This window comes from Pituophis catenifer, unplaced genomic scaffold (assembly GCF_029215685.1).
Source record: "Pituophis catenifer annectens isolate HBS135680 unplaced genomic scaffold, rPitCat1.0.hap2 SCAF_13, whole genome shotgun sequence".
Taxonomy (NCBI): domain Eukaryota; kingdom Metazoa; phylum Chordata; class Lepidosauria; order Squamata; family Colubridae; genus Pituophis; species Pituophis catenifer.
The window spans coordinates 8645158-8789336 of NW_027256893.1; the positions used below are offsets into that span (position 1 = coordinate 8645158).

At 39.9% G+C, this 144179-nt stretch overlaps 1 protein-coding gene across 1 annotated transcript; it reads right to left on the minus strand.

Annotated features, from left to right (window-relative positions):
• Positions 1 to 5477: 5477 nt before the first annotated feature.
• Positions 5478 to 84382, minus strand: CDYL2 (chromodomain Y like 2). The gene is made up of 7 exons (XM_070952794.1): positions 84344 to 84382; positions 51634 to 52228; positions 21978 to 22195; positions 18974 to 19146; positions 12054 to 12264; positions 10646 to 10789; positions 5478 to 5949 (listed from the first exon to the last, which is right to left on the minus strand). The coding sequence occupies exons 1-7, from the start codon at positions 84365 to 84367 to the stop codon at positions 5791 to 5793; spliced, it is 1524 nt and encodes a 507-aa protein (XP_070808895.1). The 5' UTR covers positions 84368 to 84382; the 3' UTR covers positions 5478 to 5790.
• Positions 84383 to 144179: the final 59797 nt, after the last annotated feature.

The window sequence follows — 144179 nt, forward strand, 5'->3', positions numbered from 1 at the left end:
ACTTATGGGCAGTATCTGAAAAAAATCTATATTTTAATTCTTTTCTCTCTGTCTCTGTCTCTCTTTTTTTTTTTTGGTTACCTGCTTTATCTTTATTTAGTTTGGTAATAAGCCTTACCAATAGACACCTCCTTACTTATAACTATTTTTCATTTTCCTTTTTTTTTCTTCTTCAGCAGATAGACTTACTCCGGCTACTTTGCCCCTTTTTCTTTCCCTATGAAAGAAATGAAAGATGATACAAAATGCAAGTTGAAAGAGACGTGATAACCAAAGGCATGATCGGAAAAATGGAATTCTTTGGTCCTTATTGTTTTTAATGGAAGCTTGATATTTACATGCAATATATATTATTGTCTAGAAGCCAAAAATCCTGTTTGAATATGCGAGTGGAATTACATGAAGGACTTTCCTTGTGTATAGCTTGAAGTAGTGACAAAGATGTTAAGAACGGCTTCAAAACATATTGTGAATAGGGTAAATAGAGATACATCCATCTACGACGGGGAGCATTTCAATGCACAATTGAGATTGTCTCTACATCTCTTATGTAAACTTTAGGGTCTCCCAACGAGAGTTGGCTTCAACCAGGTTTGACTTAGACAGATCGAGCCACCCAAAGAACCTGAGTGTGATTAAGGTTGCTTAAATTAGAGTTGGTCAGATTAGACCCATGGGCTAGAGGCTTCCATCCCTGACTACAGAACAAAGCCCATGCTAAAGAGCCTAGCTATGTCTGAAACGAACACACGTACACACAACCAGAACAAACCCGTATTCTCCATTTCACTAGAAAAACATCACGACCCTGCATTCTACATTTGTCAACTGTCGGAATGCAGCTGTTGGAGGCCAGGGGTTTTCTTAAAAGTTCATCGAAAAAAAATGGGGGTGAAATCCATTGAACATGGTTTCCTTCCCTCAAACCACCACTTTTCAAGTCTTCTACAGGTTGGTCCAAGTCAGAACTCCAATGTAGAGAAATTATGCTTGGAAAGAGTTTTGGGTGCTGGGAAAGTTTCAGTATGAATTGTCCCCATTTGCGTCACGTCTGCAAGGCAGGATCAGATGTTCTAACTTCGCCTTCTGCAACCCCGTGTCCTCCAGATGTGTTGGGCCTACAACTCTTGGAATAGGCAGATTATAAAAGGATGCTATAATCCTGGCTATTCTACCACCCCAGAGAGCTGACTCTTCATTTTCCTTATGAAGTTCACAATCTTTGTTTCAAACTAGTGGTAAGGCTTATTCACAAATGCAGCAAATCTACAAATTCATTTATTTCAAGGCTGGAAGAAAGGAAGGGAGGAAACCAAAAAACCTGCCTGCATATATTTATAACAGTAAAACAGTGTGTTATTTTAAGTGAAAAAAACAATTGGCATCAACCCCAGAATACTAGAGAATTAAAAGAAGAGTTAACCATCGTGTAAAAAGATTGCCTAGAACGCTTACCCTAATCTACCACAGAAATATAAAAAGTTTATGTATATATATATATATATATAATTTGAAAATATATACTGTATTAAAATCAGCAAGCTTATTCATTGAAACAGAAGGGCACCCAACTAACACACATTTTATATACAGCAATATATATATGTATATATATACCCACACACACATACGTATATGTATATGTATATACATACATACATACATACACACACACTCATACATACATACATATGCACACACATGCAAGACAAACAGAAAAAAAATGAATTGCTTACTTTTCCATATCTACAAATGCAAAAACTGGGGAATCTTTTAAAGATTTGTACAAAACCATTTACATGAAATCATATGACATACTTAACAGCAAAGTTTGCATTTTATTAAATACTGTGGATATTAATCAAGATATTCAACCCAGTATATACAGCACACCTTTATCGCTAAATACTCAAGTGATGCTGGAAATATAAAACCAGATGAGGAAGCTTTTTTTAAAAAAAATAATTACTGACCATAAAGTTAAAAAAACCCTGAAATTAGAATAATCATACTGATGGTTGTTGTTTTTTTTTTCAAAAGTAAGATTTAGAATTTTTTTTTTTAATGAAGGAATTATATTTGGCATTTTTCAGCTACTGAAATGTAAAAATAAGAATATGTTGAAAAAGCGGTAGAAAAAAATTAACGTTTCAAAATCAGGTTTACTTGGAAATCCAGAAGTTTTGAATCCCAAGAATTCTTCCCATTCAAAGGAAGTTTCAGTGTGGGAACATTTTCCTGCTAGTTCATTAACTATTCATTTCTGGAAGAGGAACTGGACTTCATTTTGAAAAATATCATTTCAATAAATGAACACGTTCCCATATATTTTTTCCCCCCCATGGTTTTCATTTGCTTGGTATTATATACCTCTAGGATTTTATCCCTGAGTCCAGAACAGCTGGACTCCAGAAGCAAAAGGTTTATGAATTAGTTGAGATTCTTTGCCATCCGTAGCAAAGAATAAGTGAAGCATTTTCCCTTCCCTGAAAATCCTGGTTTATATGTTCAATGCATTCTGGTAAGAACATGGTTTGATGCTTGAAGCCAGAGTGTGCACTGATTTGTAAGAATTTTGCAGAGATTTCCTGCCAAGAGGAACGTTTGCTATATAAACGCATTTTTTAAAAAAACAAATTCAACAAAGGAAGTCCTCTCCCATCTCCAGGAATTCAATATCACATCAACACCATTGATGATGTTACCTGGTTGGGTCATGAAATGCCTACAAAAAAAAAGCAACAACAACCAAGCTCAGAGAGCACCAAGGACTCCACAGTTCAACCCTGAGCTACAAATATTCTCTTCCCTAGAATTCAATATCCCATTTGGAAGCTCTAACAAAGGGGTGTCCAACTCTAGACCCGGGGGCCGGATCTGGCCCGCAGGGTGCTTAGATCTGGCCCATGGGGCCGCCCTGGAAACAGCGAAGGACTGGCCTGCATTGCCCCTGCCAGCATAAACGAAGCTAGGAGAGCCATGCGCAGCTCTCCTGAGCTCCGCTTTTGCTTGCAGAGGGTTGCAGGAGGCCGTCACATCTGAAAACGGAGCTCAGGAGCCCGTTTCCACTGGCAGAATACTCAGGCCGCCACAGGCACCCCAGACATGAGTGATGTCAAGCTGGCCACACCCACCATGGCCATGCCCCCCTGCCCCCCCCCCCCGAGATCAAACACAACCATGATGCGGCCCTCAATGAAATCGAGTTTGACCCCCCTGCTCTAACACCTAATAAGAATTTGAACTTAAACGGAAACGATGCCAGGCAAAAAACAAAAAAGAAAAACAGAAGAAAAATGAAAAACAACCAAAACGTTTAAGAAAACTCGTGGAAGTCAAGAATTCGTGAAATGGACTTAAGCCTAGAGATATTTAACTCTCTTGTTTCCCTTTTTTTTTTTTCCTCTGCAATTTTTGTAGCTGGAAAATGGGAGGCCATCTCATAAAGCAGCTCATTCATGTCACTGTTCTCCTTTTAATGCACCTTGGTCGGTCCTGGCCGACTTAAAAAGCGAAGAGTCCTTCCATTACTTCTCAAGGGGATTTCACAGGCAGTATGAGGTGTTAAATCGATGCAATTACAGAAAAATCTCTGCAGGGCTTCCAGGAAGTATTGGGGTCAGATGCTAAGAGCGAAGGAGCACAGAATGAGCCAAAGGAAAAACTCTGCCTTTCTGCATTTTTCTAATGGGAAGGAGAGCTATCAATTCCTGGACAATAAAAGGAAATCCAGAACCTTTAATAGCATTTTCAAAGACATCCCTAAGAATTTTAGACCACTTCTCAGAGGTGAAGGGTAGCCTCTAAGACAGCAAGAATTCTTCATTCTTTTGTTTGCTACTCTAGGTTGGTGCAATATGGTTATTACTTTTCGGCTGATTAGAAAAAAGATAGTAAACATTTCTTATATTTAAAAAAGAAGAAGAAGGAGAAGGAGAAGGAGAAGAAGAAGAAGAAGAAGAAGAAGAAGAAGAAGAAGAAGAAGAGGAAGAGGAAGAAGAAGAAGAAGAAGAAGAAGAAGAAGAAGAAGAAGAAGAAGAAGAAGAAGAAGAAGAAGAAGAAGAAGAAGAAGAAGAAGAAGAAGAAGGTACACCCTGCCCTATTCCTCAAGTTCTCAAGAGGAGTTGTGTTATTACACTCACAGTTTCGGCATTACATTGTTCTTCTTTTAAGAACGATTCAAATACAGGACCCATTTTGGAGGACAATTTCTGAATATGAATCGCAGATGGAGTTCTTTTTTAAAAAACTCCAGGGCATTATCTGATTTCATTGCCTTTTGTCTTTGCTGACATAACACAATCTTTTTAAAGACAATTAGGGAGATCGTTCATATGTGCAAAGCCTATCCAGTCTAGGTAAGTACAATGATAATTAATAGACATACATACATACATGCATGCATGCATACACACACACACACACACATACTTTATGTATGTATATACAGTGTGTGTGTTATGCATACACACAGATATGTGTGTGTGTATATATATATATATATATATATATATATATATATATATATATATATACGCATATATACATGCCTCTTCATATATGCTGTGTGTGTATAGTATATATACTGTATATACCGTGTTTTCCCCAAAATAAGACCCTGTCTTATATTTTTTTGAACCCTGAAATAAGTGCTTGGCCTTATTTTCGGGGAGGTCTTATTATTTTGGGGCGCATGGAGCAAGATGGGGCTCCTCTTGCCATCTTACCTGATTTCCAGCTCTGCATTTAAATATTTTCGGGGAGGGCTTATTTTCGGGGGGAGGCTTATTTTAGTGCATGCGCTCAAAAGCCCGATTGGGCTTATTATCAGGGGATGTCTTATTTTCGGGGAAACAGGGCACACACACACACACACACACACACACACACACACACACACACAGTGGTGGGATTCAGCCAGTTCGCACCACTTCGGGAGAACCGGTTGTTAACTTTCTGAGCAGTTTGGCAAACTGGTTGTTGGAAGAAATCATTAGGGCAGAGAACCGGTTGTTAAATTACTTGAATCCCACCACTGCACACACCCATATATCCATATTCATATCCATATCACTGAGACTCACAAACACAAATAAATAAATTAAATAAATTGAACCAAAAGGGGGAAAGCCATCCAATCCAGGTAGGGTATTTTGAAAGTTTTTCTTTTTTCTTTTGTTTTGGCAAAATTATTTTCTTTTATCTGTCAGCCATTATAAATTATATCCTCCACATGCCACATCTTCTATTGTTAACGGTGGAACAAACCAAAAATATGGACATCTTCTTCAAGCAGGCCAGCCAGATAAATACGATTTAGGACAGCTGAAGCCATTTGGACAGATGCTGTGACAAGAGCTGCTTACAGGAAACAGGAATAAGTTAATTCATAATAATATTAAAAAAAAAATTAAGAAGACCAAAGAAGTAAGATTCGTGGTGTGCCTTAAAGGGTTACCATTAGTGCTTCTTCTGGCACATGGAATGTATATTTCTCTCCAGCCACATGGGTCCTCATATGCAACTCTTGCCAAAGGCTGAGTCAGCCTTTCCCTTCCACAAAGAAAAATCCATCCTGCTGGGAAGAATCGTTGAATACAACAAGGAAACTGGTGCAACCTCCGAGATGTTAGATATGTTCTTACAAAAGCCTCCGGGAGGATTTGCTCGATCTTGGTTTTTGGCTTTCATGTGATTCTTCTCAAACCAGGAGACATTCTGAAATCTCTTTGATCCCAGAACATTCTCCCCCCACACGCCCCTTCTTTTTTTTTTTTCCCTTCGATAATGTCAAACTTCATAGATCTTGTCTTGGAGATAGCTGAACAATGAATCTAGTCCTTTGGAAGAGCTCCAGAGCTGCTTTAACATCTGACATTCTTTCTCGTTCACGTCTTCAAGGCCAGATTTCAGGAAACTCCGAACCAGGCATTTCGATTCTTCTAAAACCTAAGGGAAAGCAATGACATTCCCATTCACTTATTCATTATTAATTAATATATTCATCCTGTGAGGAGCATAGCCCTGTCATCCAAGCCACCCACAGTCCTTTGCTATGAGATGGGCGGCAAATAAATTCAATGAATGAATGAATGAATGAATGAATGAATGAATAAATGTCTTCTAGAGAAAAAAGAGTTTAGAGTGAAAAAAACCTATTGGGCTCTTGGCTTCATTGGAGACCTTCTTTAGTCTCCATCTTGATTTTTTTTGACCCTCCCATGAACACTCCTTTCCTTTGAGACTGATTGATTGATTGATTGATTGATTGATTCAATTTCTATAGTCAACTTAATTAAGTGACTCGGGACAGCTTTATATTATAGAGTAATAAAATAGTTCATAAGAATGAACTGAAAAGTAGGAAACCTTGAGTTCATACAGTGCTCACTTTTGCTAGCCTTCCATAAATTACATATAGAAATGTAAATTTGATTTTTGCTGTGGGTTTCACACTTCCTGCCTTGTAACACTGGTTTATATTCTTATTGTTTTTACGATCCCAACAGATGCCTTGTTTGCGTTATTAGTTTTTAGTTCTGCTCATTGAAAGCTGGTTTGCGTTATTATCACAGTAGAACAAAAGGATATAATTGACATTAAAAAAAAAAAAATTGGTAAGCAGGAAGCATTCTTCGCTTCACTGTCCCAAAGGTGCTTTTTCAGGAGGCAACTGGACTTGCTTGTTTTTTCTTTGAAGATGTTTCACTTCTCATCCAAGAAGCTTCTTCAGCTCTGACAGGATAGTAGACTAGAATAGAATAACAGAGGTGGAAGGGACCTTGGAGGTCTTCTAGTCCAACCCTCTGCTTAGGCAGGAAACCCTACACCACTTCAGACAAATGGTTATCTAATCTCATTTACATTTACAACTTCTGGAGGCAAGTTGTTCCACTGATTAATTGTTCTAACCAGCAGGAAATTTCTCCTTAGTTCTAAATTGCTTCTCTCCTTGATTAGTTTCCACCCATTGCTTCTTGTCCTGCCCTCAGGTGCTTTGGAGAATAGCTTGACTCCCTCTTCTTTGTGGCAGCCCCTGAGATACTGGAACACTGCTATCATGTCTCCCCTAGATATGATATGTAATGAACAAGGAGATATTCAACCTGGAAATAAGGAGACATTTTCTGACAGTGAGAACAATCAACCCTTGGAACAGAAGTTGCCTTCAGAAGTTGTCCTGCTTTCAGGTGCTTTGGAGAATAGCTTGACTCCCTCTTCTTGGTGGCAGGTCCTGAGATACTGGAACACTGTTATCATGTCACCCCTGGTCCTTCTTTTCATTAAACTAGACATACCCAGTTCCTGCAACCGTTCTTCATATGTTTTAGTCTCCAGTCCCCTAATCCTCTTTGTTGCTCTTCTCTGCACTCTTTCTAGAGTCTCCACATCTTTTTTACATCGTGGCGACCAAAACTGGATGCAGTATTCCAAGTGTGGCCTTACCAAGGCATTATAAAGTGGTATTAACACTTCACGTGATCTTGATTCTATCCCTCTGTTTATGCAACCTAGGATAGTGGGGAATGGAAGGTCCAGTTTCCTCCTGAAAAAGCACCTTTGGGGCAATTGTAAATTGAAAAAGCACCTTTGGGGCAATTATAAATTGAGCCAATTATTTAATAATTTTAATTATTTTTAAATTTTGTCTGTCTTTGTGCTTTTAATCAAGCTGTACACCGCCCTGAGTCCTTCGGGAGAAGGGCGGTATAGAAATAAAATTATAAACAAACAAACAAACAAACAAACAAACAAACAAACAAACAAACAAACAAACAAAAACCATGACCTGGATGACTGAGAATCTCTACAGACTCTTAGCTTCACTGGCAATTTTTCTCTTGCTTTTATGCTTTTATGCCTTTCTTGATCTAGAGGACTTGAATGCTGTATGTTATAAAAAAAACTAAGCTGAAATGAAGGTGGAGGAGAGCACAGGGCCTGCCCAGGGTTCTCATCAGATCAAGAGCCTTATTGGCTCACCCAAGACACGAACACAGTACTTTTGTAATATGTGCTTCTTTTGTGCTTCCCTCCCCCCACAAACTTTTTGGAAGGAGATATAATCTATAATACATTTAATTAAAAGTCCCCGATGCTTTGCTGCTGCTCTTTCAAGTGAAAAGGGAAGCTATTCTGTCTTTACAGAGAGGATCAGGTTACAATCTTTCATACAAAGGTAGGGAGGGAAAAAATATTTCTCTATCAGCTTACATACGTTCCTCTCCACTGAAAATCGGGGACTTGCATAATGTGTGAAAAATAATTTAAGGTTGAATACACCAATACGGGAACTTAATGTTTTGCCTTGGGCAACCTTTGTGAACACCCAGAGAGCAATTTGGACCCATTTCCCACAGAAAAGAAAATACCGGAGGAACCAGGGAATCTCTGGGAAATAGGAGAAATGAATCTTGATCTTATGTCTCAGTAGTGGGGACATACGAATGTAATGTGGGACAGAGATTCCGGGGATAGCATATGTAGTTGAATTAAACTTTCTGTTTTCTTCTGAAACTTTTCTTTTCTTGGATTTATCCATGATTGGCCTACCGGGGGTCGAAAAGCTTAATAAATTGCACATTGGTGGGTGTCGCACATTGGCAGTCGTGATGCATATTTTGAGCAACAGGGAGCCGCAGCAGAGGGATGAAAGAGTCACATGCGGCTCCAGAGCCATGGGTTCCTGACACCTGGTGAAGATCATCTTGGGCAGTTTTTGGAGCTGGAGAGACCATAGCAGTAAGCAATGGGGAAAGAATATGTCATGCTCTGGACAGGATCATGGTTTTTTGCTGTGCTTCTCCCTCTGACTTTTATATAAGAACTTCTAGAAGTGTCCATTCATTTTCTTATTAAGCAGGTAATCTACATAAAGGCTATTGAAGGCTAACATTATAGCTGCCTGCATATTTTTTTTAATCTCAAACTTGTTCATTTATTCATGAAGCTAACTATGCCATAGATTTTCAGCAATTATGGTTGGAAGCATTCCAGAAGCTATCAAAGAAGCCATCAAAAGGCCTAGGATCATCCACTCTCTTTCATGAAAAAAAAAAAAAAAACAACTCAGTGAACACCGGCAATTCCTAGTATATTTTGTCCCCTAATCCAGTGTTTCTCAACCTTGACAACTTTAAGATATCATGTGGACTTCAGCTTCCAGAATTCCCCAGCCAACTATCAGCCATCAGTTTTGGGAGTTGAGATCCAGACATCTGAAAACTGCCAAGGTTGAACAACACTGTCCTAATCTTTTCAGGACATCGACTGTATAAAATAGACCTACAATTTCATCTTCAAGTTTTTTAGCTAGAGAGGATTTTTTGTGAAATGTTTCTTCTTCTTTTGGTGTTGGCATTCTTGTTTGCTTTGGAACATCTGAGAGCCTGGTGGCGCAGCAGACTAATAGCCTGTTATTATCATTCAGCTGCCTGCAATTACTGCTAGTTCGAATCTCCCCAGGCTCAAGGTTGACTCAGCCTTCCACCCTTTCTAAGGTAGGTAAATTGAGGACCCAGTTTGTGGAGGCAATAAGCTGACTTTGTATAAATATACAAAAGTATGAAGGCTATTGCTTAACGCATTGTAAACCGCCCTGAGTCTCCGGAGAAGGGCAGCATATAAATCAAATTAAAAAAAAAATCTCTGGAATCCACTTTTGATTATTTCATGTTTTACACTAGTTGGGATGGAGTTGCGCAACCTATATATTTAATAAAAAGTAAGTAAGAGTCAAGAGAGGGAGTGCTTTGCCTTAAGTCCCTTCTACAGGAGTTTCTGAAAGAGATGAGATGGGATACAGTTGGCACCAAAGAATTACCCTGAGGTAAAATGAGTGGCCAACAAACAAACGAATTGTCAGCCCTGGAGGCCATCTTTTACTTTGGATCTTCAGGGCTGCCACACTTGGTGGATGGGCATGCTGTGGGAAATGTGAGCGGGGTTGGATGGAGACAGGGTGAGATATATAGCCATAACAACATTATTTTCCTTGGGAGTCAAGGACGTTCAGCCTGCACCTGGAGAGACGTGGCTGGGAAACAACTCCAGTTGGGACGGGGACCTGATTGGACCATAGGATGGACATGTGGGAAGGAGCTTTGATTTTGATTTGGGTGGGGAAAACCCCGGGGACCTTTCAGATTTGGGTTTTCCCAGATGTGCCAATATGACATCTCTAATAAAACGGAACTTTCAGGAAGATGCCTGCCTTGGAGTTTTATTTCTGTTGGGGGTGTGTCAGGGTATGAAGAGTTAATAGCTGTAAGGTGATGAGAAGTTGTAAGCGGAGGCAACCGGAAGCTGATGCAATGGAATGAGGCAGCAGAGTTACTGCCACTTTTAGAAACTGCCTATATAAGGGAAGCCATTAGAGGGTGTTTCCTTTCTCATGTTCTCTCTTGCGTGTATCTCATTGCTCTCGGTGTGTAGCTGTATGATAAGGTATTTACCACATATAAGTCTGTAAATATTTAGCTGTATATAAATCACTGTTATTTATCTAAAGGCTCTGTGTGCTGTGTTTTGCTCCTGGGTTTATCTCATAATACTAGTTAAGCTACCTTAAACTCTGACAGGGTGTTACTTGGAACCCTGACACGAATTCTCCAAAGTTTTTCATAAAATCTCATATTCTTCTTACCACTGCACTGCAGGACGCCATTTCTTTTACTCTCAGCATCACTTCCTGCCCAAATGTGGTGGGCCAAAAGACTTGGGAGACAAGACCTCTGCTGCAGGCCTCTTGCGCCGTCAGCTTCCTTCCACAAAACAGCATCTCATTGGCCTACAAGGATTGAACATATTAGAATAGGACAACTTATTCTCCTCCTCCACGAAGAGTAACCACGAAACACAAGATGACAGCGCATACAAATTGGCACAAAATTTGGGATCTATTTAGTGGTAGATGCAAAAGTAGGATAAATAGAACAATAAGTCCTCACACCACACTGGGAAAAATGAATCAGATGAAGTACTCTGAAATCTCTTTTGTCTATGGTCTAGTGGGGATTGTAGATGGGTTAACCAAAGATCTTTCTTTTCCATTCTTATTTGATTTTTTAAACCTGATTTGGACTGAAGAGCTACTTAGAAATGGGAGCTTTAAATAGCAAATTGCCTCTTGACCATGAAAATATGCTCAAGATGGCATATTTCAATCATTATGTTTGCAAGCAACTGATTCAGCTGCTTTTCAGTAGCAGACAACTTGTAGCTCTTGAGTATTTGCTTTGCACATACAAATCAGAAATCCGGAGGGGAAAGAAACCAAGTGACTGGAAGACGTCTGCTACAAAGAGACGAGAAGTTCAATTTTTTTGGTCCAATATTCATCCATTAGGTCAGGAAAGAAATATCTGGAATAGAAAACCACATGTAGGACAGCACCATGGGTATGTCAAGCTATTTAACTGAAGTGGGACCATAGAACAGGGGTGCTATTTAGCAGGTTCTGACAGGTTCTGGAGAACCGGTAGTGGAAATTTTGAGTAGTTCGGAGAACCGGCATTCTTCCCCTGGAGTGGGGTGGGAATGGAGATTTTTTTTTTTGTAAATATTTTTTATTTATTTTTTCAAATTTAAACATAAAAACATAACTTTCAAGAGCAAAAATCTTGATCCGGTCATAGATGGTTACCACGCTTACATTCCTTTCACAAGCTCAATTCACAATTTCCATGACATCTTTTATAAATAAACAAAAAAAGAAGCTAAAAAAGAAATTCAAAACTTAAGAAAAAAACCAATTTTACCTCAAATTTAACATTTTCATCTATATAAATCCATTATATCTATCCAAAATTAGTTTCAAATTCACTTTCACTCATTTTTACATCTGCATAGCAATTCTAAACATATCTTTATTCTTCTTTACCTTATATTTTATACAAGGGAATGGAGATTTTACAGTATCCTTCCCCTGCCATGCCCAAGCCACGCCCGCCAAGCCACACCACGCCCGCCAAGCCATGCCCACAGAACCAGTAGTAAAAAAAAATTTGAATTCCACCCCTGCCATAGAACCATCTGAAAGAAGGAAATCTTACCAGAGCCACGCCCAATATCTGTGGAAATGTGTACGATGAACAGCCTGCAGGAGTGAGCCGAATGGTTGCGTAGGGTGTCTGGAACCAGGCCTTTTCACTTGCCCACACAATGTCGCAGAGTGGTAAAATTGATGCTCCCAAGCCTAGAGCAGGCCCATTGATGGCAACCACAATGGGCTTCTTAAACTGAATAAAGGCTTTCACAAAATCCCTGGAATAGGAAGATACGGATGGAAGTCACAATGAACTAATTGGTTTCATGAGAACTTTCGTCACTACATCAGACAGGACCTTCCACACGGTCAAACTCTACGTATTTCTCCAAAAGCCAATCAAAGGTTCTCATCCCACTTTTTTTTTTTCTCACAGTATATAGTAAGCAGAAACGTTAACACTTCTGAACGTGGCTATGCCGTCAAAACCATAATGTTCCATCTTGTCTTAAGATTAATGGAGGTTTTGTAGCTGTGGTTGATGTCTTTCAAACTGCCATGTACCCTGTTTTCCCCAAAATAACACCCCCCCCGATAATAAGCCCAATCGGGCTTTTGAGCGCATGGTAATAAGGCCAAGTGCTTATTTCAGGGTTCAAAAAAATATAAGACAGGGTCTTATTTTTGGGGAAACACGGAACTTCCTGATGGCTTTGCAATATGAACAACTGATATTTATGCATTACAGAATGGCTGTCTCATTTACTTTGGCCATGTCATGCAAGGAAATTCACTGGAGAAAGCAATTATCTTTGGAAGTGTTAGCATTAAAAGGAAACCAGGGCATTAAAAAAAACAACACAGGGAGTGGATACCATCAAAGTTGACACCAGCCAGAGCATAGAAAAACTCAAAGTAATGCAAGATTGGAAGATGTGGTGAGACCTGGCCCAACAAAATAGCTACTAGCTGGACATGACTGAATGGATAGTATCATCATCATCATCATCAAGAATGGTTCAGCTGTAAATCTTATCCCTCCCCAAATATTAACTGCTTGATATTTTGAGTTTTAAGACAATTCTTTCTCTCCCTCTCCTCTCCCTTTCTCCTTATATGTTCCTTCCTATACCAAAATATTAATCCAAAAGCAAAGATGATGAAGCAAAGATGGGGACTGGAGGCTAAAACATAAGAACAGTTGCAGGAATTGGGTATGTCTAGTTTAATGAAAAGAAGGACTAGGGAGACATGATAGCAGAGTTCCAGTATCTCAGGGGTTGCCACAAACAAGAGGGAGTCAAATTATTCTCCAAAGCACCTGAAGGCAGGAGAAGAAGCAATTGATGGAAACTAATCAAGGAGAGAAGCAACCTAGAACTAAGGAGAAATTGCCTGACAGTCAGAACAATTAATCAGTGGAACAACTTGCCTCCAGAAGTTGTGAATGCTCCAACACTGGAAGTTTTAAAGATGTTGGATAACCATTTGTCTGGAGTATGGCAGAAATGTGTGCCAGAGAGTAGACCGTTCTTTTGTAATTCCTCTCTGGACAAAGAGAAGACTGGAGATCGCCCATGAGTGCTCCACACAATTGCTCCTCATGAGGAGATTGCAAGGCAATGGTCTCCTGTGGGTTTAGAGCTCTGGGAGATGAGGGAACAGCCATTTTGTGGAAACCATAGTCGGTTCCTTTGAAAGGACACTAAGTTTGTATACTTCCTTTTCTAATCATGTTTGGAAATCACTTGTTATCTGCTTTTCAGCTGTTAGGAACTTTTGGCTCAATATATTTTAGAGCACCGAGTTTCCCTTATTGCTTAGCAAAAGAACTATTACATACATGTCTTTCACAGTTTTTTAACAATAAGACCTCCGAGTGCCCCCACAATTCTGTTATTCTGTATTGTCTACAACTAGAGATAATTTTTGGCACAGCTCAAAACAGAACTTCCAGGAATAGATGAAGCTGCTTTATACCTAGTTAAGTCATTGGCCTGTTGAGTTCAACGTTGGTTGCTGTCCAAGAGTTTTTCTTATCCCAGAAGGACACGTGGAAGATTCCAGGTTCAAATACTTATAGCCTAAAACCTGGAATCTTCTGAATATATACCGCTTGAGCTGCAGCGCTGTATTATGCCTTCTCAAATGAAAATATATTGTTATTTGGTATGAACATAATTGACAAAAATGAACCATGATTACATGGCTACAACTGGCGGAAGTCTGGCATGAGTCCAAATTGGATAGGACAATCCACAATTTGCATCTGAAAACCTGTCCTTCATATTATGTAGATTGGCATCGAACGTAATATGAGATGTATGAGAAGAAGGCAATATTTTAACTTTGAGAGTCTATTTGCATGTAAATGAAGCCATTTCCCTAAGAAGAAAAATCTTCAAACGTTGCCTTAAGAAGTCTGTGAATAGAGCTGAAACATGATGGAATCAAACCATGGAAAAAACGCTAACAAAATTCAAAGAGTGAGTTAAGAGAAAGATTGTTTTAGTTTTCTGCAAATTGGTGTTCTCCAGATATACTGAATTAGAAGTCTCGGAGCCCAAAGCTATGTTGGCTTAGAATTTTAGTAATTCTTAGTTTTCTTTGACTTACTGCCTTCTAAATATAATGAACTACATTTGGAAGGCAATCATTCAGGGGAAATCTGAGGATGGCTAACCAAAGCAGAAGTAGGAGAATTCAGATAACCTTCAACTAATCAATAAGATGCTAATTGCAGTCAGAGAGTTCTACTTTTTCTCTACTTCTCACAGTTTCACCTCAGTAAGTCCTCGCCTACACAGGTTTTTCTAAAGAGAAACTGAAGAATTAAAAGTGTCTGCCAGAAAGGAAGAGCCAATTTGATTAATTAAAAAAAAGAAATATTTAAGTGAGACACCACTTAAAAAAATTACAGATCAACACAAAATAGTTTTTATCTATCTGCAACAGGATATGAAATTGAATAAACAGTAAAACAATTGAATTTGAATGAATCTAGAGCACCTGATGGTATCTCTACAATTTACTATAAAACTTTCCAAGACATTCTGACCTGTAATCAAGGCAATGAATAAAATTCAGATACATGAAGAATTTCCTTTGGCATGGAAAGAAACACTTCTTTTTTTAAAAAAAAAAAATCCTGTTTTTTAAAAAATAAAGAAGTATTCAACCTATCTGAATTTTGCAGACCCATCTCCTTACTGAACGTGGACTGCAAACTTTTTATGGCAGTACTTGCAAAGAGAAATAATATCAGGCATATCATAAATGTTATTGATAAGACAAATCAAAAGAACAAAAAAAAAATGCTTTGATTTTCCTTTATGCTGAAAAAGCCTTTGACAATTTTGGAATGATCTTTTAATGTTTGCAGCTCTGAAGAAAATGGGTTACAGCTCTAATTTTTTGACATCAATACAGTATATTTATAAAGGACAAAAAGTCCATAGTGAATGGCCTCACCTTGGAGCAATGCACAATATACCGAAAGGGATAAGACCGTGTTCTCCCCTTTCTTTTTCTTAGAATATAAAATCACAAAGTTGGAAGGGACCTTGGAGGTCTTCTAGACCAGCCCCTGCTGAAGCAGGAGATCCTGTAGCTTCATTCTTTCATTCATATCATTTTCATTCCTGATTAGAACTACAACTTCTGCCAACTTGAATCCATCAAGAATGTAGAATTTAAGGAATCAAAATCCACTACAGAAGAACATAAGCTGCAATTATTTTCTGATGATATTATGCTCAAAATTACTCAGCCCAGAGAATTTTTAATATTGTTGGTTGGCGTATAGAATTTGGTCTATTTTTTTTTTTTTTTAAATTTGATTTATATGCCGCCCTTCTCCGAAGACTCAGGGCGGCTTACAATGTGCTCAGCAATATTGAACTAATCAAGGGAAACTATTGAACTATTGAACTAATCAAGGGAAAAAAATCCTCAAACTTTGGTATGGAATTTGACAGGATGAAAAACAACATGCCAACAGTTCTGCTAATTTGTTTTTGACGAAGAAGACTTTTTAAAGGAATAATTATTCATCAAATTGGAAAACTATATCAAGAGAAACTTCTAGACAGAAAAAGTTAAATCTGTTTTGGTTAAGGAGAATCCCAGCTGTCAATATGAATATTCTACCAACACTAAACTTCCTTTTTCAAGGGATTCCAGTATTCATGAAAGTAAAATATTAAATGTTTGGCACAGACAAGTAATGAATTATATCTGTTCCAACAAAAAGCCAAGGTTTAAATTAAAAAATGTGCAGAGCTCAAGAGAACAAGACGGGATTGCAGTTCCAAATCTTACAGTGTAGTATGCTCTAGACATGTTAGGCTACCTAACATAAAACAGAATACTAAGGTTGGAAGGGACCTTAGACGTCTTCCAGTCCAACCCCCTGCTCAAGCAGAAGACCCTATGCCCGTGATGGCGAACTTATGGCATGCGTGTCACAGGTGGCACATATCGGTGGGCACGCAACCTCAGCTCCGGTGCATGCCAGCTAATTTTCGGGCCTTCGAGGCCCACCAGAAGTAGGGAAAAAGGCTGTTACCTGCCTCCAGAGAGCCTCAGGGGGTGGTGGGGAAGGCCTGTTTTTCTCTCCCCCCCAAGCTCCGGAGCCTTTCTAGGAGTCTGGAGAGGGCATAAATGGCCTTCCCCAACCCCCTGGACCATTTTCGCCATCCCCAGACTCCTAGAAAGGCTCTGGAGCCTGGGGACAGCAAAAAACAGGCCTTCCAGGTCATCATGTGCCAAGAGTGGGGATGGCGGGGGTGGGTGGGTCGTGTGCGCATGCGTGGGGCGCATAGAATTATGGGTGTGGTCACGTGCATGCGTGATCCCCCCCCACTCCTGGCACACAATGGCAAAAAGGCTAGCCATCACTGCCTTGTGCCATTCCAGACAAATGGCTCTCCAGTCTCTTTTTGAAAACCTCCAGTAATGGAGTACCCACAAGTTCTAGAAGTATTCCATAACATGAATTTCAGAATGGAATATGGAAGAAGCAAGCCTTCCGGAGTGGCTGTATAGATATATTTGGGCTGGCACACATTGCAACAAGCAACCTATAAGTAATTATGCAATATTAAGTAACCTACTAAATATAAGGGATAAGTATAGGAGAAGAAAAGATCTCTTGTTATTCTGTTTGGTTGCTTTGCTATCATCTATTTTTATGAAGACGATGATAGCACCATCTTAGCTCATATTGCCATGGGCAAAATCATAATTTGTTTAGATCACAATGTTTTGGAGTCCTCGTGGACAACCATTTAAATATGAGCCAGCAATGTGCAGCTGTTGCCAAAAAAGCCAACACAGTTCTATGCTACATAAACAGAGGGATAGAATCAAGATCACCTGAAGTGTTAATACCACTTTATAATGCCTTGGTAAGGCCACACTTGGAATATTGCATCCAGTTTTCGTTGCCAAGATGTAAACAAAGATGTGGAGACTCTAGAAAGAGTGCAGAGAAGAGCAACAAAGATAATTAGGGGACTGGAGGCTAAAACATATGAAGAACGGTTGCAGGAACTAGGTATGTCTAGTTTAATGAAAAGAAGGACTAGGGGGACATGATAGCAGTGTTCCAATATCTCAGGGGCTGCCACAAAGAAGAGGGAGTCAACCTATTCTCCAAAGCACCTGAGGGCAGGACAAGAAGCAATGGGTGGAAACTAATCTAGGAGAGAAGCAACTTAGAACTAAGGAGAAATTTCCTGACAGTTAGAACAATGAATCAGTGGAACAACTTATCTCCAGAAGTTGTGAATGTTCCAACACCGGAAGTATTTAAGAAGATGTTAACAGATTAACAGAGTTGGAGGGGACCTTGTAGGTCATCTAGTCCAACACATACACACCCCCGCCCAAGCAGGAGACCCTACACCATTTCTGACAGATGGCAGTCCAGTCTCTTCTTGAAAGCTTCCAGTGATGAACTACCCACAACTTCCAAAGGCAACTTCTGTTCCATGGGCTGATTGTTCTTACTGTCAGAAAATGTCTCCTTATTTCCAGGTTGAATATCTCCTTATTCATTACATATCATATATGGTCTAATCTGTCTTGGTGGATAACCATTTGTCTGAAGTGGTGTAGGGTTTCCTGCCTAAGCAGGGGGTTGGACTAGAAGACCTCCAAGGTCCCTTCCAATTCAGCTATTCTATTCTATTCTATTCTATTCTATTCTATTCTATTCTATTCTATTCTATTCTATTCTATTCTATTCTATTCTATTCCATTCCATTCCATTCCATTCCATTCCATCCCATCCCATCCCATCCCATCCCATCCCATCCCATCCCATCCCATCCCATCCCATCTAATTCTGTTCTATTCTATTCTATTCTATTCTATTCTATTCTATTCTATTCTATTCTATTCTATTCTATTCTATTCCATTCCATTCCATTCCATTCCATTCCATTCCATTCCATTCCATTCCATTCCATCCCATCCCATCCCATCCCATCCCATCCCATCTAATTCTGTTCTGTTCTATTCTATTCTATTCTATTCTATTCTATTCTATTCTATTCTATTCTATTCTATTCTATTCTATTCTATTCTATTCTATTCTATTCTATTCTATTCTATTCCATTCCATTCCATTCCATTCCATTCCATTCCATTCCATTCTTCTATTCTTATTGATAACTGGATAAAGATAACATCTCTCAAATTTCTTACTATACGATTTCTTCTGCCTTCAGCTGGGTACAAGCCCTCAATGTGGCAGCTAAAGAATTTACAGACAGGAGGAAGAATATTTAAGAAGTTTGCATCAACCCAGCTACGCATGCTGAGCAAATATACACCACATCAAGAAAATGTAAATATCAAACACCTCTTTCATTTGACCTAGCCAACCCAATTCAAACGTTAAAATAAATAAAACCATATCCTCTGTCGTAGGCTGAGGATGAATTTTTTCCTGTCTGGAGGATTCCAAAACCCCAAATTCACCTTATAGCCTCAGCGATCCGGGTGCTTTCTTTTCTTCGGTCGCTGGATAACCTTCCAATTAGGTAAGAATAGTCCAAGCCGCTACAAAATACACTGCCTACGGCACTGAGCAGCAGGAGCTTGCTATCATCAGCGGATGCGTTGCAAAGGGCTCTTCGGACCTCCTTCATAATCTGCAGAGAAACAAACAACAGTCCAGTTCTTTTTACACGAATCATGGAATATTTACCCTGTTTTTATTTTTGTTGTTGTTGCTTCAAATCTGACACGGGATAACAGCATCTTTGCTTCCTACCAACCGGTTTCTCCAACATTTTTCAAATCTATATTTCATATCCGCTTTTGACATAATTCCTAACATCAAAGGAAACAAACGTATAGCGACCCAGAGGAGGAGGAGGAGGCGGCAAAAGGAAGGACACAAGGGTGCTTTGATTTTTGCTCAGTAAGGTAAAAATAAAGATTCCCCTGCACATGTGTGCTTGTCATTTCCGGCTCTAGAGGGCGCTGCTCATCTCTGTTTCTAAACCGAAGAGCCAGCGCTATCCAAAGACATTTCTGTGGTTATGTGGCATGACTCAACACTGAAGGTGCACGGAGCGCTGTTACCTTCCCACCAAAGGTGGTTCCTGTTTTTCTACTTACATTTTTTACCTGCTTTCGAACTGCTAGGTTGGCAGAAGCTGGGACAAGTAACGGGAGCTCACTCCGTTACACGGCACTAGGGATTCAAACCGCTGAACTGCCGACCTTTCTGATCGACAAGCTCAGTATCAAAGGTTGGAAAGTGGTTTTCAGCAATCTGCCTTAGCCCAGGGATCCCCAACCCCTGGTCTATTGGGCCACAGCATGCCAGAAACTAGGCCACGCAAACAAGCGAAGCCCCGTCTGCGGGATGCAGGCAGCATGAGAAACCATGGCCGCTCCAGTCCGCGGAAAAACAGTTCCGGGTGGAACTAGTTCCGGGTGCCCAAAAGGTTGGGGGCCGCTGTCATAGTGGATAGCTCAGCAGACTAATGCATTGTAATTTAACTCCAGCTGTCTGCAATTAGTAAGTTCAAATCTCGCCAGGCTCAAGGTTGACTCAGCCTTCCATCCTTTCTAAGGTAGGTAAATTGAGGACCCAGTTTGTGGGGGCAATAAGCTGACTTTGTATAAATATACAAAAGGATGAAGGCTATTGCTTAACGCATTGTAAGCCACCCTGAGTCTCCGGAGAAGGGCGGCATAGAAATCAAATTTAAAAAATAAAAATAAAAATGAAGAACTTTCATTTCAAAAGTGTAAATCTGATGAGGGTGTTTGGAAATCTTTTTGTTTGTATAGGCACAGCTGCTTTGCCGCTAGGAATACCCTTTTACAAAAATGCCTCTGAAAACACTTCAGATTCTGGTCCCCTCTGGCTGTTTTGATAATCCGAGAAGCAATACATGAAGCTTGCCATCAACATGACCGCCATGCCATTTCACGCACCGTATCCTTTATGCCTGCAAATACAGATGGTCCTTGATTTACGACCGCAATTAATTCCAAAATTTCCGTTGCTGAGTGAAACATTTGTTAACTGAATTTTGCCCCATTATATGACCTTTCTTGCCACAGTTATTAAGTGAATCATTGCAGTTGTTAAATTAGTAACCCGGTTGTTAAGTGAATCTGGATTCCCCATTGTTCTTTCTTGCCAGAAGGTCACAAAAGAGGATCACATGACCCCAGAACACTGCAACCGTCATAAATATGAGACAGTTGCCAAGAATTTTGATCATGTGATCTTGGGGATGCTGCAACGGTCACAAGTGAGAGAAATGGTCGTAAGTCATTTTTTTTCAGTGTCGTTGTAAGTCTGAATGGTCACTAAATGAACTGCTGTAAGTGGAGGACGACCTGTATAGCCAAAAGAGGCATATACAGGAACTGTCACATCAAATAAAACCTTTATTGTCAATGCACAACATGTGTACAATGAGATTGAATATTATAATGCCTTATTTTACATGAGATGAATGGCAGCTGTACCTCCATATTATTTATGTTGATTGAGTTATTGATTTATATTTATTCTCTTCCAGCAGAAACATCCTGCAGAAGCCACAGGGATGTCATGCATATCACATCATCATGGAAATGATGTAATTTGTATTAGAATCATAAGACTGGAAAGAACCTGAGAGGTCTTCAGTCTAACCCTACTCAAGATACTAACCCAGTCAAACGGCTGTCTAGTTCTCCAGCATTGGTGCACTCACTACTCTCGGAGACAAGCTATTCCAGTGATTAATTATTGTTAATTAATGTTATTAGATAATTGTTATGAATTATTCTCACTTTCAGGAAAATTCTCCTTAGTTCTAGGTTGCATCTCTGTTTAACAAGTTTCTACCGATTACATCTTGTCCTGTCCTCAGAGGCTTTGGAGAATACATTGGGCTCCCCCCCTCTTCTCTATGACACTCCTCAAGTACTGGAAGACAGTTATCAAGTTATCTCTAGTTCTTCTCTTGGAGAAGGATTATTAATTGCATAATATCCCACAGACACCCATGCTTTGAACCAGTGTTAAGTCTAATTTGTAATTGTCCAAAGAGGGAACTTTTTTCTCTGCCTTCCAGCTAATCTCTCAAATATTTATGTCCTTCAGATTGATTGCACCCTCGACAAAGAACGAAAGCTCAAAAACAAAACAAAACAAAAACCCACCAAAAACTGATCCAAGTTATAGGAAACCTTTGATACCTGGAGCTGAATCCAACTCTACATACTGTGACAGGAAAGGTAAAATAATATAAGTAAACATTGACAAAGTTGTACATGTACTTCAAACCTGCAAAGTTGTACATGTACTTCAAACCCCCCCCCCAATTCTGGTCTCCCCTTCAAAAATTAAAATCAGAAATGGAATTCAAGGGAGTTATTTCATTATGGGATAAATGATAAACAGAGGGATGCTTTTATGGCTATTGATCGCGTCCCACTGTTCTCTTCGATTGGATGTTCACCTGCGTACCTCTGGAGTCAGTGCATTGTTATCTGAGGTCTGACTGGACAGGAGGATGTGTGTGAATCCATCTTCTTTGCGTACAACAATGTCTCTAAACCGACAGTTGCTTTCATTCTGACGCACGCTGTACCTGAGTCTCTTATCGAAGACGTAACCCTTTTCACTCTCCAGTTTCCGTTTCACAGTGGTGTGAAGATTCAGGCCTCCATTGGCAAGAGAGGAACCTTTCAAAAAGCAAAGGGGAAGTAGGAACACAAGTTAATATCTCAACCGATCCAAAGTACTGCATTCAGTTTTGGTCGCTACGATGTAAAAAAGATGTGGAGACTCTAGAACAGGGATGGCTAACCTTTTCTGGACTGAGTGCCCAAAGCGAACCCCCAAAATGCAATGTGCATATGGGCCGTGCGCATGCGTCCTGCCCCCGTGCATGCTCCCCACTCCCTTCACATGCGCGGATGGTCCCCGCACGTGCCCGCCCCATGCATGTGCATGCACTCCCCGTGCCTCCCGCATGCACCCACGCCCCCCTACGCCCCTCCCCTGTGCATGCACGACAGAGACCCGACGACCAGCTGGATGGCGGGAGGTGCGCACGCATGCGCGGTGACGCTGAACTGGGGCAACGGCTCGTGTGTCCACAGAGAGGGCGCTGCGTGCCACCTGTGGGACGTGTGCCATAGGTTCGCCATACGGTCCTAGGTATTTTTCTGACTGTCTACCTAATGAAGCAACGATGAAGTACTGATGTAAAATGTGAGGTTCCCACAATCAATGGGAGTGATGCAGTGGTGTGTTGCTCCTGGTTCACTCCAGTTCGGGCGAACCGGTAGCAGCAGCGGCAGTGGGAGGCTCTGTTCACCTGCCCAGTTGTCATAAAAAACGCTCTGCGCATGCGCAGAAGAGCCACACGCTCACTCGAACCAGTAGCGCTGGGATTTGAAACCCACTACTGGAGCGATGGCTAGGGTTTTCTTTCCTTCCTGGGAATTTACCATCCTGAGTTAATCAGACCACTGTAAGGATGGTATGTCTCCTGCTTCAAAATGGAAGGAATATGTGATGGATTTTGGATGAGAAAACAGGAATGTGTTAATTTTCCTGCTATTTTGATATCAAAGAGCAATTCACCCAGAATGCCACTTTTGATATGCAAAGCTGATCATCTCCTCCTCCTCTCCTTCCTCATTTTGCCTTGCAGTGAGGATTTACAGGCCCAATAAATAGAAATTGGCCTAATAAATAAGGGCAATTGATAGTGGCCCCCAATGCAATCTTTATAGAAGTTTTGCTGAGAAAAAGGGAAACGTGAACTTGAGATTTATGGGTTTTAAGATTAGAAATGGTAGCTTGTGGAAGAAAGGAAATGATGAGGTAGCTTCAGAGAATGAGGGCAAAATATAAATGAATTTATAACCACTGTCAAGAAGATCAGAAGCTGCTTTTTTATAGTTTTATTTTATTTTCCTTTCCTTTTATTTTCTGTTTCTATTTTCACTACTTACTATTGTTCTTTATAGTCTTGATATATATATATCTATATATCAGATAGTAGATACATTAAAGGTAAAAGGTAAAGGTAAAGGTTCCCCTTGCACAAACTTGCTAGTTGTTCCTGACTCTAGGGGGCGGTGCTCATCTCCGTTTCAAAGCCGAAGAGCCAGCGCTGTCCGAAGACGTCTCCATGGTCATGTGGCTGGCATGACTAAACACAAAAGGCGCATGGAACGCTGTTACCTTTCCACCAGGTAACAGGAGCTCACCCTATTACGAGGCGCTAGGGATTCGAACTGCTGAGCTGTCGACCTTTCGATCAACAAGCTCAGCTTAGCCACTGAGCCACTGTGTCCCCCTTCATTAAAGGTACTGGCCACTAACGCCATTTAGAGACTTCACTTTGTTAAATAATCTATTAATCTTTTGGAAAGCAGGATTGTAAAGTATTCAAGCTCCGATCAAATTTGTGGGTCTAATATTTGGTCTAAATAGGGCTACTTCTTTGCATATTATTTTTCTCTGAATTTTGTAATGCAGTTAATTTTAAAGCAATCCAAAGAATTACCAAATTCGTATTACCAAAGGGTATTTGAAACATTCTTAAAACGTAGCATGAAATACTTTTAATCTATGTGAAGCAACATGCGTTTATAGAATATGCATTTAAATAGGAGCTCTTGTACAGATTTAAATAAAATTGTGCATGGAAGATAAGGTCTAAGCCATTTTGAATGCTTTTAAAGTAGAAAGTGCAACATATTTTAATGCAATCAATATAATGAATAAATGAATAATGAATGAATCATTTGTCCGTCCCTTATAAACGTCCAAAGCTTTTTTCAGTGATGGTTCATATTTTAGAATTATGTTCTACAAGAAATTAATAAGGTTAGCTATTAAGGTTTTTTTTTATTATGGCTTTATTTGATTATTATTTCATTGCTATTCCTTTAATCAGCCGGTTCAGACCAGTTCAGGTGAACTGGTAGCAGTGACCTGCCATCTTATTTAGCCACATTTTCTAAGCTGCGCGCATGCCACACTCACATTTTCGGTGTGTGGCGAACTGGTGGTAAAATTATGTGGAACCCATCTCTGCCTTTAATCATTTATATACTGGTTTTCCTAATTTATAACCTTATATTTATAACCTTATATGTTGTGTGATGTACACATTGATTTCTACAAACTTAATGTATTAGAATAGCTCTATCATATTAGTCTGGCTGGATAAATCAGCTAAATGTTGGAAATGTTACCAGTTACCAGGTTCATATTACCACATGTGGTGGACATGTCCTAAAGCGAAAAACTATTGGAATAAAATTAAGTTATGGATGGAGGAAATGATACAACAATGTATAGATTTAAAATCAGAGCTATTCCTATTGGGTATCTTACCAGAGAAAACTAGTAAAGAAAATATGTATTTGATTATACATGTAATAGCAGCAAGGATTGTTTATGCACAAAAGTGGAAAGCAGAGAATATATCTTCAGAGGGAGAAGTAATTAAAAATTTTTTAGATTGTGCAGAAATGAATAGATTAACTATGATGATAAAGGAAAGAGAAGATACAGAATATTTTAAGATATGGAATACATTTTACTATTGTTAGAAAAGAGATACAAATAAGTTTTTATAAGAGATTGAAAAAAAATTGATTGTAATTAGAATATTATATTAGTGGAAAATCTTTGTAATGGATTTGGTGAGATTGAAGACAGAAGAGGTAGAGAAGAGAAGAAACTTTTGAAGATAACACCGAAATGTCACATGGAAGAAATGAATGATGTACTAAATGTTTGTTTGTCTTAAAAAATAAAAAAAAATGTTTAAAAAAATAGTCTTGCTGAAAATATATTAAGCAACACATATTTTAATGGATTTGTATTCACCCTGAGCTTAATTGTTGGTCACTAGATCTTATGAAATGGTTATCCTTATCTGGACAGGGGGAATTTTGGTGAATAGGGCTTATTTAATCCTTAGATGAGAGACATTGGCGAGATAAGACTGGGAAGTTGATAAAATTATTCCTAAACTGGACATCAACAACATTGCAAGAAAACTGCATCGGTGCATCTTGATGTTCGATGAAGACTCAAACTCAACTGAAGGAGATTTGACCTCATATATATTGAGCTGGAACAAATGAAGACGAATTGTCTACTGTAATTTCAGTTAGCATCAAACGTTATACCACTGGGATCTTGATTTGATCTGGCTTCATCTTTGCTTAGTTAAAGACCTGATGGACTGCTGAGCAAATTCGAAGTAAATTAGTCTCTCTGGGAGTAACCAAAGGTAATAGAAGTCTTTCACTTAACATAACTGGGATCTGACTACAGTCTTATAAGGCTGTTGAAAGAAAAAAAATGTCAATAGAATTTGTGATTGCACAATCCCAAAACACATTGACATCTCTATAAGTAATTACACTCCAGCAAGGAAAAGACTGGATCCCTACTCAGAATAAACCCACTAATGGAATTTGTTTCCCTTTCAACAAACTTGGTTTCAATGGATCCGTTTTAATTGTTCCTCTAACTTAATACAGTGGACCATACCTCACCATTATCGTCTTCATTAAATTATTTTGAAGTTAGTTTAAACATCCAGTATCAGAGGCGCTTTCATCTACTTGATGATTATTATTATAGAATTCATTCTATCTCTCCAAGCAGACTTTAATTAATTCTTCTCCTGAGTGAAATTTGCAATACATTTAATGGAGTCCTACTTGAATAAGTTTGTGGAGTGATTACAGATGGCGATTATTAATCAGACAGAGGGATCCCTCCAATTAGTTTGTACGAGTCCATCTGAAGTTAGTAATGAAATTTTATTATCCTCTCCTTCTCCCTTCCACAAGTGTTAAGTGGCAGAACACTAATATGTGATTGATTGGTGCATATAATCTACAAATGACAATTGGGTACTATGAGTTATCTCCCACATAAACCACTGGTTGAGTTTGTCCAATGTGTTTAATTAGATTAGTTAAAGAAGCAGCAGTTCTAGTCGCAAAAAAAATGTCCGGCTTGGTTAGTTTTAAACTTAATATCAAAATTAAATGAGCAATGGAAATATAGTTCCATGTAATAAAGCAGAACAGGAGGAGAGCTATTAGCAAGTGGAACATGTGAATAAGACCTAAAGTCCTGTTTCTTTCATCTCCGAGAACCGTGATGGTACGCAGTGCCCTCTCTGTGGGCACGTGAGCCGTCACCCCAGTTCAGCTCTGCCGCGCATGCACATGTGCCCCCGCTGGCCATCGGGTCTCTGCTGTGCATGAATGAGTGGCGGGGGGCATGCAGGGGGGCGTGGTGGCAGGCGGGGGGGCAGGGCGCATGCACATGTGTGGGGCGTGTATGGGGGCTATGTGCGTGTGTGGGGTCTATGCGGGCCATGCGCGCATACGTGGGGCTGGGGCCTATGAGGAGCCCTTGCACACATGCGCAGGACGCATACGCATGGGCAAGACACATGCGTGGGGCAGGACACATGTGCGGGGGCCACACACGCATTGCATTTTGGGAGTTCGGGAGTGCGCATGCACATTTGCGCGCACATGCATATGCTTTGGGCACTCGGTCCAGAAAAGGTTAGCCATCTCTGTCCTAGAACCTCTGGGAAGACTTGGAACAGAAACTTTGAGGACACTGTTGGTCAAACAGACAAGGTTAAAGTAAATTGACAAAAAAAAAATCGAAGTAAGATTAAGACAAAAATGGAGTGTTTTGCAGAGGTCATAAATATTTGTAAAGTTCTTTTTAAAAATAATATAAGAAACTGACATTAAAATATTGGAATATGACACATAGTTGACAGTTTCATACATCTATGCAGAAAACCTTGAGTATTTATTCATCAATGGTGTGCATGAGCTTTGAATGTGGATAATTTCAAGTTTAAAATTTTCTACTTGAGGTTCAAAAAAACCCTCGTATTAAGTCCACAACAGCTGTCCTGAACTTGCTAGAAGAAACGTATCTGGCATAAACAAAACAGCACTGGAATATTTTCAATAACTTCAAAAATAACCTTTTTCAAATTAGACAACAATTTCATGCTCATAAGATTGTGGGCTCAAAATGTTTGTTCTGAATGTTATTTATTTGTAATTTTTGGATTCATATTGGGTATTTCCTCTGGAAACCCAAGAGGACTTATATTCAAGTACACTCTGGTCAAATTATATTGCTTTAGTGAATCTCTAAGTCAAAAAAATTTGCAAGCCTTCCCTTGGTACAAAGTTAAAAGATATCTTTTTGGAAAGGTCAATGCATGTATAATGGGAGCCAGTTTGGTGCAATGGGAAAGGCATCAGGTTAGAATCCCGCCTTAGGCACAAAGCCAATTAGCTGACCTTGGGCCGGTCACTTTTTCTCAGCCCTAGGAAGCAGGCAATGATAGTACAGTGGTCTAAGCACCCTGTTATTAACACAGCTGCCTGAAATTTACTGCTGGTTCGAATCTCTCCAAGGCTCAAGGTTGACTCAGCCTTCCATCCTTTCTAAGGTAGGTGAAATGAGGACCCAGTTTGTGGGGGCAATAAGCTGACTTTGTATAAAAATATACAAAAGTATGAAGGCTATTGCTTAACGCATTGTAAGCCGCCCTGAGTCTCTGGAGAAGGGCGGCATATAAATCAAATTAAAAAAAAAAAATGGCAAGCAACTTCTGAAAAACCTGTCAAGAAATCTGCAGGAACTCATCCAGGAAGCCTCTGAGAATCAGATTGAATGGGGGGGGGGATATGCATGTATATGTGTACACACACAAACGTATGTATCAGTGGTGAAATCCAATTTTTTTTTTACTACCGGTTCTATGGGCGTGGCTTGGTGGGCGTGGCAGAGGAAGAATACTGCAAAATCTTCATTTCCACCCCACTCCAGGGGAAGGATACTCCAAAATCTCCATTCCCTTCCCACTCCTGGGGGAAGGATATTGCAAAATCTCCATTCCCACCCCACTCTGGGGCCAGCCAGAGGTGCTATTTGCCGGTTCTCCGAACTGCTCAAAATTTCCGCTACCGGTTCTCCAGAACCTGTCGGAACCTACTGGATTTCACCCCTGGTATGTATGCAATATTTTTACGCATGTACATTTCTGTACAGTGATCATAGGAAGCGCAGAAATGAGTACACCCTTCCAGTCAATGCCTCCTAGATAGGACGAATAGTTTCCAAATGTTTTTTTGTAGCTAGCAAAGAACCTTTCAGTTCTCGTTTTTCAATTTTTTTTTTCTCAATCGTCTCTGCAGAACTCTTCTAGCTCAGAAATATTCTGAAACCTTCCTGCATGCCCTAGATTCATGTTGGTGAACCTGTGGCACGCATGCCCAGGTGGTACGCAGCAACCTCTCTGTGGGCATGCAAGCCGTCGCCCCAGTTCACCTCGGCCACATATGTGCGAGCACTCCCACCGGCCAGCTAGTCATCGGGTCTCTGCCGTTCATGCATGGGGGTGGGGCACATGCAGGAGGCCCACACATGCATGCACTGGGGGCAGGACACATGTGGGGTGGTGTGGTGCATGTATGGGACTCTTCGCACACATGCAGGGGGCGCATGCAGGGGGCTGCGCACACATTGCATTTTGAGGGGTTCGGGCATGCACATCCATCCTCTGCAAAAGGTTAGCCATCATTGCCCTATATGTTTCAGATCTTCCCAATAGGCTTTCAACAATACACTCTCCAAAATGTTCATCTTTGTTTCTGTAAATACTTCACCACTGATTTGGAGCTGAAATATCCAGCTTCTTTTTAGCTTCAATTTCATCCCGGACTAAGACATTAGCTTTTAAGATATGTTGTTATTTAGTTGAATCCATTTTTCCTTGCACCCCCACTCTAGGTCTTTTTTTGGCCACTGCTTCAATCCATCACAAAAACGATGTTCATGCTTAATGGTTAGCAAGGTGTCCTTTTCTTCAAAGAGGTATGCTTTTCCCCCCAGAAAAGATTTTCATGTGAGGTTTTGGCTAACAATTCAATATTTGTTTCATTATTGCAAAACAGTTTGTTCCAAAATATTTCAGGCTCATTAAGGTTTTATTTTTGTGCACAATAACTTTTATGAGAGGGTTGGATAAAATGCTTCTTTCCGATTGTCTAGTAAGAACATTCCAGCTCTGTGTTCTCACTCGGAATGGGAAGTTAGGGGGACCTAGTTAACAGGCAGACCTTTTTAATTTAACCTCCCATGTTGTAAAACATTTTTACTCCCGTAACCACCTCCCTCCTCGCATCCCTCAACGTGATTAAAACAACTTTTCTGCTGTTTCTGTCTGATTCAATTCTGTGGTGTTATGCACTTTGGACAGTGTTCTTTTTGTCTGTAAAGAGAAAGAAAGAAAGAGAGAGAGAGAGAAAAAGAGAAAGAAAGAAAAGAAGAGATACAGGAGAGGAAGGAAAAGGAAAAGAAAGAAGGAAGAGAATGAGGAAGATAGGGTAGGAAGGAAGGAGGGAGGGAGGGAGAAAGGAAGGAAGGAAGGAAGAAGAGAGACAGAGAATCAAGGAAGGGAGGGGGAGATAATGGATGGATGGATGGAAGGAAGGAAGGAAGGAAGGAAGGAAAGATACTCTGTTTCTCCAAAAATAAGACCCAACCAGAAAGTAAGTCCTAGCATGATTTTTCAGGATGCTTGTAATATAAGCCCTAACCCAAAATAAGCCCCAGTTAAGATTGTCAGCCAGATGGATGCATTTAGTACCATACCCAGCGAGGTAACATCATCAGTGCTAGTGGAGTGTGGCTTACTCCCTATTTATATTCAGTAGCTCTAGTTGCAGTGATGATGTTGCTTCATTGGGTGACGGAACGTCTGCAAGAGGGCCACCCAGCTCAAAGAGCACCAAGAGCCTTGGTGGTGCAGCGGACTAAAGTGCTATTAAGCGCTAGCACTTAGCTGCCAGCTGCCTGCAATTAGTGCAAGTTTGAATCTCACCAGGCTCAAGGTTGACTCAGCCTTCCATCCTTTCAAGGTAGCTAAATTGAGGACCCGGATTGTGGGGGCAATAAGCCAACTTTGTATAGAACAACACCGCTTGGGGGGGGGCAAAAACCCTAATAAGCAAGTGTATACAAAAAAGTATGCAGGCTATTGCTATAATGCATTGTAAGCCGCCCTGAGTCTTACGGAGAAAGGCGGCATATAAATTGGACTAATAAAAAAAATAAAAAATAAATATTTCCCCTCCAAATAAGATCTAACCAGAAAATAAGTCCTAATGCGTCTTTTGGAGCAAAAATTAATATAAGACCTGGTCTTATTTTCGGGGAAACACAGTAGATGGATTCCAGGCTCATTAAAACTTTTCACCCCATTCTTCACAGTAAAATGTGGTTTCTCTTTTGCAGAGTTGATCCCTTTGGGAGCAACTCTGGCAGAGTTTTTCCTTGGTGGTCCACATCCTGCATTCATTTCGACAACGATTTCCAGGTAATCTCCATTCCTTATCAATGCTTTTCCTAGTTAAAATTGCTAGCTGGAATCGTTTAGACATTTGTTTTTGCACAGGCTTCCTTTACAGTGCAAAAGTCGATATGATGTGTGTATAAAAGCCTCGTGAATTCAAGCATGTTTGCAGTGTTGGCTTATAAATTGAACGACAGAGAAGTGTAACATTTCATAATCACGCTGGGAAAAACATTGGCATTTAATCTGTTGCACTGAAGAGGCACTCAAAGTGGGAATGCGAACTGGTTTAAAATGTTCAAATTTTTATTTTCTCCTTTTACTGCAGAGCTCATGGTCAGGGAATGCAAAATATTCTGTGCCTTTGGGAATCGCACAAAATTAACACAGCCCATGGATTAGGTTTGTTGAGGCTTACTGCCATCTTACACAAAATGACCGTGTACTGCTTGAAGTTAAAATGGCGCTGAAAAAGTGACGCGCAACCGGTCCTTGCACTTACAACGGTGGTAGCATTCCCAAGATCAAATGGTCGCAATTTGAGCACTTGGCAATCAGCATGGTATTTATGATGGTTGCAGCGTTTCAGAGTCATGTGATCACCATTCTAACCACTGCGCTGTGGCGGCCTAGTGGTTAGAATGCAGTATTGCAGGCTAATTCTGCCAGAAGTTCGATCCTGACGGGCTCAAAGTTGACTCAGCCTTCCATCCTTCCGAGGTCGGTAAAATGACCCCGATTGTTGGGGGCACTAGGAATGCTTAAATCTGGCCTGTGAGGCCGGCCTGGAAATACCAAAGGACTGGCCCACGGTTCCTCTGACAGCCAAAATGGGGAGTGGGGGGTACGTGCAGCCCCCAGCCCTTTTTTGGCCTGGATGGCCTCCTTCAACACTTTGCAGGCCAAAAGAGGGCACAGGGGCACATCGTTTTGGCCGGCAAAGTGCTGCAGGAGGCATCCGTCCTGTCTCCCCCTCCTCCCCAGCTGGTCCATGGAGGAGAACTACAATGCTGATCCAGCCCTCGAAGAAATCCAGTTTGACACTCCTGGTCTAGGGTCACATATAAAATATATAACATAGCTAATGTACATAAATCACATAATAATATTAAATGTTTACGATCGTGTGGGGTCGAATTACTAGCTGTCCAGGATCTTATGTGGCCCGTGGTCCTCAAGTTGAACAGGCCTGATTTAAAGCACTTGATGGGAATCAAAATAATGCACATCAAGGGCATATACTTCAATTCTCCACTATGACCAGAAGCAGAAAGGAAAATTGCTTGCCAGTGTTGATGAATTGCAAAAATTCATATGACCAATAGATGGTAGCAAAAAGTTGGAATCTTCTATGTCCTTGTGATCATCAGGCCTTTGCCAGCCCACCAAGCTTTTGTCAGAGTATAAGAATATAGTCCTTGGTACACTTGCCATATCTCTTCTTCTGAAGTTCCTTTGCTCAAGGTTTTAATGCCATCTAATTAGGACATATGGTTGGTGTCATAAGGCTTGGTCACAGGAGATTATTCTGTCAAGGTGATAATTTAAGAGCTGACCAGCTGATGCGACGATGGGAAGGAGTCAGCAGGTTCTTTGGCTGTTATCCCTTTAAGAGCCTATGTAATAAGAGGAGGCCCTGCTAGAGTGTTTTTTGCTTGTTGAGTTTCTTCCAGGGGTGAAATTCAGCAGGTTCTGATAGGTTCTGAAGAACCGGTAGTGGAAATTTTGAGTAGTTCGGAGAACCAGTAACTGGCTGGCCCCAGAGTGGGGTAGGAGTGGAGATTTTGCAATATCCTTCCCCCAGGAGTGGGGAGGGAATGGGGATTTTGCAGTATCCTTCTCCCAGGAGTGGGGAGGAAATGGGGATTTTGCAGTATCTTTCCCCCAGGAGTGGGGTGGGAATGGAGATTTCGCAGTATCCTTCCCTTGCCACGCCCACCAAACCATACCATGCCCACCAAGCCACGCCCACAGCACCGGTAGTAAAAAAATTTGAATTGCACCACTGTTTTCTTCCCTGCTGTAATTGCTGTTTGTTGAGATACTGCTCGTAGCAAGTGTATGTATAGTATTCCTATATTCCTATTGTAGATACTGTAAAACCCACTAATTGATACACTAATTGATTGTTGGCTGTACTTGTTCCTGGGTTGATACATGTGATAGACCTGTGCACACTCTGAAATATTCCCTCCATCTTGACTAGTGATCTTCATTCCTGGGACTAGGCTTGCTCCTTTCATTGCTTGGAAAAACAACAGTGTGGAGTGCTTAGATTGGAATTGTAACCACAGCAATATCTGCCATTGGGGCAGCTGGAAAAAGTTTTACCGTGGATGTGAAAATGCTAATTTATAGCTGTTGGCAGGAGCTACTTTCAGTCTGTCTTAAATTAAGATCTTCAGGCTCTCGCTGGGGGGCACTGCATTGTCCAGAAAGTAAGGAACTCTGAAGCTCATCGTGCACAGTATAGTTTGCAAACGTAACACTGATGTGAAAATCTAGCAAAGAGGAGTTTGCATCAAAGCATGCCAAAACTCAGCGGTAAATCACGCCAAACAATACATAGTCCAAAGAGCTGAAAATCCTTCTCCCCTTCACAGTAAGAGGTTCCAAATTTACTCCATGGAATCCTAAGAGAACGTGATGAGATTCCGTGAAAAAACTACGGGCAAAATAAATTAAAAACTACCACCACCACTACAAAATAGAATGCACCCAAAGCCAATTAATTATCATTAAAACTTTACTACCAGATCAGAAGTTCTGGGATTTAAAAAAAAAAAAAACTTAACAGATTCCTTGGTCTGAAAACATTTGAAAAACCATGCTTTAGAACAAAATTCTAACATGGGAATAGATGAAATATACCTTTAAATTTTTTTTTTAATCTTTCATCATTTTAACGATGAAATCTGAATAAAAGAGGTCAAAGAACTTACCTCAGTTTTACATATTTATTTTTATATTTATTTAAAATTGTATTTAAAAACCACTCATCTCCCACATAAGGCAGCTCTGGACAGTGCATGCCAAAGATACACATAGATAAACACAGACTCAGGTACAAAAAACCAGATCCAAACACAAAGGCTCAACATTACTGATTTATTGCTAAAGCCTATGCAGAGGAATCTTCTCAGATTAATAGTTTGAACCTGGATAAAACTAAATAAGGATCAATGGCTTTCAAGAAGAGTTAAACTTCATCTACTTGTGACTACGCAGAGACTCTAAACTAATGCCTTGCTTGACTCCTCCCCCTGTCTCTGCCAGTCTCTCTCCAATACACCCACCCACAAATATACCTGAGTCTAAGTATCTTACAGAGTGTGGAGCAGGACAAAACCAACGTTTCCTGTAGTTAAATCTGGTAAAAATTAAATCACACTAATTTAATGTAGTTCACACAATTGATCCTTATGTACAGGATTTAAGAATTTTTCTACTTCTAAAAATGGCAATTTGAAAAAACAATTTTTGATGGGCTTGTCCCAATGTTTTTGGTGCCAGCATGCTCCTTGAGACGATGTTCATTATATTCTGTCAAGAATATCACAAAAAGGCAAAGCTCTGTGTGGAAAAATGAAAGAAAGAATGTCTTTTCTTTTGTGGCACATTTAGAAGTGTGTGTGTGTGTGTGTGTGTGTGTATGTATATATGAGGGCTTGAGCCCTCAAGCAGTCGCATTCATGACAAACCATTTTATACTAAATTTATATTTCGCTCCCTCCCACATGCTGGGGTAGACCAGGTACCTCCATAGAAAAACACTTACTCTCTCCCCTGGCTCAAGATGATGAAGGGAGGAGAACTTGTGGCTCAGAGGTTAATACAACTGCCTAACATGCAGGCAGCCCAAGTTTGAATCAAAGTAAGGGTACGGCTAGCTGATGAAAGCTAAGTAGCTTGAAATAGATCTATACTAGTCTCTCTTTATATATATAAAACAAACTATTCTTAAAAATACGAGTTCCAGGTATGTTTGTAAAACAAAAAACAGACATTTTGCAAAATCCGAAACTAAAATTATATATATATATATATATATATATATATATATATATATATATATATATATATATATATATATATATATATAGCCATTGGTGTGAGGTATAAGATACCTCTGATGAATCCATTTTTACTTTCTTTATAAAGGATAAAGAAAGTAAAAATGGGAGAAAACACCCCAAAATCGAAATTTTGTGACAGGTTGCTGGAAAAACAGCAATTTATTGAAATTTTGTGAGATGTTTTTTTTGAAAACCACTTCCCTCAGGAACAAGAACCTTCAACGAACTCACTTTGGTAAACCTGTTAAAACAATTCACTCTGGGAATATCCCTTTCCAGTCTCAAAATACACCCTTCAGATAATCACTATATTATCCTCCAACAATGGATGCAGTTTGAAGGATAGCAAAAGCCTGCATAAAACAACAGGCTGGGCAACCAGAGAAAGGAATTGAACAGCTTGGGGAAAACACGGGAGTTTACTCAAGGAGAAAAACAATACTTCAGAGAAATAATAAACCAAAAAGACCTTCTCAACCCCCTATTCCCCAAAGATAGATCTTGCTGTGTTTCCATAGAAATAACTGGCACTGGGGATGGGGGTACATAATGGAGGCATGGGTAACATAATGTAGTACTTTGGACCATCTCTAGTGGCTTCAACGCTGAAGAGGGACATCCCAAATTGCACAATTTTGTTTTGGCTCTCATATGTAAACTGAAATTTGCAAACACAAGATAAGGTTTTATGTCTATCTTGGCCAATTCTGAGCACCAAGCAGAAGAGCAAAAACACGGAAGGGAACAAAGAGAAGGAGCAAGAACCTGAGGTTCTCCGCTATCTTCTGGTCTACTACTTCTTGTTGAGGAGCTGGTTGCACATGTACAAAATGGGCAGGTCTTTCATCTCAAGACCCCATCTGCCACCTTATTAATCCTGACCCTCCCTTAAGACCCCATTGTGAGAATGTGCCCCTTCATTCTTTGTAGAAGAACATTTGCTACTAAGCCTTCAGCCCAAACTCAAAACCTGAAGGGATCATCCTTCTTACATTAGAAGGGCTACTCTCAAATCTTTGGAGGACAGGAGGGCATTATTAAATACTGGCAATGCACAGATATTAACTGACTTTAGAGTACAGTTTAGACCTTGCTTAGCGACTGCCTCATTTAGCAACTGTTCACAGCTGCCATGGTTATGAAACTTTAGTACCTTTATGACTAGATCTAGCATTTACGACTTTCATAAAGGAAAGCTGAAGTAAGATCATAAGTACAGTTGCAGTTTCACTTGACAAATCACTTTGCTTAATGGCCGAGTTGCCGGTTCCGATCATGGTTATTAAATGAGGACCACCTATAATTTAATTTAATTAGTATTAAATCCATGTTTACTTTTTTTCTTCCTTCATTGTGGATTTTGAGAATGAAAGATGTGGTTTTAGACCACATCTGAATATCTACAGCCTTTGTATGAAAGCAGGTCTGTATTCTTTGTGGCAGATCAATCAATCAATCAATCAATCAAGGCCTTGGAGGTCCTCTAGTCCAACCCTCTGCTCAAGCAGGAGACTATAGAATTTGAGACAAGTGGCTGTCCAGTCTCTTCTTAAAAACCTCCAGTGATGCAGCACCAGGGGTGAAATGCTACTGGTTTGGGCCGGTTTGCCCGAACTGGTAGAAAAAAAATGTAAAAAAAAAGTTCCGACGATCAGCTGAGCGACGCATGATTCTCCAGAACCCGTAGTTATAAATGCTTTTTTAACTTTTTAAGCATTTTTTTAACTACCTATTCGCCCAAACCGGTAGTAAAAAATGCTTTAAAAAGATTTTTAAAAGGTTGCCAAGATAGCGCGCCACAGCTGATTCCTCCCCTCACTGTTCGACTTACCTTCCCAAGCCTCCTTTTGGTGTGTATTGTGCATGCACGTGCTTGGCGCGCAGCACGCATACACGGCCAGCCAACCGGTAACAAACCGGTTCAGATTTCACCACTGTGCAGCACCTACAACTTCTGAAGGCAAGCTATTCCACTAGTTAATTGTCCTCACTGTTAGGAAGATTAGAGGAATATTAATGGCTACATCCTGTAAATGACTGGCTTTCTTTCACAAAGGACATAAAACAAAATATAAGAAAAAGGAATGGTCTGGATGAAATCCAAACTTCTGCAATCTGAAATGTAAGAACCCAGCAGCCATTATGATGATGGGAATTGTAATCCAACTTTTGGAGCACCCCAGGCTGGGAACAGTTACTCCAATAAAAATACAGGCTAGGTCAGTGTTGGCGAACCTTTTCAGCACCGAGTGCCGAAATGGAAGCCTTCCCCCGTGCGCGGGGGAGCGCTGGAAACCGGAAGAGCAGTTCCTCAGCGTGCATGTGTGAGCTTCCAGTTTCCAGTGTGTGCATGCCCGCTGGTCACCTGGTCTTCCAGTTTCTGGTGCACATGGATGCACGAAGACTAGCTGCCCGGCGCGCATGTACGCGCCAGACAATGGGTGACCGCTGGCGTGCCCGGAGAGATGGCTCGGCGTGCCACTTCCAGCACATGTGCCATCGGTTCCCCATCATTGGGCTAGGTTAATCAATTGAACATTCCCCTTTATTAAGGCAGGGCACGAAAACCAAAGGCAGTTAACACTGCTCAGAAAAAAATATATTCTGAAATGTGTTTTGCAGCAGTATCTTTCTGAAATAAAATGAAGGTTGATGAAACAGCTGTGAAGCACTTTCCATTAGGCAGATATTTTAAAGGAGGGGAAAATGGTATTAAGTTATGTCTCTGCCATATTACGGCAGAACAGGACTTCTGTCGAGAGAGATTGTAGTGCTTGTTTACACCAGGGGTGAAATGTAAAATTTGTTACTACCAGTTCTGTGGGCGTGGCTTGGTGGTGGTGGGTAATGTGACTGGGTGGGCGTGGCCAACTTTTTTTTTTTAACTTTTCAAAGCATTTTTTCTAATGCTTTGAAAAGCCTCTGCCGATCAGGCAACTCAGCTGGGATCGTCAGAAAGGTTTTTTTTAAAAATGCTTTGAAAAGCCTCTGATGATCCCAGCTGAGCCGCGCGATCATCAGAGGCTTTTATTTTTAACTTTTAAAAGCATTTTTTCCTCGGAAGAGGTTGTAGAAAAAATGCTTTGAAAAGTAAAAAAGAAAAAGCATGGGGGGGGGGGGCACAGGGATTTTTGCTACCGGTTCTCCGAACCATCCGCTGCCATCGCTACCGGATCGGGCGATCCGGTCTGAACCGGGAGCATTTCACCCCCGGTTTACACCAAGAACTCTTTCAACATTTTCTGAGATGGAGAAACACGTCAACATGACTGCTTCTGTCATTTCTGGAAATATAAAATTCAACAAGTCAAACTCAACCCTTTCCCATCCTTCGAGAGATACGTTTATTCCTTGATAGATGGAAAGTTTATTACCCGTAAAAAACGCTGTTTAAATATAGGAAGTTTGAGATGAATGCAGGCAATTAGCATCGTGTAAAAAAAAAACAAAACCACACACCACAGTCTCATTTCCCATGTATAAGTGAACAGTTTTCACTAAAGACAATCCTGGTTGTGAAACAAGCATTTAAAAGCAAGATATTTAAAACAAACAAACAAACTCTTTTTTTTGTAATGACTGACAACACACAGTTTTTGGAATAAGATTTCCTTTAACCAGGTGACCAACAGCCCTCAATAATAATAATAATAATAATAATAATAATAATAATAATAATAATAATAATAATAACTGGCTCGGTAGTTATAATGAAACCAAAACTCGCTTGAACTGTCTAAAATCTGCCGCTGCTTAGGGAAAAAGCCATGAGAAACGAGTGGGACAATGGAAGAAAAATAGACTTGTAGGCTTCTTGTGATGGGTATCGACTTGTTTTTTTGAAGAGGAAGCAACAGCTGCTGGCGACACGGAGTGTAACAGAAGAGGGCAGGGGGGGTTAATCCTTGAGGGAAATGCAACACGACATAAGCCTTTTCATCAATCAGCTTATCGTTATAATTGGTTGTTTCCTCATTTGCTGAAAGCTGTGCAGCTCGCCAAGTGGTTGAAAAGCGAATAAAGAGAGACAGAAAGCATCCCTCCCCCCCCACTCAGCCTAAGTTCAGCCAGCAAAACCCCACCACCACCACCCATTGATGGGCATTCAAGCAATATTTCACCTGCAGGTGAAAAACAGAGGGCTTACAGGACACATGGTGGTGGGCTGTGGCCTGCTGTGTCTTCAATAAACATTGAATACACCTAAGCTAACAGCAACTTTAAACTGCACCCGTCTCCTCAAAAAGTTCACTGAAACAACAGATGGTGGTGATGATGGAAAGGTGGATCAAAGTTATGCCCGGAGAGAATAGGACAAAGTTTGCTCTTTGGTGGAAGGAAAAGAATCCAAGGCAATGGAGAGCATCTTCTAATAAGTGCAATGTCTTTTTCCTTTCTTTTCCTTTCCTTTCTTCTCATTTCCATCTCCCTTCCTTCTCACCTTCCTCCTTCTTTCCTTTCCTTTCCTTTCCTTTCCTTTCCTTTCCTTCCTTTCTGTTCTTCCTTTCCTTTCCTCTAATTTCCATCTCCTTCCTTCCTTCTCACCTTCCTCCTTTCCTTTCCTCTCATTTCCATCTCCCTTCCTTCTCACCTTCCTCCTTTCCTTTCCTTTCCTTTCCTTCCTTTCCTTTCTTCCTTTCCTTTTCTTTCCTCTAATTTCCATCTCCTTCCTTCCTTCTCACCTTCTTCCTTTCCTTTCCTCTCATTTCCATCTGCCTTCCTTCTCACCTTCCTCCTTTCCTTTCCTTTCCTTTCCTTTCCTTTCCTTTCCTTTCCTTTCCTTTCCTTTCCTTTCCTTTCCTTTCCTTTCCTTCCTTTCCTTTCTTTCCTTTCTTCTTTTCCTTTCCTTTCCTTTCCTTCCTTTCCTTTCTTTCCTTTCTTCTTTTCCTTTCCTTTCCTCTAATTTCCATATCCTTCTTTCCTTCTCACCTTCCTCCTTTCCTTTCTTTCCTTTCTTCTCACTTTCCTTTCCTTTCTTCTCATTTCCATCTCCTTCCTTCCTTCTCACCTTCCTCCTTTCCTTTCTTTCCTTTCTTCTCACTTTCCTTTCCTTTCTTCTCATTTCCATCTCCTTCCTTCCTTCTCACCTTCCTCCTTTCCTTTCCTCTCTTCTAATTTCCATCTCCTTCCTTCCCACCTTCCTCCTTTCCTTTCCTCTCTTCTAATTTCCATCTCCTTCCTTCCCACCTTCCTCCTTTCCTTTCCTTTCCTCTAATTTCCATCTCCTTGCTTCCTTCTCATCTTCCTTCTTTCCTTTCCTTCCTTTCTTCTCACTTTCCTTTCCTTTCCTCTAATTTCCATCTCCTTCCTTCTCACCTTCCTCCTTTCCTTTCCTCTCTTCTAATTTCCATCTCCTTCCTTCCTTCTCACCTTCCTCCTTTCCTTTCCTTTCCTCTAATTTCCATCTCCTTCCTTTCTTTTCACCTTCCTCTTTTCCTTTCTTTCCTTTCTTCTCATTTCCATCTCCTTCCTTCTCACCTTCCTCCTTTCCTTTCCTTTCCTTTCCTTTCCTTTCCTTTCCTTTCCTTTCCTTTCCTTTCCTTTCCTTTCCTTTCCTTTCCCTTTCCCTTTCCTTCCCTTCCTTGAATAGCTACACAGTTGACAATGATGATGACAGTACTGAACTAATAATAATGTAGTGAATAATACTGAATCAAACAGATGCTGCCGTTTCCCGATAACAAGTTTAAGAAAAAGGGAATATTTATGTATTGATTTGTAGAATCCTTGGTGCTCTCTGAGTTTGGTTGTTTTCTTGCAGATGTTCCACTAAGGTAATGTTTCTAGAATCAAACTGAAGGATGCTACCTGGTGAACCTAGTTACTTAACCCTAGGTACCTATCAACCTGAAGATGTTACTTAGTTGGGTAATGAAACATCTGCAAGAAAACAACCCAGCTCAGAGAATGCCAGGGACTCCACAGTTCAACCCTGAGCTACAAATATTCTCTTATATGGATTTATTGATTTATTCCATTTTTTATCTTCCTACAGTCTAAAGCAATCGCCTGATTTTAAGTCACTGCTCTACACAATAATAGAATCCGTATGTTTTATTAATGCCCTGCCACATATCTCTGCAAGTCTGCACGTACCCTGTTTCCCCGAAAATAAGCCATTCCCTGATAATAAGCCCAATCGGGCTTTTGAGCGCATGTGCTAAAATAAGCCTCCCCCCCAAAAATAAGCCCTCCCTGAAAATATTTAATCGCAGAGCTGGAAATCAGGTAAGATGGCAAGAGGAGCCTCATCTTGCTCCACGTGCCCCAAAATAATAAGACCTTCCTGAAAATAAGGCCAAGCGCTTATTTCGGGGTTCAAAAAATATATAAGACAGAGTCTTATTTTCGGGAAACATGATATATGTTTGTACCTTTCTGTCACATTTCACTGATTTTTTTTTAATTCAAAAAACACATTTTTACAAATATTTTAAGTAAATTTGTGATCTGTTACAAACATTTTAGCTGTTTAGAAGCAGAATGCAATTGAGCTAATAGCAGAAAGTAGCCAAATAATAACAATGGGTGAATAAGAAACCAAGAAGAGGAAAGAGAATGAATTCTTCATGTCTACGGCTGCATTTATGGAGACGTTCAAACTGAGAAGAAATGTAGGACAGCTGAGAAATTTGATGAGGACTTCGATTACTAACAGAAGCCATCGGAATGGTTTTTTCTGGAAATACGTTATTGAAGATTACATGTACAGATAAAACTAATGCAAACTTGCTGCCAACAATCTTAACCGTTAGTCCCTTCAAATAGTGTCCAAATAGAATTGGCTTCTTTTCATTTTCAGTTTGTCTCTGCTCACAAAATTACTGAGAACATTAACAAATCTCGTTTGTAAATCCAATTTAAAAAAATATCCAAAATATTCTTCTGGTTTTTAAATCCAAAAGAGAAAGGTTACCCAAATAATTCTTCTGATCTGTTATTTACATCTGCTTTTTAGTTATTAGAACATCAATTTCATTTGTACATTCAATATTTCATCTTTTTCCATATCCTTCTTGTAGCTTCTCATTTTTAAGTCCACATTTGCACCAACTTCAGTCTTGCCCAGTAAAACTTCTTTCGCATCCATATGATAAAAGTCTATCAATAATGGAAGAAATCTTTAAAGCTAACTTCTGAGTCCATTGCTGATAAATAACTCTTAATACATCCATTTTTAAAATTTCTTTCTGGTGCCCTCTAGTGTCCAATCTCCAAAGTTTCACCTTATTATGTTTTTTTTTCTCCAAATGTAAAATCATGAATAGTTTCCAATGGGAAGGTTTGTAATATATTTTCAATTTTTTATTAAATCTATCTGGACCCTTAGTCCATTTATAACTTTCTAAAATCAACACTCTGATCATCATTTTATTTTTTATTTTTAATTCTGAAAAATACTGTTTTAATAAACCCTTAAACAGATACTTAAAACTTCTTTTATAGTCAATTAAAGGAAAGTCTCCTGTCTACACACTTTTATATTTATTCTTTTTAAATGTATTTAGTAACTTTTTACTAAAACTTTTTGGAAAGTCAAAAATCTTCACATTCTTTTGTAAATCCTCAATTGGTTCAGTAAGTCTTTTTCCTCCTATTGGTTAGTTTGATTGTTTTAGTTTCTTTTTCTAAAAAATACCATGTTTTCCCCAAAATACAACCTACTCAGAAAGTAAGTCCTAGCTTGATTTTTATACTTGCACCCAATATAAATCCTACCCCCAAGATAAGCCCTAATTAAGACCCCGCCCACTCCAGGGCGCACAGGTAAAAATTAAGCTAGGGTGGGGATGGTGGGTGGTGGGTGGTGGAGCTGCCCTACTACTTCCCTTTGGACAGTTACTGCCAGGCCTCGCACACCTCGGCCCATTTCTTCTGCTGCTGGCAAGACTTTCCTGAAGGCCTCTCTAGCCGATTACAGAGCTATCGGAAGAGAACAGAGAGGCCTTCAGGAAAGCCTTGCTGGCATTTATTTATTTATTTATTTATTTATTTATTTATTTATTTATTTATTTATTTGTCAACAAGTACAAAATACTTGTACTTTGAGTAATAATGGGGGCGACCCGTCGCTCCCATGTAACACCCCTTTTGCGCGAGCTGCACTGGCTCCCGGTGGTCTTCCGGGTGCGCTTCAAGGTGTTGGTTACCACCTTTAAAGTGCTCCATGGCTTAGGACCTGGCTATCTACAAGACCGCATTCTGCCACCGATTGCCTCCCACCGACCGGTACGCTCACACAGAGAGGGCCTCCTCAGGGTGCCGTCAGCCAAACAATGTAGACTGGCGACCCCCAGGGGGAGAGCCTTCTCTGTCAGAATCAGCTACTAGCATAACAACAACAGACATCCTGGACATTATCAAACTCTGGGCCAGCACGGACTGAGAGACAGCCAGAAAATCCCTCACATCTGCAAACTGAGCTCATTTGCAGTAGGAACTACACTTTTTAATTCTGGTGTGACTGAATTTTAAAAGTGTAAAGGTCTTGACCTGCAAAGGGTGACAATCGTACTCCTCTTTGCTATTCGGTCTCTTCCTCTACTTCTCCACCATGTCTCTCACTGCAAGCAAAATCTCCTTCTCTTTTTATCCTTCTTTCAATTTCTGAAACTTGGAACCAAGGCAAATTCTGATGTTGCCAAGACAGCAGTAGCATCTGGGCACAAAAGGGTCTGTCAGCAGATGTGGAGCTACATCAAGATTTCCTAAAGTAATAAATAATATTTAGAAAGGAGGAACAGATCACAGAAGATTGAGTAGACCAGGGACTCTCATTATTATTAACTGTGTCTGAATGGGCAAAGATGATTTTTTTTTTTTTGTGGATTGCTGAATGTAGCTCTTTTGTTCCAAGAAGGAACAAAATTCATTTGAAAACATTTCAAATGTGTGAAATTCATTTGAAAACATCAAAGTGATGACTCTCTTCCAGAGAATTTGGTTCAGAGATACTTTGGGGTTCTTCAGAACTTCAGAATGACTGCTGCCCTCACAAACAGCTCATTCATTCAATCTCCACCCAAAGGCCACCAATTATAATGAATTGCTGCAGAGCAGTCAGCGGGAGGAACTCGGACAAATTAGCTTGGAGATGTAAAGGATCAGTAAAATCCTTGACAACTCGCAAGGACATTGCCTTATGCATGAAATTTAAATTTTTTATAATGAGCTGCAGGGGTAAGTGGATTTTAAGAACAAATGAGCTAGTGAGCAAAATTTTAAGGAAGGTGTTTCTGGAGTGATTTTTGTTAGGTTATTTATTTGCCCTGCACTTCATTTGATTCAGAAGATGCTATCTTAAAATGTTCTTCCAATGAAAGGACCGAGGAGTTAAAGTAACCGTGTTAAAAAATATTAAGCCGCCGTGTACCCATCCAGTGCTATTTTTACATCTGAACTGCCAGGTTCAATATTTTTGTAAAGGGTCCTTTGTTTGAATAAGAAACGTCCTGCAAAATTTGTCCTTTGAAATCAGAAAGTAATACAAAGATTGGCAGGAAGGCCAATTAAAGCAAACATTTATCCTCAAATTGCTGAATTAATTTCAGAATAACAGATGGGCAGAGTTGGAAGGGACCTTGGAGGTCTTCTAGTCCAACCCCCTGCTCAAGGAGGAGATCCTGTGCCATTTTAGGCAAATGGTTATCCAACATCTTCTTAAAAGCTTCCAGTGTTGGAGCATTCACAACTTCTGGAGGCAAGTTGTTCCACCGGTTAATTGTCCTAACTGTCAGGAAATTTCTCCTTAGTTCTAGGTTGCTTCTCTCTTTGTTCAGTTTCCATCCACTGCTTCTTATCTTGCCTTCTGGTGCTTTGGAAAATAGTTGATGCCCTCTTCTTTGTGGTAGCCTCTCAAATATTGGAAGTCTGCTATCCCATCACTCCTAGTTCTTCTTTTCACTAGAGTAGATATATCCAATTCCAGCAAACATATGCTAAAGCATATGTTTTAGCCTTCAGCTCCCCAATCATCTTTGTCACTCTTCTCTGCATTCTTTCACAAGGTTTGAGTTGATTTCTCTGCTCACCCCAACCCTGAGTGGCTTTTTAAAAAAATCAGGTAAAAAATTAGCACTGTTGTTAATGAATTAAGCTAATTAATATGTGTAATTATTTAATTAATTGCACATATTAATTAATTAATGTATAATTAATTAATTAATTAAGCTAATTAATAAGTGTAGAGACATGGTGGCTCAGTGGCTAAGATGCTGAGCTTGTCGATCGAAAGGTTGGCAGTTTAGTGGTTCGAATCCCTAGTGCCACGTAAGTAGCTCCCGCTACTTGTCCCGGCTTCTGCCAACCTAGCAGTTTGAAAGCACATAAAAAACGCAAGTAGAAAAATAGGGACCACCTTTGGTGGGAAGGTAACAGCGTCCCGTGCACCTTTGGCGTTGAGTCATGCCGGCCACATGACCACAGAGACGTCCTCGGACAGCACTGGCTCTTTGGCTTTGAAACAGAGATGAGCACCGCCCACTAGAGTAGGGAATGACTAGCACATATGTGCAAGGGGAACCTTTACCTTTACCTTTAATTAATATGTACGTTCATTCTCCGCTCCCTTATTTCTAATGGCCGTCTGGTGCTTTTGTTCTTCTTTGCCTCTTATATTTTACTGATTCGTCTTTCCCCTTTTGATTGTGCTCTTGTACACGAGACTGCACGGTTGACCAAAGCAAGCTACATAGACTGGCATCCTATCTCGTGAGGAAAATGTCTGCCTCAGAGAAGTTGGGATAAAAATGATCATAAAAGAATTCAGCTTCCTTTTGTGGCTACCAGCAGGAGTGAACTGACTTGAATGAGAGCAGCAAAGCAGAAAGCTTTGAAGGAACAAATAGAGTAGGAGTGTGAAGAAGGGAGGACATTTCATCTGAATACATGCTGGAAAGCTTTTTGTCAGTTAACGGGCTCAAAAGCCATCTAAAAATAGAAAACCTCCTTGATGTTTCAAGTTGCATAGGGCCCAACAGCTGGAAAATGAAAGGAGAACCAGTGGTTTTACATGGACAGTTGGCAAACAAAAATAATCATACTTAAAGAGTGGAATCAATCAAACCAATGGGACCTGCTACTCATAATTATGTTAAATATCAAGGGCTTCAATAAGTCCCTGCTAAGTATGATTAAAGGTGGATTCAACTATTAACAACAATTTCATCATAATCATAATCGCATAATCTAGCCTAGGTAGTAACAGGATTTATATACTAACTCATCATGAAATGGATACATTATAATACCAAAATAATAGTACAATATATTGAAAATCAAGCAATTGGCCCAAAGATAACCATAGATAGGATAGCTGGAAAAGATCTAAGCTTTAATGTCAATAGCGTTGTGGAAGAATTTGGAGAGCTTATGGGCTCCCTCTTAATGGTGAGAAGTATACAAATCACAAGATTTTCTACACCAACCTTACTCGTTTACCTCTCTTCTTAGTCCACTGCAGAACTTAATGTACAGCAACAACTCTTCCAAGATCAGGGGTCGGCAACCTTAAACACTCAAAGAGCCACGAAGGTCCTAACCGGAAGCCCCCATTCAATTCTGGAGCCAACCGGAAGTCCGGTTCCCCCATCATAGTCTCCTCCTAGCGTGGCATCCTTTTTTCTCTGCTGACCAGAAGTCCGGTTCCTCCACCATAAAGTCTCCTCCTAGCATGGCATCCTTTTTCCTCGGCCAACTGGAAGTCAGTTCCTCCCACCATAGAGTCTCCACCTAGCGCAGCATCCTTTTTCCTCTACCTGTCCTAACCGAAAGCCCTATCAATTGTGGAGCCAACCAGCAACAGGGAGCCACAGCAGAGGGATGAAAGAGCCACATGGGGCTCCAGAGCCACGGGTTGCTGACCCCTGTCCTAGATGATGCTCAATATAATAATGGTCATATGCTTAGCATGATTTTGGCCTTATGAACCTCAAGTCACTGCTATTTCTCTGACCAATCTTCTTCTGATTTAGACCCATCTGCCTTTGACTACTCAACTGACACAGTGCATTGACCCTTCTGAAAGAACTCATCACCCCAAAAGCCAATTTTATCTAGCATTCAAAGAGACCAACCAGATGCTTGTGGAATTGCTGTTATCAAATTCAGAGAGCAACAACTCCGTCCCAACTGGTCTTCTCACATAGGCTCCGAAGCTCCATTCAAGGACATGTTGCTGCAGACCAGGTCCAAGCAAAATTACATAACATGGATGCAGACAATGATCTTAATTATGTGCCAGATATGAAGTAGATTCATCCCGAAGCAACACTTTCTCTCAACGATGGGATTTCAAGCTTCAACACGATCTGCATTTAGGTCGAAAAAGAATGTCCCATGCAACACTGTTCACACATTCAGGATGAGAAACCGGACCACAGCTAAGTAGCAGGGTGATTTTCTGATATGTGTGACTATGATTTCTTTGCTTCTTTCTCACTAACCATGATGGTTGAGACAACGGAAGCTGAAGGCCTTATATATAATAGAACTTGGTGATATGGCAAGAACAGAACATGTTCAATAATGTAACTCTGCCTTCTTCAGGAGAACTTTTATCACTTCTTGTCTAGACACATCTGTCAAAAACTTTCCATAGTGATCTAGGAAGCATGGTTTTACATGTCTATTTAGCTCCTAGAGATGAATGTCTTTTTACTACATCCTAGTGGCTCATTTTGCAACACTCGAAAGAAAAATCCATGCTGCTGATACAGCAGGGAACTAAAACACTTCTTTCCTTGTCACTCAATGAACTGACAACTTACACCAATATGTGAACATGCATAAAGCTATTTGGTCGGATTTTTCACAGACTATTATGCTCACAGCGAAACAATAATTCATCCGTGTTGGGATTCTGCCATCATTGGACATTTGACTGCTGACCTCTTCTTATCCTTTCATCCACTTTCTCTTTTCCGTCTTTTTTTTTTTTTACTCATTTAATGTTGATTTAAAAGATAAAAAGATAAAGGTCCCCCTCACACATATGTGCTAGTCGTTCACGACTCTAGGGAAGGGTGCTCATCTCCGTTTCAAAGCCGAAGAGCCAGTAGTGTCCGAAGACGTCTCCGTGGTCATGTATAGTATAGTTTATTGAATAGCCCGAAGGCCTTTTCAAACAAAACAGAAAAGAAAAAGGGAAAAAGATAAAACAGTTACAAAAATAGCAATCTAAAAATATATGATGGATGACATTAAAATTTTACAATATCAAATTTCAATAGCTAAGTTGCCAAGACTAGATAACCCAAATAGGATAGCTCCTCTCTAACTGAGCTCATCTTCCTTACAATCGATAAAATATTTTTTGATATAACTGGCTCGTATTGCCGTCATTCTTTTAAGGTATCGAGTGATCGCTCTTACCAGGGGAGGAGAGTCAGCCCTCAACAGAAATGCTAATTTTTGGCTTATATTCCAGTGGGGAAATTTATTTATAATTGGGGACAGATATTGTTTTTTTTACTTCTTGATAGAGACTACATTCGAATATTATATGCGCCGTCCTCCACGACGTTTACCCCACATATGCATATTCTTTTGTCATACGGGATTTTCCGATAGCGGCCGAATCTAACGTTGGTATCTAGAAGTTCGAATCTAAACTTAACAAATAACTGCCTCTCCACTGATGGCATTTCTAAATGTAAATACTTTTTCAGAATAAAAGTTGTTTTAACTGCTGTCAGCAGTTTAAGGGAATGATTAGTTGAAAGGGTTGCCATGTCCATTTGCCCATGTATATCTTAATCCGTTGTTTAACTTGGTTCAGTGTGTCACACAACGGGAACCCTACGCCATATCGGTTCAATATTTCTGACAGCTGGGTTAGCCAGGAATACCTTTGAGGATTTGAAATCTGCTGTTCCTCTAGACATATTTTAGGGAGTCTGCTGGCATCCATCTGGGTCATTTTTAGCCAGTAGGCTACCGCCCTAGTGATTGTATAGGTGTACAGTGAGAAATGTCCCAATTCAGCTCTGACAGCTGCAGCTGAAGTGGAATTGTTTACCCCAAGCATCCTCCTTAACAAATTATTTTGAGTTCTCTCTAATATGGGGGCCTCTGTAAGACCCCAAATTTCAGCACCATAGAGCATGATCGGAACAAGTTTAGCCTGAAAGACTTTACGAAGAGGTAAAATGGAGGTTGGTTGGATTCGTTTACTTAATTTGGATACAAGGCTTGCTCCTGCTCTGACCTTTTGAGAAAGGTATTGATGGTGCGGAGTCCAACCTCCTGCACTGGAAAAAACAACTCCGAGATAAGTATATTGGGTAACTTGCTCAATTTTTGTGTCATTAATTTGCCAATTGTGCTTTTTATTCTTATTGCCAAAGACTAAAACTTTTGATTTAGCTACATTTATAGTCAAGTGGTTTGCAGTAGAGTAACGTGTGAGCTTGTCAAGAAGTCTCCTCATTCCTATTTGGGTTCTAGAAAACAACACTAAGTCATCGGCATACATTAATACGTTAATAAATCTAGAGCCTATTTGGGGCCAGCATGACTCAACGCCAAAGGCGCACGGAACACTGTTACCTTCCCACCAAAGGTGGTCCCTATTTTTCTACTTGCATTTTTTACCTGCTTTTGAACTGCTAGTTTGGCAGAAGCTGGGACAAGTAACGGGAGCTCACTCCGTTACGCGGCACTAGGGATTTGAACCGCTGAACTGCTGACCTTTCAATCAACAAGCTCAGCATCTTAGCCACTGAGCCACCGCATCCCTGATTTAAAAGATACAAAGAATAATATTCTGAATTTTAAAACGGTTTGACAAAGATTAGATCAACTAAGTTAAAAAAAAAACATAACAAGACTTGGATATTGGGTAGCATAAGCAAAAAGAATAGTCAACCAGTGGTTCCCACAATTTAATTAATTGCATGCATATTCTCCTGCAATCAAGAATGGCTCTCAACAGTTTACAAGATACTGTACAAGAAAACCTAATCCATTTATAGTTCTTCTAATTAAAAACATCTAAAATTAACACATCATAAAGGAATCAAACACATTAATTAAATAAAAACACATGCTAATTTTGAACTAAAGACGCTTTCCAAAAGAGCTCCGTTTTTGCATTTTTCTAAATGCAACCAGGCAGGGGAGCAGTTTGATTTTACTTGCAAAAGTGTTTCAGTGGGTTGATGCTACCACCGAGCAGCATCGTGGTTTCTGCCCCCCTTAATCCCTGAAGGGGAACTCTCAGCTATTTCTCCTGACCTATTACAGATCAAGCCAATTCCTGAGTTTTAAAAGCTGAGAAGAATCCGTGAGATTCATGGCAAAGAAAACTGCTCGGTCTCAAAATGAAACAGTAGAATAGAAACAGAAATTCGTGCCCATGAGTTCTTGACGGATTCCAAATGCAAGAAAAAATTTAAGATTAACACTACTAAGGTGACCAACTTTTTTTACAATGAGAAGGAGGACACAAATAAATAGAAGAAAAAAAGAGAAGTGAGTCTAATGCGTGTGTGTGTGCCATGTCGTGTTTCGGTAAGAAGTAAAACAAAGCCACTTGCGCGTGGCGCACTCTCAAAACAATTCTCCCGTGCGGAGCGCATGTGTCTCATAATCGCGTCTCGACACACTGTACCGAGCCTTGACGAATCATCATGTCAAATACAATACGTCGCATCACATGCAATGGATCGAATCGGCATCGATCCGATACGGAGATTTACAGATTAGTCTTGAAATATCGAAAAGGAGGACATGTAGGAGGACACTTTTCGGGAGAGGACAGAACTTACAAAAGAAGGACTGTCCTCCCTAAAGGAGGCCGATTGGTCACCTTAACACTACTGACTTTTTCTGGTAAATTATCCAAAACCAGCAGTCTATTTTCCCATAATTTTTAGCAGGACACTAAAGAAATAAGTTGCACTTGGCTTTAGAACACCAATGCCTTACTTAAATCAGCAAAACCACTGAAAATAGGAGACTCGGTCAATTCCATGACATCATAACTACCCTGAACCTCTGTGGCTGAGGACAGATCATCATGAAAAAGTTCTAGCCATTCATTCTCTAACTGATCATCCATCCATCCATCCATCCATCCATCCATCCATCCATCCATCCATGCAAAGCCCTTTAGAGGAGGATCTAATCTTTATTCATCTTATTTCTATGTTTGATTTCATCCCATCTTTATTATTTTTGTAAATAACTCAAGGCAGTGAACATATATAATATTCTTTCTTCCCTCTGTTTTCCCCACACAACAATCATTCTCTGAGGTGGGTTGGGCTAAGACCAAGGGACTGGTCCAAGGTCACCCAGCTGGATTTTCATACCTAAGGTGAGACTAGAACTCACAGTCTCCTGGATTTCTAACCTGTTGCCCAATAGGCCAAATTGGCTCTAGGAGAAAAGTGGAAGGAAAAAGAAGAGGACAACCAGCAGAAAGGTGGATAGTCTTAGTCACAATTGTGAGGGATGCATTGTTGGAAGACTTGAAAGACCAAGTTAGGGACAGGTTGCTCTGGAAAAAAAATATCTATATGGTTGCTAAGACTCATCAATGACTTGATGGCACACAATCAATCAATCAATCAATTAAAGTATTACATCATTATTGCAATACTATTCCAAGCTAAAAAAAAATTAAGATGGCTTCAAATAAAGATAATCCACATACCGATACCATTCATGATGGGCGCCTCGTTGTTCACTTCGAGAACGCCGGCCAAGTTGGCTTCTCCTTCAGGTTCATTCAGATCCTCGTTGGCCTTTTGAGAGCCATTCCCCAAGTGAGCAGAGTCCTTCTCGAAAGGGGCATCTCCATTCTGCAAGCCGTTGTGTGGCTTTTTCAGAGGCATGATTTGCAAGCCGCTGGGCGTAGTCCGGTACGATACGGTTTTAGCAGCTCTGTCGTTGGAAGAGGCAGCTTTCGCTCCGTAGCTTTTTTTGGGCTTTGGAAAAGTGGGGGTCATACGCTTCCTTTTATGGGAGAGTCCTTTGCTTTTCCCAGAGTCTGAGGATCTGTGGGTTATTTTGTCCAGGGATGATCCCCGGCTTTCTCGTAAAAATTTGGGCACGTTGGCTTGTTTCCCGTGTTTCGTTCGCTTTTCCCTCGTGACGTGCAGTCCGTTGAATTCATCAATGAATTCCTCACAGTGCAATAAGTGATGTTCTGGTTCCCAGGTGTCTTCATTGCTTCCATATCCTTTCCACCGTATGAGATATTCCCATTTGCCCTTTTTATTCTTCCTTTTGTCTACAATCCTTTCAACCTAACAGGAAAACAAAGGGAGAGTGGGGTGGGAATGGAGATTTTACAGTTTCCTTCCCCTGCCACACCCAATGAGCCACGCCCATCGAGCCATGCCACGCCCACTGAGCCACGCCCACAGAACCAGTAGTAAAAAAAAAATTGAATCCCACCACTGACTGTAATTGTAAATAAATAAACATATATGTTTTCTCTACTTTTAAAATATGCATAGTCATCTTAGAAGAAATCTTCCCAGCTCATTCTCAGCTCATTCTCAGTATCCCTTTCTACAGATGCTTTATTGTGAGAACCAGTTTGCGACATTTTTCTTTTTTCTTTTATTTATTAAATTTATATAGCTGCCTATCTCACATACATGACTCTGGGTGGTGTACAATAACACATTCAAGTAAACAAAGATAAAACAATATAATACAATTAAGAAAAAAAAAATAAAAGAGATTAAAAGAGAGCTATAAATAACACCAGGGGAAAATAGATTTTTCTGGACCACAAACGGTACCAGAAGTCTTTATTTATACCTGAATGAACTTGAAATGTTTCAAATATTTTCTCTCAACTGGTTCTAAGTGGAGAGAAAGTATTTTACTGGTTCATCATAGCTACTTTTTAAGGGAGAGTGGTGGTCAGATTTATTCTTCCAGCTTTACTGGTAACATATGATACAACTGTGAGGATCCCCCATACCGTTTTGTGGTAGCTTTTAAGAATGCTACAAAATGATTAAAAATTAATGACATCCAGGGAAGCTTAGCAGAGTTTTTAAGCATAATATTGTGCACTCTCAGTTAAAAAGTATAGAACTTGGGGGTGTTTAAATGTGAATTTAAAACACATCGGGTGTATTTTAAAACCTGTATTTAGTGCTTCTGTACTGGAGCTTATCTATTATTGCAGTCCAGAGGCTTGAATAGCTTACATTTATTTGACTTTTTAACTTTTATGGTAGAAGTGTGAAATACACAGTACGAGGGAATAACAACAGAGATAAATAATAACAAAAGCTACTAAGAGAGAAATGACGATCACCAAGAACAAAAGTTTCCGAGAACAGCCCAAGCTACGGGGATCTAAGTTAGATAAGATTGTCCCTCAGAGTTTTCTCAAAAACCCTGTGTTTAATGGCTCCGCTAAAGCACCAGAGGTGAATTTCAGCAGGTTCTGACCAGTTTTGGAGAACCGGTAGCGGAAATTTTGAGTAGTTCAGAGAACCGGTAGTAAAAAATCTGACTGGCCCTGCCCCCATCTATTCTCTGCCTCCCAAGTCCCAGCTGATCGGGAGGAAATGGGGATTTTGCAGTATCCTTCCCCTGGATTGGTGAGGGAATGGAGATTTTACAGTATCCTTCCCCTGCCACGCCCACCAAGCCACGCCCACCAAGCCAAGCCATGCCATGCCCACCAAACCATGCCCGCCATGCCATGCCACACCCACCAAGTCACACTCACAGAACCGATAATACAAATTTTTGAAACCCACCACTGTAAAGCACCATAGTGATTCTTTTTCTGAAATCTTGGAAGCATCAATATTTATAGTTTCCCATTTCCAAAGGATATTTTCATTTTGAACGGAATCATAGAAATGGAACTGTTTCTGAAAATAGACCAAATCAAATGTAGAAGACAGAGAAGCTTGCAATGGTCCAAAAATGAATGAAAATGATTAAAAAAAACCCCAACCAATCAAAAGATGCTGAAACTGTTGATAAGTGATAATAATTCAAAATCAGAAAATGGAACTTATTAAAGATTTTACATTGCAAAGCACATATTCTAAGCCCTAGTCCACCCCTTTCAGTTTTTTCTAATATTTTTTTAATATATTTATAATACTGTGGAAGGCAAATAGACTATATAATTTTTTGTTTTACTGCAATACTGATTGCCTCTTTTGTTTTCAGTGTACAAACTTTCTGTCTTCTCCTAAACATGCTAAAATTGAGGTACATGACTTCCTTCAGAATTCAGTATTTTATTGTGCAATTTGTAGTAATGGTTAAAATATTCAACAAACTGTGCCTTAACTGTCTGAAAGGATCCAACTTTTCATTTTTATATATGAAACATGCTTGATCATCCATTTATTTATTGATCATGTTTTATAGAGACTTTTATATATGAAAGCTAAAGTAAAGTGTGCTACAAATTAAATATTATATATTAATTTTCCTTGTAGAAAGGAAAGGAGCACCCATCCTTCTCCTACAAGAATGAAATATTTTGAGAAATATTAAAAAAGGCAGAATATTATATTTCCCTGGATGAGAAATGGAGAAACATGCTCTTGGAAAGCAGCCTCCACCTTTCTTAATAGCTCCCAGCAGATATTTTGTGCCCATTGAGAAAGACTGGGCCAGCCTATCTACAAAACAAAGAACTTCAGCCAGTGGTGAAATCCAAATTTTTTTACTACCGGTTCTGTGGGTGTGGCTTGGTGGGTGTGGTGTGGCTTGGTTGGCGTGGCAAGGGAAGGATACTGCAAAATCTCCATTCCCACCCCACTCCTGGGGAAAGGATATTGCAAAATCTCCATTCCCACCGAACTCTGGGGCCAGCCAGAAGTGGTATTTGCCAGTTCTCCGAACTACTCATAATTTCCACTACCAGTTCTCCGAACTGCTCAAAATTTCTGTTACCGGTTCTCCAGAACTTGTCAGAACCTGCTGGATTTCACCCCTGCCTTCAGCTCCCCAGGGCAATGGGATTAAGACATGACCCTTCAGGACATAATAGGATTAATCCACTACCATCTAGCAGCAGAGCTCACCACATTGCATAATCTCCTAAAGACATTGAACCAGCAGCCCGAGCATCAACCAAACTTAGCTCAGACAAACTCCTAGGATTTGTACACGGCACCATGGGAGTCTGACAACAGCCAATAGAATATATGTTCTTGCACAGGAACAGGAAGCTCAAGTGCAAAGCCCAAGTGAAGGTATAAATACCCCCACACTCAGCTCCATGTGGTCAGCTGCACCAGGACCACAAACACGTGGTCCTGTTCATCAATAAATGGACCCTCTTTCCAATCGGCCTCCAGCCTCCATTTTGTCTCCAGTGCCTTTCTCCCAGATTGGAACTGAAGCAGATGGATGTTTCTTCCAACATCCCCAAATCCATATGGGGAAGAAAGGACCCTCCCCTTTCCTTCTGCATTGCATCAAAATTTCCAAAAAATTTACACTTCTATGCAAACTAGTGAGGCAAGGAAACATCTGTTTCAACAGATCTCAAATTTCAAACAGATTTCAAGCATCTCTTGAGAATATTCCACCGCTGGCTATACAGATGGCTCTCAACACACACTGAATGAATGTTGAATTAGGGAAGACATATATGGGAAAAGAATCTCATGGAAAACTAATAACAACCATGTCCTGAAAAGCTGGGTTTTTTCACCTCAACAAAGTGAAAGTCGTGATGACTTACGTTGAACTATATTGTATTACTGGGAAAACAAAATCTGTCATTTTTTCAAAATAAAGTTCAGAACAAGGAATGAGAATAATCACCCATACATATGGCGTTCCCTTAACTAAACAGTTAAAATAAAGTGAATAAACTTCGCATCATGAAGTATGACTTTTTAGCTGAAGATATCTGGAAATTTTTTAACAGCTAAAAATCACCTGGAGACCAACCATTTAACCTGAGGAAGCACAAATGAAATTTATTGACTGAACAAACTATGGACTCGATCATTTCATTCAATGAAAACAATTTCAGCTGATGACTCTATATGTGACATTTCTAATGATTAATTACCAAGGTCCTATTCAAAACTTATGGGAACTGTGAGCAATCCTAGGTCTCCAGTTTTTACACCTCTGCACTGGAAAGACAGGATTGTAAGAGCGATTGATTTTTCCAGCTACTAGAATCTAAAATACCTCTCTTTTCTAGTGACCCAGCAGCAGAGGTGGGTTTCAGCAGGTTCTGACCAGTTCTGGAGAACCCGTAGCGGAAATTTTGACTAGTTTGGCGAACCGGTAAATACCACCTCTGACTGGCCCCATCCTCATCTATTCTCTGCCTCCCGAGTCCCAGCTGATTGGGAGGAAATGGGGATTTTGTAGTAACCTTCCCCTGGAGTGGAGAGGGAATGGAGATTTTACAGTATCCTTCCCCTGGAGTGGGGTGGGAATGGAGATTTTACAGTATCCTTCTCCTGGAGTAGGGTGGGAATGGAGATTTTACTGTATCCTTCCCCTGCTACACCCACCAAGCCATGCCCACCAAGCTATGCCACGCCCACCAAGCCACACCCACAGAACCGGTAGTAAAAAAATTTGAACCCACCACTGCCCAGCAGATACAGAACATATCTTTTATTTGATCTCTGTTTCTTAAAATTTCCTGTAATCTTGCCAGTCTCACAGATATGTGAGACATATCACAGATATAAAAAATCTATAAAAAAGATGTTGAGATTCTAGAAAGAGCGCAGAGAAGAGCAAGAAAGATGATTAGGGAACTGATGGCTAAAGCACATGAAGAACGGTTGCAGGAATTTGGTATGTCTCGTTTAAGGAAAAGGCGGCCCAAGGGTGACATGATAGCAGTCTTCCAATATCTCAGGGGCTGCCACAAAGAAGAGGGGGTCAACCTGTTCTCCAAAGCACTTGAAGGCAGGACAAGAAGCAACGGATGGAAACTAATCAAGGAGAGAAGCAACTTAGAACTAAGGAGGAATTTCCTGACAGTTAGAACAATTAATCAATGGAACAACTTGCCTCCAGAAGTTGTGGGTGGTCCATCATTGGAGGTTTTAAAGAAAAGATTGAACTACCATCTATCTAAAATGGCACAGAGTTTCCTGCTTGAGCAAAGATTGGACTAGAAGACCTCCAATGTCTCTTCCAACTCTATTATTATATTATTCTAAGGTAGTGGAGTCCTCCAGAGTGTATGTGGATGGGGTGCAAATTGGTGGTACATCGTTATTGTATATATTTGTCTGAAATGGTATAGGGCAGTGATGGCTAACCTTGCACAACCCCCCCACGTGACCGCCCCACGCATGCACATCTACCCCCCGTGTGCACCCCCACACATGCACAGCGACCCCCGCGTGTGTGGGCCCCGCCATGCATGTGCATGCGTCTCCTGCATGTGCCTCATACATGTGCGGCAGAGACTCGAAAACCAGCTGGCTGGCGGGAGGAGTGTGCAAATGCGCGGTGAAGCTGAGCTGGGGCGACGGCTCGCATGCCCACAAAGAGGGCTCTGCGTGCCACCTGTGGCCCGTGTGCCATAGGTTTGCCATCCCCTATACAGTTAAACTAGAAGACGTCCAAGATCCCTTCCAACTCTGTTATCCTTTTACTCTTTTGTATGACATATGACCGTTTTGCTATCTAAATAGTTCCACAATACTCTAGTTGACTGCGGCTGAAGATCTGTATGGTTTTGAACTTCCATTAGTTCAAATTAGTAATAATTCAAATTAGTAATATTTTACTAATTAAATATCATAGTTTGTGAAAAGAGAAGGCCACTTCTGTTGGGTGACCACAGTACTTGTGACTGAGCCCACCTCTGACCAACAAATGACATGCCAAGATCTGGACTAGTCTGGACAAAACAACATTTTGATCTGATTTCATTTCAAATGTAGTCTGCAACGAATTACAGCTAGATGATTGCTCCCTATGTATTTAATGCTTCCCTTTTGGTCAAATTAAATATGACACCTGGGGAACAGGTTTTGGGTGTGGTTATGGGATGGGTGAGTTACATTAGTCAACATTGGAATCTCAACACAGGGAATTTATGAGTCTAATACTTGCCTAATGCAGGAATTAAAATTAAATCATCTCTGGCAAATGATTGCCCTCTCTTTGCCTGAATATGTTTCAATGGCATCCCTTACTCTTTAGAACACCCTATTCCTAAAATGAAGATGGCCCTCTCCCTATATGCATTTAAGATGCAATTTAAAACCATGTTATTCTAATGGGCGTTTGACCCTCTTCTTAGTTGTAGTCAGGGGTGAAATGCTACCGGTTCGCACCAGATCGAGTGAACCGGTAGCACTGGCTGGTTTGGAGAACTGGTAGCGGTGACAGCGCGAGGCTCCACCACTCGCCCGGATGTCATTACTTCCTGGTTTTAACCAGGAAGTAACCTGTTTTTTACCCTCTGCGCATGCACAGAAGGCTTTGTGCATGCACAGAGGGTCCAAAATTGCACGTAACATGCGCACACACTTCCAAACCAGTAGGGAAGGTAAGTAGATTTCAACCCGGGTTGTAGTGCTGTCAGGTACGAAAGACCAGGTCCAAATGCTACATAGCCTATGAACAGGACTCTTTCCAACTAATGGTTAGCACCTGCTTGGAGTTAGATAAGTGTTCACTGAATTCAAGGGAGGTTGGCTCTTAGTTCGCTTGTGGCTACGAAGGGATTCTAGGCTGATATCTCTTTTAACTCCACCCCCACATTCTGTCGCTCCTTGTGCTTCTTGTACATTTAGGCTTAATTTTAATTTGTTTAATTTTAATTTTATTTAGTTTTAATTGTATATATGCATTAGGTGGCTTGCCATCCAGATTCCTAGTTGATAAGGGACGCTTATAAACAGGGTAAGATGGATGGATGGATGAATGGATGGATAGATAATAGATAAACAAATACCAATAAATAAATAAATACCAATAAATAAATAAATAGATGCTTCCAACTGAATTTACTGTTGGGAAGCTTTTCTTTGTAACACTCAATCAGAATCCACCTTCTTATAACTTAAGATGCCACATTTTTCATTTCTGATGTTAGATGTAATCATTATTCAACTACAGTCGAAGCTCAATCTAATGGGCAATTTGGAGAGAAATGGCGATGTTGAATTTGAATGTCTGTTAAGTGTATTGGGTGTAATTATATATAATGCGGGTTAGTTTGCAACTATTTGCCCTCTTTGGTACGCTGCCTACTCGTGTGACTCTCACAATAACACAAATGATGTCAATGAGGCATTACATCAGGGATGTTAAATGATGCAAGTTAAGTAAATTACGTCAATGGCTTGGATTATTTCAGATACATTGGATTCTGTCCGCTATTGGCGGCAAAGCCTGAACTCAACATTTATCTGTTGCATCCAGAGTCCATTAAGCAGGGCTCTATAAAGTCTAAGATTTACTTCAGTTGGAAATGAAAACAGCAGTGCTTCCTCTGAGAATGTAGCACATAATAACTCCTTTCCAATGCTAGGTTTGCATTTCTGGAACCTCGTCTCAGCTGATGTATATGTGAGCTCTTCAATTTCTTCCTTTTTTGGGGGGGCGGGCGGGGATAGGCTTAAAAGGCCTCTATACTTCAAGTAGTATGAAACTGGAACAAAATTGATGGAATTACCTAAAACATATATCTAATGAATTTAGACAAGGAGACATCAGTCTGGAAATTAGCAAGCTTTACACAGGCTGCTGCTGAACAGAGAATAATTTATCAAAAGTTTTTAATGCTTTCTAATATTTTATTTGCTAATGAAAGAGTTTAATAACACTGAATGCCCTTACTGATTTTTTTGTATATTTTAATGTATTTTAATAATATTAATATGTGGCCATTTTTGTGCAGGTTTTATCTTATTTGTTATGACTGGTGGTCAAAACAATAAATTGATTGATTGACTAAAACCAACCAATCAACCATATAATGAAGAAAGGTACAGACCAGGCCTGGGTTCTACATACCTTTTGCAATGGGAGCGCACATGTGCACTCACTTTGCTCACTCGTGCAAGCGTGGTTCTGTGCATCATCTATGATGATGTCTGGGTGGGTGGGTGGGCAGAGCTTCCCGCCACTTTTACTACCGGTTTGCAAGAACCGGACTGAACCAGGTACACACCATAGTTATGAGTATTGTGCTGAGAAAATACATCTTCTTGCAAATAGCAAAATTACACACGATACTTATTTATGATGCCATAAATTGAGGTCAGCATATGCTAGTGAGTAAGAAATATTTGCTCTTTTTTGGGATAGCTGAATACTACTGATATAAGCCAGATAAGAGACCACAGATTTCTTTCACTGCTTCCAAATCATTTCAACAGTTGTATCCAAAATAGAATTGTAAAATCTAAATGCATCCAAATATATTTCTTCACCAAGGAAACTGAGCTAATGGGGGGTAGAGGAAAGTTGGATGACAGCCCTGCTGCAGTCCATAACTCGTGTAAATAGCTTAAATAATGGAATGTTCTGATTCGGGAACCAACCCACAACCCAACCAATCTATTTTTTTAGAGGATCCTCCAATCCTCTCTGTGACCTCCCCTCATCCCCAGTCATATGGAACCCGAGCTTCCTATCCATGATGTCTTTGTTTGTCCAAATCTTCTCCAAGATACTATGTGGATGTGTTAAAGTTCTGAAAGAATGCGGAGCCTCTTCATCCAGAGCTTTCACAATGAAGTCTCAAAATCTCAAATTTTTGAAAAAAAAATTTGAAATATTTTTTGGAAAATTTTTGAAAAGTTGAGATCCAAATATCAACCAACAAATGCTCTGTCTTACACATTGGCAACAAAAATCAGAACACCAAATACAAGCTGGGTGGATATGACCTCGTAGACGACCCTCACTCTGTCAAGGACCTGGGAGTACTCATCTCAAATGATCTAAACCCCAGAGCTCACTGTAACAGCATTGCCAAAAAGGCATTAAGAGTTGTTAACCTAATTTTGTGAAGTTTCTTCTCCGGTAACATTGTACTGCAAACTAAGGCATATAAAATCTTTGCCAGACCAATTCTCGAATATAGCTCGTCTGCCAGGAATCCATACTGTATATCCGACATTATCACAATTGAGGGAGTCCAGAGATATTTCACGAGAAGAGTCCTCCACTCCTCTGCTCACAACAGAATACCTTATGCCACCAGGCTTGAAATTTTGGCCTTGGACAACCTAGAACTATGCTGCCTACGGTCTGACCTAAGTGTAGTACACAAAATTGTCTGCTACAACATCCTACCTGTCAATGACTACTTCAGCTTCAATCACAATAATACACGAGCACACAATAGATACAAACTCAACCGCTCCAAACTCAATTGCGGAAAATACGACTTCAGCAACAGAATGATCAACGCCTGGAATGCTCTACTTGACTCCGTTGTTACATCCTCTAACCCCCACAGCTTCAACCTTAAACTGTTTACCGTGGACCTCACCCCATTCCTAAGTGGTCTGCAAGGGGCGTGCATAAGCGCATCATCGTGCCTACCATCCCTGTCCTACTGTCCCCATTTATTTGTATCCATTTCATGTATTCATAATCATGTTTATACTTATACCTGTTATCTACTACACATTTGACAAATTAAATGAATGAATGAATGAATAAATGAATGAATAAATAAGTCCTTCCTTGGGGAGTAGATTATTAGTTCTCTACTGCTCATGGCGGTTGACCACAGGTTTTTAAATGGATTAGAATTTCTTCCAGCAGAAGAAATGCTGGGTTGGTCACTTCCATCTGGGGTGAGGGGAAAATCAGTTCTTCTGTTTTAGTAGTTATTCACCCCTTTTTTTTCTTGGAAAGTGAGATCTCTGAAAATATATCTCATTTCTCTTTGGAAATAGTGAAATCCAGAGTGATGTAGTGACGAAGGTGTTGGACTGAGATGGAAAAGACCTAAGTTCTATTTCTGATTCAGGTGAAGATGGGCCAATCCTTATCACTCAAACTCAACCTTCTCCACAAGTTTGTTGAGCAGACAAATTGAAGGACAACACATTGATCTTGAGATCCCAGAGGGAAGCTCAGATATAAATATAATAAACCATATATACATAGGGAAAAAAGAACACTGGAATCTAAAATGGACACGTACAGTCTTCACTGAATACAATTCATGTTATGCCTTCTGCAGATTCTTTTTCTTTGGGGTAAGAAAAATTCCTAATGAATGGAGTGGTTTTTGCAATCTACCCACATACAATATACACACATGAACAGGACAGGTGTGATACCTGGGTCTTAATCAAATTATCTCTTTGGTAATTAATTTGATTGGATTCAGATTTATTTTAACTTTAAAAGTTGTTTGAATGGGCAGTAGAAACGTGCTGCAAAAGAAATACATCTATTTGGGTTGCCCCTGCCTTCTGATGGAGTTTACCTTCTGATTTATCCCTCGAAGTCTGGGTGTAGCCCTCGGGCTCAGGAGTTATGCTATACGATTCCTTAACTGCATGTCGCTGCTGAAGCAACTAAGAAGTTGACTCTTCCTCTTTGCTCGGAGGAAATGAGGCAGGATGATCCACCCAAATGGATCTTTTTCAGTCAGCCTTTGGAGGTCTTGCAAATCACTTCAGAAGTGATTCTGAACCTTCCTTCTTTCCCTTGTTCTGGCTGGGCAGCAGCTCTGACCTTTAATTTCTGTTGGAGGACAATGAGAAGCCAACAAATGCCTTCTCTTGCTTCCATGTAGCAAACAGAATATATATATATATATATATTTAAAAATAATATCTTCTTGTAGGTGTAAATGGACACCTGACCTAAACTATGATCTTACAGTTAGAACTTTCTGAAACAATTGATGCTAAGTACTATGGAAAACGCCTTGCTCTATGTCAAACACAATAGAATAACAGAGTTGGAAGGTCTTCTAGTCCAACTCCCTGCTGAGGCAGGAAACCCTATACCCGTGATGGCGAATCTATGGCACGCGTGCCACAGGTGGCACGAGTAGCCATATTGGTGGGCACACAAGCTCAGCTCTGGCGCGCAGCTGGTTTTCGGCCCTTCTGGGCCCACCAGAAGTAGGGAAACAGGCTGTTTCCTGCCTCTGGAGGGCCTTGGGGGGTGGGGGTGGGGAAGGCCTGTTTTCCTCTCTCCCCAGGCTCCAGAGCCTTTCTAGGAACTTGTGGAGGACAAAAATGGCCTTCCCTTCCCTCCCGGAGGCCCTCCGGAGGCCAGAAACGACCCGTTTGCCAAATTCCAGTGGGACCAGAAGGCCCGTTTTTTACTCTCCCCATACACGTGCATGCATGGGGCGCATAGAATTATGGGTGTGGGCACACATGCATGCAACCCTCCCTCCCACTCCTGGCACACGATGGCAAAAAGGTTAGCCATCACTGCCCTATACCATTTCAGGCAAATGGTTATCCAATCTCTTCTTAAAAACTTCCAGTGTTGGAGCATTTACAACTTCTGGAGGCAAATTCTTCCACTGATGGATTGTTCTGTCAGCTTAGTTTGAGGTTGGTTTTCTCCTTGATTAGTTTCCACTCATTGCTACTTGTCCTACCCTCAGGTGCTTTGGAGAAAGCTTGACTCCCTCTTCTCTGTGGCAGCCCCTGAGATATTGGAACATCATTATCATGTCACCCCTGGTCCTTCTTTTCATCAGACTGGACTTACCCAATTCCTGCAACCGTTCTTCATATGTTTTAGCCTCCAGTCCCCTAATCATCTTTATTGCCCTTCTCTGCGCTTTCTAGAATCTCAACTAACAAACAGCATTGGTATGACCCCATGCCTGATGCATCACTTAAGAGCTTCACTGAATAGAATGTGTGATGGCTCCTATATGTTAGTAGGTCTCTCTCTGGCCAGAAGTTGTAAGAAGAGCGAGAGGAGAAGAATGCATGGACTGTGTGCTTTCTGAATCATGCATTTTTTGCCATGGCCACAAAATCCTTTCCAACGGTGTCATTCAATTCAGAGACCATGAGTGCATATTTATGCTGATGTGCCCAAGAAAAACAATACTGTAATCCAAAAATCAATGCCGGTTCTTCTATCATCATTCACATACTGACTTTGGAGAGATCCTTGAAGAAACCTTCAACCCATCTTTTGGATGTATTGCTTCCGTTTCCTTAGTGACTTCTAAAAATCACAATTTCCCTACATCCTCTCTCATATAAAAGAGGGCCCTTTTTGGAAGATATTTTTATGTGTACAATGGTATTTAGTCCTCACAATTAGGACAATATATTGAAAAAGCTTTTTTTTAAAAAAATGAAGTGCCTTCTGTATGATTCAATGCTTCTACTGATTTCAACAAAGCAATCTAATCTCACCCCACAGTAATGCTTAAAGTTGCTAGAAGATGTTGTAACTTTTCTTCAGTTTTTTAAAAAAAAGTATAGTAAAAATAAAATTTGCTCCTGCAAATTATGATAGGCTTTATTGATTTGTCAGAACCAATTACATAAATCTGGGAATTATCAGTCTTCTAGGTAGGCATGCCGTTAACCAAAAACAAGGGTTTAGAACTGTCTTCTGTATTGGAAGATGTTTACTGGCATCTGTGCCATTTCTAAAGTTTTCAAATTTCAAATCTTTATTGTCAGTGCACAACATATGTACACTGAGATTGGTGGAGCTCCCTCAGTGCACCACCACCCCAAGACAATACAACTCACAGTGAAGACAGAAAATCCCTAACCCAATAAATCATATTAACAAAACACCCTGTCCTATTGCACCAGTGTGAACATGTTACACCCTGCACCGACCCTGCAAGTCCATCGTACTACGTAGTTATGATGTTATTTCGCATTCAGGAGTCTGACAGGATAAAAACTGTTCTTCAGCCTGTTTGTGCAGCTGGCTACCCTGTTTTCCCCAAAATAAGACATCCCCTGATAATAAACCCAATCGGGCTTTTGAGCGCATGGCAATAAGGGCAAGTGCTTATTTCAGGGTTCAAAAAACTGTAAGACAGGGTCTTATTTTTGGGGAAACACTGTATGCTTCTATATCTCCTTCCCGATGGTAGGAGGATAAAGAAGTCGTGACCAGGGTGTGAGTCATCCCTGAGGATTTTCCTCACTATTCTAAGGCAGCGAGCCCTAGCGATCTCATCTAGTTGGTATCAGGGGAGAACTGATAGCTGATAGTAGAGATGCTTACAATGTTCAATACAGATGCCTAGGAAATAAATATTTGAGGAAATGCCTACTCTCTCACCAATCCATCTGTAAGGTCTAAATTACTACAGGAAACAGTTGTATGATATACAATCTTCCCAATTATTCAGAAGGCCTTCTCTGCCTCCAGTGTGGGTTTGTTAGACATAGCAAGTAGCAGAAGGATGAATAAGGAGTTTAGGTGATGATGTCAAGGCGCAACAAGGCAAGGTGAAAGACCGTAGCTCAAAAGCATATTGTATTATAAATATATAGCATGAAGTTTATGTGTTTATGTATTTATTTTTCGTGTTTCCAGACCATTCATCTCATTCAATATACTCAATATATGAAAGACCATAATTCAATAGCATATGAGTCCCTTTGTTTGGCTTTACCGTTAGTTCATTAATAATCTCAGCTGCTATATGTATTTATTTTCTGCATGTTTTTATTGTTTTATTGTTCTACACTTTTACAATTGTGAGCTGCCCAGTCACTTGGTTGAGTTAGATGGCTACAGAAAATGAATGAATGAATCAATGAATGAATCAACGAATGAATCAATTAATGAATGAATGAATAAATAAATAAATAAATACCCCCAGTTCAATACCTAGCATTTACAGGAAGACCTAAGTCTTGTGTTTCTATTCTAATATACAGAATAATTGTCTTCAGTTATAGGATTCCTCCTAGTCCTAAACACAGACAATGACATCATGACTCAGGATTGGGGTAAATTTTGTTGTAACAAAGGCTAATTGAACATTTACTGAAGATATTTTAATTTGTATTCCTGCACTGATCAGCAGATCAGAGTCTGTGAATTCAATGTTTCTTCCAATGCAACTAGTCTCATTTGAATTTAAGGGATTAACCAGTAACTAATACTTTGAAGGCCTCTGCTATAAAGTTGCACCTCAGGCAATTCTATATCTGAAAGTACACCTCACTTTGTAGAGTTGGGCTCACTTCTGTGATTTCCCCCTTACTGAAAAGAAAAGATCATTTTTAGGCCACAGGATTTGGGAGTCTTTTAGTAAATTTGAAAACAGGTTAATGAAGTTAGTTGGAGGTCTGGTTTATAAAATAACTCCTCATTATTGATGCAATTCTGCTTGAGCTTCTGTTGTTACTAGTGTTATTATTAGCATGAAGTATTCAGTGCTATTCATATTTTCTTTCTGTGTTCCTTGACCATATTTAGGGTGGGAGGAGAAGGAATTAATAATAATAATAATAATAATAATAATAATAATAATAATAATAATAATAATAATAATAATAATAATAATAATAATAATTTTATTTCTATACCGCCCTTCTCCCGAAGGACTCAGGGCGGTGTACAGCCAATTTAAAAACACAGGACACAACAATGATTAAAAATTAAAATAATTAAATAGATTTGGCTGATTTAAAACCCCAAAAATTAAAATACCCCAATTTAAAATTATTATGTTGATAGCCCTGCCTGGCGGAACAACAGGGTCTTCAGTGCGCAGCGAAACACCCGGAGGTCGGAGATCTTACGTATTTCTGGGGGCAGTTCATTCCACAGGGCTGGGGCTCCCACAGAGAAGGCCCTCCCCCTGGGTGTCGCCAGCCGACATAACTTGGCTGATGGCACCCTGAGGAGACCCTCTCTGTGGGAACGGACTGGTCGGTGGAAGGCTATTGGTGGCAGAAGACGGTCTCGAAGGTACCCGGGTCCTATGCCATGGAGCGCTTTAAAGGTGGTAACCAACACCTTGAATCGCACCCGGATTCCTCCCAAATAAATGTATTCTGGAAAACAGAATACGTTTCTGTAAAATCTTGCAGTGGAATTTCTTGCTTGCTTACTTCTGTTTTCATCAGCTCCCTCCTGACCACGCTGAATTAGGTAAATCTATCAGAGTAGTCAAATAATGTTATTGATTGTTATACTGAAGGACATGCATGAAATCATATTTACTATCATCTTAATGAATTATGAGGTTTAATGAATGAACTAATTCCATAGGAGGAAACAAAGACCCTTAAATAATAAGCACCCTTTATTTTATCAACCTCTGACGCTACATCAGAGAACTTTGGAATGACTTTTTCACTCTAATGCTGGTCATGGGCAATTAACATCACAACAGGGAACTAACTTTCCCCCCCAAATACGTATATGGATAGACAAATTGGGCGGAACAGTAGAGACCTTCAAATTTCTAGGTTCTATCACATCTCAAGACCTAAAATGTCACCTAACATCAAAAACGTCTTCAAAAAAGCACAACAAAGAATATTCTTTCTGCATTGATTGTTTCCTACTATGATTTGATTGCTTATTTGTACCCTATGACTATCATTAAGTGTTGTACCTTATGATTCTTGATGAATGTATCTTTTCTTTTTATGTACACTGAGAGCATATGCACCAAAGACAAATTCCTTGTGTGTCCAATCACACTTGGCCAATAAAGAATTCTATTCTATTCTATTCTAAAACTGGAACTGGTCAGAACCTGCTGAAACCCACCTTTGATTTGTCTACTAAATCAACAGTTGACCTTGATTATAAAAATACTTCGCTAGTAATATCAGAGAAGGCCTTTGTAAGCTGGTGCTTCTAAGTTAGTTAGCTACCTGTAAGTCCTAGTTAAATATGTTAACAAAATTCTTAAGAACACAACAGTATCCATGCATAGGCAAGAAAGAAGGATTATTGGAAATATAACATAATACCTGGAAGAATGAAGAAAAACCTATACAAAGACTGATGAATAAGTATGCACAAAGGACACAAAACTGAGGTGAGAAGTTGAACAAATTTTGAAAATTGAGAGAAAAAACGCATGTTTTGAATGGATATGCTTTACACTGTTACGTTTTCTAGTAGACCAGGAAAATGTGACATTATATTAATTGCTGGATAATATTTGCTCCCTAAATCACAACTTCTTTCACTTAAAAAACTAAACCCAAACTCTTCTTTTAATGTGTATAAAATAGACAATCCATAATATATTTATGGCTCCATCCATGCTTTTGTTTTCATTTGTTGAGATAATTGGTTATTAACTTCTGATTATTCTTGTGCTCTTCAAAATAACGAGCAATTCATCTTTTATTAAAAAAAGGTTGACACAACCAAGATCCTTATGTTATAAATAGATACAAGGTTGACTTCTCCCCGATATAACGAATAACGGGAGAAAGAGAGAAGCAAATTATTCTTTCGCTGTTTTCATTGTTTTATAATCGTTTTATTTATTGGTTTTCTTATTATGGTGAGCCACCCAGACTCGCTTAAGATGGGTGGCCGCATAAATGCCTTGAATAAATAAATAAATAAGCCATGAATATGCTATACTGTTAAAAAAAATTAATGAATGGACAAAAGAATTTTCCATAGCTCTTTTTTGTCGCATAATCATCCTTTCGATTAGAAAACAAAGCCTAATTTTGATTACATTTGAATTTTGTAATTTAGGGCATGCCTCAACATTAATTAATTCCATACTCATGTCCCCCCACAAGTCATCATTTCATATTTATATGTTATGGTTTTTATTGTGTAACGTGTATGTGTGTGCGGGTGTGTATTTGTTAGCAATCTGTGAGGACAAAGAAAAAGAATGAAAGGGTAGAGGAACAAAATGTTGTGGTTTTCCAACAGAGGCAAAAAATATTGTGAGAAATGTTAAGAAAATTGTCTTAGAGATATTTCTGTAACTAAAAAATGGGGGAAACCCCCCTCCTCGCATGTTCCCTGACTCTTGTCTTAATTGAACATTTGACTTCCTTTTTGAATTTGCAAATTGTGTTCCAGAGAAAGTCCCAAGTCAAATTTTTCTAGACCTTTGAATCTTTGTTAACAATGGGGTGGACTAATATTCCACGTTGTTCATATGGAACAATGTAGATTATTGCTGAAATAAATATTTCTAGCTCCCCACATCAATTACAAAACTGTTTTTCAGTGAAGACACTTCCTATTTCTTCCTACCACGATCAGATGCTGCTCAATTCAGCAATGGAAAACCTTCAGTGTAATTGTTCCATGAACTTGGCAGCTACCACTGGTATATTAGATGAGAAAGGAGTTTATTTGCTAAGACCTCCTATGATTTTTATTAGGTAGCCCAGAACTAAATCCAAACGGACCAAGACTTTCATGTACCCCCCAAACTGTATAATCTGGATTCAAATTAAATTCTGATTTTCTTCAACTCTGAGGTCCTTTATTCCAATTAAATTATTTTTTTACCCCACTTTTCCCACTCTAACTAGCTTTACAAACTATAAATTGCACATCATGACACCAAACTGTTCCCTAATTAAAAGCAGTAGCAGAAAGAGAAGAACAAAGAGCCAAACTAAGTCAAGATATCAAGCATGAACTAAGCCAACCGCCTTTCTAAAAGGAAATGTCTTCACTGACTGACAATTGAAAGAAGATTATTGATTTGGGACAGGGACTTCTAAAGAAGTGGGACAAAGGAGCTTTCTCACATAGTCCCACCTACATAGCTTTGAATTAAATCTCTATATAAGGAATGTTAAGGATGCGGTGGCTCAGTCGCTAAGATGCTGAGCTTGTCGATCAGAAGGTCGGCAGTTCAGCGGTTCGAATCCCTAGCGCTGCATAACTGGGTGAGCTCCCGTTACTTGTCCCAGCTTCTGCCAATCTAGCAGTTCGAAAGCACGTAAAAATTGCAAGTAGAAAAATAGGGACCACCTTTGGTGGGAAGGTAACAAAGTTCCATACGCCTTCGGCGTTTAGTCATGCCGGCCACATGACTACGGAGACGTCTTCGGACAGATCTGGCTCTTTGGCTTTGAAACGGAGATGAGCAGTGCCCCCTAGAGTTGGGAACAACTAGCAGGCATGTACAGGGGAACCTTGGAAAATCCTCCAGTAAGTTAAGACAATGATTCCTACATCGGATGATTCTGACATCCCAGAATGTCCTACATTCTGGTATGATGACAGAAGATGCCTTCTTCTGGGTGACACAGGTACCTGAAGACTCCTCCCACATCCAGCGTCATTTTTTCTTTCCAAGATGAAATTTAACTTGCCTGAGAATGTGGAGAGAAGACTAGAAGTAATATTAATTATTAGTATCGTTTGTTGTTGGTAGAGTTAGTCTTGAAGGCCCTCAAGAAGATATCTTATGAGGTTCCTTCATCAATTTCCTTTTCCCCACTTTACAGTCCCTTTGTCTATCTTCGCCCCATCCAGAGAAGGAAGGCAGAAGAATGAGGAAGCGTGTGTGTCCTTTTTCTTTGGGTGTGAGAATTGTGACCTCTTCCATCCTGCACAGAAAGAACAGTAGCTTTGTCAAGAATGACAGATCTCTCTTTCATTTCTAGTCCTTGGATAATCCTTGTGGTCAGTCTTTCCATGTTTTCCAGCTCCTGTGGATCTTTCTTAAAGCATAGTACCCAGAAAAGGAGACACTGTTCAATGTAGAAACTGGCCAAGTTCAAACAGGATGAAATGATTACTTCTTGTGATTTGGCAACTGGTTCTACTGATGCAGCCTAATGTCTTAACTAGCTTTGTGGCTATTGTATGTTACATTATGGACCAATATTCAAAGTTATGGTTTTCCTATTAGTAATGTATGGCTATGAGAGTTGGACCATAAGGAAGGCTGAATGCCTAAGAATTGATGCCTTCAAGTTGTGGTGTTGAAGACGACTTGAGAATCCCTTGGACTACAAAATCAAATCAGTGAATCCTAAAGGAAATCAATCTGATTATTCTTTGGAAGGACAGATACTGAAGCTGGATCTCAAATACTTTGGCCACCAAATGAGAAGTCAGGATTAATTGGAAAAGTCCCTGATGTTGGGAAAGATGGAAGGCAAAATGACAAGGGGACGGCAATGAATGAGATGCGTTAGATAATGTCACTGATGCAATAAACATAAATTTGGGTAGACTCGGGGAGACAGTGGAGGATGGTGGGGCTGGTATGCTATGGTCCATGGGGTTGCAAAGATGACTTAGCGACTGAACAACACATTTAGGTTTGGAAATAATTTTTCTCACCTCTAAAAATTGGTAGGCTCATGCTTCCTATTCAGTCCCAATTCCTCAGAGGAGTGAGTCTGCCACTCTGAAATATTTGCAAGCAAACAGCCAAGCTCAGAGAGCACCAAGGACTCCACACACTCTCCGGAAGTGTGTGGAAATACACACTCCCTGGAAGAAGTTCCAGGTTTTATTCCTGGTTAAGCTTATCCTAGATTCTCACTGCAGTTTCCTGCAGATCTTCAGTAAAAAATATTTTTCCTGTTTGCCTATCTCAGCTTTTCTCACGGTAGCATGCTTCAGTTCTTTACAAAACTATACTTGTTGTCATCTGAGCCAGCAAGCAAGCCAATGTTTCTGGTCCAGCACATCTAGGGAAGCACCAGACTTGGGATCTGCTGCATTGTCACGCTCATCCCAGTTTCCTTAAAAACTCTTAACTGGAGCTAGGACAGTCATCTCTGAAATTTGGCCTCTGTTTTTAACTAGCACTGGCAGTTATATTGTTAGATTATATATATTATATATTATATATATATATTGTTAACTAGCACTGGCAGTTACAGTATATTGACTGTTTCCTAATATGATTTGATTGCTTATTTGTTCCCTATGACTATCATTAAGTGTTGTACCTTATGATTCTTGACGAATGTATCTTTTCTTTTTATGTACACTGAGAGCATATGCACCAAAGACAAATTCCTTGTGTGTCCAATCACACTTGGCCAATAAAGAATTCTATTCTGATCTGTTCTGTTCTGTTCTGTTCAGTGAAATGAAGATCTTCTGAAAACTCTGTGAACTGCTTGATGTATAACTTCATTTGCTGATTAAATGTACAAACAGAGGAACCTCAAAGGTGTTTTTTTTTTCCCAAGGACCTGAAGAAAGATAATGGGTTCTCTCAAGTATAAATTGATGCATTTTAAAAAGAAAGGTGACAGCGCTCAGAAAAACAAGCCTGCCTAGCATTTCATCACACTTGTTAAATATACACTGTTGTTCTTTATATTCTTGGTTTAACCAGTAGCTGACCATTGGGGGTAATGCACAGCTGTAAAACGCTCCTGGTTAGCTCCACTGAAACCTCAAAACTGAATCTCATAGAACATAAATTAATTAAAACATCCCCAGGAAATCTCTGGAAATTTCAGAGGAAAATGGCAAACCTAATGAAACCTTGCAAGCTTATGTGATTTTTGACTGTTTTTTAAAGTATTGTTTTTGTTTTCTTCTTCTTCTTTTTTTCTGGTTGGGAGGGCATTAACTCTAGCTTGAAAGGTTACCTATCCCTAACCCTTAAAGATAAAGGTAAAGGTTCCCCTCGCAGATATGTGCTAGTCGTTCCCGACTCTAGGGGCAGTGCTCATCTCCGTTTCAAAGCCAAAGAGCCAGCGCTGTCTGAAGACGTTTCCGTGGTCATGTGGCCGGCATGACTCAATGCCAAAAGGCGCACGGAACGCTGTTACCTTCCCACCAAAGGTGGTCCCTATTTTTCTACTTGCATTTTTTACGTGCTTTCGAACTGCTAGGTTGGCAGAAGCTGGGACAAGTAATGGGAGCTCACCCCGTTACAGGGCACTAGGGATTCGAACTGCTGACCTTTCTGATCTACAAGCTCAGCGTCTTAGCCACTGAGCCACTGCGTCCCTCTTTTTAACCACTGAGCCACCACCTAGTTTAAGTAATTTTCAACTTACTTTTTAGCAATGTCACAATTCCACTGTAGTATAAGCATTGAGTTTAGCTGAATGTGGATTGAAGATTTAGTACGTTGACTTTATTTGAAGGTTTATTGTACTGAATACTATTATTTCCCCTTCCGTCACCTAACTTTTAGAATTACTTCTTTTTAGATGATTGATTGATCAATTGATTTCTTGTTCACTGCAAGCAAGAGCCTCTTGATAGGTTACACTTATAACTCTAAAACCTCCAAGGTACAATTACATCAGGGTATGCAACAGGCAAAATTAAGCCGCAAATAAAAACGATCAACCAACCACCAAGAAAGCAATAAAAGTAGATGGAAACTTCTACAAGCAAAAGTCCTCTTCAACAAATCTGTTTTTAAGAATTTCCTGAGGCCTCACAAGGTAAGATCTAATTGGATTTCGGAGGACGGGGGAATTCTATAACATCTGTGCTGCCAAAGAGGAACAACTTTACACATATATACAATCTGGTGGTCCAGTCACTAATACAAAGAACCTGAACATCAGAGGTAAAGTGCTCCCGGTTCGGACTGGATCGCCTGATCCGGTAGCGATGGCGTTGGGTGGTTCAGAAAACCGGTAGCAAAAATCCCTGCCCCCCCCCCGTCCATGCCCCCGCAATCACCCAGTCGCCCGCTTGCCGCTTCTTTTAAAAAATGCTTTTAAAAGGTAAAAAAGAGGCTCTGATGATCCCAGCTGAGCTGCCTGATCATTAGAGCTTTTTTTTTTTTACTTTTAAAAGCATTTTTTTTTACAACCTATTCGGCCGAATAGGTTGTAAAAAAATGCTTTTAAAAGTAAAAAAAAAAAAAAGACCACATGCCACAGCTGATCACACCCCCTGAGCTGTTCTACTTACCCCATGCCTTGGTGGAGCCTTGGTGGCGCAGTGGACTAAAGTGCTGTTAAGTAGCACTTAGCTGCCAGCTGCCTGCAATTACTGAAAGTTCAAATCTCACCAGGCTCAAGGTTGACTCAGCCTTCCATCCTTCCGAGGTAGGTAAAATGAGGAACTGGATTGTGGGGCAATAAGCTGACTTTGTATAAAAAGAACACCGCTTGGGGGGGGGGGGCGAAATCCCTACTAAGCAGGTATATAAAAAAAGTATGAAGGTTATTTCTTAACGCATTGTAAGCCGCCCTGAGTCTCCGGAGAAGGACGGCATATAAATTGAACCAATAAATAAATAAATAAATAAATGCCTCCTTTTGGCATGCACTGCGCGTGTGCGTATCTCGCATTTGGTGCATCGTGCGTACTGCACATGCGTAGCACACATGCGCAACCAGCGAACTGGTAGTAAACCGGTTCAGATTTCACCACTGCTGAACATGTTTCCTTTTTAGTATTGTAGACTCAGGACTAGTTGTATTTACTGATTCTAGAAGAACAGCTCCTAGCTTTGTCGTCCGTTCCTTTCCTTCCATCAATGGATTTATTTTCAAAGCCAAAAGATGGAAGAAGTGTTGGGAAAACACAGGACACAGATGTCGTCCTCCATAAAAATGTTACAAATGGAGCATAGTGAATTCACAACAAAAGGCTTATCTCAAGTATCCCAAATGTCTTTCTGGATAGCCATCAAAGAGAGGGGAAACTAGCCAGCCAGCCAGTCAGCCAAACTTCTGTATTATTTTCATCTTTGGCTGATGGATGGATCCAGCTGGCTCTTTTCCTAGATATGATATTTTGGAGGGGAAGCAAAAGATGACGATGACTTGGGTGCACCGCTATCTCAGCCTGATGGAGCCCAGAAGTTTGTCAAAAGGCAGAGATGTACAACAATGGCCTGCAGATCACAGTTATAACCCAGAGCTCCTATTTTGCAGCACCTAGCATTTCCAAGTTCACAAGACACCAAATAAAAAATTACAAATTTGAATGAACAAAATGGGGGGAAAAACCCTAAAATGTGACAGGGGCGATAGGCACAATAGCACTTACACATGCCCCCTCAGGAACCTGTTAAATATTTTGTGAGATCCACAGAAGTTAAGTTAGAATTAAAACTGTAAAAGTTAGTAGCTGAAACAACTGAATCGGGTAAGGTATTCCAGACTTTGAGAACTCTGCTGCAAGTTTAAAGTGGTTGTTATCAGCATTGTCCATCATCATCATCATTATCATCATCATCAAGTGTGTGTGTCCTCCACCAGTCAAAAATATCAACCTTAAAAGGTAAGGTAAAGGTTCCCCTTGCACACATGTGCTAGTCATTCCCGACTCTAGGGGGCGGTGCTCATCTCCGTTTCAAAGCCGAAGAGCCAACGCTGTCCGAAGACATCTCCATGGTCATGTGGCCCATGACTAAACACCAAAGGCGCACAGAACGCTGTTACCTTCCCACCAAAGGTGGTCCCTATTTTTCTACTTACATTTTTTACGTGCTTTCGAACTGCTAGGTTGGCAGAAGCTGGGACAAGTAACTGGAGCTCACCCCGTTATGCGGCACCAGGGATTCGAACTGCTGAACTGCCGACCTTTCAATCGACAAGCTCAGCGTCTTAGCCACTGAGCCACTGCATCCCTTTTATCAACCTTATTATACTGTAAAAAAATTAGGAAGAAAACTCTTTCACTTCTTAAAGGACGGGACGATAGAGAATAAATGGTTTGATTCTTCTAAGAACCAGCCTGTAAACAGCAGTGAAATGAAAAGATGTGGATGTAACTGATCCACCTGAAGCCAAATTTTTATATCCTAGGAAAAATTATAGGCTTGGGATGCACACTAACCTCGAGCACCTCCACCAAATTTGGGTTCTGCATTCCATTATCAGCAACACTACTTTCTAAAGCTTGATATTACTATGCAAGATAATCTGTTCGTAGGAGTAGGAGCAACACAATAGATCAGCTGCTTTCATTTTCTCGCAATGATTATTTGAGAATAAAAGGAAAGAAAAGGGAAATTTTGTTCTGCCGTTTCTCAATTCTGCTCCAAAAATGCTCGTATCTATTCCGAAACTATCAAGATTTAAAAGCCAGTGTGCCTGCCCACTCTCAAATCCCGGCATTTATTTAAGCAGATGAATTAATAATACCCTGACTGAATTGTTGCATGGCCGTTAATTTTGGAAAAATCTAAAGACAGATACCTGTTTGTCAAGATATAAAATCAGGATTGTTAATCCTGAAGCCTATAACCCTAATGGTAATATTCCAGTAGCATGCTTTTATTCCCCACCCCCACCCCATTTGAAGCTTACCAGTTAAATGTTCAAACATCTGTAATCACAATTGCTCTGGATTATTTTGTTGATCAAATACCTTTATGATTGAATCATTCATTATCCTTAACATGCCAGAGCAGAAGGCAATATAAAATATAAAGATTTTCCAAGTCAATTACAAGTTTAAATAAGCATCAATCAACAAACCTGAAATCTACCATTTATGACAACACTACTGATTCAGTTTATCATTAATGTCTGCAATAATTTGCATCAGAAAATATCTGCATCAAGATATTGGTTAGGTTGAGTTTGAAATGGAATTATGCACACATGATGACCATCTAATTGCTAAAATGTATAAACTTCTGTTAATATTTGAGACAGAATAAGTGAAAAGGTATAAAGTGATCTGTATACTGCACGAGTCAAAAAGAGGGCTGTGAAAATATCTACAGACCCCTCACATCTTGGACATAAACTGTTTCAACTCCTACCCTCAAAACGACGCTATAGAGCACTGCACACCAGAACAATTAGACACAAGGACAGTTTTTTCCCCGAATGCCATCATTCTGCTAAACAACTAATTCCCACACTGTCAAATAATTTACTAAGACTGTATTACTATTATTCTTCTCTTCCTTACTAGTATCTATCTCTTCCCACTTATTACTATAACCATGTTGCTTGTATCTTTCAATTTATATTGTTTTATTTGTTTAGTAGTACAATTTGATACCTTATTAGTAACCTTGATTATCACTAAATGTTGTATCTTTTTATTCTCGATAAATGTATTTTATTCTCCTTATGTACACTGAGAGCATATACACCAAAGACAAATTCCTTGTGTGTCCAATCACACTTGGCCAATAAAGAATTCTATGCTAAAACTTTGGTTATAATATACAGATGGAGCAATGGGAAAATATGTGATTGAAAGGATTGAAATTTACACTGTTATAATTTTAAAGATATTTTCTATAATTTGATGTACTGTGGGTATATGTTTCCAGAGAAATTGCCTAGTAAAGCCATTTCAAATACATGATGGAACTATGAACAGGCAAGGGATATATTATCATGGTGGATGTCTAAAAAAACTGGAAAATTTTAGATTCAAATTCCTACACTGATTCAGAAGATTTTAAAGATGAATATACAATTGAACAGTCTATCTTTTGGAACTGATGGACAGACAGTTGGAAAAACATGGAATGTTGTTTTTTTATATGACAACTGCAGAGAAATTATTATATGCACCAAGGTAGAAAGAACCAGCAATTCAAAATAGAGGAATGTTTGGTGAAGATGATGGAATTTGTTGAGATGGCCAAACTGACTTTTTTTTAAAATCAGAAAAAAGACATGGACTTCGCTTGGTTAGGGTTTCCCAATCAAAACTATGGTTAAATCTGTCCATATCTTGTGAAATTAAAGAGTTTCATCATGTCATTTCAACCCTGACCTACAAATATTCTCCTGTATCAATAGGTACTGTATATCTCTGGACTGGGAAATGTCTTCCATTACTCACGAATTCTGGCCAGCAGGTACTATTCTGGAGCTGGGACTAGCCATACATATCACAATATATTTTATCCGTTCAAAGAAACTTATAATTGGAAAAGATACAGATTGCTTATATGAACAAAAGTATTCAGTTTTGAACAAGTTTGACAACCATTTGCAGCAACTGCAGAAACAGCTGCTCATATTTTTTTAGAAAAACACACAAAAATAATTTTAGAATACATATTCTTTACTCAACCTATCTATTATTTTATGTATGCATTTTCTGGATTGGTGACTTTGAATATCTTATGGCTCAGGATGTGGTGAATTTTCATTAATTTCATATAGCAAAATAATCTATGGTAATTGTCAGGAGATATTCGTTGGCAGGCACTTTCAAAGAGGAGGTAATGAATGGAGGAAAAAAATAACCCAGGTAGAGCACCAAGTACCCCTTATTGTATAATTCTTGAAGGCAATCATAGTAAAACGTAGTAAAGAGATTTCTTCATACACGGCCATAGAATATGATATTATGTTTCTCATAGGGTTTATCCTATTTATGCATTTGAAATCAACATGAGTATCTCAGTATGAAAGGCCTTTTCTTATATATTAAAAGAGGGGTTAAGTAAGAACTCTATAGAGCCACGGTTGCTCAGTGGCTAAGACGTTGAGCTTGTTGATTGAAAGGCTGGCAGTTCAGCGGTTCGAATCCCTAGTGCCGCGTAACAGGGTGAGCTCCCGTGACTTGTCCCAGCTTCTGCCAACTTAGCAGTTCGAAAGCATGTAAAAAAAAAAAGTGCAAGTAGAAAAATAGGGACCACCTTTGGTGGGAAAGTAACAGGGTTCCGTGCGCCTTTGACGTTTAGTCATGCCGGCCACATGACCACGGAGACATCTAGCTCTTCGGCTTTGAAATGGAGATGAGGACTGCCCCCTAGAGCCGGGAACAACTAGCACATATGTGTGAGGGGAACATTTACCTTTACTTAAGAACTCTATAAATTGATGCCCATGTTATGGATTATCTCAGAAGATAATTTTTTTAAAAAAAATATTATTAATCAAATTTATATGCCACCTGACTCCCAGTGACTCTGAGAGGTTGTTTTAACTATAGTTTTAGCTATTGTGATTGCCAGGTGAGAGGGGCAGAAAGAGTTTTTATCTACCTTATGGCTTTCCAACATGCATATTATTATAACTGAAAACAGACATTATGAGGGGAAAAAAACACACACAATCCAAAGTTGAAAATCTATTAATATTCCTAGCTGTTGACTCAGCATTTTGCTAGTATTGGTAGCATTGGCCAAATAAGCTTATCAGTACTGGTGCATACACATAAAAATTCCACTCAATGTTCATAGATATGTTCTACGTGGAATATAAAATCAACCATCAATCCTCTTCTTTTCTTAAGCACAAGACTAGTTAATATTTCTAAAAAAAATTAGGATGTTAGTGGTGAGGACACTGTCCTGGAATGCCAACTCTGTAGAAGCAGGCTTTATTGTAGAAATGGGTGAGACATCTATGCTGAAATACCGCCAAATCACAAAATAATATAAACATCTGCAAAATCATTTGCATAAAATGACAACAAGAATCTTATTTATTTTTATTTTTTTTGGATAAACCAAAGTAAGTTCATTATTCTATGGAATTTCACAGCGCTAAAAATGTATCTTAAATATTCCTTTCATACTGCATATCGCCTCCTTTGGCTTTTTGTAGAAAGCTTAAATAATTATCAAAGGAAATCTATACTTCTTCCATTTCAGGAAAAAAAACCCTACACTTAGAAGAAATATAATTAATTTGATAGAGGTGCTTCCATTTACAGCTGTCTTCCACTAAACATCCAGTTGTGGCTTTCATTACAAGGTTACAGGCTCAAATGCCTAACTAATTCAAAACAAGGAATTCATGCATAGTTGATGATATATACAGGTGGAAGAAGTGATGAAACATGCATTGGGTATTACAGTGAAAACCCTGCTTCTGATGTATTTGCATGTGAAATTGCAACACGCACAAAAGCACGGAGCTTTCATTTTGATGTCACAAATACATACGGTATGTTATTTTGGATTACTGGGTTTAGGAACAAATGAGCATGAGTCAGGAAAAAGTATCTGAAGTTCAATACAATCTTATTAAAAATTGAGTGTTTTCCTTCATTTATATAAAGAACTTTGGCTAAGTTATCATTGCTTTAAAATCTGGGGTTCAAACTTTAATCAACACTGTTTCTCGTGAAAGATGACAAACGCTTATGGCGGGAGTAGTTAATAATCATTGCACATGACTTTATTATCAATACATATTTCTTTAGTTGTTGGACAAGACTTATGAAACTGCAGTAAGGAATTTCTTGTTGTCATCCAGGGCAGCGTTTCTCAACCTTAGCAACTTTTAAGACAGATGGACTTCAAGAATAAATAAAATACATGATAGGATGATGAAGTGAAAGAAACTGTGGATGAGAAACAAATACATGCAAGGGAATCATTAAAAATGATGAAAAATATGAGGAAGAGAGAAAGATAATACATAAAGCATATAAGAAAAAAATAGCTACAAATAATAATGTCAAGGAAAGCAAGAAAGATAAGGCTAAAAGACAGAGTAAATGCAAATCAATTTTTGTAGTAATGTGTTAATCAGTATTTAATTAGGGGGTAATATGTTTATATATGATGGGGTTTTTTGATGCACCTTTTTAAATGTCTTAATTGTTTTGTGTTTTTTCTTTTTTTCTGATTTTTGGGAGTTTTGAATTTTAACTTTGTCTTGAATAAAATAAAAACAGAGACAAACATTTTTGCATGAATGTTATAAAAAAATGTAAGAGGACAAAGAGGGGTAAACAAGGAGTCTTCAAGAGAGTGAGTAGAATTAAAAAAAGAAGTGATTACATGATTTGAAACAAAACTAAAATGAGCGAATGCTGGATGGAATATTTTAAAGTTTTCTATATGAATTACACGATGACGAACGAAATGGTAATAATGCTATCACTCAAAGTTCAAGACAAATGATGAAACCAAAAATAAATGCTGTGAGAAATGAAAAGATTGTAAGTATGGATTATGGAGAGATGGTTAGGCAAATAAATGTAATAAATGATAATATAATAACCCGAGAAATGTTCAAAATATGAGTGTTATCTTCTGGAGTTACTGAGTGTTACTGAGTGTTACTGCTACTGTAACTTTGTTTATTATACTTTTATTCATTAAACATGAAACTCAGTCAACCGAAAATTTAAAAATGTATCACAAATATTATTGATTGGCACTATGGCTGATACGGGTTGCTGCCAGCATCCTAGGTTATTTGTTTATTATTATTATTATTATATGAGTAATTATTGTTACTCATATAATATGTTATATTAATAATTTATTGTTGTTGTTATTATTATTACTATAATAATAATAAATAAATCAAATTTATCATAAATTTGATAAATAAATAAATTATGGTTGTTGTGGTTGTTATATTAGCCGGGATTTTTTAAAATTTATTTTTAAACATTTTATTAGCTTATAAAATAAAATACAAACTACAATACAAATTCTTTTCTGTAACTTGGTTAATGCATTTGTGATTACTGCATTTATTTATTTCTAATTGGAAAGTACACCATTATTGTTTCTCAATAACAAGTGTTACAAGTGTAAACAAAAAGCTACAGGAAAATAAATGTGTTACTTTTGCCTGAGAAGCTGTTTGGTGGAATTCTGATCCAAGAGGTAGAAAAAATGAGAATGAACAACATTTGGAAACATAATGTAGTTTTATGCTAGTTGAGTGGTGGGCAGAACAGATTTCTGCTTTTTGTGAGGTAACTAAGAGATGGATTTGAGAAAATTTAGTGTACAGGGGCACCTCGGCATTTGACTGCTTCAAAACTCCTCAAATTTACTTGAAGCATTTTAATGTGAAAATGCTCTCCAGGCAGTTTCTTTGGTATTCAAGGCCCTGCAAAAGGAAGAGGGAGATGGCCACACAGGGCAGACAGGAAGTCGGCCATGCTGGAAAATTTACTGACAGGAAAAAGGACAGGTAGAAAGTTTTTTTCCTGACCAAAACAAAGCATCGTGTGGTAAGTCACCTGGTTTGTTTGTTTGATTTTAGTATCCATTAGGCCTCCCAGAACCAATTAACACTAAATACTGAGGCATCACTAGTATTTGATATTTTTTTAAAAAGCATATGATAAAGTAAATAGGCTTTTTGAGTTATGGTGAGTGGTTGCTGAATAAAATGTAGCAGGTATACAATGTAAATAAACACCTGTGAGGAAAAACAGAATACTTAATAACTGATTCAGTGTGGTAAGATAATGATGTGGGACGTCCTCTTGGTTGTTTAATGTATTTATGGATAAACATGTGGAAGGATTGTGTTGACTTGGAGATTTTTATTTATTTATTTTTGGTAGGGCCATACATGCGTGTATAATTTTATAGGTAGACGATACCGTGTTGTTGGGTGGGAACCTGAATGATTTGAGGTACAAATCACCTCTGTATAGGAAAAGTGAATTGATGAAGAAAAAAAGTCAAGGAATCAGTGGTTGGACAAAACTAATGATTTAAAAAATAATGCAGTGGATAAATCAATGTATAGACTTGGTAGAATTAAGAATGGATTGCAATAGAAGAAAGATATGGAGAGTTACAGTAAATATGTTGGTGTAAAGTAAGGTAGTTGTATTCCCTTTTCTTTCTTTTTTTAATTTTATGCTTTAATTTCTTTCATTTACTATCTGCTATTCTTTGTGTACTCTGCGTATTGTTGTTTTTTTATTAAAGGATAATGTAAAGGAAACGGATAGAGGCAGGCAGGATGATATTTGATTGAGACCGTGATCTGCTTTACAGGCATGTTTAATATCACTTGTCACCTTTGACACAGATTACTTCTTTAATAAAGAAAAATTATTTGATGAAAAAGTAGTTGTCACAATCAAATAGGCTATTTATCCCTAGAATTATAAACACATTAGTATTTTCTCATGGGCTGAATAGAAAATATGACCTAAACTTCCAACTGGGATTAATCAAAAGTAAAATATTAACAAGTAATTGATCCAATAATTGGCTACAATTAAAAATGTTGCCTGAAAAATTGAATGAATGAACAGTATAGGGAGATAACAAGGGAAAAGGTTTTAGAACATTCTTTTCCCAGTAAGTCCCTCTTTCATTGTGGAAAGTGTGGAGAAGACTATTCCAAATGATAGGATAACAGAGTTGGAAGGGACCTTGTAGATCATCTAGTCCAACATACACACACACACCCCGCCCAAGCAGGAGACCCTGCACCATTTCTGAAGATGGCAGTCCAGTCTCTTCTGGACTGCCATCTGTCCATCTGTCCACCAAAGCTTCCAGCGATGAAGCTCCCACAACTTCTGATACTATAGTATTTAACATAATTACATGTTATGGAACATCTGTTGCCTCTTCTCTGAAGAGATGAGGTAAACTAGGTCATAAGATGAGCTACAAGGTCAAATGTGAGGGTACTTCAAGAGAAAAACGTGGCCACAACTGTGCCCTGGACATGGCACCAGACATAATTGGGAGGACATTTTGGTTGTGAATGTATCTACGGCACATGAGGTGGCAACCACAGTGAGATCCAAGGCTGATCCAAAAGAAAGAACCACAGATCAAGGTTGAAGAACCCCAACAAGCTCAGAGAGAGAGATTCAAGGACCCCACAGCTCAATCCTGAGCAACAAATATTCTTTGCAAGTGGTAGACACGGCAAAGGAAGACTCTACCAAGACTTGACTCCACACACAACTGACCTAATCGAGCCATAAATAAGGTAGCACATCTTTCATCAGATTGGACAGAGGACAATTGCTGTCTTTGGCACTTCTTACGCCTGGAAACCCATTGAGAGAAGTCCAGGCTAGCCTTCAGCACCAGAGAGTCAATCAATTTGGTGGTCTTCTGCCACCCAAAGGCCATCCAACAACCCCAGAAGCCTTCATTTCTGAGACCCCACAACCACTACTGGCCAATCTGGGACCCCACAACCACTACCACAACCACTACTGGCCAACCTGGGACACCAGCCCTCACCCCTCCTTCCAACCCGAAGCCCCCCAGGGGAGGGGAAGAGGGGAAAAACAACAACAACCCCCAACATCCAGCATGCATCTGTACCCCTGTAGCTCCTCCCACCCGGACAACCCCTCCCACTCCCCTTGCCTTGCAAGCAGCCCCTTCCCCGCCAGGCTCAGCAGACACCTTCCCCCCCCTCCCCGAACCCTCCATTCCCAGAAGAGGAAGAGGAAGAGGAGAAGCAGAGTTTGTGGCGCCGGCCAGGACTTCACTGCTTCTTCCCCTTCGGCCACTTTACCTGGACTTTTCCGCCCCCCCCTTCCCCAGGGGAAAGCGCCCGTCCGTCCGGGGGTAGTCCAAGCTCTCCCCCACCCAAGACCCCCTGTCTCCCCCCCCAACCACCACCCCAGGCCCCCCGATGGGAGTCAGCAGAGGGAGGGGAGGGCTCCATCGCTCCCTTCCTCCGGCTCAAGCCGCGGTGGCGGCGGCGCCTGGCTCTGCCTTTCGCCTCCCCAGCCCCGCGTCGCTTCCTCCGGCAACTCCGACGAAGCCGCCCCGGGTCCCCTTAGCCTTAGCAGCAGCAGCAGCAGCCGCCTCGGCCGGGGCGATCTCTCCTTAACCCGCCCTGCCTCCCTTCCCCTTCCCTCCCGTCGCCGGCTGGCTGCCCTCGAGAGAAGCCCGGCCAAGCTCCGCGTACCTCGTAAAGGTCCCCCGAAGCCATGCTGGGCTGGGGGTGGGGGGGTGAGTGGGTGGGTGGTTGGGTGGGCAGCGCCGCTCTCCTCGCCGCGGCTGGCTCTCTGCGTGGGCTGGGGTGCGTGGGGGGTGTTTTTCCCCCCCACTCGCTCGCCGACCCGAGCGGGGAAAAATAATAATATATCTATTTAAAAAAAAAAAAAAAACCCACACACACACACAAAAACCACCCGACAACAACTGTGCCGCCGTGCAGAATGACAGGCTTTGGGGCTCCTGTGCGCAGAATCGGAGGCGAAGGCAGAGGGCGAGAGGCGGCAGGCAAGGCTGGCAAGGCTGGCGTAACCGGGAGCAGCGGCGGCGGCGGCGGCGGCGGGGAAGCAGAGAGCAGCGCTCCGGCGGCGCCGTGTGTGTGTGTGTGCCAAAGAGCCAGGGAGGGTTGAAGGCGCGCCCCCGCGCGCGTGGCTGCGCGCGGGTGAGACTCTGCCTTCAGGAACCTCCCCCCCCCCCAACTCACCCACCCACTCACCCCCGGTCCAGGCGACACAGAGCGGGTTGGGTGGGGGCGACAGGATTAAAAAAGAAGACAGGCGGGTTCTCCCCCGCAGCCCTCGACGCCGCTATCCGGACCCCCCTCCTGGGCAAAGTCCCCCCCCCTCCACTCCTCCCATCCATCCCGCACCTGGGGCCACTTCGGATACCGGATCCTGGGGAGCCTGACTTGCCCCCACGGAGCTGAGTTAAAGGGTGGGGTGGTTGGTTGGGTTTGTTCATTGGCTTGGGTGGGTAGAGTGGGGATGGAGAAGGGGGGTGTTGAAAGTCTGCACCCACCCCCACCCCCAAGCCTAACCTGGGCTTGCTTGCTGAAAGAAACCACTCAGGACCTGCGAGGAAGAGAAGGAAGAAGAGGAAGAGGAGGAGAAAAAGTGTCCTGCTGTCTTGGGGTGGGCTTCCCAGAGAGGAGCCACATGTAGGCATCCACACTCAACCTCCGGTGCCACCGGGGTGGGGTGGGTGGGTGAAAGCTTGGCTTTTTTTCAGATACGAGGGAGGTCCTCTCCATTCTTCCTTCCAAGATCTTCTCTGATGGGGTAGAAGATCTGCAGGAGATGAAGGTGGGGATGATTCCTGCAGTTCCAGGAGGTTGTGGATTATCCAGGGCCCAGGTGGTATCTCCTAGGCTTCGATCTGCAGGTTTCACCAGGGAAATGAAACAGAGGCCGAGTCTGCTTGAAGCATCTTGAATCGACAGAAATGTTGTAGGCCAGGAGCAACCTGTTGGATGGTCTCACTTAGGTTGGTCTCAATGAGTTAGGAGTAACTCTTCCAAAGTAATAAGCCCTACCTGATGTGGTCTGGAATCACAGACCGGAATGTACATCTAAGACAGAGTCCCAACTTCCCCTGAGGGAATTCATGAGTTGAAGTCCGCCCATTTTAAAGTTGTTAAGGTTGAGAAATACTGTTCTAGCCATGCTTGACGACAGAAAGAGGAACCACAGTTTCTCCAATAAATTGCTAGAAAGCTCTCAAACGTTCAGCCAGATTCTACTTTAAGCCAATTTTTCTGCTTCTGGAAAACCTTCCAGGTGACATCTCTTCAGATTTTTGGACAGTGCTATCTTATCCTCACTCCCTTTGAAGAATGAACATGCTTGACTCCCTCATAGCTTCTAACCGTTTCTAACCTGGTGTCAACCCTGACTGATGATTTCTGGAACCAGCTGCAATTTCTCTCAAGCGTTCTAAGGACAGTTTGATCTTGGAACTTTTTTTCCAGACAAAATGTATGCCTCAGCCTTCGGTTAAAACTTTTTCACATCTGGAACATAGATATCCCCACCTGTGACCAAATTTGGAATACTGCATCTAGATCTGGTCACCATGATACACACACACACACACACACAAAAAGATGTTGAGAGTACAGAGAAGAGCAACAAGATGTTAAGAAGAGGTGTAGAAATGAAACTGTATAATGGATGATTGAGAGAACTAGGTATGCCTAATCTATTGAAGAAAAAGACCTGAGGTGCTATGATAGCAGTCTTCTAGTACTTGAGGAGTGGTCACAGAGAAGAGATGGTCAACCTATTCTCCAGGGCAGGAGAAGAAATGACGGATGGAAGATCTTTAGAAGACAGCCAACCTAGAATTAAGGAGAAATCTCCTGACAGAAGAATTAATCAGTGATGACTTGCCTCCAGAAGTTGTGGGTGCTAGAAGTTCTCAAGAAGAGACTGGACAGCCATTTGTCCAGAATAGTTTAGGATCTCCTGCTTGAGTAGAGAGTTGAACTAGAAGACCTCCAAGATCCCTTCCAATCCTATTATTCTATGTTCTATGCTGGTCTTTGCTTCCTGAAACTCAACTACTTCATTCACACTTACACTCAGACATGTACTCTGCCAAGACCCTGAAATGTTTCACTAATTCAAAAGAAAAGCACATTTTCATCTGCTCCTTGATGATTTTGTGCATCATAAATCCAACCAATAGAAATGATCCAAACGCCGAGAAGAGAATGCCTTCAATCCATGTAGTAAATAAATGTGAGTAGCAATCCCTGGCTTAGTAATTCAAGGCATGGCGATGGCCAAAAGATTGTTGCCATTCCTGCAGTGAAATTCCTTCAAATTTCATTAAAAAAAAAGTTGATTCCATCTGGATTACAGTAAAAAATATTCTGGAATCCTTCCCACCTCACTGCTGAAGCAAAGAATGTAAAAACAACATCAGGCAACTACTTTGCCTGGAAAAGATGAGATCTTCTAAAGTTCCAGTGGGTTTTTCTTCTTCAGTTTTTTGGATCCCTTCAATACAACTGGGACTGAATTTATTAATATTTCTATTTTTAGTATGGTAGTAGCATTTGAACTACAGATTCCTAGGTATGTACCAAAGACAAATTCCTTGTGTGCCCAATCATACTTGGCCAATAAAGAATTCTATTCTATTCTATTCTATTCTATTCTATTCTATTCTATTCTATTCTATTCTATTCTATTCTATTCTATTCTATTTAGTGTAAAACAGGGTTTTCATATACGATATACTCTTCTCGCCTCATAACCAAGAATATGCAAAAGCACCCTACAGCACTCACCAGAATTTCTCTGAAAAGCTCTTCCCTTTCAAAATTTGAATATTCAAAAACAAAACCTATTTCTAGTGCTGATGGTGTTACCAAGTTGGATAATGACATGCATGCAAGAAAACAACCAATTTTGGAGAGCACCAAATACCCCACAGTCCTCCTCCTCCTCCCCCCACTCTTCTTCCTCCCCCCTCCTCCAGAGGTGGTATTCAGCCGGTTCGGGCCTGTTCACCCGAACCACTAGCAGAAATCATGGGTGGGCCCGCCCCGCCCTGCCCCGGTTCTATACCATTCTATTTAGGCAAGTTTTTGAGGCTGGGAGCATGCATGGAAGGCAAACTGGGTACGCGCATGTACAAAGCAAGTGAACCTGGCACATGCACGTACAAAACGAGCGTGTGTGTACGGGGTGAACCAGTAGTAAAATAATCCAAAACCCACCACTGCCTTCCTCCTTATCCCATTCCTTTCTAGCACTGATGATGTTACCTAATTGGATAATGATATGCCTGCAAGAAAACAACCAAGCTCAGGGAGCACCAAGGACCCCACAAAAATTCTTGTATTAAACTGACATAGTAAGTAAAATATATAGGATTTTTTTTTCTGTACCACACTCATTATATTGAGGTTAAAACACGCAACCAAAATTAACACGTCTTCCCCTGCCTTTTGTCTTCCATCAATAAGTAGCAAACTAAGCAGATTGAAAACTTGAGGCTGATTTTTCAAGTCCCAATTTATTTATTTATTTATTTTAAATTTATTGGGTGTGCATGCTGCTAAACCCAGGAGACTCACCACGGCTTACAAAGACAGACATTGGTGGTAGTAGCATTCGTCTATTTTATTATTATTAAATCAATTTATACTGTTGCCCAATTGATAAGCAACTCAGGGAAGGGTACACAAAGAAAAACAAAGCATAACAAAGAAACATTAAAAACAAACAAATATACTCAAAAGAAAAACAAGCATAAGAAAACTTTTAAAAGATATAAACATGAAAACAAACATGTCAGAGTATGAATATTCATGGACTGGAATAGATCAGCCAATGGGGAACGAATGGAGATATGGTAACAAGGTCAGCCAATGAATAGGCATGGTAACAGGCTCAGCCAATGAAGGATGTTTAGAAACAGAAACTTAAGCTAGAAGTCTGGGCGTGGCTTAGCAAACTGAGTCTGTGCAGAAGCTTAACTGCCCTGTATAGAGGATGCTGTCTTTATATTAAGCTCTGTGCTCAGCTCTGAAATGAAACAAGCCTGGGCTTGTCTGCTCTGCTGAAATGAAACTAACTGTTCTCTCCTGCCTTTTGTTTTGCTTGTAACTGCTACTATATTGAAGAAGAATCTATATTGGTATTATACATTTATCTTCATGTATTACTATGTATATAAAGAAGTTAATGAATCCTGCTGCATCAGTCTGCCTGTGTGTGCTTTCTGGATTTAATTTCTGCAACAAAGTCTGACAAAACAGAGAGAGTCAGTTTGATCTAGTGGTTAAGGTATTAGGCTAGAAACCAGAAGATGGTGAGTTCTAGGAGAGCCTTAGACCTGAAAGCCAGATGGATGACCTTGGACTGGTGCCTCTCTATCAGTCCAACCCACTTCATGTTGATGTTGTGGAGAAAATAGGAGGAGGAAGGAGTATTAGGTATGTTCACTGCCCTGAGTGACTTATAAAAATAATAAAGGCGAGATATAAGTAAATATTTAAATAATCGAATATTGCACCCAAGTCAAATTCATCCAACCAAAATCAATCGGGATGGATAAAACCTCTTGCATCAGTGCCTGAGGAATAAGCTTAGGTGTTAAGTGTTTTGTAAGTCAGGTAAGATACAGGATCATCAATCTTGGGAAAACTGCTAACCACAGGGCAGGCCTGGCATCAAAGAAAACATCTTCTGAGTCCCATCAGATGACATTGCTTAATTGATGGGACCTAAAACATGTCCATCCCATCTGATCTTATGAGACAGGCAACAGTAATCAGAGGCAGGCAATCTGCAAATAACCTGGGCCTGCATCAGGAAACACTTAGAACAATAGTCAACAACCAGCATCTTGAATTTCATGGCAAAGAGGAAGTAGATTGCTAGAACATAAGACACAGAATAATAGAGTTGGAAGGGACCTCAGAGGGCTTCTAGTCCAACACCCTGCTCGAGCAGGAGATCCTATACCATTTAGGATAAATGGTTGTCCAATCTCTCTTTGAAACCTCCAGTGATGGAGCAGCCACAACTTCTGAAGGCAACTTCTGTCCCATTGGTTGATTGTTAGGAAATTATAATTCTCACCGCTAGAAATCATAGACTTCTTTTGCGGCTGCAACCAACTGGGCAGGGCTTTCTTCTCGGACACTCTTAAGAGCCCAACCTTGTGAAAAAAAGGTACAAGACCAATTGTCCTATAAGTGGTGGTTTAATTGGTCTACACGGGAAGGCTGTTTTCACCGTAGTGGAGGATCATAGGAACCATAAAGTATGAAGAACTGGGGAATGGACTCTCATTCTCCTTTCTTCTCTTTTCCCCTCTTTCCCTTTTTAAATTAGAAGCTTATGGACAGCAGCTGGTTGACGTTATACCCTGTAAGCTCGTTGTTGTTGTTAGTTGCGAAGTCGTGTCCGACCCATCGCGACCCCATGGACAAAGTTCCTCCAGGCATTCCTGTCCTCTGCCACCCTCTCGAGTCTATTTAAGCTCATGCCTACTGCTTCAGTGACTCCATCCAGCCACCCCATTCTTTGTCATCCCCTTCTTCTTTTGCCCTCAATTGTTCCCAGCATTAGGCTCTTCTCCAGTGAGTCCTTCCTTCTCATTAGGTGGCCAAAGTCTTTGAATTTCCTCTTCAGGATCTGGCCTTCTAAAGAACGGTCAGGGTTGATCTCCTCTAGGACTGACCAGTTTGATTGCCTTGCAGTCCAAGGAACTCGCAAGAATCTTCTCCAGCACCAGAGTTCAAAGGCCTCAATTCTTTGGCGCTCAGCCTTTCTTATGGTCCAACTTTCACAGCCATACATTGCAACTGGGAAAACCATAGCCTTGACTATATACACTTTTGTTGGCAGGGTGATGTCTCTGCTTTTTAAGTAAGCTATCTAGATTTGCCATAGCTTTCCTCTCCGGGAGCAAGTGTCTTTTAATTTCTTGGCTGCAGTCCCCATCTGCGGTGATCTTGGAGCCCAGGAAAATAAAATCTACTGAAAGGTGGTATATAAATGTGACAAAAGTACATGTGAATTTGCATTTTGTGCACAGCCTCTATCCACCATACATTACTCACATAGCCTTGGAGACCAAACTTTGAATACCCACCCCAGCTTTCATTTATTAATGACCATTTATTCAAAATTTCCATTTCTGAACAATTATGCTGGAATACCACCATGACAGAGATCCAGTACCCAACGTAATAAAATTAATCTTCAATATTAATACATACATGAATCTCCACAGACAAATGGAACAGTCAGGAATGGCCATGGCTATTAGTGGCATTTTTCAAGGCGATGTTCATATTTTGGTCTCGGGGATTAAAAACGAAGACAAGTGGCTTTTAAGACATGTCGTTTATTGGCCAAAGTAGTTGCTTTATTGCTTGAGTTTGCGATAATGACTTTATTATGGCTATTACATACATTTTAAAGTACGACAGCTTTATTAATTTTTTCTAATCTGAAAAGTGTACATTGATAGGACAACTCGAGTTTTTGAGCTGTCATCGTCCTTACCATCACCATCACAATGTCCACCATGTAATAACACTCTGTCCAGAAAGGCTAATTCAAAATATAAACTTGGAAATGCAAATTTAAATAAAATTTAAAAAATATGCAAATGAAATGCTTGCATTATTTATTTCTGGTACACATAAGGCAGCACCGGTACTAGTCAAAATGTTTTCCCCAGCAATTTGGTGTTTATAGCGGTTGCAGAGTTAAAATAATACTGTGCAGTTGAACCATATCCAAATCTAGAGGAATGTTGAGATGTAATTCTAATAAATATGCAAGCAAATACAAATAAGCAGGATTTGCTTCTGATAAGTGGACATACGTTTGACCACATCCAGAATATTGTTTTGTAATAAGGCTGTCAAGACTTCTAGCTGTATAGTTATAATGATACTCTTCGTAAGATGTTAGAAAAATTCTCCTTTCTCCTTTTTCTCACATCTACCTCAGTTCTATTGATTTTTCCTCTAAAGGCCCAATTTCATATCCCTGGCAAATAAATATTGTGTACGACGTATATCTATTAATCGTACTTATCTCCTGCCTTTCATCCAGATGCATAGGCTAGTACAAGAGAGCTCTATTCATTTCATCCTCGCAATTAGTGGTATGCAAAACCACTTTTTATATTTGAAATATTTCACATACTGCTTTTGAATTTGCAGCAGCTTGTCCTCACCATTCTAGAAGTGTTTTGAGTTTGAGAAAATACATTTTGAACTTGAAGCTGGACCATTGTTGACCTCGAAGCATGCCTGAAACGGATGGAACAAATTGAAAATTGGAAAGCAGCAATTTTGAACTCCACCTTGAGTGCTTCACGCTGAAATGTCTCAGATTTCAAACCTTTGCACACTGCTACTCATAACAATCTTGGGACGGTTGTCCATTGGTTAAGAAAGCAGGTGACCTAAAGTTCTTCAGAATTATTCATGTGTAAGCAGCAATTTAAAGTAGGATCATTTCTGATGCAGTCTGCCCCCTGACAGCTACCTCACGCTGATTCTGATTGCACGGTACACTTTTGTAAGTAATTTCCTAAATGGAGTAGGGTTGTATGTAAAATAGAAAATGATGCCACTTTTTTTTTGTAAAGCTTGCCAAGCCCCCGAATGGTGGTACTTAATGGAAGAACTGATTTTATGAAGCATCCTGGATAGGCAATTGAACACCGCAAAATAATTAGAGTTATTTTATTGCTAAAAGCTGAGCCAACACACCTTTAATTCCCGTTGTCCTCTTCTCAGCTGTATTACGCCTTTTATTTATTAATCATGAAACTATAGCTTAATAGCTATTGTGCCTTTATTCTTACTGGAACTGTGATCTAGTAAATTAATCCAGGACACTCGGAGGACAGGTATTTGTGAAGGTCTTAAGATGTATTTGAGCATGTATATATTATTAAGTCGCCAGAAAAATTTAATTCGGCGACTTTCTCCCCATTTATTGTTGTTCTTTAAATTACACACCAGAAAGGAAAGCTCAGGGAACATGAGACTATTCTTGGTGTTTGGGTTGGTGAATTCTCAAGAGCATTCATGCAGAGAGTTCAGATTCCTTAATCCCTCCCGAAGCTGACGAACTGATGATTCCTGCGATGCTCAACCATAAAACTGGTGACTGTGAAAATGCAGAGAAAAATACCCTTTCCTGCCATGTCTTTATTTCTCTTTTTAAAAACAAAACAAAACAAAAACCTGTTCTTCATTTTAAAGGTTTGAGGACAGGGTACAGCACGAGACTAATATCTGGCAGGAGAAAATCAAAACACCATGAAAGAATAATTGTACTGAACCAAAACTTAACACCGGCCAAGGGTACAATTTTAGGACTGACAAGAGGATGTTCTAGGAACAAAAAAAAAATGTGGTAGGGTGGATAACTGCGGCCTTGCAGATGCTGATCTGCAACTTTCAGCTTTCTTCACCATTGGGTGTGCTTCCAAGCGATGTAGTACTTCAACAACCTCCAGAGGCCCATAGTTTGCCCATCCCTAGATTGTAAAATGACGCAAGTTATCCTCCATGCTATGTGGAAACTTCTATCATCTACAGGATGTCAACATGCTACCAGAAACTTTGTTGTCTCTAAGGTACAATGTTGAGTGCAGGTCTAAGACCATATAGTGATTTCTCTCCCCTGACCTTTTTTTGTAAATTCCCACCTTTCCCCTCTTGAGATTCTCTGTAAGGAGAGACAATTTTCCCAAAAAGAAGACCTTAAGAAGAATGTCTATGGAGTTTCTCAGTCAGATGATGGTTGTCCCAAGGGTGTTTTTTTTCAAAAGGCAACTGGAGACTTTGTTTTTCCTTGAAGATGTTTCACTTCTCATCCAGGAAGCTTCTTCAGTTCTTCAGAAAATTCTTCAGTTCTTCAGAACTAATGAAGCTTCTTGGATGAGAAGTGAAACATCTTCAAGGAAAAACAAAGTCCAGTTGCCTTTTGAAAAAGCACCTTTGGGACAGGGGTGGGTTCTACTTGTCTTTACTACCGGTTCGCAATGGGATCGTGCGCGCGTGCTAGCTTCGCTCATGCGTGTGCCTTGCTTCTGCACATGCGCAGAAGCTTCTGCGCATGTGCAGATCATTGATGATGATATCCGGGGTGGTGGGCAGGGCTTCCCACCGGTTTTACTGCTGGTTCTTGCGAACCGGGGGCAACCTACCACTGCTTTGGGATCTTAAGAAGAATTCCTAGGAACTACTGAATGTAGAAAGAATTGGTCAGTTCATTAACTACAGGGTCCTCTCAACACTCTTAGCAGTGACCAGAAAGTATTGCGTAATTTAAATATTTTAAATTTATACAGTGCATTTAGGGAATGCTTGAAGCCTGGCACAGACTTATTGTTTTTAGTGGTGCGTGGATCAGGTTGATCCAGATCAAGTTGATTCAATGCAATCTTTAGGTTGCAGAACAGAAGATGTGTGCCTAGTTGTTCTGCTTAGATGCAGCAATGCTTCCAGAAGACGATAGAGATGATAGAGCCTATAGCAGACAGAAGAGAATTCTGCCCTATTCTGTATCTTAGAGGGATAAGCAAGTCTGATTTGAACTGGTGATCTAATTGAGTAAATTAGTCTGCATTTTAGGTATCTGAATTGCATAATTGAATCAAATTGATTTGACTTGGGCTTCCAGATTATTTTGGAAGATGCTGCATTTTGACATCTAGAGTCACATTTCTCCATCTTTAAAATTATGAGGAATTCAGTAGTATTTTTTGATCCATAGGATCCATCTATACATATTGTTAGGAGGAAATGGGTGGGTTTACTTCAGTGATAGATTTGTAAAGCTCAAAATGGAACCCAGGGCCACAATTGTCCCGCTTTCAAGTAATGGATAAATTATTTCATGATTTTTAAAATTTTATCCTAAAGAAGTATTGGTTCTTTGGAAGTTCCTTTTTTAAAATTATATACACCATGGGAATCTGAAATTTTATTTTATTTAGTTTGTCAAACATGTATAAGAAAACAGGTATAAGTATAAACATGGACATGAACACAGGAAATGAGTATGAATAAATGGTCTTGATCTCATCTTCTGCAACAGGTACTTTCAATATTGAAAGTATTTACTTTCAATACTTACAATATTAACATTCATAATCTTGCTTTCTCTAATTTCTACCTCTTTTCTCTATCCATTCATAAAATTTATTCCATGTCCGATAGTATTCTGAATCTTCTTTATCTTTAATTTTTAAAGTCACTCTGTCCATTCCAGCACAGTTCCAAATTTTTCTAATTACAACCTTGTCTGGTGGGATGTTCATATTTCATATTATAGACCATTATATTTCTACACACATTAGAGTGGAAACATTTTTATTTTCTTTCTGATAGTCTTCCTGTGATCTGGCATGGTGGCAGATCTTTCCATTGATAATGAGGAAGCTTGCAGCTGGCTGTTTACTTATCTATCTTCTGAATTTTTATCGATCTGGAAATCAGCTATTACATGGTTCTCTGTGACCCATAATTGTTCTTCTACTACAACTCTTCTCTTCCTACTGTTCAGCTACTGTAGGGGTAGGAATGTTGGATATCGCATCCAACTTCTTTAAGATGACAGTTCTTTCTGTATTGTAACTGCAAGTGGTGAAATTCCGGTTCTGTGGGCATGGCTTGGTGGGCGTGGCTTGGTGGGTGTGGCTTGGTGAGCATGGCTTGGTGGTCATATGACTGGGCAGGCGTGGCTTGGTGGTCATGTGACCGGGTGGGCATGGCTGCACGACTGACTCACACACAATTTAAAAGCAGTTGGACTTCATACAAAATGGCCCCTATAGACAATCAGGCACAGCTGATTGTCTCATAGCTGATTGGTAGTAAAAAAAATGCTAAAAAGAAGTAAAAAAAAAAACCAATCAAACGATTGTGTGGCACAGCTGATTGTCGCACAGTTGATCGTCAGAACTTTTTAAAAATACTTTTAAGCATTTTTTTACTACCAGTTTGGGCGAATAGGTAATAAAAAAATGCTTTAAAAAGGTAAAAAAAAGTTCCAACGATCCCGCGGCACAGCTGATTGTCACACAGCTGATCTTTTACTACCGATTCAGGCCCGAACCGGTAGCATTTCACTCCAGCCCCAATGTAGTGGTTAAGGTGCCAGACTAGAAGTGGAGAGATCCAGACTTTAATCCTCTGTTAGGCATCGAAAATAACTGGGTGATTTTGGGCCAGCCTCTCCCTCTCAGTCTTAATCAGCAAGTTGGCTGAAAACCAAAAATCTTCAGCAGAGAATACAGTGATGGGCTTCACAGTAAGAACTAGTGCAAAACAAGTAAATACTGCAGTAAGGGGGACAAATGCTAAGAAAAAACTCTTAAAACATATGAAGTACGGCTGCAGGATTTGGATTTGGCTAGTTTAAAGAAAAGAAGAACAAGGGGTGATACAATTGCAGTATTCGAATACTTGAGGGGCTGCCACAAAGAAGAGGGGGGTCAAATTATTCTCCAAAGCACCAGAGGGCAGGACAAGAAATAATGGGTGAAAACTAACCAAAGAGAGAAGCAACTTTCATTCCAAACCTGGATTGAAATTAACCAGAGAACATTCCCTCCATCTGTATTGTGATAAGCAGACCAATTCCATCAGATATAGTTAAAATCAGAAGTCTCTTTCAATAAGACACTTTGTTTATACTGACAAGCTATTAATCAAATCAAATTATGATGGTAATTGAGCAGCATAGACTCACAATCTAACTATGGACCCATAACAACACTTTCCTCAAACCAGTTTAGCAGTGAATAATCTTTTCTGAGAAAACTCGTGTAGTGTACTGGTTAAAATAAAGATCCACTCCTCTACTTGCAATAGAATCCCTTATGCCAGACTTGAAATTCTGGGCTTGGACAATCTGAAACTATGCCGCCTGTGGTCTGATCTAAGCATAGAACACAAAATTATCTGCTACAACATCCTACCTGTCAATGATTTCTTCAGCTTCAACCATAATAGTACACTGGTAAACAATCAATATAAACTCAAGGTAAACCACTCCAAACTGGATTGCAGAAAATATGACTTCAGCAACGGAGTGGTTAACACCTGGAATGCTCTATCCGACTCCATTGTTCAGCCTCAAACTCCCACAGCTTCAATCTCAAACTGTCTACCGTGGACCTCACCCCATTCCTAAGAGGTCTATAAAGAGGGAGTGCATCAGGGGTGGGTTCTAACCGGCTTTACTACTGGTTCTCTTTGTGTGTGCACGATCGCCGCTCGCATGTGCGCCAAACTTGTGCTTTGCGCAAGCGCATTGCGAATCTGCCCAGTTGAGGTGCAGCAATCCACTCTACCGCACCTCTCAGCTGGGCGAAAAAAGAAGAAATATAAGGTCGGAATAATGCGGGGGCGGGCGGGCGGGCGGGCGGGCCCAGCTCCCGAAGAAAGAGAACCGGTTCGGTGACGTAGTAGCGTCACCGCTACCGGATTGGCCGAACCGGGAGCAACCCACCACTGGAGTGCATCAGTGTACCAGCGTGCCTACCATCCTTGTCCTATTGTCCCCATTTATCTGTATTTACTTCCTTTGTTTATGTTTATGTTTATACCTATACCTGCTATCTTGTACATGTTTGACAAACAAACAAACAAACAAACAAACAAACAAACAAACAAACAAACAAAATCAAAGATGAACAGTTTAGTGTAATGGTATGTGGGAATGGCCTTGACAGATGCAGCCAAGGAAATGGTTAGATAAAGGCAGCTGAGCCCAGCCCACGGAAGGAAGGTGGATGGGTCAAGAGACTCAGAAGAGACCCTCCCAAGTTTTTGGGCTTGCAAAATTCTGTTAATGTAGCTTTACAATAAATTGGAATTAGCTCATCTAGTTGTGTTTCCTACCTAATTAGTCTGATTCTAGGAGACCATGAAGTTAGTCCCACATTAGATACAAGGCCACCTGGGTGAGTTTGGGCCAATCCTTTGCTCAAATTCCTAGGAAGAAGAATGGAATGGGAAATTTCTTCCCAAAATATTTGCCAAGAAAAGAGTATAGCTTTGTCTGGAAATGAAAAATATTTCAAAGGCACGCACATACACAATAGTTTTTTTGTCACCACTCCTAGTTTTTTCTCTTTAATTCCATTCTTCAATAATCTGAAGATTTTAAAGGAATTCTTTTGGATAACACTATAATGTATATAGGCATAACTGATTAATATATAATCATAATGACCAGTGCTCACAGCAACTGTATTTACAGTTTTTAGCACACTGAGCAGCTTTATAAATAATGGTGGGATTTCTAATTAAAGGAGTATTTAAAATATTTCTAAGGACTAGACAGAAACCTGTTTCATCATGTGCCAAATACATTTTGGAGAAGATGCTTAATGGCATCTTTTTGGCTTTACTCTACTCTACTCTACTCTACTCTACTCTACTCTACTCTACTCTACTCTACTCTACTCTACTCTATTCCTGTACAAATAATCTATTGAGTGTGTTATCTACACTTCCCCTTTAAAAAAAGCCTTTGATAAATTTGATTGTCAACATCTATTATCTATCTACCATGTTTTCCCCGAAAATAAGACCCTGTCTTATATTTTTTTGAATCCTGAAATAAATGCTTGGCCTTATTGCCATGCGCTCAAAAGCCTGATTGGGCTTATTATCTGGGGATGTCTTATTTGGGAGAGGAAACAGGGTATCATATACTCTATCTATCTAATTTGTGTAGCTGCCATCTTTTGAATGCATCTCTGGGCAGCATACAATTAAAAATCAGAACCTTTAAAAATAAAAGTCTAAAAACCATTAAACAACCAAAGTGTGAAAATAATTTGTTCCCTATGACTATCATTAAATGTTGTACCTTATGATTCTTGACGAATGTATCTTTTCTTTTATGTACACTGAGAGCGTATGCACCAAGGCAAATTCCTTGTCTGTCCAATCACACTTGGCCAATAAAAAATTCTATTCTATTCTATAAGTAAAAGCATAGTAACCAGGGAGAGTTACATTCAATTTACATGGTATCATGGAAATTTGGTCTTGTTTTTAAAGGATACATATCCTTCATAGGTAAAGCTATGAAGTTGTTGCTAGTTTAACAACTACAGATAAGACAGAAAAAAATCTAATTGGGGGTTCTCTAAGTTTTATTTCTCTTTCTTAAAATTTCCATCTTTCTATATGTGTATATGTTTTTATACTTTCCATTTGGAGAACTCCAATCAGGAAATAGATCTACCCACAACGTTCCACATATCAATAACCTTGTGATGTACATTAGCCTGCAGGTTAATGAGTGATATGAGATGTACTATTAAATGTTGTGTATTTTCACCTTACACTAATCAAGGTTTTTTTTTTTTTTTTGTAAGCTCTATTTCATTGCTCTAATTAGAACTTGCCTATGAAAAACATGTTTAAAGAAAGTTTTAATCCTTCTGAGGTTCAATAATGTCACGGTCTGTGGACATTTTCCAAGCATATTTGTCACTTAGTCCCAGTTACAAGAATTCTAGAAATTAAATTTTATTTCTCGTTTAGAACCAATTTTAATACATTGAAATAGATACTTTAATAATTTAATAAATATTAATTTAATAATCTAAGTGGATAAGTGCCAGTTTGGTTTAGTGATTATGGTACCAGGGTAGAAACCAGGTGACTGTGAGTTCTAGTCCATTTTAGGCATGAAAGATAGTCATAGTCTCTCAACCCAACCCATCTCACAGACTTGTTGTTGTGCCAAAAATAGGAGGAGGAAGGAATATTAATTATGTTCACCACCTTGAGTTATTTATAAAAACAATAAAGGCAGGATAAAAATTAATAAATAGTGGAGTTGCCATGTTTTGAAATTCTGCTCTACAAATGTATGTTCTAATTTCTGACATTGTGGAAGTTGTTAAAAACCTGTTTTTTTTTCTTTTTCAAAGAGCATTTGGCACTGTAAAAGAAGGCATGCATGTGGGGTGAATGATGGCCCTATAAAAGATTGAATTTGTATGATTTAAGACAAAATATATATTGATAGCATTGCTGATTATGATTTTATAGGCTGATTGTGTTATGTTGATTGAAGCAGTGTGAGAGCACTTGACATAAAATACATCGATAATATATTTAATAAATAACTTTCCTCCTAAATAATTCGAAAATATTTATAAAGTAGGCTGTCCTTAACTGGAAAATCAGTGTCATGATTCTAGAGGAAAGGAAGAAATATCTGATACCACCATTAGGTATATTGATGAAATAGCCCATTGGTATTATTTAATTGTTTACATGTATACTTAAAATTAAGACACTTGAATTGAACAGTAGATTGAGCCGTTCTTCTTTGTGGTAACCTTTAGATATTGGAACACTACTATCATATCAGGGGTGGGTTCTACTTACCTTTACTACCAGTTCGCAGCGGGGCCATGCGCGTGAGATTGCTTCACTTGCTCGCACGTGCGCTCCTCTGCATAAGTGCAAAAGCTTCTGCATATGCGCAGAAGCGTTTTGATGATGTCGGGGTCAGTGGGTGGAGCCTCCTGCCAGTTTTACTACCAGTTCTATGGAACTGGTGAGAACCAGGGGGCAATCCACCACTGTACCATATCATCCCTAGTCTTTCTTTTTATTAAACTACACATACCCAATTCCAGCACCATTCTTTATATGTTTTAGTCTCCAGTCCCCTAATCATCTTTATTGCTCTTCTCTGCATTCTTTCTAGGGTCTCAACATCTTTTTTTACATTGTGGCAACCAAAACTAGTATTCCAAGTGTGGTCTTACCAAGGCATTATAAAGTGGTACTAACACTTACTGATTTGCAGAATATGCCCCCTGTACCTGTTGATTTTTCAGATTTTTAGAGAAACCTTATTTTGGGGTATGTGATACTTTTAAATTGAACAGTCCTATGATCCTTATGAGTATTTAAACAGCCAGTAACCTCACAACGATATACTTATCAAAGTGATAAATTCCCCATTTGGAATCCTGAATTTGGGATATTCAGAGATTTCATTCAATCCTTGAACCTATCTGAACTTCATTCTCAAACTAACCTACGAAAGACCCTCAAACTGGCATTTCTGCAAATGCTATAATACTTTTTATTACATGGGAAACATAACTGCAAAGTATCTATAAACCTGTGTATTTTAAGTCAGGATGCATTCCTGATAAAATGCCATGGGAACTGGAATGACAGACTAAGGCTGCCTGTGATTAGACAATCCATTTGGTCCTCCCTCCAAATTCAGAAGTTGACCTTGGAAGCAGGAAGCCTAGATCTGATTCTTCTCAAACACTGAAAAAGTTTAGATCGGAGGAGATCTGAATATATTTCCTGTATTTATTTATTTATTTACCCTTTTCTCCTCAGAAGGGAAAAATCAATAATATTGCTCTTTGTCTTGCTCCTTTGGTCCAAGAAGATTATGAAAAATAATTTCTTCTGTCCGTGTTTAAATAGAACAAAAAATCCTTCAAAAACATGCATTTCATTGTCAGCTTTGGTTTTTGATATCCAAGTCAGAAGTGAATTATGAATGGAAAGGTAAACCTAGTGTAGTCCACAAATAGAGTCATCCACCCTTGTTTCCTGTTCTCTGCTTACTGCTTCCTTACAACATCTCATCCTAACAGATTGACTTAAGTTTATAGTCCATAAGCTATGATTTACAGGAAGAAGACAGTTCTAAAGAATCCCACAGTACAGCTTCTTCAGCATTGAAACTGTACTCATTTCATTTGCCTGGAAAAAGGGAACAGACTGTAACAAGAATTCTAAGAACAAGTTGCTGCATTCTTCTGCTCTTAATATGCAAAGTGAAAGTATTTTGACCAGGGAAATGCATCGCTCAGATCACTGTACAATCAGTTCCTGATCTGAATCATTGGAACAACCACTCCTGACTCATCACAGTCACCTGATTGGCCCAGAGAAGTCGAATTGGTAAGAAAAAGTAAAGAAGGCAAAAAAAGAAAGAAAGAAAGAAAGAAAGAAAGAAAGAAAGGAAGGAAGGAAGGAAGGAAGGAAGGAAGGAAGAAAGAAAGAAAGAAGAAAGAAAGAGAAGTGATCTTCTCACAGAGAAAAAAATCTCCCACTATTTGCAAACCCCCCCCCCCCCAAAACCCACACCTAAGAGGTAAACAGAATACGGCTTTAGTTATGAATTTCACGATTTTATGCATGACTAAGTATACTAACTTTCATATTTTGTCCTCGGAGAAGAAAAAGCCATCTAACATGAATAACTAACATGAATTATTAACTATAATAATGAATAAAAAATAATTTTTTAAAATAATTTTTAAAACAAAATTCAAGTTGTAAGGTTAACCAGGCGAAGAACTGTCAGATAACAATTTGAGGGTCTTTAGATGTGACTCTGTGATTGTCAAGTTAATACAGCAGAGCTGAGAAGGAGAAGCTCCGAATTTATGGTTTTATCCCTCAATGGCCTGAGCAGCCAATCTTGTGATTGGGAACCTCCCAGAGCTGGTTGAAACAAACAAACAAACAAACAAACAAAAACAAGAATTGCATGCTGGTTGGAGATTTCTGGGAGCTGAAGTCCACACAACTTAAAAGTGTCTAAGATTGAGAAACATTGGGTTAGATTATTAAACACTTCAAAATGATTCAAAATGTGACTTGTGGTATCACCATCTTCTCATCTTCCAGCTTAGTTTGCTCTTTAGAGTTCAGTGTTTTGTTCTTTTTTCCTTTCTTGCTGAAATATATATATATATATATATTTGCATGCCCTTCGAGTTAGTGTTGACTTCCGGTGACTGCCTGAATGAGTTCCTGCAGTTTTCTTGGCAAGGTTTTTTGGAACTGGTTTGCCATTGCTTCTTCCTTCCCAGGGTTGATAGGAAGTGACTGACTCTGGCTGAAGGTCACCCAGTTGACTTTGTGCCTAAAACGGAACTAAAACTCACAGTCTCCCTATCCTAAAGCTTTAACTAGTACAGCAACCTGACTGATTAAAACAATGCATAAAGTAAAGGTAAAGGTTCCCCTCGCACATATTTGCTAGTCGTTCCAGACTCTAGGGGGCAGTGCTCATCTCTGTTTCAAAGCCGAAGAGCCAGCGCTGTCCAAAGACGTCTCCGTGGTGATGTGGCCGGCATGACTAAATGCCAAAGGCGCACGGAACACTGTTATCTTCCCACCAAAGGTGGTCCCTATTTTTTTCTACTTGCATTTTTTATGTGCTTTCGAACTGCTAGGTTGGCAGAAGCTGGGACAATTAACGGGAGCTCACCCTGTTACCTGGCACTAGGGATTCGAACCGCTGAACTGCCAACCTTTCAATCGACAAGCTCACATCTTAGCCACTGGGCCACACATCCCAAAATAATGCATAATGATTGCTAAAAGATTGTTTATCTATCACTCATCATTTATCTGTATCAGGGCATATCAAAGAGTAGTAAGGCAGACTCCAGAAGAAGGAATTTTTTTTATTGCTTATTTATGTATAAAGCTGTGACACATTAATTTGCTAAGAGATACAAATAGCAGGAAGAGACATGCTTGATGTTCCTAGATTTTGAGGAAGATCCAGCAAGTTGTGGAACAAATGTGGTGCCTTTTCTCCATTCAGGCGGCCTTGTTTCTTCTTCCTTTTTTCAACTGCACTTCGTAGCTTAATGTCATTTTATTAATTTAGAGAGTGAGAAAATAAAGTGGCAGAGAAACCGGTTGGCAAAATGTCAGCCCTTCCCTCCCTAAACTTAATTATCAGCATTGCTGAAGCTGCAGTGAATCTAACAACAAAATGGAACACTTTGTTGGTGCCCTCAAAAAAATCAGATTGAATATGTGAATGTCAGAAAGCCTTGGAATGTTAATTATTTGTGAAACTAGATTACCACTCTCCAGGATCCTTTATGGCCCCAATTCTAATTTGTATGATAAAAGAAATCAGCAAGTTAATCTCCAAGCCATATGTATGTATGGATGTATATAAAATAATGATTGTTCCCCTTCCCAGGGCTGAGAGAGAATGACTGACCAAGGTCACCCAGATGGCTTTGGGCCCAAGACAGGACTAGAACTCATAGTCTTTCAGTTTCTAACCACTGTCTCTAGAGTGGTTAAGGCATCAAGTTACTGTCCATAACTTTCAAAACTCTTTATATCCATAAAGGTAAAGGTTCCCCTCACACATATGTGCTAGTCGTTCCCAACTCTAGGGGGCGGTGCTCATCTCCGTTTCAAAGCCGAAGAGCCAGCGCATGTGGACATGTGGTTGGCATGACTAAACGCCAAAGGCGCACGGTATGCTGTTCCCTTCCCACCAAAGGTGGTCCCTATTTTTTCTACTTGCATTTTTTACCTGCTTCCGAACTGCTAGGTTGGCAGAAGCTGGGACAAGTAACAGGAGCTCACCCGTTACACGGCACTAGGGATTCGAACTGCTGAACTGCCGACCTTTCGATCGACAAGCTCAGCATCTTAGCCACTGAGCCACAGTGTCCCTTGCATCTATATCGATAGAGATCTCCTAAAATTGCTTCTAAATTGTACACCTTAATGTGATAAAATGGGGAAATAATTACACCTGACTGGAGAGTGATCCTATTAGCTTTATTTAATTTCAATTAAGTTTAAACAAATGAAATCAATTTGAGTTTTTGCTGTGGTCTTATCAGGTTTTTTTTCCTTCTTGAGATGGCTAATCTTAAAGAAAGTACCAAGTACCATCAAGTACATATTTCTTTTGATCCAGTGACAATGGGGATCAATAACAGTTAACGAAACATACCAGTTTTGACCTTTTCCTGCCTTATCTTATTTTATTACAAGATCAGCTATCCTCTTTGATTTGTCTCTTTATGATACAGAAATGTTTATGATACAGACTGTATGACTGTAACCTTGTTGCTGGTATCCTTAAGATTTATATTTATTGTTTTCCTATGACTATCATTAAGTGTTGTACCTTATGATTCTTGATGAATGTATCTTTTCTTTTATGTACACCGAGAGCATATGCACCAAGACAATTTCCTTGTGTGTCCAATCACACTTGACCAATAAAGAATTCTATTCTATTCTATTCTAAATACAGGAAGCATTGGAGTGCATATTACTACTAATATTATTTTTTCGGGGGTGGAAGGCTGGTAAGTTACTTGCACAAAGAACCTTGGAAGAAGCTATAGTCCAACTGATGTGCATGATGATGATGATGATGACGGTGATGAACTATGACTCTTAGTGACCACATGGATAGATTTTCTTCATGAAGATCTGTTCTTTACTTGGTCTTTCAAGACTTCCAATAGTAGGGTCCTTGGTGCTCTTTGAACTTGGTTGTTTTAGTTTTAGTTTAGGTGTTATTGTCATTGCACTTCGTACAACGAAATTAAATGCCATCTTCAGTGTACATTATTACATAAAAAAATCCAAACACAAACACACATCCTTCACATTCTATACAATTGAATGGAAAACCCTGATATTGCATTAACATTGCATTAGACAGTAGAATTCAATATAGTTACTGCTCTGGGATAGAAGCTGTTTTTCAGCCTATTTGTCCTTGTTTTTATTGTCCTGTACCGCCTGCCAGATGGTAATAGTTAAAAAAAAAAGGGTGCCCAGGATGAGATGGATCTTTAAGAATGTTTTGAACTTTCTTAAGGCAGCGGGAGCTATAAAGCTCTTCCAAAGAGGGGAGAGAGCAACTATTGATCCTCTGGGCAATGATGTTAACCTTCTGGAGTGCTGTCCTATCTGCCACTGTGCAATTGGCAAACCATACACAGGTGCAGTAAGTTAAAATACTCTCTATGGTGCAGCGGTAGAAGGTCACCAGCAGTTTTTCATTCAGTTGTTGTTTCCTGAGAAGTCTCAGGTAGTATAATCTCTGCTGGGCCCTTTTGACCAGTGCTACAATGTGAGCGGTCAGGTCCTCTTTTATGACAACACCCAGAAACTTAAAACTGGCCACTTTCTTCACTCGGTCTCCACTGATAAGCAAGGGCTGGATGTCTGATCTATTCCTTCTATAGTCCACTATATGCTCCTTGGTCTTATTGGTGTTAAGGACCAAGTTATTGTCTCCACACCACAAAAGCAACCGGTCCACCTGGGTTTTCTTGCAAGATGTATCATTACCCAAATAGGTAACATCATCAGTGCTAGTAAATGTCTGTAAGAAAACAATGAGGTTCAGAGAATTCCAAAGTCCCACGGTTCAACCCTGACCTACGAATATTCTCCCCAGTTGGTACTTCCAACTGTGTATCCATCAATGGGATAACTGAGTCCCTCACCTTGCTGCTGCTTAGCCTCTTTTTCCTTCCACCATTCCCAGCACTAGACTCTTGATATGCATGACACCAAGCTAAACCTGACAGCCTCCTACTAAAATGCTTCTATTAGTTTCACATTTCTAAAATCAGGGGTTTTACACCCCCACAATTCACTAAAAGTGTATTTTTCAGTATGTGCAAACTCATTCAATTTTCAGTTTTATACCACATTTCCAATGAGACTAGCATGTAGAAGAAGATTTTCCTTCCGAGCAATAGTTTATAACTCAATGCCGTGTGAATCTACTGCATTACATATATTCTGAGATGAATTTTGGATGACTAATCTGTGGTTACAGCAAGTCTCATTTTGAGAATGCATGGTTGGTCTTTTTTTTAAAAAAAAATTCAACTGTGAAAGTATATTTTCTGCATTCTCAGAATAACTGCAATTAGAAACCTGGCTAAGTATTGGTATGCAGATAACAAATATTGCTTATGGACTGGAAATGTATGCAAAGACATACATACCTTATGTAGAAACTGGAAGAAGTGATATGTTGAGTATTGTCAAGACATATTCTGGGGGTTTTGGCAAGAAGACTCAACAAGTTAATAACAGACATACATGAGGACAGGTTTATGACATATAACAAGCACAAAACCAATCAGCTGCATCTATTCCAAACTCTATTGGTTTTTTTGGCATGTCCTAATAATCATGTCATAGGGACACAGTGGCTAAGATGCTGAGCTTGTTGATCGAAAGGTCGGCAGTTCAGTGGTTCGAATCCCTAGTGCCACGTAACGGGGTGAGCTCCCGTTACTTGTCCCAGCTTCTGCCAACCTAGCAGTTCGAAAGCACGTAAAAAATGCAAATAGAAAAATAGGGACCACTTTGGTGGGAAGGAAACAGCGTTCCATGAGCCTTTGGCATTTAGTCATGCCGGCCACATGACCACGGAGACGTCTTTGGACAGCGCTGGCTCTTCGGCTTTGAAAGGGAGATGAGCACCGCCCCCTAGAGTCAGGAACGAGTAGCACATATGTGTGAGGGGAACCTTTACCTTTACCTTTAATAATCATATCATGTTCAACACCAGAATCAGATAACAATAATAAGATCTTTTCTAATATTGTTTTATGAGTTTATCCTGCTAGATCCTTGATTTTTCTTGGATTTTTGTCTTCATCAGAAGAACATGTAATATGATTTGTAGAACCAAGAACATTTGTAGAGTTTGCTACAGTGCTTTTTCTAATACAATCCATTTTTTTTTTTTGAAGCACTAGGCCATGCATAAAACACTGCAATAAAGCAATAATGCCTTCATTCAGTTGCATGAAGATTTGCTTTGTTCAGTATTTAATTGATATGCCAAGCCCTCCTATTTGTTGCTAAGACGTCACAGAGATGTCCTGATGTAACAGCCCAATAATCAATTTTTTGAAGTATTATCAACGCACACAGATATACTTGTATTAGTAGCAATATTAATAGCAATTATATACCTGTCTGATTCAGTGGTGAAATCCAAATGTTTTTTATTACCAGTTCTGGGGGCGTGGCTTGGTGGGTGTGGTAGGGGAAGAATACTGCAAAATCTTCATTCCCACCCCACTCCAGAGGAAGGATATTGCAAAATCCCCATTCCCACCCCAGTCTGGGGCCAGCCAGGAATGGTATTTGCCGGTTCTCCGAACTGCTCAAAATTTCCACTACTGGTTCTCCAGAACCTGTCAGAACCTGCTGGATTTCACCCCTGGTCTGATTTGCCTATTTTTAATCATCAAATGTACTAAGGCACAAAGTAAAATAAACAGTGCAAGATATTGGAAGACTGCAGATATTTTGGGCAAAAAACCATGAAAGGAACAATGGAGCATCCTAATAGTTTTTCTCCAGCTGAGAACATCAAAACCAGAAGAAATTACAGAAATAACCTCAGCCTCGTTTGAAGAAATAGTGTGCCAAATTGGAGGCTACTGTCAAGATATTAGGAATGTAGGGGGCTGGGCTGGGATTTTTTAAATGAGTTTTTACGTTGTGATTTTTAATGTTGTAAGTTGCCCGGTTTACCCATATGTGAGTTGGGTGGCCATATAAATTTGCTTAATAACTAAATAAAACCTGGTCTAGGGAAAAACTGCCTTTAGATCCTTCCGCCAGAGATCTGAAGTGGTTTTTTTCAGACCCTCTTTGCTGTAGATAACCTGCTGAAAGTTTCGCCTTGGAACAACATGCCAGTACATGAAACGCGAAGGGTCAAATTACCCTATGTGGGTGGAGAGAGTTTGTGCAGCTTCAGAAAATGCAGAGGGTAATGAATTAAAAAGCAGTGGTGGTATAATGAATTATGTGCCAAGGCTCTTGTCATCTCTCTTCCTCATTCAAACACACACATTTTTTTTTTTCCTTGTACTTCTTATGATTTCGAGCAAGAGCTTGACAAAAAGGAGAGAGGCAGAAAGTCAAGACTGCCACGGCAAGGTTATCCCTGTTGATGCTAATAAGACAATAAAATAAGCAATTGAAAACCGTGAAGTAATGTTAGTCAGGTCACCCCGATGCATTTCTGCACACTTGTATCCTTTTCAGCTTCCATGTTATGAGTTGTTCAGCCATGCCTAGCAAGAATCTGAGGGAAGCCAAACCCCAGGAGAAGAATAAATGCCAGTCCACGGGAGTCTATATTGTACAAATATATGATTTATTGGTATTTCTTATTTATATTCATGCTTTTTAAAAATAATAAAAGGGATCCCAAGACAGCTCACAAAACAAATCCGGAATTTCAACTGAAAGAATAAAGTTCCAATTGAAACATGAAAGTGGGCGGAATTTTATTCATAAAAAGACTCTCGGAATAAAAATGAATGGTCTGAATATGATTGTTGTACATGTGAGAGTTAGGGTTGGTTCTCTCTGAGCTTGCTTGCTTTCTTGCAGATGTTTCATTACCCAAACTAGGGCACATGTTTGATGTACATGTAAAAAGTTACTGTCAGGAGTGGGCTTCAATAATTTTAGCAAGGAGTTCTCTGCCCGGTTGCTGGGTGGGTGTGGCCATGGTGGGCCTGGCCTATTTGGCTCCTGCACCACAGTAGGCGGGGCGTTTTTGCCCTCCCCGTGCTCTGGAGGCTTTCCTTGAGCCTCCGGGTGGGCAAAAATGGCCTCCCCAGGCTCCGGAGGCCCTCTGGAGGCCAGAAATGGCCCCGTTTCTGGCCTTCTTGAACTTCTGGTAGGCCCGTATTTCACCTTCCTTGAGCCTCTGCGCATGCCCTGCACTTACCTGCATCCAAAACAGGCTGCGTGGGGACCCCTGAGAGGGGCGGGGAGGGGTGGGCGGGGCCAGCCAGGAGTGGGATTTGGGGGTTCTCCGAACTGCACAGAATCTTAGCTAGAGGTTCTTCCGAAAGGCTGCGAACCCCCAGCAGTCCACCCTGTCAACTGTCCATCTTACTGAAAGAACAGAAAGGATTGATATTAACTTTATCATGTCCTTGATAACCTGGAGTTATTTAAATGTATTTAAAACAGAAGTGAAAAACCTGCATCTAGGATCTTAGCTGTCTCTCAAATAATTTAATTTAATTTTTTTTACAGCTTGTAAATTCTTCCAGGATTATGTCGCTAAACAGTGGGAAGATATCAATAAAGGAGAATGTTTGTAACTCCAGGTTGAACTGAGGGGTCTTTGGTGCTCTCTGAGCTTGGTTGTTTTCTTGCAGATGTTTCATTACCCAAAGTAGGTAACTAATCATCATTGTTAGTAAGGAATGGGGTTTGCTCTCAATTTATATTTTAGTGGCTTGCCCTGTCAGTTTTGATGGGGGTGGTCTTAGAAATTCTTTGCTTGGGCTGTTTAAAGGTAAAGGTAAAGGTTCCCCTCGCACATATGTGCTAGTTGTTCCTGACTCTAGGGGGTAATGCTCATCTCCATTTCAAAGCCGAAGAGCCAGCGCTGTCTGAAGAAATCTCCGTGGTCATGTGGCCAGCATGACTCAATGCCAAAGGCACACAGAACGCTGTTACCTTCCCACCAAAGGTGGTTCCTATTTTTCTACTTGCATTTTTTACGTGCTTTCGAACTGCTAGGTTGGCAGAAGCTGGGACAAGTAACGGGAGCTCACCCTGTTACGCGCCACTAGGGATTCGAACCGCTGAACTGCCAACCTTTCGATCGACAAGCTCAGCATCTTAGCCACTGAGCCACTGCATCCCCTTTGGGCTGTTTACTGTTTATTTATTTAGCAGTTCCTTGATTGTGGTATTGTTTACTTGATTGTTGGTCTGGCGTTAAACTTGAAGTTAATCTATGCTCATCTGGGTGTTGATTGTTGGTGGGAAGGTCTTTCTGTCTTTCTGTTCCCTTTTTGGCTTGTTGATTGTCTCTTTTGTACAGTATTTGTCTGTTGATGGCTAATTTGTCAATGTGCCAGGCTTCTAGAAATTCTCTAGTGTTTTTAGACTTGTATGGATGAGTGAGAGTGTAAACATTGGTGATTTTGTTCCTGGTCCACCCTGAGGCAAGAGACACATAAAATTTCTGCTATGGCTTGCTCATTCCTTCAAGATTCCCATAGTCAGCTTCACGTTCCCTTACAAGGGGGCTGTTGGTAAAAAAACATAAGGAAACATGGCAACCTCCTTCTTGAAAAGCATTTGCTTGATGGAAGAGCTTTGAACGACAGCTTTGCTTGAAGCTTCCTCAAAACAATGAAAAGGCTATTTTGAAGCTTGGCAGAGCCCTGGTAACTGACGCTAGCTGATGTAGCACTGTCATTAAAGATTGCTCCAAGGGAGCTGAAACAAAGCAAAATGAATGAAAGCACTCCATGTGTTCCTGCATTAATCCATGCAACCAGGCAAAGGGAAGGAAAACAGAAAGGACACAGATTTCATTAAGGCATCTTTAACATAAATCTGGGATGAATACCGAATCTACAGAAATCCCATCCACATGGATAGTACAGGTAGTCCTCAATTTATGGCCACAGTTGGAACCAGAATTTCCGTTGCTAAGCAAGGTGATTGTTAAGTTAAAGGTAAAGTTTCCCTCGCACATATGTGCTAGTCGTTCCCGACTCTAGCGGGCGGTGCTCATCTCCGTTTCGAGGCCGAAGAGCCAGCGCTGTCCGAAGATGTCTCTGTGGTCATGTGGCCGGCATCACTAAATGCCAAAGGTGCACAGAACACTGTGACCTTCCCACCAAAGGTGGTCCCTATTTTTCTACTTGCATTTTTTACGTGCTTTCTAACTGCTAGGTTGGGCAGAAGCTGGGACAAGTAACGGGAGCTCACCCCGTTACGGGGTACTCGGGATTCGAACCGCTGAACTGCCAACCTTTCGATCGACAAGCTCAGCTTCTTAGCCACTGAGCCACCGCGTCCCTCTGATTGTTAAGTTAATCATGCCCAATTTATAAGCTTTTTTTGCAATGGTTCTTAAATGGGAAAAAAAGACCACGTCAAAATTGACCCCAGAAACTCAGTCAAACTCAAATTCAGATGTTTAAGGGAGAAGCATCCAAAGCCCACTTCCTGGGTGGACAAAGACATCATTTTCCATTTCTTCATTTTGTTCTTGGTGCAAGAAGAAATGCGTATTTGCTTCTTGTATATCCAATTGGTGACATGTTCGGGATGATATTGTCATATAAAGGGTGCAAATGGCTGTGATGATAGATGTTTGTATTTATGAGACAGTTGTTTAGAGAAGACAACATTTGTAATTTGGTGTTGAACAATGCGGTCCTTGATGCTCTCTAAGCTTGGTTGTTTTCTCTTTTTTTTGGTTAAATATTTTTTATTGTTTTATATCTCATATTCCATTTCTATGTTGAACAGTGTGTTTTCTAGGTGTCCAAAATGTTAACATATAAACATCACCATCGTAATCATTATAATCATAAATACATAAACATGTATGTGATAATATAAATCATTATTGAAAAGTATACTATCTTCCATTATAGTATCAATTATATATTATATAATTACACATATTGGTTGTTTTCTTGCAGATATTTCATTACCCAACCAGGTAACATCTTCAGGGTAGAAGGGAGAGAGGTTTACTTGTCCTGTCAGTGTTGGGGGGAAGAGTTGTTATGTAGAAAGGCAGCCCATCCCCTTTCCAGTTTCCATCCATTAAAAAGAGACTGCATTATATCTAAGACTGAATCCAATCCATGGAAAGCAGTGTTGTGGGGATTAGGCAAAATAAGCTGAAGAAGCACAATAGAATATGCTTTGTAAAGAAAAGTCTGATCTGAGTCCAGAGGGAAGATAATAAAGAAGAAGGAGACCACTAAGATAGGTGAAAAGTATTTTTTTTAATTTTTTTTTAAAAAGACACTTTTATTATATTTCTAATTCTGAACAACATTAAGGTCTGTACAATTAATAATAAAACAACAATCGGTATTAAGGATCATAAGTACAACATCTACATGATTTGTCATATTAAAAACGTATTTTATGTTTGTTAAAAAGATAAGGATTATGCATACGGAGGTTTTATCTCATTGATTTATACAGAATAACAGAGTTGGAAGGGACCTTGGAGGTCTTCTAGTCCAACCCCCTGCTTAGGCAGGAAACCCTACACTACTTCAGACAAATGATTATTCAACATCTTCTTAAAAACTTCCAGTGTTGGGGCATTTACAACTTCTGGAGGCGAGTTGTTCCACTTATTAATTGTTCTAACTGTCAGGAAATTTCTTCTTAGTTCTAAATTGCTTCTCTCCTTGATTGGTTTCCACCCATTGCTTCTTGTTCTACCCTCAGGTGCTTTGGAGAATAGTTTGACTCCCTCTTCTTTGCAGCAGCCCCTGAGATATTGGAAGACTGCTATCATGTCTCCCCTAGTCCTTCTTTTCATTAAACTAGACATCCCCAGTTCCTGCAACCGTTCTTCATACGTTTCTCCTAATCATCTTTGTTGCTCTTCTCTGCACTCTTTCTACAATCAATTTACAATCAAACACAAACACACACACACATTTACAAATAAAAAATTCGCACATTCTACTATAGTATCTTAGTACATTGAGTCTATAGCATTTTTTACATTTGTTAAAGATAAAGAAAATTTTTGGATACATGTAACGAAGTAGGGAAATGATCTGAAATAATTTCAAAGTCATTTGAAAAATTATCAAAATTGATTTGTGAAACCATCTCTCTCTCTCTCTCTCTCTCTCTCTCTCTCTCTCTCTCTCTCTCTCTCTCTCTCTCTCCCCCCCCCCCTCCCTCCTGTTTTTCTTCTTCTTCAAAGCCAAGAGAAAGCAGAGCTTTCTGGAATACATCACTTTATTTAGATTCCTTGTATAAAACATGGATTATTTTGAGCTTTTAGTAAGAAGAATTCCAAGAAAAACAAACATTAAGGAATACAGTGGAACTACTGTAAATTTGACATCTTCCCATGACTGTTGCAAACTATTTGCCAGAACTGTAGTCTTGCCAATGTCAAAGGAATTATTCCAGGAAATTTATAATATTATCACAACATCTAAGATGGATAAAGTACCAATTAATAAATCACCACTATCTGAATGTGACGCATATCTACGGTACAGGATGAGATGTCAGTTTCTTAGCTAATTTTTTTTTTTTTAAAAGAATTTTATTATGTATCAGAAGCTTTGACCAACGGGACAATTCTTGCACAATATTTTAAAAGATCCATAGTAATTTTAATTGTATATCTTTTCTAATTCAGAAAAGCTAAAATTTAGTAGAGCAGAAGGAAAAGCCATGCAAAATTTTTACTTTTTTTCCTCCTGGAATCAAAAAAATCATCATCCTTTATTATTATTTTATATAACTAGACCTAATATGTCGGAAATGCAGTGTAAAAAAATAGTAACTTTATTTTGGTAGTACACCATTTATTTTATTTCTGAGATCGCTGTTTTAAGACAGTCTTTTCCACTTGATAATCAAGCTGAGTCGACAGTAAAAATAGTTTGTTTATTCTGCTTTATTCCTCAAAGTTGCTAGGAAATATTTTTTAAGATAGTTCATAAATCATCCATGTGTGTTTCTTTCTTGATTGCCTTTTGCTTGGGGTATTTTCTTCTTCTTTTTTGATTGCTCTTGTATATCTAGTGGAAGATTCCTGCTTATCTGGGTATTGGTTAATAGATATGTAATGAGGAAGGATGTTCTTAGGTGTATTTCCCTATTTCCTTGACCTTTGCTTGCTTCCTTTTTACTTACAGTAGTTTGTAAATGGAGCTTATCTCAATGTGGCTATTGTTAAATTATCATGCCTCTAAGAATTCCCTTGCATTTTTGGATCTGGCTTGGTCTAAGATATCTATAGATTTCCAGGCAAAGTTAGAAAAACAAACTGCCACATATAAAGACCCCACAAACACCACACTCCCCAATATACTGATGATATTACTTAGGTGCTAATAAAAAGGGATGCAATGGCTCAGTGGTTAAGATGCTGAACTTGTCGATCAAAAGGTTGGCAGTTCAGCGGTTCGAATCCCTAGTGGCGCCTAATGGGGTGAGCCCCCGTTACTTGTCCCAGCTCCTGCCAACCTAGAAGTTCAAAAGCACGTAAAAATGCAAATAGAAAAATAGGGACCACCTTTGGTGGGAAGGGAACAGTGTTCCGTGTGCCTTTGGCATTGAGTCATGACAGCCACATGACCACGGAGACGTCTTCGGACAATGCTGGCTCTTCAGCTTTGAAACGGAGATGAGCATTGCCCCCTAGAGTCGGGAACGACTAGCACATATGTGCGAGGGGAACATTTACCTTTACCTTAATGAAAAGTCCACAAGGAAAACAAAAAACAAAATTGGAGAACCCTCAACCATTCAATCATGGCTTGCATTTTGTAGGATACAATCTGGGTCGGTCACCGAGACCAGAGATTTTGTCTTCTGAGCTTTTGGACTCGTGCTGGAGCCCATCTTCAGAGAACTCCTCTCTAGAAGTTCCCTGAAGATGAGCTCCAGCACGAGTCCAAAAGCTCAGAAGACCAAACTTCTGGTCCTGGTGACCAGCCCAGTGTCAACCCTGAAGCTGATCTGGCTGAAGCCATCTTGAGGCTTCAGTGCTGCCACACTGGAGTGAGGAATAGGGAGGAGGGATTAGAGATAACTGGGGTTGTGTAGTCAAAATAACATGTGTTCTCTTGGGAACCAAGGACGTTCTTGCACCTGGCCAGAGGAAGGAGGAGTGAGGTCACCAGACCAGTGGACGCTGCCTTGATTGGGCCATATGACTGATTGTTTGGGGTTGAGAGGAAAACTTTTACTTTTGACCCTCACTCTGTTAAGAACCTTGGAGTACTCATCTCTAATGATCTAAGTGCCAGAGCCCACTGTAACAACATTGCCAAAAAAGCATTAAGAGTTGTTAACCTAACCGTGCATAGCTTCTTCTCTGGTAATATTGTACTGCTAACTAGAGCATACAAAACATTTGTTAGACCAATTCTCAAATACAGCTCATCTGTCTGGAACCCGCACTGCATATCGGACATTAATACAATTGAGCGAGTCCAGAGATATTTCACGAGAAGAGTCCTCCACTCCTCTGCTCGGAACAGAATCCCTTATGCCACCAGGCTTGAAATTTTGGGCTTAGACAACTTAGAACTATACTGCCTTTGGTCTGACCTAAGCTGACATAAAATTATCTGCTACAATGTCCTACCTGTCAATGACTACTTCAGCTTCAACCGCAATAATACACAAGCACCCAATTGATACAAATTTAAGGTAAACCGCTCCAAACTCAATTGCAGAAAATACGACTTCAGCAACAGAGTAGTCAATGCCTGGAATGCACTACCTGACTGTGGTTTCTTCCCCAAAACTCCCAAAACTTTAATCTTAGACTGTCTACTGTTGACCTCACCCCATTCCTAAGACATCTCTCCCCATTTATTCATATCCATTTCATGTATTCATAATCATGTTTATACTTATATCTGTTATCTTATACACGCTTGACAAATAAATAAAATAAAATAATAAATAATTAGGTGAAAACCAAGCGGTCCCTCAGAGTCGGTTTTCACCAGATATGTGCCAATATGATATTTCCAATAAAGCTATTCTTTGAGGAATCCCCCTGCCTCAAAGTTTTTGCTTGCAATGGATCGATTACTTGGAAACCTGACACCAGATTTGATCCTACAACATTAGCCTGGGACATGTATATTTGCCTTCATTCGTGGGTTACATATTTTGCCCATTATGAAAATGGTCAAGATTGCTGGACTTTATTCAATGCAACCCTTCTAGTTTATTTTGTCACGATCTTGCAAATCAGTCCCTGGAAATTTAGAGCCAATTGATAGCTGGGTGAGAAATGTTACTCTCAGGTTAAACTCTTTTTTCCACATCTTGACTTCAGTGGGAAGCTATTGGAAGGATTTCATTCCTAAACATTGCACTTTTTGGTACAGTTAAATGTTTGGGGGGTGGGGAAGAAGCACAATATAACCAATTGTTTATTTTTCTCTCTTTGTAGCATCAAAATCTAATTATATCACAAGCAGAAAGGATTCTTTATTTTCCCCCCTCATTCTTTCTCTTTTGGTTGCTTCTCTGTCATAATTGCAAACTCCATCTGGAATCAAAAAAATCAGCTGTGTTTTTCCCCTTGTTGGAGGAGTGTCACTAACAATAATGCTTGTTCATTTGGAACTCTTCTTCTATAAAATGTGTACTGTTCACCGAGAACAAAACACAGCTAGTTCTCCCAGAGCTGGGGAAAGTAAACATATCTAGATTTATATTCAGGTTTTTTTTAATGATATACTGCAAGTCGTTATATCCATAAATACATAACTATAATTCAAAGGCAGAGAAGCAAAATGCCAAACTTAAATGCAACTGTCAGTAAGTTATCAGTATCATTTCAGGAGGACTCCATTTCCATCTCTTAAACCCTCATGAATCCAATTTAAAAGGTATCCCAAACCTGTCTGCTCTGGAGTCCTTGGTGCTCTCTGAGCTTGGTTGTTTTCTTGCAGATGTTTCATTGCCCAAGTAGGTAACATCTACTTCGTGTCAGTATTCCAGAAAAACCCCAACTCCAAGTAAAGACTCTGAAGCAAGCATTTTCCAAAGTTCTATTTACTAGAATAGGTAAACTGGCACATCTGGGAAAACCCGAATCTGAGAGGTCCGGGTTTTCCCTCAGTAAATCAAAACCCCCCAAAACCATTCCCTCACTCCTCAGTCGATCACATATTCCAATCAACAGCCGTCCCATCTTGAGACCTCACTCAGACCCAGGGGTGGGTTCTACTTATCTTTACTACCGGTTTGCAACGGGGCCGCATGCTCTTCTGCGCATGTGCAGAAGCGTTCTGATGGCATCAGGGTCAGTGGGCGGAGCCTCCCACCGGTTTTACTACCGGTTCTTGCAAACCGGTCCAAACAGGGGCAACCCATCACTGATCCTTCCCCTTGGAGTGGGGTGGAAATGGAGATTTTACAGTATCCTTCCCCTGTCATGCCCACCAAGCCACGCCCACCAAATCATGCCCACAGAACGGGTAGTAAAAAATTTTGAATCCCACCACTGCTTTAAAGGCATACATCAATGTAAAAACAAGTTAAAAACAGAACTAAAAATAGAGTTAAAAACAGAATTAAAAAGAAAGTTAAAGGTTAAAAATGAATGAGCTGGAGGAGAGAGCGCTCAAGCCACCAAAATTGTATAGGATTCTTAGATCTCCATGTCAATTAGCAGAACCAGGTTTTAACGCACTTTGAGAAGGGCCGAAGGCAATGGCAGAGAAGGCTCTCTTCCTAGATTTCACCAGTCAAAAAAATTTTTAATTGATGGAGTCTTCAACATAGGTTCCTCTGCCTGATTGGGTAGGATAGGTTGATGTCATTTAAATATCTATCAGGATTTGTGGGAATCGCAAACCCCCTTTAGATACTGGAAGGCAGAGGGAAATTGAATAGCCCTGGCAGAGACACTGTTCATATCACTGATTTGGCTTCTAGCAGATGACACTTCTAATTCGTACGGCACTAGTAAAAGAAAAAGAATGCAAATAGGGCCACTCCTTTTTGGTATAAAACTTAACAAGTAACAAACCAGAGGTGAAATGTAAAATTTGTTACTACCGGTTCTGTGGGCGTGGCTTGGTGGGGGGTGTAATGTGACTGGGGTGGGCATGGCCAACTTTTTTTTTTAACTTTTCAAAGCATTTTTTCTAATGCTTTGAAAAGCCTCTGCCGATCAGGCAACTCAGATGGGATCATCAGAGACTTTTCAAAGCATTTTTTTTTACCACCTCTTCGGCCAAGAGGTTGCAGAAAAAAATGCTTTGAAAAGTCTCTGATGATCCCAGCTGAGCCGCAGGATCATCAGAGGCTCCTTTTTTTTAACTTTTAAAAGTATTTTTTTCATTGGAAGAGGTTGTAGAAAAAATGCTTTTAAAAGTAAAAAAAAAAAAAGCCTCTGATGATCGTGCAGCTCAGCTGGGCATGGGGGGGGGGTGCAGGGATTTTTGCTACCAGTTCTCCGAGCCACCCGCCGCCATCCCTATCAGATCTCGCGATCCGGTCCGAACTGGGAGCATTTCACCCCTGTAACAAATGGTAACTGCAGGTGATATATAAATGTCAATCCCTAGATTTAAGTCCAATTCTGCTGCTTGCATTTAAATGTCACATTTCCTCTGTGTATGTTTTTCTGCTCGTTGTTTGGTTGGGTTGGTAACAATGTCTTTGCATAACTCAGTCTTGGATTATAATAAAATGTTTCTCTATCTGTCCTTTTATGCAATATTCCCCATTTCACCCTGCCCGTTAAAAAAAAAAAAAACTGTTGCAATCATGTTGTCCCCTCTAGTCAAAACACAAGTGTTGGCCGTACATATTGCTGCAGAGAAATGTGGGATATGCATTGGCATGTATCTGCCAGCTTTTCTGCCATGCTGTTTCTCAGATAAGGATCTGCCTTATCTGTGAGAATTTCTTACACATTTTGCTTTGATTTAAGATTTGGAAACAGCAGAGGATATTCCTGGTTTCTATTACTTTCGGTTATGCAACTTTTCTCCTTGGCTTCTCCCTTTTCTTGATCCACAAGGAATTCCGTTCTGGCACCTTTCCTTGGTTTTTAATGGAATCAGAAGACCATCGAGTAAATTATTTATTTATTGGAAACTATTTATTCTATTTACAAGTTCAAAGTCTATTTATACAGTCAATACGTGATGGAGTTGGACTACAGGAAGTCTCGGGTTCCTCTGATATGTGCTCAGGGGACACTGTTCCATAATATGTCGCACTGTCTTCTTGGGAGCACAACAGCTACTTTCCGAAGAGGAGATCTTCCCTGTTGTGACCAAGGCCCAAGTAGTGATTACCAAACACAATTCAGTCCTCAACAAACTTATTTTATTAAAACAGCTGAGAATTAATCCATTCTCAGCTTAGTCCAAAACAAAATTCTTAATAACCAGTCCGTTGGCCTTATCGCCAATCTTTGATGTCTTTGGCAACCTGCCAAAGGCTTTTCTTGGCAAAAACACCACAAAGTTCAAGAGATGCTGACAAGAAGCATGGGAATCAACATTGCTTTTCTACAAAGAACCCAATGGCTAGTTACTGCTCTTTTAAGCCTTATGGGAGTGGCCAATCATCTTCTGGCCTTACTCCTGAGTTGTCCTCTTTTCTTCAGCTGCTCTTGCCTTCTGGCAGCTCTTCGCATGCATGCACTAGGAACAGGCTCTTCCTGTTCCTCTGCCTCTCTGCTGTCCGCCTCTGGAGGCTCCAGAGTCCGCGCATCGCTCCCAGATGGCCCTGGCCCCATCTCTGCTTCTGACGCAGAGTCCTTGTCCGGGCCTTCCCCTGACTCCAGGACTGGCCCATGTTCCTCCCCAGCCTCCTCACTGTCCGACTCCGCTGCCAGGTCTGCAGGCTGCTGGCGGACCACAACACTCCCCCATTTATGGAGGAGACTAATACCATGTTGAGTCCTGTTCCTATTGAAGATTGAACAGGTCTTACAGAGTACTGTCAGGGTTCTGACCAATGCCCTAATTAAATCGTGAGCCCCGAGCCAAACTTCAAAAGAAATTCAGTTATTTATTATGAGCTTCATGTCAGCACGTTCCAAGTGAAGCCAACTCTGACCTCACTTAATTTACATCCTGGCTCTGACCCTGTTTCCCCCCTCCCCCCAAGGTGTGTCATCAGTCACATTCTCCAACAAAGCAATTTCGCGGGTTGTAGAGATCACTCCCCTTTGGCCTCTGTGGGTAACCGTGGAGATGGCCTTGACAGAGAGATGGCTGGAATGTGCTTTTGTTTTGACTGAAGTGCTCCCTCGCTGCAGCTGCAAGCCTATGGCAACTCGAGAGCAGGCCAGGGTAGATTGATTCTTTTTGGTTCAGCTGTAAAGCAGAGTACATTGCAACATTCTGGAGGAGGAGTAGAGGACTATTCTTGCCTCCAGACCTGAAGCAGATTAAAGTTGCTATTAGTAAATTTCTGGCTGTTCTAATAGGTGGATGTCTGGAGCAAAGCCTGCAGTTTATAGCATTAGTGATATCTGAAATTGATTGGCAGGTGGACATTACTAATTATTTTCTTATAATTTTACATAATAGCTTATAATAATATTTCATATAATATTATCTCATAATAAAAAATAATATAATTATTTTCACCATTCAGTAAAAGACAGGATCTTCACATAGGATCATTGGTCCCCTTTTCAATCCCCTGAACCCCCAAATAAGCACAGGAATAGAATGCCAAGAGAAGACTTTTGACCAGTCTGTCCAGCATATCATCATAATCATGAATATTAGAATGGACAGCTAACCTTCAGATACATTCTCGGCATGACATAAGGAGAATTAGATGACTGGAAGTGAATTAATTTGGTCCTAAACAAGACAGTGCCTGTTTGGCACTAAATGTAATCTCCCAGAATTAATTAGCTAGGACAATTAACAATTCAACCACATGCTTACCTTCCCTCTTGGGGCCCTATTAAGTATGAAGGGTGATTTGCAAAAAGTATATAAATATCAGAGTTCAACTCTGAGAGGTTTAGTGAAATTCTCTTCTCCTTTTGGAAGGTATTTGAGAAACAAACAAAAATCTTCTAATATACAGGTAGGAAAAAAAGGCACACAAGAATTGTTCTGTACCACACTTATTAAGTATTATCATTCTAGTTTTCTCCAGGGAAGCATCACACAGGCATGCCAAGTGATTCAGTTCCATCAAATTCTCCCAGTTTGCTTTAAGAAAATCCGCATCTGCTTTGCTAGTCCAATCCTTATTCATCATAGATATCTCTGGATGCAACTTCCCCAACTTTTAAATATATTTTTTTGTCCTCAGCTTTTGAATCGAAAAGGATTTTGACTTGGATGCTAGCAAACTCTGTGAGTTATGTGCCTAGTCATGCCAGAATATTTCATTTTGGTGAACCACTCTGCATAAAGGCAGTAGGATTTTTGCTTAAAAGGAAGATTTACCGTTATCCATTTTTATTAGTTGCTAGTATTTACAAATACTCCCATCCTGTAGAGGAAAAACAAGAAAGAGGCTTATGAAAATGAAAAATAATTCCTTCTTTCCCTTAATCCAATAGGTTAGCGCAGTGAGGGGAACCTTTTTCTCATTGCGTGCTGGAAATGTGTGTGCATGTGCATGCCAGCACCCATAATGCAATGTGAACCCCCCCACATGCGCATGTGCACATGACCCCCATACTCCCCCCACGCATGTACCCCACATTGCGCATGCCCCCCCCGCACGTGCGCTTTACCCCCCCCGGTGCCCCGTTTTGGGCCAGGAAAGTCATTATTCTGAGGCAGGGCTGTTTGGCCCAACTGATTCTTGTTGTGTCTGTATGCAGTGGGCTTTCTGGTGAGCGGGTGAGACTGCGCGGTTACCACAGTGGCTTGTAAAGCTCGGGCTAAGCCTGTGGGCCGCCAGGTCTGGAGCCGGCAGCAGCTTCTTCCTGTCACTCAGCCCTTGCCTTGGGGGTAACTTTTTCTACATTCAGCCCTGAAGGGTAGCGGAGTCTTCCACTCTGCATGTGCTCAGAGGCAGTCTGCAGTCCTCTGGATCCAAGTCTTGGCGTTGGAAGAAAAGCAAATTTTCGAAAGGAGCAGATTGATTTGGGGGCGAGAGGGCAGCAGCAGCAAGGATGGGCAGGGCGGGGCTTCCCTGTCACCCCACCCGAGTGGGCTTCTGGCATAGCCCCAGGCCTCCTGGGGGGAGGGAAGCAAGCCCCAGGCCTGCTGCTCCCGGACGCTAACCGTTAGCGCATGAGATGTTTGATTAGTAATCAGACAAGCTATTTAAGATGCAAACGGCTAACAATGAATTTTACTTATTATATCAAAACACCTGGGATACAAATAGCTAGCAATTATCTCTATTTTTCCGCACTTCTGATCTATGTAACCCTTTTAGGAGTTGATGATTCATTTGTGATGGAGGATAGGGATTAGCACAGAAAATGCAAAAGAAAAAAGAAAATTAAAGTAAAAGATAATGGAGAAAATAATAGTGTGTTAGCCCTAGAGCTATAGTTGAGGTTTCTTCCTTACAAAAATAATAATAATAATAATGACAATTTCAGAATCTAGGGGTCATTGGCATAATTATTATGAATGAGGAATGTTTCACGGTGGAAACATGCATTTAAATAGAAGTTTTTAAAATTCGGGTGTTTTATTCCCAGCCACCATTAATTTACAAAGCACTTGACCTCATAGTCCATCAGATGTTGCAAAGAATATGAAGAAAAAGTGTGCAATTCACATTTGCAAAAAGATGTTGTGCTTAAGTCTGGGTTGCTTAGGGAATTCGTTGAAAGTACCACTTTACCAGGGATGCCTACATTTCAGAGGTGGGTTTCAGCAGGCTCTGACCAGTTCTGGAGAACTGATAGAGGAAATTCTGAGTAGTTGGGAGAACCGGTAAATACCACTTATGATTGGCCCCACCCCCATCTATTCTCTGCCTCCCGAGTCCCAGCTGATTGGAAGGAAATGGGGATTTTACAGTAACCTTCCCCTAGAGTGGGGTGGGAATGGAGATTTTACAGTATCCTTCCCCTGGAGTGGTGTGGGAATGGGGATTTTACAGTATCTTTCCCCTGGAGTGGGATGGGAATGGAGATTTTACAGTATCCTTCCCCTGGAATGGGGTAGGAATGGGGATTTTACAATATCCTTCCTCTGGAGTGGGGTGGGAATGGGGATTTTACAGTATCTTTCCCCTGCCATGCCCACCAAACCATGCCCACCAAGCCACGCCCACGGAACCGGAAGTAAAAAAATTGGAATCCCACCACTGCTACATTTATCCATGCAAATGTAAGTCCAGATGTGTCTTCCATTCTGCTGAGTCTGCACAAGTCTTTCAATGAGTTCCCTGAAATCTATCTATCTATCTATCTTCCTTGGGAAAGCTGAGCCTTGCCCTTGCTCTCCATCTGGACTCTTGAACTTTGACCTGGCTCTTAATTACTTGTTATGCCTACTCGTCTGGATCTCTAGTTTTTGACTTTTCAGAACTCTGGATTAGTCTTAAACTAAACTTCTTGCTTTCTTTTGACTGTGTCCTTTGAATCCCCAACTTCCTTTTGTTTCTATCCCTTGTGAGGTGCAGTGGCGCAATGGTTAGAGTGCAGTCCTGCAGGCAGTGGTGAAATTCAATTTTTTTTACTATCAGTTCTGTAGGCGTGGCTTGGTGGGCATGGTGTGGCTTGGTGGGTGTGACTTGATGGGTGTGGCAGGATACTATAAAATCTCCATTCCCACCCCACTCCAGGGGAAGGTTTCTGCAAAATCCCCATTCCCTCCCGATCAGCTGGGACTCGGGAGGCAGCGAATAGATGGGGCAGGGCCAGTCAGAGGTTGTATTTACCAGTTCTCGGAACTATTCAAAATTTCCACTACCGGTTCTCCAGAACTGGTCAGAACCTGCTGAAACCCACCTCTGGACTCAAGGCTTATAACTTGCTTGACTCTTTACCCAGGCTCTGCTCTGCCTGCTTTTATCTTACTCCTTTTTTGACTGAATTTTGAATTGAGTTCTCATCCAGCATGATTGATGCCAGGCACAAACCCAAGAATGACATATGATGTTTCTTTCAAGCTGAGTTCCTTATTGTTTTTACACCTGAAGACAAAATCTTGCCAGACTGAAGATGTTACTATCTGCATCTACAATATACTCTGTGAGCTATTATGGAGAGACTGTTTTCACCTTCCTTCTCTCACATGTATCCTCTAGACTGAAAGCAAAGACTCATCTACCACATTGATTCTTTCAGAAAATATTTTGCTTGCTCCACCTTCACAACTGTCACCACATAAAAGGCACTTATTCTATTATGACATTTGCTAGGTCACTGTATTTTCTTCTCTTTAGTTGCACAGTTGCAACATCTCCCCACCATCCCAATTATAAAATAATATATTTTATCTATATAATACAGAAAAAGTACACTGAAATACAAATATAATGATTGATTGATTGGATTGGATTGCTACGGCTTGCCCATCTCACATAAGGGTTTCAGGGTGGCTGACACAATGAAAATATCAATATAATAACATTTGATAAATTGTACATTTGTGGGCACTTGTGGGACAATGTCAGGGTTCCGAAGGATACCCTAATTAAATCATGAGTCTTCAGCCAAGCTTCAAAAGAAATCCAGGTATTTCTTAGGAGCTTCATGTTGGCACATTCCCAAGTGAAGCCAGCTCTGACCCTACGTAATTTATGATCCAATTATGACCCTGTTTCCTCCCCTCCCCTCAAGGTGTATCATCAATCACATTCACCTACGGAGCAATTTCGTGGGTTGTAGAGGTCACTCTCCTTCGACTGCTGCAGGTATCCCTCAGATACAGCCTTGAGGGAGGTAAGTGTGGAATGTGCCTCTATTTTTTGCTGCTGTGCAGTTTTGCCAGTTTCCCATCACCCCTGGCCTATGGCAACTCAAGAGCAGGCCAGGGATGCTTTACGAGTTGACAGACAAGCTTTCTATCATCCTCATCTTTGGATTTCATTTTTGAAACAGAGGAGGGCTTGAGTGGACCACTCCAACTTCAAAAACATTTCTTTGTTGCCCAGAATAGCTTTGGTGATAGTGAGATAGAGAAGGGAAGAGTATATAAATTTTATAAACAAATATGAAATAAAATTTCTTTGTTGCAGACCTGTAATTCTTGCTAAGAACCAAGAAGATTCATTTTCAGAGACTTAGTGGCCTAATACATGAGCAGAAATATTTTAGCGGATCAGTATGCACCTCTCTGTTGGCCAGTCACTGGAATCAAAATGAGACCCATCTCTTCTCCTATGACACCTGCGGAGTTAGGTGTGAAAAACTAGGACCACAAGTGAAGTTCCAATTAAACTGATTTATTACTACTCATGCCTATGTGAAGAAATCTGGTCAACCAATAGTTAGCATTATTTTGGCACTTAGATATTGGTCAATGGAATTAAACTGGGATTGGATTTTTGTGGCTATGTAGTGATACTAATGTCAACTCGGAAAGCATCCCTGGCCTGCTCTCGAGTTGCCATAGGCAGGAGGGATGGGAAAATAGTGAAGCAGCACGGCAGCCAAAAACAAAAGCACATTTCAGACATATCTCTCTCAAGGCTGTCTCCCAGGGTTACCCACAGCGGCTGGAGGGAAGTGTCCTCTACAACCTGCGAAATTGCTCTGTTGATGAATGTGACTAATGACACATCCTGGGGGGAGGGGGGAAACAGGGTCAAGTTTGGGCCGTAAATTATGTGGGGTCAGAGTTGGCTTCACTTAGCCTGATTTCTCTTTTGACTCCACCCCTAGGTTCTGCCACTCCTTCTCCTACAGCTGTGTGCCAATGACAATTTTCCACTTTGCAAAACAATAATAACACTACCACCACCAATAATACAAAACATAACCCTAGTGCCTGACGTAAGAAGAAACTGCAAGTTAGCATGGAAAAAAAATCATCTCTGAAGATTTTTGGGAGACGCAGAAGCACTATTGCATGGTGGCACATTTTGGGCATTTGTGTGTGCGCATGCGTGTGTGCGCGCAGTTCATTTCACCAAAGGAGCTGCTGTGCACCTGCATCACTATTTTTAGCAATATCTGTCATGTTATTATCAAGAATACAAGGGGAAAAAAAGCTGGGAAGAGAATTCTGTTGCTCTTCTTGATTGACTCAGTGCTGAAGAAGCTTCTCAGATGAGAAGCCAAATGTCTTCAAAGAAAAACCAGAAAGTCCAGTTATATAAGTTGTTGTTTAGTTGTTAAATTATGTCTAAATCTTCATGATCCCATGGACCATAGCATGCCAGGCCCTCCTGTCCACCACTGTCTCCTGGAGTTTGCACAAATTCATGTTCATTGCATCAATGATCCTATCTAACCATCTCATGGTTATAGGAATGGGACATGGTGGCTCAGTGGCTAAGACACTGAGCTTGTAGATTGAAAGGTCAGCAGTCCAGCGTTTCGAATCCCTAGTGCCGCGTAATGGGGTGAGCTCCTGTTACTTGTCCCAGCTTCTGCCAACCTAGCAGTTTGAAAGCACGTAAAAAATGCAAATAGAAAAATAGGGACCACCTTTGGTGGGAAGGTAACAGCGTTCTGTGCGCCTTTGGCATTTAGTCATGCCGGCCACCTGACCACGGAGATGTCTTCGGACAGCGCTGGCTCTTCGGCTTTGAAACAGAGATGAGCACCGCCCCCTAGAGTCAGGAATGACTAGCATATATGTGCGAGGGGAACCTTTACCTTTACCTTAACCATCTCATCTTCTGCCATCCCCTTCTCCTTTTGCCTTCCATCTTTCCCAACATGAGGGTCTTTTCCAGTGAGCCCTCTCTTCTCATTAGGTGGTCAAAGTATTTGAGCTTCAGCTTCAGGATCTCTCCTTCCAAAGAACAGTCAGGGTTGATTTCCTTTAGGAAAAATATATAAATAGGGCTGAGTTAAAATGTTTATCCTTTCCATTTCCTTTCTTTTGAATCACTATCAGTTTTGAAAAACTGAAAAAAATTTTCTCTCGCAGTGTATAGATTTCCAAATATTATAAAACATACTGTAACTCCCATCAGCATGGAAAATATGTTCTAGCAATATACAAATGAAAGTTATAGTCCAGGTATGATTTTATTTTCTATAGGAAAATCACTTGACATATTTACATTGACCATGTTGCTAGATTCACCCAACGCCCAAACACCAGGGGTGAAATCCAGCAGGTTCTAACAGGTCCTGGAGAACCAGTAGTGGAAATTTTGAGTAGTTCAGAGAACCGGCAAATACCACCTCTGGCTGGCCCCAGTGTGGGGTGGGAATGGAGATTTTGCAATATCCTTCCCCTGCCACGCCCACCAAGTCACACCCACAGAAGTGGTAGAGAAAAAATTTGGATTTCACCCCTGGTTAAAACTATGATTAGTTTAATGAGGTTAGTTAGAAGCTGTGTTCAGATATTATGATAAACATGGCTAGTGTTAATCTTAGGTTTCGTTATGAGGATTAGTGTGTTGTGCAAACCTATGTCTTTATTTAATTTATAGATCAAAGGAGCGTTTAGAAGTTTAGAAACTAAATTATGGATTGTATGAATCCAGCTAGCAGTCTCTCACACACACACACTCTCAAACACACAAACATTCAAACACACAATCTGAAGAGCTTCGATTTGCTATTCTAATCTTACAGAGAACTCATAGCCCAATAAATGTTTTTTTTATTTATTTTGGAGAATACTGATAATATCTATTGCTCAGTTGCTGGATCGGAAAGCTCAGAAGTCTAATAGAATTGCCACAAAGGAGATTTCAAATTTAAGGGGTTTAACATAGAGGGGAAGGGAAAACTGGGATTTGGTTAAGATTAGAGATAGGATGAATAGGTAATATTGATTTGGAAAAAAAAAAGAAAAGAAAAGAAAGGGGGGGGGAAAAGGAAAAATAGAGAGAATAAATACAATGGCAAAAAGGGGATCTATAAATTGTGTTGAAATGACTAACAATTAGTTTAAATTCATGAACCGGCCAATACTCTGTTCAGAAAAAATATATTGTATGTGTGTCTGTCTGTGTGTTTTAAAAAATAAAAAAAAACTTTAAAAAAATATAATAGAATTGCCACTGTGCGTACTTTCACACAACTTTGGACTTAGGACCTTCTGACTGTTCGCCTCTGTTTATGTTTTTCCGCAGTGGAATTTCTGTTGTGCAATCTTGGAACAGTTGGGTCTAACAGATTGCTTTTAATATGTAAATCATGAAGGCATTATTTGTGCCCCTTGCCGTGTCTGGGAGGAAAGGAAGGAAATGCAACTCAGCTTGGGATCAGCTGTCAAAACAGCAAGATCCAGCTCCTGGGCTACCCCAGTTCCAAAGACTGTCCCTTAGGACTTCAGCCAAAAACAGTAGCAAGAATATTAATCCTCATTTTAAAAAAAATTGCATGACATACATAGCGCAGAAGATTACTCATTAAGATTCGAGATCTCTAATAAAGGAGAATATTTGTAGCTCAGGGTTGAAATGAGAGGTCCTCGGTACTCACTGAGCTTGGTTGCTCGGTGCTCACAAGCTCAGCGAGCACTGATGGTTTTACCTAATTTGGGTAATGAAACGTCTTCAAGAAAACAAACAACCTCGCAGAGCACCAAGGATCCCTCATTTGGAATCTCTACCTTCTAGGCTAGAAGTTCCAATCATGCTTTCCATTTTCTATATCCATGAAGGTTGTTGATGGCGGGGTATAAATCTAATAAATTGAAACATTTGTTCCTGGGTTGCTTCACTGTCCTTTTGATGTTATTTGGCTCTCCAAACTGCTCATCCTTTCACCCCACTAAGTGTTTCATCTAGTAGAGGAAGTAATATTTTTTTTATTATTGGACTATTTTTATTAGTGGACTGTTATCTCTGGGAAAACAGCTAAATTCTGCACAATATTGATCACCGTTAGGAAGCATTGTATTGAATTTGGCCTTATGGTCTTGCTATATCTTTTCTTTTTATGAGCCTCTGCTTATTGTATTACCTGATTACTGGATTTTATTTCTTTGGTCTATCACCCCAAGGAAATAACTAATGATTGTTCCAACCGCATCTCTATTTCTGGACCTGAAATATTGACCAACGTGGACTTCACGGTTGCTGAATCAAAACCCTTAGAGCTCTGGATTGCATAACATATTAAGCTAAAATTTAGGTTGCGGTAGAACATTACAGATAGTCCTTGACCTACAACCACCTATTTAGCCACTGTTCAAATTTACAATGGCATTAAAAAAAGTGTCTTATTGTGTCTGTCAACTACACCTCTATAACTGTCTGGTTTGGTTCTGACACGGACTTCAGAGGATAATTAGAACTGCAGAAAAAACAGTTGCTACCAACCTGCTTTCCATGGAGGACCTGTATACTGCACGAGTCAAAAAGAGGGCTGTGAAAATATCTACAGACCCCTCACATCCTGGACATAAACTGTTTCAACTCCTACCCTCAAAACGATGCTATAGACAAGTATCACCAAGTATCACCAAGACAAGTAGACACAAGGACATCCCAAACGTCATCATTCTGCTAAACAAATAATTCCCTCAGCACTGTCAAACTATTCACTAAGACTGCACTACTATTACTATTAATCTTCTCATTGTTCCTATCACCCATCTCCTCCATTTATGACTGCATGACTGTAACTTCTTGCTGTATCCTCACAATTTATATTGTTTCCTAGTATGATTTGATTGCTTATTTGTACTCTATGATTATCATTAAGTGTTGTACCTTATGACTCTTGATGAGTGTATCTTGTCTTTTTATGTACACTGAGAGCATATGCACCAAAGACAAATTCCTTGTGTGTCCAATCACACTTGGCCAATAAAGAATTCTATTCTATTCTATTCTAAAACTGGTCTTCACACATATACCAGTGCAGCGTCCCCACAGTCATGCAATCAAAATTTGGGCACTTGGAAACCAGCAAGTATTTATGATGGTTGTAGCACCTCAGGGTCTTGTGATCACCATTTGTGACCTTCCCAGCCAATTTATGATAAGTAAAGTCAACTGGGGTAAGCCAGTTTTGCTTAATGACTTTGCACAATTCACTTAACAATGGCAATGATTTTAGTTAAGAGCCATGGCAAAAGAGGTAATAAAATTGGGGTCAAGTCACTTAGCAACCACCTTGGTTAGCAATGGAAATTCTAGTTCCAACTGTGGTCACAACTCAAGGACTATCAACTTATGGTCCTCCTGTCTTGGTGTTCAGGTTCCATGATCAGCAAGCAACATTGGGCAATTTGTATTTGTATTTATTAGTTTGTCAAACATGTACAAGATAGCAGGTATAAATATAAACATGGATATGAATGAAAGAAATGAATACAAATAAATGGGGACAGTAAGACAGGAATGGTAGATAAGCTGGTGCACTTATGCATGCCCCCTTTATGGATATCTTAGGAATGGGGTGAGGCCCATAGTTACACAGTTTAAGGTTGAAGCTGTGAGGGTTAGAGGATGTAACAACTGACTCAGGTAGAGCATTCCAGGCGTTGACCACTCTGTTGCTGAAGTCATATTTTCTGCAATCGAGTTTGGAGCACGTTACCTTGAGTTTCTACTGATTGTTTGTCTGTGTATTATTGAGGTTGAAGCTGAAGAAGTCATTAACAGTTAAGACATTGTAGCAAATAATTTTGTGTACTGTGCTTAGATCGGACTGCAGGCGGCACAGTTCCAGATTGTCCAAGCCGAAAATTTCAAGCCTGGTGGCATAAGGGATTCTATTGTGAGTAGAGGAGTGGAGGACTCTTCTCATGAAGTACCTCTGGACCCGCTCAATCATGTTAATGTCCGATATTCAGTGTGGATTCCAGGCAGATGAGCTGTATTTGAGAATTGGTCTGGCAAAGGTTTTGTATGCCCTAGTTAGCAATACAATGTTACTGGAGAAGAAGCTTTGCAAAATTAGGTTAACAGCTCTTAATGCCTTTTTGGCAATGCTGTTACAGTGGGCTCTGGGGCTTAGATCATTTGAGATGAGTACTAATTTCCTTGTGAAGAAAGAATTTGAAGACTCATATTATTGTGCCTTTCGATCCGGCACACTTCTCCCTGCCTTCTTCTTTGTCTTGAATGGTTTCAATTCCTTTAAAAAAAACCCACGATGACTTGTTCTGGACACAGATGGATGTGTTTTGCATGCTCTTCAGGCATTTGCCCAGCACATTGGCGCATCTCTCAACTTTTCTTGGTGGGCACACTTTCAAGGAAGAAAATGCAGGGTAGATAGCTGGGCCTGTCATCTCTCTCCCTCTAATTAGGCAAAAACTTAAACAGGGTTGACCAGACTTTAATAAAGCTTCTGTCATCATAACTTCATATGGAAATGAGTCTTCCAGGTCAAATCCAATCTAATTATAACTCGTTTCTTCTTAAGGGGATCTGATATTTCGTTTGTTCTAGAAAGTGTTTTTCTTAGACCTATATCTCATTCATTTCCATAAAGCTGGGTTGAAACCATTTTTGGTCAGAAAAACAGGGCTGAGCAAAAAAAAATCAAAATCAAAAAGTCTTCTGAGAGTTTTTCCCCCCCCCCCCTTTCTCCTTCTGTTCATTGTGGAGCACGGGGAGGAACATCCTTAAAACTGCTTTTGATTTTCTTTGACTTAAAGGAGAATACATTTTTGTGTGTATGTGTACATGCACATGCACACACAAACTCACAAACTCACATGGGTTGGCTATTGAGTTCTTAAAATGTGTTTAGTTAGCAGGGCCAAAATGTCAGTGTGAAACATATAATTATCTCTTCACTCTCCACCTGCCCATATTTTCAATGCTCTGTCTGAATAGAATAGAATAGAATAGAATAGAATAGAATAGAATAGAATAGAATAGAATAGAATAGAATAGAATTCTTTATTGGCCAAGTGTGATTGGACACACAAGGAATTTGTCTTTGGTGCATATGCTCTTAGTGTTCATAAGGAGGATAAAATACAGTACATTCATCAAGAATAAAAAGATACAACATTTAGTGATAGTAAAGGTTACTAATAAGCTATCAAATTGTACTAGGAAACAAATAAAAACAATATAAATTAAAAGATACAAGCACATAGTTATAGTTATAAATGGGAAGAGATAGATACTAGTAAGGAAGAGAAGAATAATAGTAATACAGTCTTAGTAAATTATTTGACAGTGTTGTGGGAATTAGTTGTTAAGCATCTATCTATCTATCTGTCTATCTATTGATCTGTCTGTCTATTATCTATCTATCTATCTATCTATCTATCTATCTATCTATCTATCTATCTATCTATCATCTCTCCCCCATCCATCCATCCATCCATCCATCCATCTATCCATCCATCCTTCATCCCTCGCTCCCTCCCTCCATCCAATTAAATGCTTAAAGATGATTTACAAATGTTTAGACACCAGAAACCTATTTTTGTGAATTGTCCATAAATAAATAGTAAATAAACTTCTTAGGCAACGAAGAAACATTTAACTATAAAAAGAGGTCCAGTTTAGCAACTTTTAGTAAGGGTTGATGTGATGAGTCAAGCATGTACAGTGTCTGATTAAATCAAAACGAATGAAAACCAATTCAAAAGTGAACATGATTGGGGTTTGTATAGGTGATTACAAACACAGCGGCCAACCTTAGTTTATCATTGGGCATCTCCTGTAATTTTTAATAGGCAAAAGCGATAATAACAAAATTAGCAACTGTTCTAGAAATGTCAGCAGGCTGATCACACAACTCCTAGTTTATCATAATTGATTGTGTTAGTCTAGGAGTTGGTCTAGGTGCAATGAGGGTAAGATGTCAGATATGATACAGAGCACAGTATGATAACACATAAATAATTATTTGGTTTAATTATCTGGACAGACAGGGAGATGTTCTTGGTAAGGAATATTATAGTATCTTCTTGTCACCGCCACTGAGGACAAAGCATTGATTCACATGACTTTTGGTAAGAAATGTGGAGAATATCATACAAATATGATGAAAAGAAGATTGCGGAGATCTCCTAAGAGAAGTATAATGCTTTGGGTCTATCTTCTTGTACATCCAGCTATAGAACTCTATTTGAGCTCTTTCCTACTTTCCCTGGTTCACTGAGAGTATAGTTCAGTGAGTCAGACCAAAGTCTACAGTAGTGGCCAAAATTGTGGAAACCTTTTGGGAAAAGTGTATTTTTGAGGTTTGATGGCTAATAACACCACTTTTTTTGGGGGGGGAGTTTCAGGATAATCCTATTCCACTGCTGGAATGGCCTGGGAATAGCCAGACCTTAAGCCAATTGAAAATCTATGGAACCAACTAAAGAAACTTGTTAGTCAGAAGCGACCCAGCAATAAAACCCAGTTAATAGAAGCCATCATTCAATCTTGGTTTCACATTAGAACAGCTGCAGAACTAAAAGACTTGGTTCACTCCATGGGAAGACGTTGTAAGGCTGTAATTCATGCTAAAGGTTACCCAGTATTAACTGACATGATAATTTTTGTATATCTCATTTTTTCTATGGTGATAATTTTTGTATATCTCATTTTTTCTACGTGTTTCACTTTTCTTCTTTATACTGTAACTGCTATTCTAATAGCAAATCCTTCATAAAAGTTATGGCATTACATTCTTGATTAAATTATTTTTCCATTGATATATAATTTTATGATACTACTCCCAAAAAACAGTGGTGTTATTAGCTAGTTTTAGAAAATACACTTTTCCCAAAAGTTTTCCATAATTTTGGCCATTACTGTGTTTGTTTTTCCCAATGAAGAATATGATTGTAAAAAAACCCTAGTCACTTGGACTAAAGGCTAGAGATTCATTTCCAAATCTTTGTTTTAACCATTATTTAATTCATCAGAGTCTCAGCAGACCCCAGCAAAGATGCTTTAACCAGACAAGTATATTCGCTATTGATCAAAGTCATGCATAGGAAGTTTCTCAGAAATATCGTAATGAGTGGCTACTATGGTAGATGGGTCTTTATATATGTCGGGCAATGCCTAGCAGAAAGCTTAAAAATTTTGGCATTAAACCTATGTATCCCAACCTTAGGAAATATGTGGGCTTCAATGTCCAGAATTCCCCAGCTAGCATGGCTGGCTGGGGAATTCTGGGAGTTGAAGTCCAAATATTTTAAAGTTGTCAAGGTTGAAAAACACCCATGAAGGAGTTTGACATTGTATTTCATATGAAACTGAACTTCTTACTTACCCAGAAAGTTTTTCTTTCTGCCTCATTTTGATTTAGATGATACTGGCAAGATTTTAGTGTAAACATTTATCAACTAGCATATAAATTCTGTTAGAAATGCTTCGTTAAAACAATAAAAGAAACAACAATTCCCTATTCTCAGCAGCAAACTCCTTCAAATAAAAATCTCCAAATTTAGAAGAGGGAATTCAGAAAATCTAAAGAGAAGTAAGTTGTACAATGAAAAAAAAAATCTAAGTAGGGCAAGACTGTTTCTTACAGAGCTGGCTTGTGAAAGGAGGGGTTTTTGAGCAGCTGAACTTACTACAGGAAGTAATTTTGCAGTGAAAAAAGTTCATTTGAAACTTGGCTGCCTAGCATGATAAAAAGGAAATACATCACCATGCAAAATTGCTATGCGCAGTTCGTTTACTGTAAAAGCATCAATAGGGATTTTTTTTTTCAAGGCACTGTTTCATTTTTGGGACTGGAACTTAGCCAGCATGATTTCCAGAAATGCAAAGCCTGACAGGATGAGTGCTATAGTCACCTCCTCCACGGCACCTCCCCATTTGCCAAAAATAGCACTTCTAGATGTCTCGGTCTGAGAAGAAGCTCGGTGGGATTTCCTTTGGAGTAAATATAAAAAACGATGCAGAAAGATGCAGTAATTCCATTGGTGAAACTATCAATAACAGCAGATAAATATTCCCCCCAAGACTCTGTGATGTTGAGAAAGGGGATTAAACGTAGCTCTGAAGTATGGAATGAAATCTATCCAATTTGCAGCAGAGATAATATGTGTCTTAGGACATAAGATAGGAGTGGGAATTGGGGACCACAGCCTCTAGTGCATTTTTTTTTGAGGGTGAGGGAGTTATTTTTGGACTGCTTCAAGATTTAACTACCAAAATTCACTGACAATTTGCATGATTTAAATCATTTCAGAGTAGATGCCATCTAACAGGGCTTGGTATTATTTCCACCATCTCAATCTGTCTCCAACAATTTCTTGAAGATTCTTCAAAGATAGAGATGTACTTTCTTATAGCACACCCCTACCCAGGGGTGAAATGCTCCCGGTTCGGACTGGATCACCCGATCCGGTAGCGATGGCGGTGGGTGGTTTGGAGAACCGGTAGCAAAAATCCCTGCCCCCCCCCATGCCCAGCTGAGCCGCACGATCATCAGAGGCTTTTTTTTTTAACTTTTAAAAGCATTTTTCCTACAACCTCTTCCAATGAAAAAATGCCTTTAAAAGTTAAAAAAAAAAGCCTCTGGTGATCGCGTGGCTCAACTGGGATCGTCAGAGGCTTTTCAAAGCATTTTTTTCTGCAACCTCTTGGCCAAAGAAGTTGCAGAGCCCTAACCCTAACCCCCCCACCAAGCCATGCCCACAGAACCGGTAGTAACAAATTTTACATTTCACCCCTGCCCCTGCCCCTACCCCTACCACTATCTTATCTTTTCTGTTCTCCTTCCACTTCCATCAGCCCTGCCCCAAAGGGTTATCCGGTCACATCACATAACAAAGAATATTAAGTTTCTGCTTATAAATTGCTTAAGAGAACAATTGGTTTTTCTTTTCTTTCACCCAGGATTGCCTGAAAAGGTTTTCTGGTGGTTTATATTTCTTTTGATGTTGTGTTTTCATATCTATAATTTGAAAGTATCTTATCTTCTTTTTCTCAATTTCCAAGTGCTCAACTTTCAAAGCTATATATTATTGGCGGAAAGACAATTGTTATTTATTTATGGTCAGAGATCAAACTTTCCCCCCCCAAATTTTTTATTTTATTTTACAATATATCCATGAACAGTGAACAGTGAACAGTGTGGCATCTGGGTATCATACATTTTAGTACAAATAAAAACAGGGCTATTAATCATATTTGTTACAGTCCCTCAAACTTATGTAGTTCTAGTATTAATACACATATTTGTATTAAATTATACTTTCATTATTTAATTATTCAATATTTCAATACGTTATTCCAATGCCAATCACAATATTGTTTAAACATACATAACACCATCATTCAATTTCTAATCTTCCCTCTTATTATTACTTTTGTCTTATTGTATAAAAATGTGTATACTAATATTCCCCCTCTCTTATTTCTAACCCTATTCTAACTTTTAATCATGCCACCTTTATATTTAAAAACAAATCCTTTCTATCCGTCACCACTTGTCTTCTTTAAAGCTTTAATTGTTTGTTTTTTAACTTGCCTCCCATATTCCTCTCTTGGATCTTTATCCCTATCTGCATCTACGTCCTGACTATTCATTTAAAACATTTCTCCCATCTCTGCCCTTTCCCATTGTCTAGCTTCCAAAAAGCTTCCCTGCCCCGTTTCCTTTTCAAAAATGTGTTCCTGCATCTTCAGTTCCCTTTTTAAATCTCTTAAAATGTTTTCCCCTTGGATTATTTAATCAGTCATTGTTGTTATTGTCTCCTTTTTTAAAAAAAATTGATTTATATGCCGCCCTTCTCCGGAGACTCAGAGCGGCTTACAATGCGTTAAGCAATAGCCTTCATACTTTTGTATATTTATACAAAGTCAGCTTATTGCCCCCACAAACTGGGTCCTCATTTAACCTACCTTAGAAAGGATGGAAGGCTGAGTCAACCTTGAGCCTGGTAAGATTCGAACCTGCAGAAATTGCAGGCAGCTGTATTAATAACAGGGTGCATTAAACCACTGCACTACCAAGGCTCTCTTTTTGTTGTCTTGTTTTGTTTGCTGGTTAATCTGTTCTGCTTTTTCATCTGCTTTTTCAACTGATGCTTCCTTTTCCTGGGTGTCTTGATCACTCATTGTCCTCTGTATAATATTTCCCAGTTTTTCATCCATGCCATGTATTAAGTTCTTAATCTTCTTGTGGTTTCTTATCTGAATGTCCTTGATGTTTTGAAACATTGATGCCATTTCTTCCCAAATTCCACTCATTTCCTCCTGATATAGCATCTCATCTTGTTTTAATAAGCCCTGCTCTTGTCCAGTAATCCAAAAACCATATATTCAAGCCTAAAGTCACTCCCCAAAAAGAATCCAATGTTCACAATTTTTATATTCCATAGTTGATCAATCAATCTGTTCCTTTACATAATCTCAAAGGCTTTCCAGAACCTCCTTAAATCCCCTTTATGCATTCAATCTTGTATCATAGCATTCAGGGGTTTCTTTAATGAAAAAACCTTCCTTATTCTCATATTTAAATCTCCAGCAGTCACGACATAGTTGCATAAAACATATCCTTGTCAGAATTTTCCAGGATTTAAGAATATGTTATACTTTCCTTTCATCAGCAGATGGCACTCTCAGTTTAGATTTCAATGTTAACCAATTTAATAAGTCAAAATATAGAAACAAAGTTAGTTTTTTAGGGAAATAGTTCCAGTATTTTTAAAATGCCTTTCCAGAACAACGCCTGCTCAGTTTAAAAGTCCAATTTTCTGTATTTTTAACAGTTTGTTGCTTTTCTCCACTTAATTCTTTTCTTTCAATTCTGAAATTTTTCTCAAAGTGCTTAGTTGCTGCTTTAGCAAATAGTTGTGAGCCTCTCTTTTCCTGGATTATTTCCTTTTGGGGTTAGGTTTTAAATAAGAAAGAATCCTCTCACCCAGTTCCAGACACTGTTCACTAACTCAAGTTTAGCACCACTCTTCGGTGTTCCTTGGCTGCCCCAGCTTTGTGGCAGCCATCTTTAGGCTGCCTCTTCTCCTCATCATGGCTGAGAAGGAAAAAAAACCCCAGGGTCCAGCAGGAGAGTTACGACTCTCCAGGTTCTCACAGGGCACCCCTCTTTGCTTCGCCGCCCCTACAGGGTGGCTTTGGCTCCTTTTGGAGTCCATCAACGGTGAGAACTTGCCACGGAAGCATGGAGACCAGCTCCTCGTGTCCGATCTCGCTGTGACGTCAACCGGAAGTCCAAGATGAAACTTTTAAAAGGCATAGAAAGCAGGTAGAATAAATTGAAACACATAGAATTGAATAAAGACATATGCATAAATCCAAATAATATAATTGTGGTAAGTCATCAAGGAGTAACTGACACTAGAAAACTACACTTTTAGTCCCAAAATAGAGGCTGGTTGATCCAGGTAGGAGTCAGTTTAAACTCATTGATTTTCTGTTATTCTGTAATTGCAATTAGCAGTTGATAACCCTGCTTTTAAAAGAAATTTCCATGGACATATCGTCTGTGAAGAACTTATATCAAATCTCCTTGTTCTTCCAATACGGTCATTACAGAAACTTCTTGTTCATTATTTTTAGAACATTTTGGCATGATCTAAACAAAGTTTTGTTATAGTTAAAAAAAAAAAAACAAGGGTGCAGCTCCTTATATTTTCTTCCCCTTATCGTTTTATCCTAGCTTTTGAATTTTGTATCCCTCTGCTTTTTCTGAAACTTGTCTGTTCAATTTACACATTTCCCTCTTCATGTTGTGGCTTTATTTTTCTTTCAAACACCAGCCTTACTCTACTTGCTTCAGGAATTAGGTAATGGTTCAGTAATTTGCACATTCTTTGCATCTTCTTCTTTTTTTCCCCTAAATAGATATTACACCAATCATTTCCAGTCTCTGGAGACACACAAATGTGTTCCATATTTGTTGACACAGATCAATTAACACTTTAACTGCTTCTTCTCCCTGTAACTTTAAACAGTTTAGAGAATATTTCATCTGCACCTGCTACTCGGGCCTATTTCTGTCATTAACTCCCTTGCTAGTGGACTATTTCTGTCATGTCTGACTTGCTAGTTCCTGACTATTTTCTCTTTCTGTCAATGTTTCTGTCATTTTATAATCTCATTTGTAAGGAGTTTCAGGGTAGTCCCTCTATCTTCCTACAATCTCATTAGATTTTTTCAGTGATTGACACTCCATTCAATTGAGTGTACTCATGCTCTGAATAGTAATAATTTCAAGTTGCCTATTCCAGTTCATTTAGTCCTGAAACGTCTAATTTATTGCACTTCATTTTCACTTTCACAGTTTACTTGATACAAGCTTCTCACAGTCCATATTCTAGTTGTATGTGTCCACGTAAAACAAGGAATTTCTCTTCCAATATTGTCACCATTAGTAGTGACCAGATTTCTTACGGCATTGGACTGGCCAACCTTTAGATTTTCTTATGAAAGGTCAACATTCTTACATAGCATTTTTCAACCTACAGTAGTGGTCAAAATTGTGGAAACCTTTTGGGAAAAGTGTATTTTTGAGGTTTGATGGCTAATAACAACATTTTTGGGGTGGGAGTTTCAAGATAATCCTATTCCACTGCTGAAATGGCCTTGGGAATAGCCCAGACCTTAACCCAATTGGAAATCTAGGGAGCCGACTAAAGAAACTTGTTAGTCAGAAGTGACCCAGAAATAAAACCCAGTTAATCATTCAATCTTGGTTTCACATTATAACAGCTGCAGAACTAAAAGACTTGATTCACTCCATGGGAAGATGTTGTAAGGCTATTACCCAACTAAGTATTAACTGTCATGATAATTTTTGTATATCTCATTTTTTCTATGGTGATAATTTTTGTAGATCTCGTTTTTTCTCTGTGTTTCACTTTTCTTCTTTATACTGTCACTGCTATTCTAACAGCAAATCCTTCATAAAAGTTATTGCATTACATTCTTGATTAAATTATCTTTCCAGTGATATATAATTTTATGGTACTACTCCCCAAAAAAGTGGTGTTATTAGCTAATTTTAGAAAATACACTTTTCCCAAAAGGTTTCCACAATTTTGGCCACTACTGTAGGAGTCTCATTTAACTGTCACTCAATCTTGTCTAAATATTTTAGTCATGTCCATAAAAGCTCTTGGCAACAACAGAGAACTGGTCTGTCATTGTCTTATTCTGAACTAAATTTTGGACTCTCTTTTCCAAGATAAGTCACCTTCCCTGATTCCTGCCTTCATCTCCATTCTGGATCACTCTCCATTTCATCCCTCATCTTCTGATTTTATCAATGAGAATGATGGTACCTGTTGGATGTAAGCAACTGGAGCCACTTGTAAAAACAGTTAGTATAAGATATTGTCTCTACCTATGTTATGAGAATCTCTCCAGGCTGCTGGCTTTTACCTGGGAACGACCAGACAGGGCTTCATGGATCTTTTGGGGGAGAGCAAGCTTATGTCTCTTGTGGCTATGCAAGGATTCCAAGCCGGGTCCCTGCTTGCCCCCCTCCTTCTAGCCTAGCTAGCTATTTCCCAATAGTACTGTTCCTTGTGGCATCATACTTAGGGTCCCAGAAGTGATAGTCCCTAGTTTATTTTTTTTTAAACTAACTCCCAATACATCCCCCAAGGCAAATGCAAATACAAATGCAAAGGCAACACAACACAACGCAACACAACACAACAAAGCAAAACATAATAATCCTGGCCCCACTTCCTTTGAGGATATTTCCTAGTCACCAATATGCTTCCCTCAAACTTTTCCTTTATATATTTGGCAACCCCAGTTTTTCTATTATCAAAAAGTATGGAGAGATTACCTTTTTTTTTGCTCTTTATATTGTAAACATCAGTGCAAAATATCTCACTGGTTTTTCACTTCAATTTTTTTCATTCAATCTCAATACATACATTTTCCCCACAAGAGGTGCTTCTTTACTCATTAGTTAATTCTTGAATGAGAAGAGATTATTGTGTCTGAAGCTATCACTACCAAATGGATACAACTGATTTGGCTCCATGGTACATAATTTTGAAGAGGGTTGGATTTTTTAAAAAAATTTGATTGAAAAGACATTTAAATATCCAGTCTGAAACTCATAATGGCACAGTTCGTATATCTCATGAACTTTAATTTGCTACAATTCAATTTTATTGTTGATAATTTGGCAGGAAAATATTTGCAACATGGATAGTGGTGTTTATTTTAATTCAGAGGGAAGTGTGCAACGGACATGTATTTTTAATTGTTTATATATAAAGAAAAGCAACTTCTCCTCTTGAATCCAAGCCTTGAATGTACTCCAAACATAAATAGCATGTCTATTTCTTTTAAATGTCAAAACAAGTCTAAAAGGAGTTTCCATAAGCATCACAAATGTTGACTTCTGCCCCAAACTTCAAGTTTGTAACATGCACAAATGAATCAATAGGAGATTGAAAACAGATAATTTTTTTTTAAAAAAATGTTTTCGTCATTGTTTTGGAAAGACGATTAGAGGTTGCTGCATTTTAGACAGCTCTTCATTACATAGATTCAAAAATCGTCTTCTTTTGTAGACAGAATTGAATGATATCATCAACAAGATGATGCACAGTGGATTACTCAGTTTAATGAATCCACTCAACTAAGACATTTTTCAATAAACTCTGTTCCATTCTCCTTACTTCTGCAGCCTCATTCCCCCTTAGTCACCATTTAATCTGGGTTCTGAGCATCATGCTAAGTCCCGTAAATTCTGAATTTGGCTTAATGTGTTATGTAAACCCAACACAGGGTAGCTTCTTCAAGGAATCGTATGTAGCAGCGAGGTTGAGCCATTGGAGAATGAACGTTAAAAATCCAGGGCGTTTTTTAAAAAAATCATACATTTGGTCTCTGTATTTCTGCAGTAGCTTGATCATTATGGGTTGTTCTATGGTGAATGTAGCCTGGATTCCCAGGAGGGAGGGGCTGCATTCCAGAGGAGCAAGAGTTGAGATATTTTGGTTGGGAGGAAGAAAGTCAAGTCAGTCCCTCCCTAAGAGTTACAACATAGAATAACAGGGCTGGAAGAGACCTTGGGGATTTTCTAGTCCAACACCCTGCTCGAGCATGAGACCCCATACCATTTCAGACAGATGGTTGTCCAATCTCTTCTGGAAGACTTCCATTGCTGGAGCATCCACAATCTCTGGAAGCAAAGCCATTCCATTGGTTAATTCTTCTCAGCTGTCAGGAAATTTCTCCTTGGTTCTAAGCCAGATTGCTCTTTAACTGGATCTTCCAGTTGTTACTTTTTGTCCTGCCCTCAGGTACTTTGGCCAATAAGTTAACCAGCTGATCTCTGTGATAGTTCTCAAAGTATATGTTTAATGGTGCAAGTAATTGCTTAGAACCGTGATGGCTAATCTATAGCACGCGTGCCCAAAGTGGCATACAATGCCATGTCACCTGGCACGTGCGGGTTTGCCTGTTTGTCTTCCAGGTTTCTGGCACACATGCACGCATGACGATCAGCTGTCCTTTATGCGAGGCAGTACTGAAAACCGGCCTGTGCATGTGCGCTGGCCAACTAATCGTCGGGTATGCATGTGTGCCAAAACCCGGAAGTTCAGCTTTTCTGGAGCATGATTCCTTTGCATGCACGGCAGTGCTGAAAACCGGCCTGTGCATGTGTGCCGGCCAGCTAATTGTTGGGTGCGCATACATGCTAGAACCCAGAAGTTTGGCTTTTCCAGAGTGCGATCCTTTTATGCGTGCAGCAGTGCTGAAAACTGGCCTGCACATGCATGCTGGCCAGGTGATCATTGGGTATGCATGCATAATAGAACCCCCCAGAGCGCGATCCCTTCAGCAGTGCTGAAAACTCGCCTGCGCATGTGCACCAGCCAGATGATCATTGGGTGCACATGCGCGCTAGAATCCGGAAGTTCAGCTTTTCTGAAGCGCAGCCCCAACGAGTGCGCTCCCGCAACGTTTTGCCATCACTGGCTTAAAAGAAGCTCAGTGTGTCTTCCATTTTTTTGGGAGCCTGACATGCTTCCATGAAATGCCTACCTGGTGCTTTGCTCCAATTATGGGCAAGAATCTGTATGAAATATATTGCTGCTCTTCTGGAAAGTGAAAAAGAGGACAGGGGAGAGAAACCAAGTGAAATTCCCAGCTCAGTAATAGTATAATAATAGCCAGGGAAATCTGACCTCTTTCCCTCCTACTTTGAAAAATAAACCCATCTCAAAAGAGACAAAACATCAAACTTTGTTAAAAAAAGAAAGAAAGAAATAATGGAAAAGAAAAAAGGTAAAACTCCTTGTTCAATAGTTAGGGAAAAAAACTCAGTGGTAGAAGAGATATTGATATCATAGCATTTGTAGCAGGAGCTACAAAGATGTCTCCCATGACTTCAAGGATATATATATATATATATATATATATATATATATATATATATATATATATATGCAAAAAATTAAAATCTCGGGTGTTAAAATCTTAAAAATTAAAATCTTCAGGAAGAAAAACTGTTGTCCTCCAATCGGAACACAGAGTTGCAGGCTAGCCAGCATACATCATCATCAGCAAATATAGATAAGCGACAGCTCCGGCCCCGCAACAGAGAACCCATAACTTCTACATGAAATAGAGCCTGAAGATGACAGGGTTGTGAGCCTGTCGAAACATTGCTTTAAGAAAAACTTTTAAAGTCACTGGTAGGATTTTAGCTGAGGTTTTAAAGGACCTTGCAGAGTGCTCTGTAAGGAATTTTAGAAGATTTTAAGCTGGGATTTTAACCAGGATTTTAAATATTTTAACCAACTTATTTATAATGACGCGGGAAAACACCCGAGATTTTAATTTTTTGCATTTGCACACCCGCGAAAACTTAAGAAGATATATATATATATATATATATATATATATATATATATATATATATATATATACTGTATATGAAAAGTAATACACATAGAATGTTGATGAAGATTCTCAATCATCCAGGTAAATTTGTCTGAAGGTTGCCTGAAGTTGTGTGAAGTTGGATTCATTGCAACTGGACTATTTATTTATTTATTTTGTTATTCATTTGAGAGACATTTCAAATAATAAATAAGTTTCAATATATGTAGATTATTATTTTTTCCTTGTTTGTGCTTTCAATCAGTCTTGATGTCTGGATAAGTCCCTGAAGTTTTCTTGGCAAGATTTCAAATGTAATTTGCTGTTCTGGTCTATGACCATAGTAAAAATTTGATTTCATGATATGATTTGGCTTTTC

Excerpts from the sequence above, each read along its gene's own strand:
- CDYL2 (XM_070952794.1), bottom strand. The coding sequence starts at position 84,367 with ATGGCTTCGGGGGACCTTTACGAG. Across the intron at positions 22,196-51,633 it reads GCCCATCATGAATGGTATCG|GTTCCTCTCTTGCCAATGGA; the intron begins GTATGTGGATTA and ends GCTTTTTGAAAG. Across the intron at positions 19,147-21,977 it reads ACAATGCACTGACTCCAGAG|ATTATGAAGGAGGTCCGAAG; the intron begins GTACGCAGGTGA and ends GTTTCTCTGCAG.